The sequence below is a fragment of the Bos taurus genome, chromosome 3 (genome assembly GCF_002263795.3).
Source record: "Bos taurus isolate L1 Dominette 01449 registration number 42190680 breed Hereford chromosome 3, ARS-UCD2.0, whole genome shotgun sequence".
Taxonomy (NCBI): domain Eukaryota; kingdom Metazoa; phylum Chordata; class Mammalia; order Artiodactyla; family Bovidae; genus Bos; species Bos taurus.
Genome location: NC_037330.1, coordinates 93,540,717 through 93,646,474, shown reverse-complemented (window position 1 = coordinate 93,646,474; position 105,758 = coordinate 93,540,717). Strand labels below are relative to the sequence as shown.

The following is a 105,758-nucleotide window of genomic DNA, read 5'->3' as shown; positions in this document are numbered from 1 at the left end:
TGCCGTCTATGGGGTCGCACAGAGTCAGACATGACTGAAGCGACTTAGCAGCAGCAGGCAGAGTGTGGACTCTTAGTTCCCCAACCAGAGATCGAACTTGTACCGCATGCACAAACAAGTTGGACTACCAAGGACGTCCCAATATGATTTTACATTCAATTCCATAATACATCATTCATAGCATAGTATATTCCAGTTGCTGTGCCACATTTACTAGTGGTTTCTTTTTTTTAATTTAATTTAATTTTATTTAACTTTACAATATTGTATTGGTTTTGCCATATATCAAAATGAATCTCTCAAACCCATGATTACCTTCAAAGATCTCTCAGTATAGACATGTACTGACCTTTGACTATGAGTTCACCTTCCTTCACCTGTCCTCCAAGGTCCTGCATAATCTGACTACAGCCTCACTTCCTGCCTGCCTTCCCCTATACCACACCCAGCTTTCTGTTCTTTGAATCCATCCCAGGTTTGTGTCCTTGTTTACCGTTGCTCCTGATGCTTTGACTACCCTTCTCAAATCAGAGATCTTCTCCTTTGTAAAATCTCTGATGCAACAACCATACATTCCCAAAGTAGATTTAGATGCTCCCACTTCAGTTTTCCATCCTACTTGGTTTATTCTGATATAATGTAATAGGAGATGACTGGTATTGAGGGCCAGACAGATCTCAGTCAGAATCTATGTCCTATGTATACAAAATTGTGTCCTTGAGCTAGTTATATTTGTGAGCCTGATTCCTCCTCTCTAAATGCAGATCCCCTGTATGGCTGTCAGTAGGACTAAAACTTCATGTATGCAGTATGCTTAGCACAGTGCTTACCTCAGAATCGTTCCTATTGTAGAAATGTTTGTTAAGTCCAAAAAGACATGAAGATCTGTGTCCCCCCACGTAATGTGAGCTCTGTGTCCCTTGGGCTGGTCACAGGACCAAAAATAGAGCAGAGCTTGGTGAGGGTGATGTAGATAACCAAAGTCAGGGACTGGGTCACAAGTATGTAATGTGCTGTGCTGTGCTTAGTCGCTCAGTCATGTCCGCCTCTTTGCAACCCAGTGACTGTAGCACTCCAGGCTCGTCTGTCCATGGGATTCTCCAGGCAAGAATACTAGAGTGGTTTGCCATGCCCTCCTCCAGAAGAGCTTCCCAACCCAAGGATTGAACCCAGGTCTCCCACATTGCAGGTGGATTCTTTAATGTCTGAGCCACCAGGGAAGCCCAAACATGAAACACTTTTCCCTTAATCTTATTTGCGGAGTTGAACTGCATTGAAATGAGACAACCTGAGCAGCAGAGGGCGATAGACATTTGGGTAAAAGATGGAAGAGAGGCTGGGCCAAGTACGAAGTCATATTTTTAAGACTTTTAAGCTCATCAAAAGAGCAACCAGCTTCCTTTTTTCAGTGCTGTCCTTATATATGTAGTTTTATTCCCCTCTAGTCTTACAAATGTTTGCATTTACTTTGAAAAATTATTTATTTTAATTATTCAAGTGATTCATGAATATGTGCTTACTGCAAGTTAATCTCATGTTTTCCACCTAAAAACCCTTTTTGATAAGCATAATATAGCTTGTAGATGGTTGCAGTGAAATTAAGTTGCTGAGAAGTTAAGTGATTTACCTTAAGACACACTGTGAGAGGACCAGGAGAAATCAGGCCTCTTTGAATCCTAGAAACCATCTCAGACCCTGTAGGAAAGAATTCAAGAGCATTATAGTGCTCACTTCCTGACTCTAAACTTAAATTCAAATATTAATTTTGAGTTTTCTTTTTATTATAATTAACATTTATGGCATGCTTATAATATCCCTAGTGGCTCAGACAGTAAAGAATCTGCCTGCAGTGTGGGAGACCTACGTTTGATTCCTGGGTCAGGAAGATCCCCTGGAGAAGGAAACGGCACCCTACTCCAGTATTCTTGCCTGGAGAATCCTATGGACAGAGGAACTTGGCGGGCTACAGTCCATGGGGTCGCAGAGTCGGACATGACTGAGCGACTAACACAACATGTTAGGCACTTCACACATCCTATCTTATTTTTTTAATGTTCACAGATTCCTTTTTTTAAAGTTAGTTTTTATTGGAGTATAGTTGCTTTACAATGTTGTGTTAATTACTACTGTATAGCAAAGTGAATCAGCTCTACATATACATATATCCCCTCTTTTTTGGGTTTCCTTCCCATTTAGGTCACCACAGAGCACTGAGTTCCCTGTGCTATATGATAGGTTCCCATTAAGTACCAAAGAATTGATACTTTTGAACTGTGGTGTTGGAGAAGACTCTTGAGAGTCCCTTGGACTGCAAGGAGATCCAACCAGTCCATTCTAAAGGAGATCAGTCCTGGGTGTTCATTGGAAGGACTGATGGTAAAGCTGAAACTCCAATACTTTGGCCACTTCATGCGAAGAGTTGACTCATTGGAAAAGACTCTCATGCTGGGAGGGATTGGGGGCAGGAGGAGAAGGGGACGACAGAGGATAAGATGGCTGGATGGCGTCACCGACTCGATGGACATGAGTTTGAGTGAACTCCAGGAGTTGGTGATGGACAGGGAGGCCTGGCGTGCTGTGATTCATGGGGTCGCAAAGAGTCGGACATGACTGAGCGACTGCACTGCACTGAACTGAACTATCTATTTTATACATAGAATCAATAGCATATATATATCAATCCCAATTTCCCAGATTTCCCACCACCCTCCTTTTCCCGTTGATATCCATACATTTTTTCTCTACATCAGTGTCTCTACTTTTGCTTTACAAATAAGATCACCTATACCATTTTTATAGAATCCACATATTTGTGTTAATATATGGTATTTGTTTTTTCTCTTTCTGACTTATTTCACTCTGTATGACAGTCTCTAGGTCCATCCGCATCTCTGCTAATAATCCAATTTCCTTTCTTTTTATAGCTGAGTATCTAATTTATTCTTTACAAAATTACACATCATTTGTTCAACAAACATTCCCTGGATGTTTAATAATAACTAGGGCCTAAGGTGGAGAAGGCAATGGCAACCCACTCCAGTACTCTTGCCTGGAAAAATCCCATGGATGGAGGAGCCTGGTAGGCTTCAGTCCATGAGGTCGCTAGGAGTCAGACACAACTGAGCGACTTCACTTTCACTTTTAACTTTCATGCATTGGAGAAGGAAATGGCAACCCACTCCAGTGTTCTTGCCTGAAGAATCCCAGGGATGGGGGAGCTTGGTGGGCTGCCGTCTATGGGGTCGCACAGAGTCGGACACAACTGAAGCGACTTAGCAGCAGCAGCAGGGCCTAAGGGGTGCAGAATTGAAGAAAGCAAGATTTCAACAAAAGCATACAACTTTTAGAAGATGAAAAGCATTTGTTAATAATTATATGCTGAAATGCTCCTCCTAATGATTAATGGAAGGCAAAGTTAAAACAGTGGTATTTTTTAATCTTTAGATCAACAGAAATTGGCATCCTATATTTGTGAGGGTGCTGAGAAACCAGCATTCCCATACACTGCTGTTGGAAATAATAGATTGATACCTCCTCCTTAGATATTAGTTTGGTAATACCTATTAACATTTAAAGTGTGCTTCGATATTTTTGGACAGTGGGAGAAAATATTTGCAAACTGTCTAACAGCTGAGTGACTAAGCACACAGCACATCCCACAATAGATTTGTATCCAGAATATATAGAGAGCACTCACAGCTCAACAATAAAAAGATAATTATTAAGAAATGAGCAATAGAAACTTTCATGGTAGTTCAGTGGCTTAGAGTCCAGTTTCCCAATGCAGGGGGCCCAGTTTTAATCCCTGTTCAGGGAACTATTAGTAGATCCCACATGCTGAAACTAAGCATTCCCATGCCAAGTCTGGAAGATACCACATGCTGCAACTAAGACCCAGGGCAGACAAATAAATAAATACATTTTTTTAAAGAAAGAAAATAGGCAATATATTTGAGTACATATTTCACCAAAGACATTGGATGGGTAATGAGCACACAAAATAACACCCAGCACAGGGAAATACAAATAAAATCTACAATGACGTAACGCTATAAAATTACTAGAATGGCTATAATCAACAAGACAAGTATACCAAGTGTTTATGAAGATATGAAAAAAGATTAGAACTCGTATACATTTCTGGTCAGAATGTAAAATGCTGCAGTCACTTTGTATTTTTGTTTATTTGAATCTTATCTTGTACTAAGGACACTTAAAATGAGATCTACCCTCTTAGCAAATTTTTGTATACAAATACATTATCATTGACTATAGGTACAATGTACAGTGTTGTACAGAAGATTTCCAAGAGCTTGTTAATCTTGTTTAAGTCAAACTTTGTCCCCTTGGTTAGGAGCTCCCAGTTTTCCCTTCTTCCTAGCCCCTGGCAACCGTCATTCTTCTGTTTGAGTCTATGGATTTGACAATTTTAGATACGTCATGTAAGTGGAAATATGCAGTATTTGTCTTTCTATAACTAGTTCATTTCACTTAGCATAATGTCCTGAAGTGTCATCCATGTCATAGCATATTGCAGTATTTCCTTCTTTATTAAGGCTAAGTAGTATCCCATGTATATTTATTTGTTGTTGTTTGGTCACTAAGCTGTGTCCTGCTCTTTGTAACCCCATGGTCTGTAGCCTGCCAGGCTCCTCTGTCCATGGGGTTTCCCAGGCAAGGATCTTGGAGTGGGTTGCCAATTCCTTCTCCAGGGGATCATATATTTATATCTATATATCCACTCACCTGTCAATGACATTTAGTTGTTTCCACATCTTAGTTAATTAATGTTCTGGAACCAAACTGAAATGAATCACTTATGTCAGGGAAAAAATGGAGATGGTTAATGCAAGCACATTAGGAAAATTTAACCTTATAGAAATTTACAGCTCTCAGAAGTCAGCAGAATATGCCACCCAATCTTCAAACACCAAGTCTGTTCACACTATTTCTAGATTTTTTTCCCCCCCGACTCAGCTACCTTGGTCCAAATAAGGAAGACCACCAGACAACCAATTAGCTGAAAAAAACAAATGAGTTCCACATTTATTCCATAAAAATTCCTTCAGTTCAGTTCAGTTTAGTTGCTCAGTCGCGTCTGACTCTTTGCGACCCCATGAATCGCAGCACGCCAGGCCTCCCTGTCCATCACCATCCCCCGGAGTTCACTCAGACTCACGTCCATCGAGTCAGTGATGCCATCCAGCCATCTCATCCTCTGTCGTCCCCTTCTCCTCCTGCCCCCAATCCCTCCCAGCATCAGAGTCTTTTCCAATGAGTCAACTCTTCGCATGAGGTGGCCAAAGTACTGGAGTTTCAGCTTTAGCATCATTCCTTCCAAAGAACACCCAGGGCTGATCTCCTTTAGAATGGACTGGTTGGATCTCCTTGCACTCCAAGGGACTCTCAAGAGTCTTCTCCAACACCACAGTTCAAAAGCATCAATTCTTTGGCACTCAGCCTTCTTCACAGTCCAACTGTCATATCGACCACTGGAAAAACCATAGCCTTGACTAGATGGACCTTTGTTGGCAAAGTAATGTCTCTGCTTTTCAATATGCTATCTAGGTTGCTCATAACTTTTCTTCCGAGGAGTAAGTGTCTTTTAATTTCTTGCCTGCAATCACTATCTGCAGTGTTTTTGGAGCCCAGAAAAATAAAGCCAGCCACTGTTTCCAGTGTTTCCCCATCTGTTTGCCATGAAGTGTTGGGACCAGATGCCATGATCTTCGTTTTCTGAATATTGAGCTTTAAGCCAACTTTTTCACTCTTCTCTTTCACTTTCATCAAGAGGCTTTTTAGTTCCTCTTCACTTTCTGCCATAAGGGTGGTGTCATCTGCCTATCTGAGGTGATTGATATTTCTCCCAGCAATCTTGATTCCAGCTTGTGCTTCTTCTAGCCCAGCGTTTCTCATGACGTACTCTTCATAGAAGTTAAGTAAGCACGGTGACAATATACAGCCTTGACGAACTCCTTTTCCTATTTGGAACCAGTCTGTTGTTCCATGTCCAGTTGTAACTGTTGCTTCCTGACCTGCATACAGGTTTCTCAAGAGGCAGGTCAGGTGGTCTGGTATTCCCATCTCTTTCAGAATTTTCCACAGTTTATTGTGATCCACATAGTCAAAGGCTTTGGCATAGTCAATAAAGCAGAAATAGATGTTTTTCTGAAACTCTTGCTTTTTCAATGATCCAGCAGATGTTGGTAATTTGATCCCTGGTTCCTCTGCCTTTTCTAAAACCAGCTTGAACATCTGGAAGTTCACAGTTCACATATTGCTGAAGCCTGGCTTGAAGAATTTTGAGCATTACTTTACTAGCATGTGAGATGAGTGCAATTGTGCAGTAGTTTGAGCATTCTTTGGCATTGCCTTTCTTTGGGATTGGAATGAAAACTGACCTTTTCCAGTCCTGTGGCCACTGCTGAGTATTCCAAATGTGCCAGTATATTGACTGCAGCCCTTTCACAGAGTCATCTTTTAAGATTTGGAATAGCTCAACTGGAATTCCATCCCCTCCTGTGAGCAACTCAGAACTCATTGCTCCTTGTAGCATGGAGTTTCCTGGCTTGCATGTTGAAAGCCTTGCAATTAACTCATCTTTCTGCTGATTTGTTTTCAGTATGTGGGGTTTGAATTTGTCAAAAACCAAATTCTGTGTATAGTGAAGCAATGAATATGGTGATGCTAATATTTCCTCAAGAGTCTGATTTCAGCTCTTTTGGATAAATGCCCAGGAGTGGGGACACTGGATTAAATGGTAATTTAATGTTTAAATTTTTGAGGAATCTCCATACTGTTTTCCATAGTAGCTGCACCATTTTGCATTCCCATCAACAGTGTGCAAGGAAAAAAGTGTGCGAGGATTCCAGTTTCTCCATATCTTTGATATTGCTTGCTGTCCTGACAGGTGTAAGGTAATATCTCATTGTGGTTCTTATTTGCATTTTCCTAATGATTAGACCTTTGAAACATCTTTTCATATGCCTGTCAACCATTTGCACATCTCATTTGGAGAAATGTCCATTCAAGTCCCTAGCTCATTTTTAGATCATGCTATTGCCATCATCTGTTAGATCATGGAAAAAGCAAGAGAGTTCCAGAAAAACATCTATTTCTGCTTTATTGACTATGTCAAAGCCTTTGACTGTGTGGATCACAATAAACTGTGGAAAATTCTGAAAGAGATGGGAATACCAGACCACCTGACCTGCCTCTTGAGAAATTTGTATGCAGGTCAGGAAGCAACAGTTACAACTGGACATGGAACAACAGACTGGTTCCAAATAGGAAAAGGAGTACCTCAAGGCTGTATATTGTCATCCTGCTTATTTAACTTCTATGCAGAGTACATCATGAGAAACGCTGGACTGGAAGAAGCACAAGCTGGAATCAAGATTGCTGGGAGAAATATCAATCACCTCAGATAGGCAGATGACACCACCCTTATGGCAGAAAGTGAAGAGGACCTCAAAAGCCTCTTGATGAAAGTGAAAGTGGAGAGTGAAAAAGTTGGCTTAAAGCTCAACATTCAGAAAACGAAGATCATGGCATCTGGTCCCATCACTTCATGGCAAACAGATGGGGAAACAGTGGAAACAGTGTCAGACTTTATTTTTATGGGCTCCAAAATCACTGCAGATGGTGACTGCAGCCATGAAATTAAAAGACGCTTACTCCTTGGAAGGAAAGTTATGACCAACCTAAATAGCATATTGAAAAGCAGAGACATTACTTTGCCAACAGAGGTCCATCTAGTCAAGGCTATGGTTTTTCCAGTGGTCATGTATGGATGTGACAGTTGGACTGTGCAGAAGGCTGAGTGCCAAAGAATTGATGTTTTTGAACTGTGGTGTTGGAGAAGGCTCTTGAGAGTCCCTTGGACTGCAAGGAGATCCAACCAGTCCATTCTGAAGGAGATCAGCCCTGGGATTTCTTTGGAAGGAATGATGCTAAAGCTGAAACTCTAGTACTTTGGCCACCTCATGCGAAGAGTTGAGTCATTGGAAAAGACTCTGATGCTGGGAGGGATTGGGGGCAGGAGGAGAAGGGGAAGACAGAGGATGAGGTGGCTGGATGGCATCACTGACTCGATGGACGTGAGTTTGAGTGAACTCCGGGAGTTGGTGATAGACAGGGAGGCCTGGCGTGCTGCGATTCATGGGGTCGCAAAGAGTTGGACATGACTGAGTGACTGATCTGATCTGATCTGATTAGTTTTCTGCTATTGAGATATAGGAGTTCCCCACTTATCTGGAAGATTAGCCCTTTATCAGATATCTGGTCTGCAAACATTCCCTCCTATTGCACAGATTGCTTTTTCATTAAGCTGACTGTTTCCTTTGCTGTGCAGATGCTTTGTGTTTTGATGTAGTTCTACATGTTTATTTCTGGTTTTGTTGCCTGTGCTTTTGGTGTTGTTAAAATGTGCTTACAGGGAATTACCTGGTGGTGCAGTACTTTGAACTCAGCGCTTTCTCTGCCAGGCCCAGGAACTAAGAGCCCCCAAGCCATGTGGCTGGAAAAAAAAAATTGTTGTTATATTTTTAACCTGGAAATTTAACTTCCAAAAGTGTATCCTACAGCAATTCTTATGTAAACAAAGAAATATTTACTGCAGTTTTTGTTTTTGCTGCTGCTGTTTTTTGTAACAGAAGCAACCCATATCCAAGAATAACAGCTTTAACTACAAGGTAGACATTTAAAAAAAAAAATGAAAGAGGTCTTTTCACACCAACTTTGAAAATGTTCAAATATATTGTTAAGTGAGAAAGAAAGTTGTGTAAATGACTTAATTTTTGTTTAAAAAATAACCTTCTGTATATTCATAGGGAAAAAAAAAAAACCTGAGAGAAAATACACTGAACTGTTAATAGTTAACTATGGGCTGGGAAGAGGAGAGGGAGTAGTGCATTAGGAATGTCCAGTATTTATATTACATTTTAATTTTTTTAATAGTCCTATATTACTTTTGTAATCAGACAACAATACAAGAAAATTTTAAGGGGATGATGTCTTTACTAGAAATGTTCACTTTTACGGGTCATTTCAGAGGTTTCGTACCCATTCTATAAACGAGGTTCTGAGAAATAAAGTGATTTCAAGGTCACAGAGCCTGCCAATTCTCCCCCAGAGGTCACTTGACAGTGAGCTGACAGGACCCACCCTAGCAGAGAGACGGGACCAATCACGTTTGCTGTGAGGTCACTTTGAAGGCCTGGGATTGGTGCTAGTGTCTTAAGCAGAGCCGGCGGTCAGCAACCCGGGCAGCTGCGCGTGGCAGAAAGCTCCTGAGGGTGGCGGCAGGCCGGGGGGTTGGTCTTGGGGCACCAGCACCGTGCCTCAGCATCGGATGGGCTAGCCGTAGAGACAGCCTGCCTTTCTGGCTCTGGCCAGTCAGTCCCCCAAGCCCGTGCCCGCAGAGTCTGCAGCCGTTCTCCCTGCATCTCTCCCACCGAGCACAGGGAAAGGCAGGTCTCAGCCCTGCTCAGACTCCTTTTCAGCAGCGGTTGATTACGCATCACGGTCTCGGTTTGACCTGCCTGATCTGAAGCCAGCACAAGCGATCAGAGACAGGTCTCACGCCATCTCTGCTTCCCTGCCTATCCTTGAACCTCCTGCGGCTATGCTGCTGAGCTGGAAAGACCCCTGCTTTATAGAGAAAAGGAGGGAGGGAGGTCCAGAGAGAGGAAGGGGTTTGGCTCAGAGCACACAGTGAGTTAATGACAGAACCATGGACCTTTCCTTCAGGACAGCAAATTCAATGGTAACCTTTCCAACTTTACCTTCACCTCTTCCTAACAAACACCTTCATTCTTCTCTGTCTCTGACTTCCTCTGTGTCTCAAGCCCGTAAAACATCTGAAGCAGCAAGTTTTATCAAGAATGATAAAGACTTTAGAATCCCACACTTCTTGTAAGACCTTGGACTTATTGCCCTTATCTTCCTCTCTGCTGTGGGATATTGTTCTCTACTCTACCTTATGAGAGTAAATGAGAAATTGGGAGGCAGTTTGTTATAGAGCAGTGGTTTGTAAAGTATGATACCTGGACCATCACCACTGAAATCACCCAGGAATTTGATAGAAATGAATACTTTCCAACCCTACAACAAATCTCCTGAATCAGAAACTTCAGGGCCCAGCAATCTATGTCTTAACAAATTCTCCAAGTGATTCTGATGCATGCTAAAGTTTGAGAACCACTAGTATACAAAGGGTAAAACTACTGGGTTTGGAGTCAATTATGAGTTCTTCTAAAAGTGTCTTCATTCTGCCTAGTACTATTTGGGAGTCCTCAAGCAAAGCATGTCACCTACATGCTCTTTAGTTCACTTACCTGTGAAATGGAGGTAATGGTTCTATCTACATAACACTGTTGTTTATTCATTTGTTCAACATTTTTTTTTGAGTGACTATTATATGACAAAGGACTTCCCTGGTGGCTTAGAGGGTAAAGCATCTGCCTGCAATGCAGGAGACCCTGGTTCGATCGCTGGGTTGGGAAGATCCCCTGGAGAAGGAAATTATATGACAATCACTCTTCTAGGTTCTACAGAAACAACAGTGAACAAAACAGACAAAAATCTCTGACCTCATGTAATGTACATTCTAATGAGACTTGAGGATTAATTAATATAATTATGATCATGTATAATGCTTAGTATAACATGCGGATGTATTAAGCATTCAGCAAGTGGAAGCTATTATAAATGATGGAAAAAGCACTTGGAAGGAGTGAAATGTTCTATTAGACTAAGTTGTGAACTAAGAAATGTATGATTCATGCCCATGTCATCAAAATCTTACACAGGACTTGGTGCTGAGTAGGGCTTGGTAAATATTTGATGAATATATGTACAAAAGTCAGGGATTAATGCTCTCTCTCTTGTCTGACTGGCTTTCCTTTATAATCCTTTAGAGTTGACAGCTCACCAATAAGTCACACCCTCCATAAACCTTCCTCTCTTCCTACATTCGTTTATTTCACTCGGTCCAGTGATTGAAAGATAATTTTCTCCACATTAACAGGTGTTTTGGGTCTGAAATGTAGTTGTATGATAAATCTATATAGAGTGAATGAATGGTTGCCAGAGAAGCATAGAAATATACTGGAAATAGCACTGAAATAGGAATCAGAAGGCTTCAATTCTAATTCCTATTCTGCCTCTTCTATAGTGTTTGGTCTTAACTTAAATCTGTTTTCTTTTCAGATCCCCAGTCTCTTCATCTGTAACATGGAACTTACAATCCCAACTCCACCACAATGCTGAGAGGAGACAGACTAACCTTGGTACCTAAGTTTTAAGAACGTCTCACACAACCGTGAATGTGTGGTCTCCTTATCTTACTCCTCAAGAAGAATTGCTAAAAGCAGTAAAGGAGATAATGTATATCTCTTTGCAAACCTTAAAACACTGTGAAAATTAGATACTATTTCAAATCAAATAGTCTATAACCTATAGAATTTATAGTTTGGAAATATCTCCTTATCCTTGCAACTGAAAGGGTGATCTGCAGCCTTGACACCACTTGAGATCTTCGTAGGAATGCAGACTCTTGAGCCCCACCCAAACCAACTAAACCGGAATCCTTCATTTTAACAACACTTGCCGCTGGGTCAGTGGTAAAGAATCTGCCTGCAATGCAGGAGACTGCGGTTTGATCGCAGTTGGGAGGATCCCTTGGAGGAGGAAATGGCAACCCACTCTAGTATTCTTGCTGGGATAGTCCCGTGGAGAGAGGAGCCTGGCAGGTTTCAAGAGTCAGACACAGTTTATTGACCAAACCACCACCACCACCGTGATCTGGTGATTCAAATGCACAGTGAAGCTAGAAGCACTGCTGTAAATCAGGGGCTTCCCGAGTGGCTCAGTGGTAAAGAATCTGCCTGCCAATGCAAGAAGCTCAAGAGATGCAGGTTAGATCCCTGGGTTGGGAAGATCCCCTGGAGGAGGAAATGGCACCCTAATTCAGTATTCTTGCCTGGAAAATCCTATGAACAGGGATTGTAGGGTTTGTTAGGGCTATAGTCCATGGTGTCGCAAAGAGTCAGACACGACTGAGCATGCACACATGCTGTCAATCAGACTTACAGGACATAAGCATGGAAAAGATTTGAAGATCATCTTCAACTCTCTCATTTTACAGATGAGTACACTGGAGCCCTGCAATGAAAGGGACTTGTCTTTCTAAAAGGCAGATCTGTGTCACCCACACCTCACGTTGCAAGCCAGTGGTTCCACATTGCCCATATCCTTAGCTCAGCATCATCTGGCTGCTGCTGACTACTCAGTTGATACCTCCCCATACAGACTAGACAAACCAATCACTCTGACCCCTACTCCTCTGCTCTAAACTCTTTGGGATATTTTCTCTATGTGGGCTCCCCTTTCCACTTCAGTCCAGGCTCTTGCCACCAGCTCAGACTATGACAGCCCCCAGCTTTCATTAGGACACTTATCTAACCTTTACGGTTGACAGTGGGCACGGTTAGCCAGCTGAGGTCTCCTCTGCCTCCTGAAGCACTGTGGTCATTATCTGTTCTTACATTACTTATTTTACCAGACTGTGAGCTCCTTAAGGATTGAAACCAGGGTTCAGGTCTCAACACAGAGTCAGGCACCTTGTAAGACCTCAATTTATCCCAATGTGACTAATGTTCTCTAGCATGTCTTCGAGGTCCAATTTTCTACATTTTTCAACGGTGAAACCCCAGAGATCAGGGACTTGATATTCCTTCTCTTTCCATCTCACTCATGAGGCCCCATGTATCTGAGTACATAGGCACTCACTCACCACCCAGGCTGACTCGTTCAGCTGTTGGTGACAGGTAGGCATTCCCCTGATGTGCCCCTCAGAGTGGTTCACTGCAGCGTGTTCAGGGATGTTCAAGTGACACAACATGTTGCAACACCAAGGGTAGGGAAGGGATTAGCCTTCAGAATAAGTCATTTCACCTCTGGGCTGAGATCTAGTGCCTTCTAAAAACGCTCACAAGAAAAGGGAACCCTCCGACTGTGGTGGGAATATAAGTTGGTGCAGCCACTATGGAAAACAGAATAGAGTTTCCTTAGAAAACTAAAAATAAAGTTGCCAGATGATCCAGCAATTCCACTCCTAGGCATGTATCTGGTGAAAACTATAATTTAAAAAGATACATGCACCCAAACTTCATAGCAATTCTATGTACAATATCCAAGACAGGGAAGCAACCTAAATGTCCTTCTACAGATAAATGGATTAAAAAGATGTAGTATATTTACCCAATGGAATATTACTCAGTCATAAAAAAGAATGAAATCTTGCCATTTGCAGCAACATGGATGCCCCTGGAGATTATCATACTAAATGAAGTAAGTCAGAAAGAGAGACAAATACCATATGATGTAACTTATATATGGAATCTAAAATACTACGTAAATGAACGTATTTTTGAAACAGAAACAGACTGACAGACATAGAAAAACTTACGTTTTCTAAAACGGACAGGGGATGATAAAAGGATAAATTGGGAGTTTGGGATTAGCAGATACAAGCTATTATATATAAAATAGATAAACAACAAGGTCCTATGGTTGGGCACAGGGAACTATATTCAATATCTTCTAATAAATCATAATGGAAAAAGATACAAAAAAGAATATGTACATGTATGTATAACGAATCATTTTTCTGTATACTAGATAGAAACTAACACCGGAGAAGGCGATGGTACCCCACTCCAGTACTCTTGCCTAGAAAATCCCATGGATGGAGAAGTCTTGTAGGTGCAGTCCATGGGGGTCGCTAAGAGTTGGACACGACTGAGCGACTTCACTTTCACTTTTCACTTTCATGCATTGGAGAAGGAAATGGCAGCCCACTCCAGTGATCTTGTCTGGAGAATCCCAGGGATGGGGGAGCCTGGTGGGCTGCTGTCTATGGGGTTGCACAGAGTCGAACACGACTGAAGCGACTTAGCAGCAGCAGCAGCAGAAACTAACACATTATAAATAAACTATACTTCAATTTAAAAACTAAAATAAAAATTTAAATGTACAGAATAAAATTATGTACTTTGCAAAATTTTTAAAAAGTGTTCACAAGATTTCAAGCTGTGTCCCAAAAGTCAGTTCCTGAGGCCTCCTATCTCCATACAAGAACTGATACAAGTAGGTGCTCAGTACATGTTGATGAAGGAATAAACGATTGAATGGGTAAAGAGTTCTGGATTTCTAAATGTAACCAAATGCTTTCAAAAAAAGCAGTTGTGGGAATTCCCTGGTGGTCCAGTGGTTAGGAGTCTGCACTTTCACTTCTGAGGGCTTGGTTCAATTTCTGGTAGGGGAACTAAGATACCACAAGCCACATGGCTCCACCAAAAAAAAAAAAAAAGAGAGAAAGAAGCAGTTGTGCAGGGAGAGAGTTAAAACCAAATGTCACGTAGCATTAAAGCTAAAGTGTTTTAAGTTCTTTACCTTTGCCCACAAGCCCTGTGCAATCTGACCCAGCCTGCCTTGCCAGCTTTGTCTCTTCCCCTCCCATACATACAATTTTTGCCTCATCCCAAAAGATCTGTAGCCCCTAAACATGTCATCTGCTTTCATGGTCCAGTGCCTTCACACACATGTTTTCCTATATCTAGAGTCCTTTCTCTTCCCCTCTTAATTTAGGTAATTCTTATTTGTCTTTCAAAGACCTGGTTAAACCTGCTTAACCAGGGAAGCCTGGGAAAGCCTGCTCCTGGGAAGCCTGCTCTGACTGCACAACTGGGCTAGATGCCTCTTCCGTGCTCCGGTAGGTGCCTAGCTCCTTTTCATGAGTACTGATCATATTGTTTTGCTGTTGTCTACCTTTCCCCGCCCCCCACAAAGATTTGAGCACCTTGAGGACAGAGACTAGGTCTTATTTATTTCTGTGTCCTCAGTGTCCAGTATATGACATGACAGAAAGGAGAGCCATTTATTGGGCACATTATCCAGTAGCAAGAATGAAGAGTGAAAGAGTTATCATTAGTCAGGACCTTTGTCACCTGTAGAATTCCACTCTTAAGAAGAGCTTTGCAGGGACTTCCCTCGTGGTCCAGTGGTTAAGAATCTGCCTTGCAGAGCAGAGGACACAGGTTTGATCCCTGATTGGGGAACTTAGATCCTATATGCCACGGGGCAACTACACCAGCATGCTGTGACTACTGAAGCCAGCATGATGCAGAACCCACGTGCCACAACTAGAGAGTCCACACACCACAGTGAAAGATCCTGCATGACACAACGAAGATCCTGCATGTGGCAAATACACCCAACTTCGCCAAATAAACAAATATTAAAAAAAACAAGCAAACAAAAGACCCGAAGAGACCTCAACTTTAACTCCAAATTTGTAAGTTAATTTAAGAGTACTTGTTTTAATGGTAATGTTTGGCAGAAACCAACAAAACACTGTAAAGCAACTATTTTTCAATTAAAAATAAATTAAATTTTAAAAATGAGTACTTATTTTAAAAAAAGAAGAGCTTTGCAAGGCCTCATTTAATATTTGTTGATGAATAAATTATTTACACACATATGAAAAGGGCTGGGGCAGTGAATAGTAAATGACAGGCAAGGACGCCTGGGGAAGCAGAATTTTACCACCGCCACTATCACCCAACCCTGCTGCAAGTCCACAGTAGATGAATGAGGAGGACATTGACAGATGACCCTCTACAGAAGGGCACGCTGGGGACAAGACCCCAATAGTCTGATTGGAATGACTATTCCAAACTAGCTGCCACTTTTTCCTTTCTCCTACCCTACCCTGACAGAGAGTTACAGAAGAGTTAATGACAAGAAAATATCATCTGGATCAGTTACCAGACCTGAGAATCAAGTCAGTTTTACAACCTAGGGAAATTCACTCCTCTAAGCTTCAGTTTCCTCATTGTAAGAAGAAATAGTAATATCTAGCTTGCAGAATTGGCAGGAGGATTTTATAATAATAGTTAATACTTATATAACATATATCATTGCAAGTCCTATTATAATACAAATATATTATTGCATATTATATATGTATATGTACATATATGAATAGTAACTCAATTAATCCTCACCAGAACTCTATAAGGTAAGCACAATTTTCATGTCAATTTTATAAATAAAGAAACTGAGACACAGAAATATGACAAAACTTCAGGATTTCCCTGGTGATCCAGTGGCCAAGACTTCACGTTCCCAACGTAGGAGGCCCAGATTTGACCTCTGGTCAGGGAATCAGATCCCACATGCCACAGTGAAGACTGAAGATCCCATATGCTGTGCAACTAAGACCTGGCACAGCCAAATAAATAAATATTTTTCTAAAAAAGAGAGAAATGTCACATAACTTTTCCAAGATCATACAGCTGGAAAGTGTGAAGCAGGGAGTGAAACCCAAGCATATTGGTTTGCTCTAGAGCCTTTAATCTTAGCCAGATCTTAACAAGTACTATACTCTGCCTCTTAAGATAATTATGTGAGAGTGAAGATGTCTGGCTCATAATAGTACATAAGAAACAATGACTGTAAGTAAAGTAACCCATGACCTGAGATGGCATAAAATGGATTAATATTAAGAGGTACAATATTACCTTATAACTCTTTAAAAATGTCTTATCTTTAAACTATTACATAGTGTTTATGTACAAGTCACATAGTTTATGTAATAGTCACATAGTCCTGTGATTGGAAGACTATTTTCTGCTTGAACAATCTGGGCTATTTTAAGATGCCCTAAAGGTAAGCTGGCTTTGCCTTCTCCTGAGGAAGTGAAACAAGTTCTTAGCACTTCAGCCAGAGAACTTTTGAGGGGCTTGACGATCTCATGAAATTAATTCCTCCAGTCAGGCCCTGAAGACAGAGACAAATTGAATCCAGTCAGTGCTCTCAAGGAACTCACAACTAAATTGGGGAGACAAACAAAAGAGATCATCTCAATATAACACTGTTATATTGGAGGGAAGCTTGTAAAGGACATTTAAGTTAATTATGGACAGAGTGATCAGGGAAGACCTTTCAAGAGAAGGAGGCACATGAAGTCTAATATCAAAGGGCAAGTGAAACATTTGAAGACATCAAGAAGGGTTTTCTTGGTAAAGGGAATTCTATGAACAAATGAATGGGGGCTTGAAATAGCACTGTATATTCCAAGAACTACAGTACTGTAATTCACTATGGCTAGAACAGAGCAAGAGTCATGAAATGGTAGTGCCAGACAGAGGCAGAGGCCAGACGGGGAAATGCCTCAGTTGTCAAATTAAGGGGTTTGGCCCTAATCTTACAGGTTATGCAGAGCCATTGACTGAAGTCCCAAACAAAAATATAATATGGTTTAAAAGATAATCTTGGTAGCAAAGGTGGGTTAAACTAGAGGTTTAAAACTATAGATATCTTTTAAGCACATGAAAAGATACTCAATATCATTAGTCATTAGAGAAATGCAAATTAAAGCCATAATAGATATCATCACTGGGATGCCCATAATAAAAAAAGATGAACAACAACAAGTGTTGGCAAGGATGTGGAGAATTTGGAACCCTCATACATTGCTGGTAGGATTTGAAAATTGTGCAGCTACTTTGCAAAACAGTTTGGCATGTCATCAAAAGTTAAATATAGAGTTCCATATGACCCAGTAATTCTACTTCTAGTTATATACTCAAGAGAAATGAACATACATTGACATAAAAACATTTACATGCAGCTTTATAGCAGCATTATTCATAATAGCCAAAAATGGAAACAATCCAAATATTCATCAGCTGATGAATAAACAGAATATGGTACATCCATATGGAATACATAATTGAATATTATTCAGCCATGAAAGGGTATAAAGTCCTGATACAACATAGATAAGCCTTGAAAACATAATTCTAAGAGGGAAAAGTCAAACACAAAGGGCCACATAGCATATAATTCGATTTATATGAAATATTCAGAATAGCCAGGCTCATAGAGATATAGATCAGTGGTTGCCTGGGGCTGGGGGTAGGAAGGAATGAGGAGTGACTGCTATTGAGTACACTTGTATGTGTCGCTTCTGTTGTGTCTGACTCTTTGTGACCCTATGGACTTTAAAGCCTGCCAGTTCCTCTGTCCATGGGGTTCTCCAGGCAACCATACTGGAGTGGGGTGCCATGCCCTCCTCCAGGGGATCTTCCCAACCCAGGGATCTAACCTGCATCTCTTACATCTCCTGAATTGGCAGGATTCTTTGTCAGTAGTGCCACCCTGGAAGCCCTCCTATTGAGTACAGGTCTCTGGAATTAGTGGTGATTGGTGGTACAAGATTTTGAATATACTAAAACCCACTGGTTTGTGTTTAAAAAGTGTAAGTTTTATGACATGTGAATTATATATATAATAGAGACTGGTGGCAGAGTGACAAGTGAGGTTACTGAAATGGCCTAAGCAGCAGACTTCAAACAGGGGAATCCACACCCTTGGAAGTTCATGAAGAATTTCTGGGGGCAACACAGGCATAAATAAATTCCATATCTCTAACTTTTTTGTGTCCATTCCTTTCTAAAACTAATCTGCCTGATAATGTGTATTTTATTTCTCCTCTTTCACAGTAACTTTTCTCTCATCTTCAAAGGAAAGATATGCCACTGATGAATCTTGACTATCACTATGCAAGTATTGAAGTGAAGTGAAAGTCACTCAGTTATGTCTGACTCTTTGTGACCCCAAGGACTATACAGTCCAAGAAATTCTCCAGGCCAGAATATTGGAGTGGGTAGCCTTTCCCTTCTCCAGGAGATCTTCTCAACTCAGGGATTGAACCCAGGTCTCCCACATTGCAAGCAGATTCTTTACCAGCTGAGCCACAAGGGAAGCCTAAGAATATTGGAGTGGATAGCCTATCCCTTCTCCAGTGGATCTTCCTGACCCAGAAATTGAACCTGGGTCTCCTGCATTGCAGGTGGATTCTTTACCAACTGAGCTAACAGGGAAATCCCAATGAAAGTATAGCCCTGGGCTAAAAATGTCTGGACCATCACTGAAAGGATAATTTGAATGTTCTGGACTTCTGATGGACAGCAAAGCAAGAGTGTTCAGTAAGCAATGATTAAACTGATAATAAAAATGTAGATGTCAAATTAAAAATGTGTGAGGAGGGCCATAGTGTCTCAAAATTCTTCTAAAGGGTACCAAAAGATAAAGTCTAGAATTAGCTTTACCTTAGGATCACCAGGTTGCTTAATGTTCAAAACTCTAGTTTTGTGGTACCTTCAGATAATGGAACATTATTTAGCACTAAAAGAAATGAGTCAGTAAGTCACAAAAAGACATGGAGGAAATGTAATACTTAGCACTTTCATCATGTAAAAGAAACCAACCTAAACAGGCTACATATGCCATATGATTCTAACTATACAACATTCTGGAAAAGGCAAAACTGTGGAGACAGTAAAAAGATAAGTGGTTGTCAGGGTTAGGGAGAGAGATGGATAAATAGAACACAGAGGATTTTTAGGGCAGTGAAACTTCATACATCTAATTATATATTTGTCCAGATCTTTAAAAAATAAACTCACTTTTTGGCATCTGCTCCTGCAATAGAGAACACAAAAAGGGAAATAAGTTTTTAGGAAAGATAGGGAGTTAATCTTTGAGCCTGAGGTTATGAGATATCAGTGGGATATCCAAGCAGAGTCTGCATTTGACATTAGATGTAGAGGCCTGGAGCTTGGGAGGAAAATTTAGAATAAAAATTTTGGACTCATCAGAATAGAGGGCTGGCCCCTCTCCTTGCCTGCATGAAGCCATTGGAGAGTTTGTCACCATTCAAGAAAAGCATAGAGAGTACAAAGATAAAGAGACTGTGATGCACGGATAGGATGTTTTTAGACCTCACACACGAAGGAATTTTCAGTTTGACAAGGTTCAGGGTGCAGCCATAGGGTGCAGGGTGTGGTCAGTCTAATGACTGATGTGGAAAGGGGAGTCATTAGAACTGAGGAAGTCAAGGAATAGAGAGGCCAGGGGGCAGGACGGGTCATTAAGGTGAATGTTGAAGTCACCCAAGTTACTGTAGGATTGTACCAGCCTAGTGGCTCTTTAACTTTAGTGTGGATCAGAATAAGTTGGAAGACTTAACAAAACATAGATTTCTGGGCCCCATATCCAGAATTTCTGATTTAGTTTGTCTTGACGGCCCAAGAATTTGCATTTATAATAAGTTCCCAGATGAGGCTGATACTGGCCGTCTGGGGACCACACTTGGACAATTACTGCAATGGAATGAGGACTGAGGACTGAGTCAGGTGTTAAGGTTTTCTATGAATGTGTTTAGTTGGTGAGAGTAATGAAGAGGGAGCAATACCAGTCCTAAACAATGGATTTAGAAAGTGGCCCTGACAGTTGGACACTTCACCTGATGGTCAGTTCTTTGTTCATCTTAGGTACGTACTTTTCACTACCATCTATACCAGAAATTTAGGTCGCCTTCATCTTCCCTCTCTGGTTTAAACCTCTACCTCCCTGCACTTTGATTTCTTGTTGGAATAAAACAAAGGCATGGAATACATGTCACCTTGATGTTTGAATCAGAAATAGCTAGAAGCATCTTAACTCTGAAACCATCAACTGCAAGGGAAGAAAGAAGACTGAATTGTCAAACTGCTTTCTAACCCAGAGATTTCATTATGTGTTGGGAAGTTAAGAAAAGGAAAAGAAATCACTGCAGAGGCCATGTATAGATTAAGTGAGTAACAGCTGGCATATTTCTCAGACTTTCTCACAAAAAATGTTTTGTGCCTTTATGCAAGTCTCTGAAACATATATTATAAGTCTTAAAAGTTAATTTTATCTATTCACATTAAAGATCAGAAAAATACAGGATGGACTCATAACTTCTAATAAGAGAGAATGGTAGGGAATTCCCTGGTGGTCCAGTGGTTAGGACTCTACGCTTTCACTGCCCAGGCCAGAGTTCAATCCCTGGTTGGGGAACTAAAATCCCACAAACCTCGTGGAGAGGCTTAAAAAAAAATAGAGGGAGAGAGAGAAAATGTAATCTTACTGATTAGTCACATAAGAAAATTCACTTGAACTCATGTACCACGATATTTGTTGGAGCACTGTTTACAATAGCCAGGACCTGGAAGCAGCCTAAATGTCCATCAACAGATAAATGGATAAAGAATATGTGATATATATAAATAGATAATGAAATATTACTCAGCCATAAAAAGGAATGAAATTGGGTCATTTGTAGTGATGTGGATGGACCTAGAGTCTGTCATACCGAGCAAGTCAGAAAGAGAAAAGCAAATACTGTATACTAACCCATATATATGGAATCTGGAAAAATGGTACAGATGAACCTATCTGGAAGGCAGGAATAGAGACACAGATGTAGGGAATGGATTGTGGATACAGGGTGGGAAGGGGAGTGTGGGATGAATTGAGAGAGTAGTATTAACATATACACATTACCACGTGTGAAATAGCTAGCTAGTGGGAAGCTGCTGGACTGCAGAGGGAGCTCAGCTCTGTGCTCTGTGAGGGGTGGGTTGGGGAGGGTGAGAGGGAGGCTCAAGAGGGAGAGGGTATATGTATACACATAGCTGATTCACTTTGTCATTCAGCAGAAACTAACACAACATTGTAACGCGATTATACTCTAATTGAAAAAAAAATCTCACTTTACATTATTGTAGGTCTAGGTCCGAGGAATTTGTTTCCTTTCTGAACAAAACTCTCTGTTCATTGTTCCTTGTTAATTAAGACAAGACAAGAGGATACTTAACTGGTTTTTAATCCACATTTCTCTTCTCTGGAGATGTATTTCTGATTCCACAGTCAGAAGTTCTCACCAATTTCCCCACAAGCGCTTAGAGCCACGATGTAAAGAGGATTTCTCATATATTAATACACTAATTTTTCAGAGTACCCTGGTCAATTAAATATCACCTACGCCTTGTCCACCCTGGAGGCATAGATATCTAGGGGAATCAAGTCTCTTGCTAGGTAAGTTCTGAACTACAATGTTAGAACTGGTAGAGAGGACTTGGGGGCCACCCTTCCAGGCCATTTAACCCTCAGGACATTTTATAAATGATTACACTGAGCCCCAGAGAGAGGAAAGATTTGCCCAAGGCTTCAGCATCTCAGGGTTCCAAGGTTCCTTAGAAGTATCAAATCCCACCTCCCCAGTGTCTGGAAAGCAGCCCTTCTGATTCCTGGTGTAGTGCTCCAGTCTCATCCTGAGGTATACTCGCGTCTCAGCAGTGCAGAAAGCTATAAAATCCTGCTGTTTTTCTACTCAAATCACTCTTATTTGCCTTCTAGCATCTTACAGAAGATACTAGGAAGGAGAGACTTCCCTGGTGGCTCAGCAGTAAAGAATCCACCTGCAATGCAGGAGACACAGCAGATGCACTTTTGATCCCTGGGTGGAGAAGATCCCCTGGAGGAGGAAATGGCAACCCACTCTAGTATTCTTGCCTGGAGAATCCCATGGACAGAGGAGCCTGGTGGGCTACAGTCCATAGGGTCCCCAAAAGTTGGACACTACTGAAGCGAGTTCATGTGCACAAACACACTATGAAGGAAGGATAGAGTGGGAGAGTGATTTTCCCAGCGCCTTCCTGGACTAGTATCATCAGCATCTCCTGGGAACATGCTAGTGGCACAAACTCTTGAGCCCTCACTCAGACCTAATGGATCAGAAATTCTGGGGGAGACACCTAGCAATCTGCTTTAACAGGTGCTCCAGTTGATTCTGATAGACACTAATATTTACAATGGATTATGGTCGAAAAACAATTTCACATTAGAAAGACCTCCTGTTCACCAGGTCCTTCCTATCCTAGAGAGAAATTCCAATTCTCTCCAAGGCAATGAGGTAGTGGGATTGATTGTGGGGTCAGCATTAGTTCTTACATGACTGACTTGAGCGGTTTCCTATCTCTGAGCCTGTGTTTTCTCATCTATCAAATGGAATAGTCACCTTTTTAACCAGCCCCAAGGGATTGTTGGGAGGCTTGAATGTGAAGCTTGCTGATAAACTGCTTTCTAAAACACTGCTGTGACTTTGTAAGAGATGGCTAGAGTTAATATTTGGATTGCTACTTTCAGCCTGAAAAAAAAAATCCCTTTGATACTGCCTAGCTCTACGCAGAGTAGCCAACCCAGTGACTAGGGTAGACCTCTGTTAATAGAGAGAATGCTTATCGGAAACTTCTGCTTGGGTTCTGATGAGTGGTTGGAATGGGGCTCAGCACCTCATGCTCAAGAGAAACCAGCTGAAATTTCATCATACTAAGTTTGCTTTCTCTCATATTAAACTGATAAGGAGGATCTTGTGCTTATTTCTAACTGGAAGTCTTTTTCATTATCCAACAGAGTAGTACAAAAGACAGTAGACCTTTAGAATGGTTCCCTCCCTTAAAGCTTCAGGGTACTGAGTAGTAAAAAATATCACGAAATCCTGCTTTAGAAAAATAAGTGAGTTGTGTTGAAATTCTTATTCCTTTGCTTTTGTCTTTTCCCATTTAACTTTCTTGAACTGCTGACTTTCAGAATTAGGAGAAAATTGAACAATTATTAAATTTGTTCTAAAACTCATTATTAGAACTCCCATCTATTATATCCCCAACATTTTATCTATCAGCCCCTTTGGTGACCAAGAGTTTACTATGTCACAAATACACAGCCTATCCCATGTGAGATAGTTTTTGCTCTTAGAATGTTCTCTTATTTTTTGAGCTAAAAATGTACCTTGGAAAAGCTTCTTATTCTCTCTTTGCCTCCAGCTTTGCCTTCTAGAGCAAAGTGGAACAAATCGATATTCTTGTCATAATAATAATAATAATAACAGCTATTTAAGAATAAAAGAATCTTCCACATTCTGTAAACAATTGATTTTCTAGAGAAATAAATTATCATTAACCTTGAATACCTGAGATTCAGCCTTGACTATAGTTAGAGACCAAAGGCCACAAGCTTCAATAGCAGGAATTTTTAAAGGATACAAGTGTTTTTGAGAGGATGAAGCACTCACTGAATTAACCATTAACTTCTGTTTACATAGATAAGAGGAAAGAATAGTATATAATTATATGCCATGTGTCATTGAATTTAAGTTAAATTTAAGTTGAATTCAGTTAGTCTGAATCTTTTCTCGTGAAGTTGAATTTCTGTGTTTATAAAAGGAGCAGACTTTCCCAATAATATCAAAAGGTTTATTTTCATAGTTCTAAAGACTCTATAAATTACTCTTTATCATCCTGAGATTATGAGTTACTATAGGAAACTATGTTTGTTGTAAAGTATTATATTTGTTCACTTTAAGTCATAAACTCTGTTTGCCAAAGGAGGTTGATTATATTCGCCAAACATGATGAGTAACTATTAACCTGCTGCTGCTAAGTCGATTCAGTTGTGTCCGACTCTGTGCGACCCCATGAACTGCAGCCTACTAGGCCCTTCAGTCCATGGGATTTTCCAGGCAAGAGTACTGGAGTGGGTTGCCATTGCCGTCTCCTAACTATTAATCTAGTTCTGATTAAATCAACCATAATAAAAAGTATACAGAATCTCTTATAATAGGGACATTATAAAGTCATTCCTCGTGGTAAAAAAATTGTTTTAATTGTAAAATGAATAAGCAGCTCCAAATCAGTTTTATTTATTTACTTTAAGAATTGGTAACACATCCTTATGATTAAAAAGTCAAAAGGCTAGTCTGTGAAGATCTTCTACCTGTCTCCTGCCATCTAGTTGTTTTCCCTAGCAGCAATCAGACAATCGATGATGTCTATTTCTGTTAAATTCTTCCAGGGATATTTTCTGCAAATAAGCAATCATGAATACATATTACTACCCTCACTTCTTACAGTAACACTAGTATGCAATATACATTTTTAGCACCTTGCTTTTTCACTTAACAGTAGATCTTGAAAATTATTTGAAGAACTTTCTTGTTCTTTTTTATGGCTGCCAGGTAAGCTTTGTAGGAATATACTACTACTGTGTTTAACCAGTGTATTAATAAACAGTGTATTAATGTTTATGAATAAACATTTGTTTCCAGTCTTTTGCTATTACAAACAAAATTTGTACACATGCTTGAGTGTATGTGTAGATTAAATTTTTAAAAGTAGAGGGAATTCCCTGGCAGTCCACTAATTAGGGGACTTTCCCAGTGGCTCAGCAGTAAAGAATCTGCCTGCAATGCAGGAGATGTGGGTTTGATCCCTGGGTGGGGAAGGTCCCCTGGAGGAAGGCATGGCACTCCATATTTTTGCCTGGAGAATCCCATGGACAGAGCCTGGAGGGCTATGGTCCACTGGGTTGCAAAGAGGCGCACACTACCGTATCTACTGAGCACACACGCACGTTCCAGTAATTAGGACTCTGCACTTACACTGCAGGGGTCACAGGTTGGATCCCTGGTGGGGGAAGAAAGACCCTGTATGCCGTGTCACCAAAAATAAATAACAAATTTTAAAAAACTGATAATAAAAAAAGCCCTTGTGACTTAAATATTCTGAACAATTTTTTTTAGAGGTAGAATTGCTGGGTCCAAGGGAACAGTAATTTAAAAATTTGATAAATACCGCCAACAAGGGCCTTCCCTGGTGGACCAGTGGCTAACACTCTGTGCTCCCAATGCAGGGGGCCCTGGTTTGATCCCTGGTTGAGGGAACTGGGTTCCACACACTGCCACTAAAGATTCTGCATCTGCAACTGAGACCTGGAGTCGCCAAACATATAAATAAATATTTTTTAAAAATACCACTACTGGACTTCCTGATAGTCCAGTGGTTAAGAATCTGCCTGCCAATGCAGAAGACTCTGGTTCAATCCCTGGTCCGGGAAGATCCCACATGCCATGGAGCAACTAAGCTGGTGTGCTATAAATACTGAGCTGGCACTCCAGAGCCTGTGAGCCATAACTAGAGAAAGCCTGTGCACAGCAATGAAGACCAAGTGTAGCCAAAAACAATTAATTAATTAATTAATCGAATTAAAAAAAAATACCACTACTGAACTGTCCTCCATAAAAATTGTTTGAATTTACACTCCCACCAACAAAATATGAGAGTACCTGTTAAAACCACCACTACCACCACCACACAGTCTTAAGAGTCTTCTAGATCCTTGTCAATCTGAAAGGTGAAAAATAATATTTCAAAAACATTCTAATTTGCATTTCTCTTATCCTGGGCAAGAGTGAGCATTTAAGAGCCATTGCTATTAATATCTCTTTTTCTGTGACTATTGGTTCATGTCCTTTGCACTTTTTCCTCTTGGATTTTGGTTCTTATAGATTTAATCTTTTTATATAAATATGACAATCACCCATTTTCTTATGATACAAACTGCAAATACATATGTATATATTTATATATAGTCATTTTCATCTCACTCTTCTTATGGTGGTTTTTGCATTACAAATAATTTTTATTTCAACATAGCTGTATTTATCCATCTTTTATAGCATCTACATTTTGTTTTGTACTTTAAAAGATATTCCTCACTTTGAGAGATTATAAAAACTGCCATGGTCCCTTCAAAAACATTTTGATTTCTTTTTTTTCCTTTTTAAAGTCGTTGATATATTTTAAGTTTCTCTTGAATAGTGAGGTGTAGGTCCAAGTTAAATTTTTCTAAATGGCTGTCCATTTATTGTAACACCAAAAATACTGCCGCTTTTTTTTTTAAACTGACTTGAAATTTTACCTTTATCATACAAAATTATCAAGTATATTTGGATGTACTTTTGGACTTTCTGTTCTATTTCATTGAATAGAGGTCAATTGTGGCTCCATTCTTCGTTGATGGCAGAGTCCTGATTTTTTTATGGTGATTTTCCACCACTACCATTGGTTTCTTTTCTTTCCTTTTTAAAATCATTGATATATTTTAAATATATTTAAAATTGGGTCCTCAGGGAAGGTGATCTTCAGCTCAAACTCAGACAATAAATCATTATTGGTCTAAGCTAATACTAGTGGCCTTTTTTCTTTTTAAAAATATTTATTTATTTACTTGGCTGCTCTGTCTTAGTTTCAGCATGCGGGATCTAGTTCCCCGACCAGGTATCGAATCCAGGCCCCCTGCACTGGGAGCTCGGAGTCTTATCCACTGGACCACCACGGAAATCCCTCCCTTTTCTATTTATTGGTTTATGCATGGCCAGTAGACTTGAGAAGAACCATACTGAATGGCTACTAGGAATAATAAAAATCTATTAGACATACAAAGGGGGATGTTTACAAGTCAGCAGTTGGATGTATAAGTCTGAAATTCAGAAAAGAGGTCTGGAAATGGAGGTGTCCTTTGGGGGATTATCACTACTTAGACTGTATTTTTAAAAAATGTGATAGGATATGATTATCAAGAAGTGAGTATAAATGGAAAAGGTAAGAGGTCAAAGTATTGAGCCCTGGAACACTGCAGTATTTAGAAGTCAGAGAAACGTGGAGAGATGAAGAGAAGCCAGTAAGGCAGAAGAAGAACCAAGGGAATGGAGTGCCATGTGGGCAAGGAGGAGAAATTGATTAGCTAAGTCTACTGCTCTTGGCATGTAAAGTAACAATGACCATTGATTTTTGTGAGTAAATGGATGTCACTGGTGTCTCTTGACGAGCATTTTCGGTGGAGTGGTGGAGGTGAAAGCTCAACTGTACAGGGTCCCATAGGAGATGGGAGAAGGGAAATGAAGACAGTATAGTACTGGCCACCTTTGTGAGACATTTTGCTGTGAAAAAGAGCAGAGAAATGGGGTAATGGTTGGAGGGTCAAGCCCAGTCAAGAGGGTTTTTGTTTTAAGATGGAAGAAATAAATTTATTTTGGTATGTCAATGCGAAAGAAAAACCATGATGTCGATGAGGAGAACTGCTGGATAGATGACTTAAAGAAAGTGAAACAGCAGCACAGTAGCACTGTCCTACTCAAAGTGTGATCTGCACACTAGTGATGGCCCCCAAAAGTTTGTCACCAGTTTGTGACAGAAATTGAGAGTAAATATTTAGAAATTTTTATAACAATTTGACAGAAATTTTATGTCTATTGGATCTAATAACAGCAACAAAAAACTCTGACCTGGAGTGGCCAAATTTTTAGAGATAGAAAGTAACCTGGTGGTTGTTATGATCCGAGGTGAGGAGGAAATGAAGAGTTATTGTTTAAAGAGTACAGAGTTTCGGTTTTGCAGGATGACAAGAACTCTGGAGGTAGATGATGGTTATGGTAGCACAATAATGTGAGGTATTTAATGCCACTGAACTCTATATTTAATAATGGTTGGGAGGGTTAAAAAAACTTACCTGGGCTTGCATTTTTGTATGTCTATTTTTAAAATTTAATTTTTCTAGCAATTAATTTTTATCACATTTTATAAAAATATAGGTTTATGGCTAATTGAGGGGGGGGGGGACAAGTCTTTTTGCACAGATAGTGCGAGAATAATTGAGGAGGGTTTGACCTTAGCTAAAAGGTAAATGCTGCTGCTGCTGCTAAGTCACTTCAGTTGTGTCTGACTCTGTGCGACCCCATAGACGGCAGCCCACCAGGCTCCCCCGTCCCTGGGATTCTCCAGACAAGAACACTGGAGTGGGTTGCCATTTCCTTCTCCAATGCAGGAAAGTGAAAAGTGAAAGTGAAGTCATTCAGTCGTGTCCGACTCCTAGCAACCCCATGGACTGCAGCCTTCCAGGCTCCTCTGTCCATGGGATTCTCCAGGCAAGAGTACTGGAGTGGGGTGCCATTAAGCAAAGGAAGGCAGAGTATAACAGCACAGTCAGGAGCATAAGCAAAGGTATAAATAGGTTGGAGGTCATGGCACTGGTGGGAACCTAGAGATATTTTCTTTTGCTTGCTTCATTTTCACAGTAAATTGGAAATGAAATCATCAGGCAAGTGAGAAGCCTTGGAAGTTTCAAGAGAGATCTTTGACATAGTCACCCAGTGGGGAGGGGGAGTGATGGAACTGGATAAATGTAGTAGGAGAGCCAAGCATTAAGGGCTTATTTGACAATAATGATATAGAATTGTACGTGGAGGTCAGTCAGTATGATTTCAGATTTTTCTCCACTCTACCCCATTTTGCTGCAGGTTTAGGATTAAAGTTTCCTCAGGTGAGTACAAGGGACAGAAAGAATTAGAGAAATGAAGGTGAATACCTAGGAAATATTTTCGTAATGGACATAGAAGCTAAGCTGTTCATGAAGGGAAATGAGGATATAGGAAAGTGTAAAGAACAGTGAAAAATGTATTAGGACAGTGGATTCTGAGTCTTGGTGGACGTGATCAATTTTGGAGCTGGTATTAGAAGTGAGCTAGAAAGGAAGGAGGTTGAGGTGGGAGAGTTGGTGATTAAAACTGAGATTATATTAATAGATTTCAGCACAAGCTGGAATCAAGATTGCAGGGAGAAATATCAATAACCTCAGATATGCAGATGACACCACCCTTATTGCAGAACGAAAAGAAGAACTAAAGAGCCTCTTGGTGAAAGTGAAAGAGGAGAGTGAAAAAGTTGGCTTAAAACTCAACATTCAGAAAACGAAGAGCATGGCATCTGGTTCCATCACTTCATGGCAAATAGATGGGGAAGCAATGGAAACAGTGACAGACTTTATTTTCTTGGGCTCCAAAATCACTGCAAATGGTGACTGCAGCCATGAAATTAAAAGACACTTGCTCTTTGGAAGAAAAGTTATGACCAACCTAGACAGCATACTAAAAAGCAGAGACATTAATTTGCTATCAAAGGTCCGTCTAGTCAAAGCTATGGTTTTTCCAATAGTCATGTATGGATATGAGAGCTGGACTATTAAGAAAGCTGAGCACTTAAGAACTTAAGATGCTTTTGAACTGTGGTGTTGGACAAGACTCTTGAATGTCCCTTGGACTACAAGGAGATCCAACCAGTCCATCCTAAAGGAAATCAGTCCTGAATAGTCATTGGAAAGACTGATGCTGAAGCTGAAACTCCAATACTTTGGCCACCTGAAGCGAAGAGCTGACTCATTTGAAAAGACCCTGATGCTGGGAAAGATTGAAGGCGGGAGGATGAGATGGTTGGATGCGATCGTGGACTCAACGGACATGAGTTTGAGTAAACTCCTGGAGGCCTAGCGTGCTGCAGTTCACGGGGTCGCCAAGAGTGGGACAGGACTGAGCGACAGAACTGAACTGAGCTACAGTTATTGGAAATAAGAACAAAAGTATGAGCAGGGAAATGAAAAGCTGAGGCAAGGGTGGACCCTAGTGGAGAGAACCATGAGAAGTTAGGGCATTGGAGGTATAATCTAAAGTAACTGAAATGATCAAGAATTATGATAATGGTAATTAATGACAATGAACCAGAAGCACAGCGATCTGTAGGTTACCGAAACGAGTGACTGCTCTAGTCTCCTAACAGGAGTTTTATTTTTAAAGCTCTGGTTATTTGAGCAAGTACAGCTCCCTTAAAAGCCTGGGAGAACGAAAAGCCACAGAACCAAAGCTGTGCAGGAGCTTTTGTCGGGACTCCTCCGCCGAGACTGCGCAGTGAGAGCGGAGGCGGGGCCAATCGTGGGCTCGCGGGCGAGGGCGGGGCCTTGGGGGCGGAGTCTGAGCTCCGGGTTGGGCTGCGGCTGCGGCTGCTGCACTTCCAGCTTCTGAGGCCAGGAGGCCGAGGCCTGGGCCCAGCCCGGAGCCGCCGCTCGTCGGAGCCTCCTGGAGCCCCCGCGCAGGCTCAGCCTGGGGGCGGGCTTAGGCCCGGCCCGCCGCGGAACCCAGGACAGAGGCTGCATGCCCGAGGACCAGGCCGGCGCAGCCATGGTGAGAGAGCGAGGCCTGCCTGACCCGCGGCCGCCCGCCACCCTGGCCCCCGCGGGCCTGCCCTCCCCAACTCTGATGCCCCGTCTGCTCCTGCCTTTACCTCCCTTTCTTGTTACCTACCCCTGACTGATCCGCTCCTTCTTTCCCTTGTGCCCCGGCCACCTGCTGGGGTAACACCCCCCCCCAACCCCCCCTGCATCTCTCTCCACTCGGTGCCATTCCCCCTTTTTTTAAATCACCCCCCAGTGACAGCCTCTTTAGCGTTCCCCTTTGCCTCCCCCTCCTCGTCCTTTAATCCGACCTTCCTTTTCTCCTCTATGGTTTTGCCTTGTTCTCTCTTTTGGGATCTCTACACCTTCCTTCGGTTTCCTCCCTCTTTTTTGCTCCTGCTCCTTTTTTTCGCTACTTGCCCCTTTCATCATTTTATCTCCTCTCCGTATCCTTTCTCCCCTTCGTCCTCCACCATCCACATTTCCTTTCCCCCTTATTGGATGTCCTCTCTTCCGCGCTCTCACAGCTGTCCCCATTTCCTTCTACGGGATTCAAGGGTCTAAGCAGGAACAATTTGAGGGCGGTTGCTTCCCAGGAGCTGTTGGGCGGGCAGATAGGGAGCCGGAGGCTTTCTTCTTCCTTTTCTTCTTTGTCGAGGGAAGGGAGTAGATTGGAGAGAGCTTGCAAGCCTGATTACCTAATGTCTTTGCAAAAACTGAGTGATAATGTGTTTGGAGCGGCGGAGTGAGACGTGGGATGCGGGCCGACATGCATACTATGGCCTTATGAGATATCTAGCTTTTTGATAGAAGTAACTTAAAATGTTTTAAATCGAATAGTTATTTTGAGCATCTTTTAATGTGGAAGTATAGTTTGGGAAAATAAAAAATATTTATTTACAGGCTTTTTTTGTTACTCAGAACAAATGGTTTGTTTTTGTTTGGAGACTGAGACCAGGGCATCTGGAGATGGAAAATCAGCTTGGCAGTCAGTTTGTGACAGTCTCCTTAGTACCTCTATTATCTTCATTTATTTTACCCTCTCTGCTTTTAGTTGGGAGAGCCTTACATTTGCAGATTTTCTCTCTCCTTCCTGTTTGAAGCTTCAGTGGGTCTTTCATTGAGTTGGGTTACACATGGTTTGCAGTTCATTTGATTAATCCGTTGCTCCAGCATATACAGCAATCTAAATTTCGGTCTCTGGGAGGAATAAGACATTCTAATAAAAACAAAGTCCTGGTAATTATGTTCTCCTAGGAGGATAGTCAGTTTCTGTTTTTTTCCCTGTGTTTTGAAGAGTGGTTCAAAGTTACTTAATTTGTGAACTTTGTCTAACTCACTGACTCTGCATTTTTAGGTGGTCATTCTCCAGTGTCTGCCTGCACAACAACCCTTCACATTCACAACCCATCACACAGCTATTGTATGTTAATCTGTTTCTTCCCCTGAAATGTGAGTTCTACACAGTTACTCTGCCTTACGCCTGTTATTCCCAGTGCCCAGGCCAAGTAGGTGCTTGAAATGATTTCACTTTATGGTCTCATTTTTCCTATCTGACAAATGTGATCTTGAACTGAAATTTGAGAAAACTAATGGACTACTCAGAAAGAGTGAGTTTGAGATTCTTGTTTTTGGTGCAGAAAGGAAATTTATTAAGATGGGACCTTTTCAGAATAAAGAGCTGGTCCCAACAAATACACCAAGTGGCTAGATTTTTGAAAATGTTAGCTTTCCCACAGAGAGTGAATGTATGAGTACAGAGAGAGAAGTGATAAACTCCTTTTTGGGGGTTTAGGATCCAAGTGTTCCATTTGAGCTGGGCTTGAAAAGTGAATAGGGTTCATATAGATCATTTTGGGTAGGGGAAGAATGTTGTGAATGTGAATAGGATTCACATAATGAGGATGTATTGTAGGTAGTAGGATTACTTTTATGTGGCATGAAGAATGCAGGAATGAGACTAGAATTAGATATATTAGACATGGTTATGGTTTAGACTTTGTCTCCAACTAACTGGATTTTTCCTTGTTAAAATACATACACACAGTGTAAAAGTATTTATGTATGGGAGAGTGGAAGAGAAGGCAAAAGTTTAGCTTGTTATGAGCTAAAAATTATTTGTAGAGGCTATTTAAAAAAAATTTCCTTGTGTAATAGGTGTAACAGGCACTCAATAAATAGAATCAAATATTATTATAAAGCTTTGTATTTGACATTTTTCAAAATGTTCATTGTTAGGTTGTGTTTTGAATAGTTGATGTGTCTAAGATGGGTTCTCAAATTTTATCATGAATCAGAATTACCTGGAGGGCTTGTGGTCTGCCACTTCTAGAGTTTGATTTATTAGGTCTGGAGTAGGACCTGAGAGTTTGCATTTCTAACAAGTACCATGTCATGCTGGTGTTCCTGATCTATAAGCTATATTTTTGAGAACCACTGGTTTAAGATGTAGTCCTTTTTATTCATTTAACAGTTTTTGGACTGCCATTGACTGGTGACATTGAAGATATTGCAAGTAATAAAACGGATGTGGTCTCTGCTTTTTTGTTTGTTTTGTCTGTGGACAGTATAGCATCAAGCAAAAAGAGTAATTATAAATGTGAAGAGTGCTAAAAAAGGAAAAGTGGCAGGATCATGATACGGGAAAGTTAGGGATGGCTTCCCAGAGGGTCTTACTTTTAGGAGAAACCTAAGGGACTGAATGACAGGAGTTGAGTTGTGTTGCAGAAAACCTGTTTAGAAGGAATAGCATATGTAAATGACCTAGTACTGTCTCTTGCCTGCTTAACTGCGTATCCTGGAGTTCTCAGCTCAAGAAAGTCAGGGAAACCCCAACTCCCCTGCCTACTCATCAAAACAAAACAAAAACACTGTGAAGTCACACACTTGCGTTTTGTAAGTCTCTTTGATAGAATACACATCAATTGTAATTTTATATTTCTTGCTATGATTTTTCAGTTAATATCTGTCTCTGCCTTCAGACTATAAAAATCATTGATACAGAAGTGACTTGACTAGCTTCTAAGGGCCAGGTGATGTTCTAGGCATTGTGGTTAAAGTGGTTTAAAAAAAAAGACAATAAACAAATATATTATGAGAATAGTTGTAAATGCTAAGAAGAAATAAATCAGAGTAAGGTATAAAATTAAATATATTTGTGTGTGGAACTATTTCAAATGATATGGTTAGGCAGCAGCATTAATAGCTGCTATTTACTGAACATGACTGTGTATAAGACCTGTTTTGTGTCTCATATTGTGTCTTTAACACCTAAATAGCTCCTGATGTATAACATGTGCTTAATAAATGTTTGTTGAATGGATGGCTGACTTTGGGAAGGATCAGAAAGTCAGGTAGACTTTGGTGAGAAAGACCATTTCAGTTGGAGTTTTACCTTTTGAGGGTTTATTGGATAAGAGTTTGAGAAGGAAAGCTTCTTGGCAAAGGGACTGACTTGAGCACAGAAGCTGAAACGAAGGAGGCATGTTGTATGTGGGGAAATGCCTGCCGACGGGTTCATTCCCTGGTCCTGGAAGATCCCACATGCCGCAGAGCAGCTAAGCCCGTGCACCACAACTGTTACGACTGTGCTCCAAAGCCGGGAAGCTGGAACACCGAAGCCCACAGGCCCTAGAGCCTGTGCTCTGCGCAAGAGAAGCCACGGCAATGAGACGCCTACGCACTGGCAACTAGAGAGTAGCCCCTGCTTGCTGCAACTAGAGAAAAATAAAAGCCCTTGCAGCAACAAAGACCCACATATTCAAAAATAAAAATTAATTAATTTTTAAAAATACATAAGAACTGACTTTTAACCTTAAATTAGGAATTCTTGCTTTTTTGTACTTTAACAATCAGTAGGTCTTTTTTTAAAAATTAATTTTTATTTGACTATAGTTGATTTACAATATTGTTAGTTTCTGCTGTACAGCAAAGTTATACATACACATATATCCACTCTTCTTTAGATTCCTTTCCTATATAGTTCCCTGTGTTATACAGTAGGTCCTTATTAGTTAACTTTTTTTTATAGTAGTGTGCATATATCATTGGAGAAGGAAATGGCAACCCACTCCAGTGTTCTTGCCTGGAAAATCCCAGGGACGGGGGAGCCTGGTGGGCTGCCGTCTGTGGGGTCGCACAGAGTCAGACACGACTGAAGCGATTTAGCAGCAGCAGTGCATATGTCAATCCTAATCTCCTAATTTACCCCTCTCCCTTTCCCTGATGGCAACCATCAGATTGTTCTCAGTATCTGTGACTCTATTTCTGTTTTATAAAGAAGTTCATGTATACCATTTTTTAAGATTACTTGAGCGCTATCATATGAAATTTGTCCTCTGTCTGGCTTATTTCACTCAGTATGACAGTCTCTAGGTCCAGCCAGGTTGCTGCAAATGGCATTATTTAGTTATTTTTTTATGGTTGAGTAATATTGCTTTGTATATGTATAATACATATTGTATGTGTATTGTACATATAAAGATATAAAAATATCTTCTTTATTCATCTGTCCATGGACACTTAGGTTGCTTCCATGTTCTGGCTATTGTAAATAGCGCTGCAGTGAACATTGTGGTGCGTGTACCTTTTTGAATTATAGTTTTCTCCAGATATATGCCAAAGAGTGAGATTGTTGGGTTATATGGCAACACTATTTTTAGTTTTTTAAGGAACCTCCAGTCTGTTTTCTGTGACTGTACCAATTTACATTCCCACCAACAGTGTAGGAGGGTTTTTCTTTTCTCCACACCCTTTCCACCATTTACTGTTTGTAGATTTTTTGATGATGGCTCTTCTGATTGGTGTGAGATGATACCTCATCGTGGTTTTGATTTCCATTTCTCTAATAATTAGCGATGTTGAACATCTTTTCATGTGCTTTTTGGCCATCTGTGTGTCTTGTTTGGAGACATGTATGTTTAGATCTTCCATCTGTTTTTTGATTAGATTGTTTGATTTTTTTTTTAATATTGAGCTGCATGAGCTCTTTGTATATTTTGGAGGTTAATCCTTTGTCAGTTATTTTGTTTTGCTTTTGGTTTCCTTGGTTGTGCAAAAGCTTTTAAGTTTAATTAGGTCCTATTTGCTTATTTTTGTTTTGATTTTCATTACTCTGAGCGGTGGATAAGTAAAAATTAGTAGGTTTTTCTAATTTTTCTATTTTTTTTCTAAATGACAAAATAAAAAGAATGCTTCCAGGCTGCTGCTTACAAGCTTGTCTCCACAAATAAAACATTGGAAGTATGGATATTGCAGTAATGCTAGTCACTTAGTTGTGTCCGACTCTTTGCAACCCCATGGACTGTAGCCCTCCAGGCTCCTCTATCCATGAGATTCTCCCGGCAAGAATACTGGGAGAGATTGCCATTTCCTTCTCCAGGGGATCTGCCTGACCCAGGGATCGAACCTGGGTCTTCCACATTGTAGACGGATTCTTTACCATCTGAGCCATCAGGAAGTATGGTTAGTTTACTTCTAATATTGAAAATCCAAATTGGATAGAATTATCATCACATTTCTTTTTTTAATACTTAAAAATACTGAAATATCTTGATGTACCATTTAAGAGTCCTGATAAGATAAATGCACTCATTTACTCCTATTTTGTCATCACAACTTAGGTTTCCTGTCTTTGTTTTACCAACAATTCATTATAAGAATAAAAATAATTTAAAATTCCTGTATTGTTCAGTGTGTAACAGTTGAGTGTCTGTAATATAATGAAGCAGTTTCCTAATTTCCACTAATTCACACATGTTCAGTAGATCAATTTTTGGATACTTTCAAACTATTCTATTTTCAAAGGAGAATATTTTAAGTAATTTTTTTATGATATGGTAAAAAAAAATACACAAATCAGTGTCTATTTGTGTATAACTGAGTCACCTTGCTGTACGGCAGAGATTGGTACACCACAGTAAATCAACTATACTTCAATTAAATAAAACTTAAAAAAATACAAAGCAAAATATCAATGTTGAATTTAATGATTGAGTCATCCTTGAATTAGGAAATTTTGGCTGGAACACTACTTTTTTCATAGATTCTAAAGCTAACCCTTAAAAACACACAATGAATAAATAGCAGAAATAGTCATTATTTGAGGTGGAATAAAAGATATTTTTAATGCTAGTAATTAATAGAGGAAAATGTTAAGACAAAGTTCTTGAATGTTGGAACATTTATTTAGAGAGCATGATCTCACACATTTAGTGAGCACACAGTATCAGATGATGTACTAATTAATCTTCACAATTCCATGCGGTTGTGATGTTTTCTCATGGCACAGTTAAGAAAACTGAGACTTAGAGAAATCAGGCAATTATGGTCATATACCAAATAAGTGACTGAACAGGATTCAAGCACAGGTTTGTCTGACCCCTAAGTCTGTGCTATTTCAAACACCTTCCCTGGACTCAGATTTTCAGAATCTAAACTGAATTCATGCATTTAAAATATTTGTACTATTGTTTCCATTTTAAGAGTAATTTAATATTGAGAGAAAATCGGTCAAAGAGTGTGTATAATCTTATGGTTCTTGATCTGTCTTGCCAAATCACTTTCTGCAGAGCATTTGTAGAGTGTCAGATGTTGGTGGCATTCTGTCTTTAGCATTTAGATACCTTTTTCATGTTGAAAAGCTTGAGACACATGACAGGAATATACTTTTAGAACACAGTAATTAGGGGGAAAAGCCCCAGAGGCTGGTGGGAATCATTATTCTAGTAGCATCTGTTGGGCATTGAAAGTGTACATTTCAAGATATTATTGTGTACAGAGCATCCTTGGTATGCATGTGAATTTGTGGATTCTTCATTCCACATAAGAAACTAGAGTTTAGGGCCCACTGGTTTACAGTGGTCTTACAGGGCTGTTGCGGCCACTCAGATTGTACTGCACAACACAGGTAGCAACTGTACCTGTGGCCAGCAGTGGGTCTACAAATATCTGTATCCTGTGTACTTGGCAGCGTAAATCACATAGTGGGAGTCCAGCAAATAGTTCTGCGCAGTATACGAGGATTCTTAAGGTCTAATTCTTTAATGCACTAATCATTTTATGAGAAAAAGTCCTTGCATTTTATGTTCAGGCATACTGAGCACACATACTGTTTATCATGCCTTTAGTTTTGCTTAGACTCTTCCTTTAGCCTGGAACGCTGTCTGCTTGACTAACTTTCAGGTTCCCTTTAAGCCCTCCCTCTGTGAAGCCTTCATTTGCCCTCAGGTAGCCTTGGGCTCCTCCTCTTCCTATGCCTTCCTTGTACATTATATGTGCTTTGGGTATGGAAATTACTGTATGGTGTTAGTATTTTTAGTGAGGCTGGCTGTCTCTCCAGATTATGAGCGTTCTGTGGGTAAGTACAGTATTGTGTTTTTTTCAGCTTCATGTCTTAAACAGTTGGCATAATTCCTGAGACTGAAAGAATGTGAGTACTCTGTAGAGAATTGCATAAGGTGAATGTTTACTGAGATGTGAGTCATGAAAAAGGGGGAAATAGATGAACACTTTGTACAGGTCCTCTGAGGAGGGAAAAAGAGTTTTGATGGGTAAGAAATTTTGGATCAGATAGTTTCTCTTACTAGCATAAGTAGTAGTTTTCACCCGGGATAAACATTTCTTTTGAGAGTTCATCAGGAAGAGCTGGGGAAGAAGCCAGATGATTTTGAGATGAATTGCAAAGCACTATCCCTTTGTATAAACATTTGCAAATTATTTGTCTATAATTTGTGGAGGTACCCTTTCAAAAGAATAGAATATTTAAATACAGATAGTAAAGAATCAGTTATTTGTAAATGTAGAGGGGTGGTTAAATTAAATATTTTGTTAACTCTATATAAAGATTTTTTTTCTTTTTTCCGATCTCCAGTTCTCCCTTGTATGAACACTTTGCTTAGCTCTCAAAAGCATCTTAATGCATGTTCAGTGTCATAGTCTCCTTTTCTAAGGGCATTTTAAAAAAAGTTTCAGTGCTCTTGGTTATGTAATATCAGTTATTTTCTTTCCATAGGCCTTGTAACCTTTGGCAAGTCATTTCATCTTGATGTGCCTCCAATTTTAAATCTCTAAGGTGAAAAGGTTGTATTAAATCCTCTCTCTCTGACCTTTTACACCTGTTAAAAACTGTAGTAAGATTATAGCATGTTAAAGGTAAATATTTTAGTAAAGTAGGTACATTCTATTACCTGTAGTGGCAGACTGCTTTAATAGGTTTTAATTTCGGGTGAACCTGAGCTCTTACCTCCATTAATATACTATACAACTTTTCACAGTGGAAACCCTTCTTTCAATTATGTTAATATTTCCATAGTATGTTAGTATTTTAAAGGCATTTTCATACACATCCCATTTATTCCTCAGTGCCATTTTGTGAGGTAGTCAAGATAGAGGTTTAGCAGACAAGAAAACTGAGAAGTTAATTTTTTTACCTAAGGTCACACAGCTACTAAATAGCAGAGCTGGGACTGACTGCAAGCCCAGTGCTCTTTCCATTATTAACCCAGCTTCTCTGTTTACCATATTATATTTCAAAACTAATGCTAGTAGTTAAGAGGAAAATAATGCTAAAGTATCTCTTTGAGTTAGTGATTGCTATGATCTGCTCGTCTGCTAAGTGACTGCTGATCTGAATTTTTGTATTGTTTCATGGAATAGCTTTATTACATGAGCTAAGATGGAAGAGAAGGGGATTTATTTACCTTTGCAAGCCTTGATCTTTTGTAGATAGAAATCTAGCTTCTTGCCCTTTAACACAGAGCCCTTTGCCACACTGGCCAAGCCTTGAAGTGATACATGCAAGAAGGTTGCCTTTAGTTCATTTCAGCTCAGTCGCTCAGTCGTGTCTGACTCTTTGCGACCCAATGAACCGCAGCACGCCAGGCCTCCCTGTCCATCATCAACTCCTGGAGTTTACCCAAACTCATGTCCATTGAATCGGTGATGCCATCCAACCATCCCATCCCCTGTCGTCCCCTTCCCCTCCTGTCCTCAACCTTTCCCAGCATCAGGGTCTTTTCAAATGAGTTAGCTCTTCACATCAGGTGGCCAAAGTATTGGAGTTTCAGCTTCAACATCAGTCCTTCTGATGACTATTCAGGACTGATTTCCTTTAGGATGGACTGGTTGGATCTCCTTGCAGTCCAAGGGACTCTCAAGAGTCTTCTCCAACACCACAGTTCAAAAGCATCCATTCTTCGGTGCTCAGCTTTGTTTATAGTCCAACTCTCACATCCATACATGACCACAGGAAAAATCATAGCCTTGACTAGACGGACCTTTGTTGACAAAGTAATGTCTCTGCTTTTTAATATGCTGTCTAGGTTGGTCATACCTGCAACTTTATTTGGTGTCTAGGGATCTCTGAAGAGTAGTTGGTCGTTTTTGCTTGTTTTTTTTTCTGGCCATACTGCACGGCATGTGACCAGGGATCGAACCCATGTCCCTTGCAGTGGAAGCATGGAGTCCTAACCACTGGACTGCCAGGGAATTCCCTAATTGGTATTTTTTAAAAAAGAAAATAACTCCCCTCAGTCCATGCCAAATAATTGAAAATATCTGTACCCTTGAGTATAATATACCTGTACCTTTACTACTACCTCAAGGAGGGGAAAACTCCATAAACTAAAAAGAGATATCCCATGGAGTACTACTAAAACAAGGAGTCAAAGATTGTTTCAGTATCTTGAAGTGTCTTATATCCATGAAGTCCAATGACACTGTCTGCTTTTCAATCCCATTGTTTAATTTTATTGCTAGACTTGGGACTTAATATTTCTCTCTGAACATATGGTCTCTTTCTCTAGGGGCAAATAAATACTTTAAACACACCTAACAATAAATTTGTGTTGACTGTTCATTTACTCATTCAATAAACATTTAGTGCCTATCTGTTAGACATTCTTGTTGGCTCTGGGAATATAGCAGTGAACAAAAATAGTGTTCGTTTTATGGAGTTTACATTGTATAGTAATAGCTAACAATTATTGAGCATTTATGGCTCCCTTGGTGGCTCAGATGGTAAAGAATCTGCCTGCAGTGTGGGAGACCCAGGTTCAATCCCTGGGTCGAGAAGATCCCCTGGAGAAGGAAATGGCAGCCCACCAGTATTCTTGCCTGGAGCATTTCATGGACATAGGATCCTGGCAGGCTACATGGGATCACATAGAATTGGACACGACTGATTGACTAACACACACACACACTGAGCATTTAATATATGCCAGAACTTGATGCTTTTGAACTGTAGTGTTGGAGAAGACTCTTGAAAAGTTCCTTGGACTGCAAGGAGATCCATCCAGTCCATCCTAAAGGAGATCAGTCCTGGGTGTTCATTGGAGGGACTGATGTTGAAGCTGAAACTCCAATACTTTGGCCACCTCATGCGGAGAGCTGACTCATTTGAAAAGACCCTGATGCTGGGAGGGATTGAGGGCAGGAGGAGAAGGGGACGACAGGATGAGATGGCTGGATGGCATCACCGACACAATGGTCATGGGTTTGGGTGGACTCTGGGAGTTGGTGATGGACAGGGAGGCCTGGCGTGCTGTGGTTCATGGGGTCGCAGAGAATCTGACACAACTGAGCAACTGAACTGAACTGAGTCACTGTTCTAAGTGTCTTACACCTAAAATTTATTTATGGCAACAATCCTGTGATGTAGGTACTGTTATTGTGTGCTTTTATAGATAAGGAAACTGAGGTACAGGGAGATTAAGTACTCATGCCTAAAGTTACATCGTTTTGTAAGTGGTAGAGCTGGCATTTTAATCCAGGCAGGCTGACTTCCAAACCCACACTTTTCACCACAGTATTTGTTACATAGTCCCTCAGAGAGACGTCAGTAAAACATTTATTTCTAATACTGAAATTGTCAAGTTTGTGATCTTTGTAGTCACCTGGTTATTGGTCCAATCTTTAGGAAAAAATCATCCGGGGATGTGGAAAAAAACCAGTATCAGAGCCTTTGCCTTCTATTGGAGGATCTATTAGTCCTAGGAACTTTTCAGGTAGGAGGTAAGATCTTGAATCTGATTCATGAATCATAACCAAGACAACTGCATAAAGCCAGGACCCTAACACCTAACATCACGCCATTGGTGAAAACATAGACTAAAAAATATCTGCCTCATGGTGTAGGGAAACAAAGGAGCTTACTTGTCTTGACATGGTCTCTGGATGGGAATAGTCTCTCTCGAGAATTTACAGTCATGAACTTTCTGCCTTATGTGCCTGAAACTTGAACTTATATAACTTATGCAAGATCATGGTATTAAGTAGGAAGGGAACATTTACTGAGTAATTACTCTGCCAGACATTGTGCTGGGGGCTTTAAAAACAGTTTCTCACTTCATCCTGACAATAGCACCATGAGATAAGTACTAATATTATCCCCATTCTGCAAAGGATAGGACAGAGGATCAGAAAAGCTAAATAATTTGCAGTAACACCACTGAATTCAAATCAAGGTCGAGTATTCTTCCTGTTAAGCACAGGGTCTCTGGAAACATCATTTCATTTTTGTGCCTCAGCTTCCTTAACTGTGAAATGAAATTTCTAATATTTTTCCTTTTACTTCATAAGGTTATTATAGATATCAAATGATAATAAAGGATATGATTTTTTTTTACTGTTAGATACTGTTCCTGGTATCATCCATAAAGTATATTTTTCCTTTTAATTAATTAATCAAAAGAGAGACCTCATTATTTAATAGTTTTGAAACCCACAAGGTCTGTCTTGAGGAATTAAGGCAGTCTTACTATTTTTTTGTATCAGATGTTTCCTGAAGTAGTTTCTTGAGAAATATATTAATTCTGAGATGTCATCTAGTAACTTACTAATTCATTCAACAAATAAGTTATCTGACGCATTTTTTGGAACTTTAGGCCCTAAGTATAAAGGATGCCTGATCGATGAGGACTTCATTTTTTATCACTCCAGCAACAGTGGAAGCCCCAGTCTCCTCCAGCAGTAGACTACAGTTGCAATATGTAGTCAATCCCCAGTGTCCCCCACCTCCCCACTTGCTAGAAATGGGTAGACCACTGCTCAGAAAGCTGAAATGCTTCTTTGCCCTGACCCTGGTGACATAGTAACAGAGTGAAGCTTTTACGTATAGAAAACAAATGAACCAACAAATTATGTAACCAAGTCATGGGAAAGTGACTGAGTATGCCTCTAGCTGAATATTGCATAGATGACTAAATACGTCAAGAATGGAGAATATAAGGAAGAAAATTTTAAAAATTAGGAAGATTAAAAGAAAGCCATGAGAAGATTAAGAAGAGCTAATGAGTATCAGCATGTGATTCTCAAAGACTCCTTAGGAAGAAGTCTGTTCTTCTGTATGATACTTAGAAGTGTTGCAAATCTCCTACTACATATGTACAAATGTAGCTTATTGTAATTCCCGTAATTTGGAAAGGAGATTTGTAATCAGTGCTTCAGCATTGTTGTATTGAGATGATGGTATTTTTTTTTAATTGTTACTAGTTTTGTATCTTAATTGTAAATTATCATTGACTTAATCTAGTGTGTGGTTATATATATATTTGTACTAAAAGAACTTTTGACATAAAAGTTTCCAGATTTAGACTTTGACAGTGTTTTGTAACTTGAATAGGAAACATCCATTTTTCTTGGTGAAGCAAATGTCGGTAAAATTCCCTTGTAGTGATATTGTTAATATGGTTTTGTGTTGGAACTTGGGAACCAGGAGGGATGGATAGGCTATGAGGTTTTTTTGCCCCACTTATGTGGATCTTAGACAAAAAGCATTTGAGAACTACTAACTTTCCTTGAATTTGTAGTCTTGAGAGGGAGACGGCCATCTAAACAAGTAAAAATTATACAGTGGATAATTGTAATAGAACTGTATAGAGAATGTCATGTGATTGTATCAGTTGTATTTTGGGATATGAGGAACAGCTTCATGGAGCAGTGGACATGTGTCCTGGCTCTTGTAGTGTTGGTAGGAATTTGATAGATGAGAGGAAGAGAAGGGTATTCTCAGGAGAGAGGACAGCATGTATTGAGAAAGGTAGGCATGACTGACTACCACTGGTGACATTTCTTCTCTGAACCTCAGCTTCTTCAACAAAGATAATCTCTTTCTCCTTACTTTATAGAATCATAATAATGATTGTTTTCAAAAGACTTAGTATTTATTTAAAATTATTTTTGATTGCACTGGGTCTTCGTTGTTGCACACAGGCTTTGTCTAGTCTTGGTGAGCAGGGGTCACTCTCTGGTTGCATCATGCGGGCTTTTCTTTGCAGTGGCTTCTCTTGTTGCAGAGCACGGGCTCTAGGTGCTCAGGGGCTCAGTAATTGCGGCTCATGGGCTCTAGAGCGCAAGCTTGGTAGTTGTGGCACATGGATTTAGTTGCCCTGCAGCATGTGGGATCGTCCCAGAATAGGGATTGACTGGTGTCCTGTGCGTTGCAAGGTAGATTGTTAACCACTGGACTACTGAAAAGACGTTATAAATCGAAGAGTTAGACAGCTGTTTAATGATGAAGGTGTGGACCTACATCTTGGCTCTTGTAGCATGAGCTGTTAGTGTCATTATTACTTTTTTTTCCTTTTCCTCATTTGAAAGCCTTCTGTGTCTCCAGGGAGGCCTGGCGTGCTGCGGCTCATGGGGTCGCAAAGAGTCAGACATGACTGAGCGACTGAACTGTGTCTCCCTGAGGTATCATCTCAAGACCTCTCTTAACCTCCTTTCAGTCCAGTTGTTCTTTATTTTTGTTGTTCTTTTCTTTTGTTGTTCCTTCAAGATTCTACTTTGTGGCATCTAAAGACAGGAGCAGAAGAGAAGATACATGTTTGTCTAACTAGCTTTAATAGCAGGAAAAATTCTTTAATTGTTTATGTATAACTAAACTATGATCCATGTTGTTTAGCCTCAGAGCAGTGTCATAATCTATGGAATATAATCCTTCAGCCAAAAAGTCATTTAGTAATAACTCAAGAGTCTTTATTTGCAAAATGTTTGGACAGCTGAAATAGAACAGGGTTCACAGATATATTTCTTAAAATTTCTTTTTTATTTCCTATTTACTTCCCTTTATATACATCATAACCGTCCCCCTGCCTTTCCCCTGAAACCCTTCTCAAGACGCCCTTTTCAACCCAGTCCATCACTGTTAGATGGTAAAACCTCAGAAATGTAAGACTGCATAGGGAAAGGGTGTAGGAGCAGTGGTGAGAAGTTACATTATGACCAATTTAGGAAAAATAAAAATGTGTGTGTGTACATGTATATGGGTTTCCCTGGTAGCTCAGCTGGTAAAGAATCTGCCTGCAATGCAGGAGGCCCCGGTTTGATTCCAGGGTCCAGAAGATCCCCTGGAGAAGGGATAGGTTACCTACTCCAGTATTCGTGGGCTTCCCTGGTGGCTCAGTTGGTAAAGAAACCACCTGCAATTCAGGAGACCTGGATTTGATCTGGGTTGGGAAGATCCCCTGGAGGAGGCCATGGCAACCTGCTCTAGTATTCTTGCCTGGAGAATCCGCTATGGACAGAGGAGCCTGGTGGGCTGCAGTCCATGAGGTCTCAAAGAGTCGAACATGACTGAGCAACTAAGCACAGCACAGCATGTATATTTTTATTCATAATTAATATAATTTTAATTATATGTATAATTAAATGTAAAAGGTCTATTATAAAGTCTAATATAAAAGGTCTGTTCTTACTAGTTTGAATACATATATTGAAAAGTATGACTATATTGATAAAATATACACTGATTTTTGGTTATTTTGAAATATTTGAAAAGCACAAATGTGAACACAGTTCTTTTTTTCAACATTTTCACAAGTTTTTGCTTTTTTTCTCTTATTTTTAATAACGGATACTTTTAGGGACTTCCCTCATGGTCCAGTGACTAAGACTCTGTGCTCCCAGAGCAGGGGACCAGGTTTGATCCCTGGTCAGGGAACTAGATCCCACATGCTGCAACTAAAACCCAGTCCAGTCAAATAAATAAATAAAAATGAATCTTATTTTTTAAAAAATAATAATTTGATACATTTAGAAGACCATAGAAAACATTTATGTAAGCCATGAAACATAGTAAACAAACGTCTAAAAACCAGCATCCAACGTAAGAAATAGAGGATAACCACTGCCAGTTTTTCCTCTGTGTGCCCCATTCTTCTATGCTACTTCCACCCACCCCCACCGTCCTTTTTAATTTTAAATCTTTCCCTTGCTCTTCTCTATAGGTTTACTATAACATATTGTTTAGTTTAGAAGTAGCTATATAATCTTCTGAAATTTGCTCAGTCATGTCCGACTCTTTGTGACCCATGGACATTACAGTCCATGGAATTCTCCAGGTCAGAATACTGGAGTGGCTAGCCGTTCCCTTCTCCAGGGGATCTTCGCAACCCAGGGATCAAACCCAGGTCTCCTGCATTGCAGGCTGATTCTTTACCAGCCGAGCCACAAGGGAATCCTAATCCTATGCCTGTATAGATGTTTAGTTGAACTCTTGCTGCATATACAGTTTTTGTTTAGCTTAGATTAACTTTATTCTTAGCATTTTACTGTCTTTAACCAACAAGGATCTACTGCGTAGCACATGAAACTCTGTGTTATGTGCCAGCCTGGATGGGAAGGGGGTTGGGGGAAGAATGGATACATGTATATGTATGTCCCTTAGCTCTTTAATTGGCTATATCCAAATAGAAAGTAAAAAGTTTGAAGTTTGAAAAAAAAAAACAAAAACAGAAAAACTTAGCCCAAGCAAACTCAAAGGTATTTGATTATAGCTCAAGAAAACTTGAATTCTGAACAAAAATTATTACTCTACTACTGGAGAAATTCATTTAAGAATTCACATAACACATATCTAAGTAAACTTTTTTTCCAGAAATGAAGTGTAGAGACAAAAAATAAAAATAGTTTTGACATTGTATCCTTCTCACACATATACATAACTGAAATTGAATAACTTTTCTTTGTTTCATCATTTCAGAATAAAATGTGAAAAAGATACTTTAAAGACTGGGTTCTAAAAAAGAGTTATTCATAAACATATTATTATGAAATTATCTATATAGTTGATATACCATAATTTGCTTGCCATTTCCCCCCTATTTTAGAATTTGTATATGTATTTTAGCAGGGAGGTTAGAAAAACTGTGAATAAGTCTCTTTGTGTAAATTCCTTTGTTAATATCTCTGGTTATCCCTCCCCCCCTTTTTTTTAAAATTTTTTCTTTTTTGTTCCTGGTAAATTCTTAGATGAGGTCCTGGATCCAGGGACTGGGTGTTTTTGAGATTGCAATTAAGTCTTTTATATCCAGAGAAATTGTGACAATTTATACTTTGAGCAGCAGTATTTGAGAGGACCAATCTGGATATACTTGATTTGAATGATTCACAATGTCAGGATTTTATCCAGTTCCAGAAAACACCATGTTAACAAAAAAAATTAGAGAGCTGTGCTGTTCTTTCAGACTGGTGTTATTTTTCCTGTTTTCCATAGGGTGTTTTTTCAGCCAGTGTTGAGGGACCACGTCATTCTGCCTGCTGTACATGTGATAGTTAATTACAGGGCTTAGTTATCCTGTCTGATCACTCCTCTGAGAATTTATCTCTTCTGTGACTCAGCTGTCACCAGTAGGGGGTGATATTTAAATCTGTATATTCAGCTCAGTTCTTTCACAGAAGCATTTTTAGTTCCTTTTCTGTACTTGCCTAAGCAGACAGACTTTTCACAGCCATAACAAATTCCCTTGAAGAAATAAGTCTTTGCCTTGTCTTCTTTTCAGTCTTGTTAGTGAGATCATGGGAGTATTAATTCCTATTTCATTTTTTATTTTCTAACTTTTTGAGGACAATTTCAGACTTACAGAAAGTTGCAGAAATAACATGAATTCTCATATAGACATTCACCCAAATCCTCTAAATGTTAGCATTTTATCTTGTGTGCTTATCTGTGCTATTTCTACGCACACACAGACACACACACACATTTGGTTAATGACTACTTTAAATCTTGGAGTTTGTTTTATTTTAAAACCTCAGCTTCTCTGTCTTCCACCCTTTTCCCTCCTTCATCTGACAGCACTCTATGGAATAGGAAAAATTAGAACTAAATATGTTGTTGGAGAAGCAAATGGCAACCCACTCCAGTGTTCTTGCCTGGAGAATCCCAGGGACAGAGGAGCCTGGTGGGTTGCTGTCTATGGGGTCGCACAGAGTCGGACACGACTGAAGCGACTTAGCAGCAGCAGCAGCAGCAGATCCTTGTTTACCTTTTTAGTTATTACCAAAGCTGTGGGCCTGTGGAGTTGATTTCCACTCTTAGTTATTGATGATGCTAAAATTTGTAACTTTTTTTTTTTCAAATAAATGGTCAATTTTTATAAATCATCAAAAAAAAAAAAAAAGAATTAAATATGTTGGTTCAAGGCCTAATTCTGCTACATTTTTAACTCGATGAACTTGGATGCATTGTTCTTTCTGATCTCCAGTATCCTCATATACAAAGTAGCGTCTATTACACCAGCTCCACAAGTCTGCTGTGAGGGCCAAATATATGTCAAAAGGATTCTGTAGGAATGCTGGTCAATCCAGAGAACACTCAGGTATCTAGGAGAGTGCCAGGCATTATGCTGCTGCTGCTGCTAAGTCGCTTCAGTCGTGTCCGACTCTGCGACCCCAAAGATGACAGCCCACCAGGCTCTGCTGTCCCTGGGATTCTCCAGGCAAGAACACTGGAGTGGGTTGCAATTTCCTTCTCCAATGCATGAAAATGAAAAGTGAAAGTGAAGTCGCTCAGTTGTGTCCGACTCTGTGCGACCCCATGGACTGCAGCCCACCAGGCTCCTCTGTTCATGGGATTTTCCAGGCATTATGCTAGGTACTGGGAATTCAGAAATCAGCACCTGTTGGCTGTTTGGTCACTTACTGCATCTTGTCAATTCTTCAAATTGTTTTTCACTTTGGATTTTTTCCCCCCATTTTTTTTGCTTCTGCCGTAATCCACAGCATTATCACCACTTGTGTGAGTCACTGTAAAAACCAGCTGGTCCCCAAGTTGTTTTTTGGCATTTATGTCAGTGCCAAACTAATAATTGTTCTGAGGTATGGTACAGTATGGGCTTCCCAGGTGGCTCAGTGGTAAAGAAACCACCTGCCAATGCTGGGGCTGCAGGAGACTCAGGTTTGATCACTGAGTGGGGAAGATCCCTGGAGGAGGAAATGGCTACCCACTCCAGTATTCTTGCGGGATAATCCCATGAACAAAAGAGCCTGGTAGGCTACCATCCACGGGGTCTCAAAGAGTCGGACAGACTGTAGCAACTGAGCACGTGGTGTGCGTGGGTGCGTGTGTGGTGTCACTTCAGTGGTGTCAGACTCTTTGCCACCCTATGGATGGTAGATCACCAGGCTCCTCTGTCTGTTGGATTCTCCAGGCAAGAATACTAGAGAAGATTGTCATTTCCTTCTCCAGGGGATCTTCCTGACCCAGAGATTGAACCCATGTCTCTCACATATTATAGTGGAAAAGGTATAGACTTCATAATAAGAAGATCTAGGGTTACATTTTTGCCCCACTTCTTACAAATAGTGTGACTCTGGGCAAATCTCTTTACCACTATTCGAATTTGAACTCTTTCTCTTTTAACAGGTAAATATCAGGGAGTGTTCTAGGTGCTAAGGATATACAAAAAGGGTTAATATGTTCCTTGAACTTGAAGAGCATCATGATCTAGTAGGGTAGACAGATACTGTCATAAATAACTATGGAGTAACAGAAATTATAAAAGAAACTGGCTTTGGAGTCATATATAAAGAGCAGCTTGCTGCTGCTAAGTCACTTCAGTTGTGTCCGACTCTGTGTGACCCCATAGACGGCAGCCACCAGGATCCCCCGTCCCTGGGATTCTCCAGGCAAGAACACTGGAGTGGGTTGCCATTTCCTTCTCCAATGCATGAAAGTGAAAAGTGAAAGTGAAGTCGCTCAGTCTTGTCTGAAATTTAGTCTTTGAACTGTGTGGGTTACCTTATGATCCAAACGAAATCAGACTTGACCTCCTCTCCCTCCTGCTTTTTTTCTAGTAGGAGCTTTGTTTTTGCCTTGCCTGGAGTGTGCCTAATTGGTGAAGGGAAAAATCTCCCTGAGCAGGAATTTTCAAGAGATGAATTGTTTAGACACCGAATTTCAGCTTCTGCTTTATCCTTTCTTTGTTGTCCTGTGCTGCTGTTGTCTGTTTTAAAATAAAGGGAATTCCCTGGAAATCCTAGTGATTAGAAGGTGCTTTCACTTTTCACCATAGCCGAGGTTCAATCCCTGGTTGGGGAACTCATGCCTTGATGCAGCCAAAAATAATAATAATAAAATTAAAATTACTGATCTCTCAATACTTCTGTGTTAGCTAAAAATCCTGGAATTTGGGGAATCACAGATGGCAGTATAGTTTTTGGAGGAGATCTCAGATCACCTGAGTACAGTTGTAGTTTTGTCACTGGCTTGATATATATAACCTCTCTGTTGTTTTTCTTTAAATGGAGATGATTTTCCTTGTTCCCATCACATAACTGCTTTCAGTATCAGGCGAGATAACATATTTAGAATTTGTATATAAAGCTGAAAGATAGTATATTATGCTGGATAAGGGCATAGGCTCTTGGAGCTACATTTCCTGGGTCTGAATCCTGACTCTGACCCTTGCAAGCTGTGTTTCCAGGCATACTGCCATTATTCTGAGTTCTTTTGATCCTATTTATCTCATTTGAATCCTCACAACAACTTTATGAAGTAGGCATTATTATTACCTGCATTACAAGATGAGAAAACTGAGGAGCAGAAAGTTTAGATAGCTTGTGTAATGTCACACAGTTAGCAAATGAAAAGTTGGGATTTGCACTCTAGTTCCAAAGCCCAGGTAATTAACTATTAGGCACATGTACTTCCCAATAGAAGAGCAGCTGACTAGAACAGTCTTTTTATGCTTGCTAATAGGAATTATAGAGATCAGGTGAAGTTTTCTCTGAAAAGGAAAAATTTGTGGGGGTGAAAAAATGTTTTTGTTTGTGAACATATTTTATCAATTGGAAAAAAATTTTTAGAATGATTAATTCAGTATTCTAAATGTTCATATATTACTTCCTTAGGTTTGTTCTGTTAAAATGACTTCTAAAAATTATGTGCTCAAAAAAAAAAAAAAAAATTATGTGCTCAGAGAGTTCATGTCTCGTCTCTGACAGTTACCCAACTTTCATTCATTTTCTTTTGTAAAATAAATAGATTATTTTGAAACTTACCAACTGAGGTCAAAGGGTAGCTTGTTTCATCTGGGTGATGAATTATAGACACTTAGAAAGATGGTACAGTGAAGAGTAGAAAAAGCAGGAAGAATTCATACTTACAACACAGGAAGTAAGACAGAAAATGCAAAATTCTATGAGGCAGAAGTTGAATTTGAAGAATTACTTCCTCTAAACTTTTCTTATGTGTTCTAGCTACCTCTGGCTGCAGAGAAGACAGAGGTATATGACCTTTGCTACAGATGGTCCTATGCCCAGGTAAAAATAAAAGGTTTATTAACATGGAAGAAAAGAAGAACAAATTTCATGGTTGGTAGCTCACAGCCTCTGTTACATTGGGCCAACCATTTAACTTTTGTGAAGTCTGTTTTCTCATCTTATAAATAATATCTTTGTTGTCCACTTTACTCAGTTATTACAATATCAAATGTGTCCATGTGAAAGCACTTTGTAAACTGTAAAATATATAATTTTAAATAACTTTTAATTCTAGAAATCACATGGTATATAGAAAATTAGATTTATTCATATAAGATCGGTTTAGTTCAGTTCAGTTGCTCAGTCATGTCCGACTCTTTGTGACCCCATGGACTGCAGCATGCCAGGCCTCCCTGTCTATCACCAACTCCCAGAGTTTACTCAAACTCATGTCCATTGAGTCAGTGATGCCATCCAACCATCTTATCCTCTGTCATCCCCTTCTCACCCCGCCTTCAATCTTTCCCAGCATCAGGGTCTTTTCCAATGAGTCAGTTCTTCGCCAAAGTATTGGAATTTTATCTTCAACATCAGTCCTTCCAATGAATATTCAGGACTGATTTCCTTTAGAATGGACTGGTTGGATCTCCTTGCAGTCTAAGGGACGCTCAAGAGTCTTCTCCAACACCACAGTTCAAAAGCATCAATTCTTCAGCGCTCAGCTTTCTTTATAGTCCAACTCTCACATCCATACATGACCACTGGAAAAACCATAGCTTTGACTAGATGGACCTTTGTTGCAAAGTAATGTTGCTGCTTTTTAATATGCTGTCTAGGTTGGTCATAACTTTCCTTCCAATGAGCAAGTGTCTTTTAATTTCATGGCTGCAGTCACCATCTGCACTGATTTTGGAGCCCCCAAAAATAAAGTCTGTCATTGTTTCCATTGTTTCCCCATCTATTTCCCATGAAGTGATGGGACCGGATGCCATAATCTTAGTTTTCTGAATGTTGAATTTTAAGCCAGCTTTTTCACTCTCCTCTTTCACTTCCATCAAGAGGCTCTTTAGTCCTTCTTCACTTTCTGCCATAAGGGTGGTGTCATCTGCATATCTGAGGTTATTGATATTTCTCCCGGCAATCTTGATTCTAGCTTGTGCTTCATCCAGCCCAGCGTTTCTCATGATGTACTTAGCATATAAGTTAAATAAGCAGGGTGATAATATACAGCCTTGACATATTCCGTTTCCTATTTGGAACCAGTCCACTGTTCCATGTCCAGTTCTAACTGTTGCTTCCTGACCTGCATACAGATTTCTCAAGAGGCAGGTCATACCATATAAAATAACCGATAGCAATTTACCCAGAGTTAACGACTGTTAATATTTTGATGTATTTATTTCAGTTTTATATTTATAGTTTTGTAAACTAATTTTTGTGATAACTTTATTGATATATAATTCACATACGATTCAGTTCACCCATTTGAAGTGTACCCAATTCAGTGGTTTTTAAGTTACTAATAGTGGTGCAAATACATAATCAATTTCAGAATATTTTCAAATATTTCAATATTTCAGTTTCAAAAACAAGCTATGTACCCATTAGCATTTTCTTCTCATTTTCCTACAACTCTTCCTCTCCATTAGCTCTAGGCATCCACTAATCTTTCTGTCTGTATAGATTTGCCTGTTTTGGACATTCCACATAAATGGAATTCTGCTTTATATGGTCTTTTGTGACCGGCTTCTTTCATTTAGTATAATGTTTTTGAGATCCATCTGTGATTCCATAATACAATGGAATAGTATTCCATTGTGTAAATATACCATATTTTGTTTATCCAGTCATAAATTGATGATATTAGGCCATTTCCACTTTTCATCTATTATGAATAAAGCTTTTATAAACATTTATGTTCAAGTTTTGTGTAACATACGTTTTCATTTCTCTTAAGTATATACTTAGTGGAATTGCAAGGTTATATGGCAATTGATAGGTTTTTAAAGAAGTTTAATTTATTCTTGGCTGTGCTGGGTCTTTATTGCTGTGTGGGCTTTTCTCTCGTTGTGGAGAGCACAGTTGCGGAGCCTGGGCTTCTCATTATGGTGGCTTCTCCTGTTGCAGGCTCTACAGGGCACGGGCTTCAGTAGCTGTGATATGTGCATCTCCTGGGCTCTAGAGGGCAGGCTGCATAGTTGTGGTGCATGGGCTTAGTTGCTCTGCAGCAAGTGGGATCTTCCCAGATCAGGGATTGAACCCATGTCTCCTGCACTGGCAGGAGTCTTCACCACTGAGCCACCAGGGAAGCTCCTGCTAGATTGTTTTCCAAAGTGGCCGTACCACTTTACATTTCCACTTGCAGGGTACAAGAGTTCCAGTTTCTTCACATCTTCACCAACACTTGTTTTTATCTGTCTTTTGGTTATAGCCTTAATAGTAAGTGTGAGATATTACTTTATTGTAATTTTGGTTTGCATTTTTCTGGTAACTAATGATGTTGCATGTCTTTCATGTGACTCTTGGTCATTTGTATTTCTTTGGAGAAATGTCCATTTAGACCTTTGCCTGTCTTTGAGTTGTCTTTTTATAATTGAGTTGTAAGAATTATTTGTATAATCTAGATACAAATCCCTTAACAGATACATGATTTGCAAATATTTTCTCCCATTTTTTGGGGTTTTCTTTTCACTTTCTTGATGATGACCTTTGATGCAAAAGTTTTTTTGTTTTTATGAAGTCTAGTTTATCTGCTTTTTTCTTTGGTTGTTTGTGCTTTTGATGTCATATCTAAGAAGTCATTCACCAATTCAAAGTCAGGAAGGATTATACCAATGTTTTCTTCTAAGAACCTAACAGTTTTAACTTTTACCTTTGGGCCTTTGATCTATTTTGAGTTAATTTTTATATGTGCTTTGAGGAAGGACCCCATGTTCATCCTTTTGCATGTAGACATCCAGTTATCCCAGCACTGTTTGTTGAAAAGCCTGGTTTTTTTTCCCATTGAATTGTCTTGACAGCCTTGTTTAAGTCAACTGACCATAAATATGAGAGTTTATTTCTGATATTTCAGTTCTATCTCATTGATTTATGTGTCTGTTTTTATGCCAGTACCATACTGCTTTGTTTACTGTAGCTTTATAGTAAGCTTTAAAACTGACAAGTGTGTCTTCCAACTTTGTTGTTCTTTTCAGAGATTGTTTCAGTTATTCTAGGTCCATTGTATTTCCATATGACTTTTAGGTCAGTTTGTTAATTTCAGCAAAAAAAGAATCTGGAATTTTGGTAGGGATTGTACTGAATCTGTAGATCAATTTAAAAATATTATCTTCTGATCCATGAATATGAATGGATGACTTTTATCAGGTTGAGGATGTTCTATAAACTATGTATTTTAAAAAACTTACCTTGTATTATGAATATTTTTATATTTGAGTAATATGTCTTTGAACTATAATTTTTAATGGCTGCATATTATTCAGCCATTAAAATGTCACATGTGTAGTATCAATTTAATATGGTTAAGAGTTATGTTCCTCAGTCATATTTTTTTTAAGATATTTTTATTTGTTTATTTGGCTGCATCAGGTCTTCATTGTGGCAGGGATTGAACCTGGGTCGCCTGCATTGGGAGCTTGGAGTCTTATCCACTGGACCACCAGAGAAGTCCCCCTAAGTCAGTTTTTAATTTGAAGTTACACTTTGTCAGTTACTATGTGTAGAATACTTAGATGTTACTTTTCTGAGCCAGTTTTCAGTTAGGCAAAAATGAAAATAATGCTTCACTACTTAGTAAAGTAGGGGTGAGGAATGACTGAAATAATGGATCAGATCAGATCAGTCGCTCAGTCGTGTCTGACTCTTTGCAACCCCATGAATTGCAGCATGCCAGGCCTCCCTGTCCCTCAGCAACTCCCAGAGTTCACTCAGACTCACATCCATCGAGTCAGTGATGCCATCCAGCCATCTCATCCTCTGTTGTCCCCTTCTCCTCCTGCCCCCAATCCCTCCCAGCATCAGAGTCTTCCAATGAGTCAACTCTTTGAATGAGGTGGCCAAAGTACTGGAGTTTCAGCTTTAGGATCATTCCCTCCAAAGAACTCCCAGGGCTGATCTCCTTCAGAATGGACTGGTTGGATCTCCTTGCAGTCCAAAGGACTCTCAAGAGTCTTCTCCAACACCACAGTTCAAAAGCATCAATTATTCGGCGCTCAGCGTTAAACTCTCAGCAGAGTCATACAGAAAGCACCTAATGGATGGTAGCTGCTATAATTATATTTTAGTTATATTACTGTTATTAGGGACCTTAAAGAGTGTTTATTTCTGTAATCAAAACCCTTATACTTAAATCTTTGTGCTTATTTGATTAGTTCTGTATTCCTCAGATTGGAATAAACTGGGTTAACCTTTTTCTTTTTTGAGTGTAACACATATAGCACATTCTTTCCTCCAAATGAACTGATCATATTTGAACTGTTAGGTTGGGATGGGAATTTTGTGGGAGGTCAAGTTGGAAAGTAAATTGAGGCTAGATTTTGGAAGGACTCGGGCATCATCAGTCTAACAATATAAGATTTTTTTCTTTTGTGTTCAGGCCCATGCATCCCACTGATGTTTTGAGCAGTAGAGTGTTCTGGGATGGTAATTTAGGAAGATTAATCCGCTGTGCCATCTTCCCTAACCATCCTTGACTGATTAGGATACCTTGCTGTATGTTTACATGACTACCCAATATATCCTATACTATAGTATATAATAGACTTTTAGTAAAAATGTGTTTAAATGTTTCTCTTCTCCTGCTTCTTGAGAACATGGATCATATGGTGTATTCCCACTGCCTAACATGGTATCTTGCACATGGTAGACACTTGAGTAAAAGTACTTGTTGAGCAAGTAAATGAATCTTTTGTTCTCTACTTTTCTGGAAACTAACTTGTTGGCTTTGGTTTTCCCTTTGTTTCTTCCTGGGATCCAAGGAGGAGGCATCTCCTTATTCCTTACTTGATATCTGCTTGAATTTCCTGACTACTCACCTTGAGAAGTTCTGCTCAGCAAGACAAGATGGAACATTGTGTCTGCAGGAACCTGGAGTATTCCCACAGGAGGTGGCTGATCGGCTACTTCAGACCATGGCTTTTCATGGTAATAAATAAACAGAGGAAACAAAAATTATGCCCTTTAAATTAGCATTGGATTTTGAAGTGCTGCTGTGGCCATTTAATTATTTTCATAGAAATAACAGAAAAGCCTAATTGAGGAAAAGGAATTCATTTATTTTTGCCTACCTTGCTGCTTATGGCATAATTTAAGTAAGCATTTTCTTTTCTAACCTGGCAAGCCCTTTTTTTTGTTTCTTCTATTTTGTTGTTATGAGAAGCTGTTCGCATGGCAAAAATAACTTCTCTCCCAAAATAGCAGTTTGGAAGTCTGCTGGTCTAAAATACCTTACAGGGTTATTTGGCAGCAAGAAAATCAATAAATGTTATAATGGAAAAGCTAGTTTATGCTTTTGATCTTTGAAACAGGAAATCATAGCTAATGTATTACTTCTGTCTTCAAAAACAAATTCTGAAAATAAATTGTGAAAGATTTATCTGTGAAATTCTGATTATGCACAATATATTGAGAATTTTGTTACCTACGTGTAAGTTCTAAGTTGAAAGAGATTCCATCCCTTTATATATTTAGGGTGTGTAAACTCTTACAAGTAAGAAATATAATTTTTTCCACAACTATAAAATAGAATAAATATGGCAATAGTGATAATTATCATTTATGAATTGCCTCTTCCATGTAATATTAATGCCAGGCATTTTATACTTTTCTTGAATTTTCTCAAAAACTTATAAGGTAGCTACTTTTGTCCTATTCATATACAGATAAGGAAACTGAGGTTCAGAGAAGTAACTTGTTAAGAGTTACACTGCTAGTAAATGATAGAGTCCTGGTTCAAATGCAGATCTGTTTTATTCTAAATCAGTTTTCTTTTCACTGCCACACAACCTTCCTACTCCTACATTAGAGGTGTTGTTGCTCCCCTGGATAGCCGATAATGGTACATACACTTTTGCTGTGACTTTAAATATATATACCCACACATATATTCAAATATGTTTATAGTTGTTATATTTTATTAAATATAGGGACTATAAGGGACTTCCCAGGTGGCTCAGTGGTAAAGAATCCACCTGCCAGTGCAGGAGATGCAGGAAACTCGGTTCAGTCCCTGGGTTGGGAAGATCCTCTGGAGGAAGAAATGGCACCCACTCCAGTATTCTTGCCTGTAAAATTCCATGGACTGGGAAGCCTGGTGGGCTACAGTCCATGCCAGTTGCAAAAGAGCCAGACACGACTGAGCAAGTGAACACACATACACAAATACATAAATTTATTATATATACTTAAAGTCACAGCAAAAGTATATCCCATTATCTGATATGTGTGTGTGTGTGTGTGTGTGTGTCTATAGACAGAGCACACACAAATGCAGATAGTGCATTCGAAGGAAGGGTGGGAGGAAGAAGATGTCTGCATTCCTTGGTTTTCACTAAAGTTGCTCAAGTCTGTAGTCTCTTTGGATTCTTCCAACTGCTGAAGGAATGAGGGTAAATTTCAATAGGTATTATCCACATTTAAGTTAAAGATCCCTTACAAATGAGATTTAAAAGGTTGTGGTAGTGCTAGCATTTCTTTCTGGTCTCAGTTTAATGATTACACTTAGCAAGTTCAGTTTAAATATTTGTACATATAACTAGTCTTATAAATCAAAAGAATAAATGTTAACTGAAGTTTTAACTTTTCCATATTCCTTTGGAAATATAACTATTGTTAATTAATAATAGCAGCTAACATTTGTTGAATGCTTATTACATACCAGGCACTGGTGAATGCTTTGTATGAATAAAATAATGAAAGTAGTTTTTAAGTACATATAACTTAATAATTGTCTTCCAGAGTATGTCTTTGAGAAGCTATATGCTTGATCAGAATGTGTTTTCTATCAGTTTTCTTCAAATTGAGTTCAAATGAGGAAAGTGAGGATCAAGAGAAACAGTGTGCTGCCCCATTTGTGTTTCCCCCATGTGATTACCTGTCTTATTCATCACATGCACAGATTATTTAATCTCTTTGTAAAAATCATATCCACCTTCAAACAGTCAAGAGTGGATACTGCTAATAGTACTGCAAAAGAAAAATCTCTGGACTGCTAGGGAATTCCTTATGAATGCTTTCAAAATTGCTAGTATAAGTCTTCTAATAGTGCAATGATTTTAGAAAATAATTCATTTAAAAAAATTTACTTATTTACTCAATTCAAGGGATTAATGATATTGGTAGCAGTCCTTATTAAAATAAGCCTGATACTAAAGAGTTTTACTTACTTGATTCTATAATTCTCTTGTTTTACTCTTTGCTCACTGTATCTGTTGTCTCAATGCTAAAAGTTTTCCAGGAAATGTGTGCATAAGATCTAGAAATCAGAATAAGAATTTTACCATCTAAAAACATAATGCCGTTTCAGTTCAGTTCAGTCGCTCAGTCGTGTCTGACTCTGCGACCCCATGAATCGCAGCACGCCAGGTCTCCCTGTCCATCACCAACTCCTGGAGTTCACTCAGACTCACGTCCATCAAGTCAGTAACGCCATCGAGCCATCTCATCCTCTGTTGTCCCCTTCTCCTCCTGCCCCCAATCCCTCCCAGCATCAGAGTCTTTTCCAATGAGTCAACTCTTCGCATGAGGTGGCCAAAGTACTGGAGTTTCAGCTTCAGCATCATTCCCTCCAAAGAAATCCCAGGGCTGATCTCCTTCAGAATGGACTGGTTGGATCTCCTTGCAGTCCAAGGGACTCTCAAGAGTCTTCTCCAACACCACAGTGCAAAAACATCAATTTTTCGGCACTCAGCCTTCTTCACAGTCCAACTGTCACATCCATACATGACCACAGGAAAAAGCATAGCCTTGACTAGACGGACCTCTGTTGGCAAAGTAATGTCTCTGCTTTTCAATATGCTATCTAGGCTGAACTTAACTTTCCTTCCAAGGAGTAAGCGTCTTTTAATTTCATGGCTACAGTCACCATCTGCAGTGATTTTGGAGCCCCCCAAAATAAAGTCTGACACTGTTTCCACTGTTTCCCCATCTATTTCCCATGAAGTGATGGGACCGGATGCCATGATCTTCGTTTTCTGAATGTTGAGCTTTAAGCCAACTTTTTCACTCTCCTCTTTCACTTTCATCAAGAGGCTTTTGAGGTCCTCTTCACTTTCTGCCATAAGGGTGGTGTCCTCTGCATATCTGAGGTGATTGATATTTCTCCCAGCAATCTTGATTCCAGCTTGTGTTTCTTCCAGTCCAGCGTTTCTCATGATGTACTCTGCATAGAAATTAAATAAGCAGGGTGACAATATACAGCCTTGACGTACTCCTTTTCCTATTTGGAACCAGTCTGTTGTTCCATGTCCAGTTCTAACTGTTGCTTCCTGACCTGCATACAGATTTCTCAAGAGGCAGGTCAGGTGGTCTGATATTCCCATCTCTTTCAGAATTTTCCACAGTTTATTGTGATCCACACAGTCAAAGGCTTTGGCATAGTCAATAAAGCAGAAATAGATGTTTTTCTGGAACTCTCTTGCTTTTTCCATGATCCAGCCGATGTTGGCAATTTGATCTCTGGTTCCTCTGCATTTTCTAAAACCAGCTTGAACATCAGGGAGTTCACGGTTCATGTATTGCTGAAGCCTGGCTTGGAGAATTTTGAGCATTACTTTACTAGTGTGTGAGATGAGTGCAATTGTGCAGTAGTTTGAGCATTCTTTGGCAGTGCCTTTCTTTGGGATTGAAATGAAAACTGACCTTTTCCAGTCCTGTGGCCACTGCTGAGTTTTCCAAATTTGCTGGCGTATTGAGTGCAGCACTTTCACAACATCATCTTTCAGGATTTGAAATAGCTCAACTGGAATTCCATCACCTCCACTAGCTTTGTTCGTAGTGATGCTTTCTAAGGCCCACTTGACTTCACATTCCAGGATGTCTGGCTCTAGGTCAGTGATCACACCATAGTGATTATCTGGGACATGAAGATCTTCTATGTATTCTTGCCACCTCTTCTTGATATCTTCTGCTTCTGTTAGGTCCATACCATTTCTGTCCTTTATTGAGCCCATCTTTGCATGAAATGTCCCTTTGGTATCTCTAATTTTCTTGAAGAGATCTCTAGTCTTTCCCATTCTGTTGTTTTCCTCTATTTCTTTGCATTGATTGCTGAAGAAGGTTTTCTTATCTCTTCTTGCTATTCTTTGGAACTCTGCATTCAGATGCTGATATCTTTCCTTTTCTCCTTTGCTTTTCGCTTCTCTTCTTTTCACAGCTATTTGTAAGGCCTCCCCAGACAGCCATTTTGCTTTTTTGCATTTCTTGTCCATGGGGATGGTCTTGATCCCTGTCTCCTGTACAATGTCATGAACCTCCGTCCATAGTTCATCAGGCACTCTATCTATCAGATCGAGGCCCTTAAATCTATTTCTCACTTCCAGTGTATAATCATAAGGGATTTGATTTAGGTCATACCTGAATGGTCTTATTAATATAATATCTAACTATTAACTATTAAGAATGTAATGTCGAATATGAATATTGTAGTGGTATAGTCATCCATGGACAGGTCTTATGTGAACATAAGTTTTCATTTCTTTGGGATACATGCCCAGCAGTGCTACTGTTGGGTCCTATTGTAGTTGCATGTTTAGCCACACTGTTTACAGAATGGCTATGCCATTTTACACTCTTAACAATGTAAGACTGACTCAGTTTCTCTGCATACTTGCCAGCATTTGGTGTTATTACTGTTTTTTTATTTGAGCCATTTTAATAGGTGTGTAATGATTTCTTCAAATACTTTTTCAACCCTGCCCTATTCCTCCACTCTTTCTGGACAAATTAGCTGTGTTCAAATATGTTTTAAGTCTGTTTTTTTTACCTGTTCTTTAGATTTGGGTAATTTCTGTTTTTTTTTTTCACTCTTTTAGTTCACTAATTCTTTCCTTTGTTCCTTTTATTCTGTTGTTGAACGCAACCATTATTGTATTTTTCAATTCTAAAATTTTCCTTTGGTTCTTCTTTATAACTTCTGCTTCTTTTCTGAGGTTTTCTGTTTTCCATTTGTTTCAAGCTTGTTTGTATTTGCACACTTAAGCATTTTTATGATGGCTCCTTTAAGACCTTCATCAAATAATTTTAACATTTCTCATTTTTTTAGTGTTGACATCTATAGTCTTCTTTTCATGTTGAGATCTTACTGGCCCTTTGTATGATGAGTGAGTTTTTATTGGAATCTGGACATTTTGGATATTGTGTTATGTGGGACTGCTGTTTTTGTTTGTGTCTCTGCCACCACTCTAGCAGTGGAAGGTGAAGGCACTGCCTTGTTATTGCCAGACTGGGGTAAATGTTCTTATTCCCCACTTGACTTCTGTTGACACCTGAGACTTAGTGCTTCTCATTACTCATTACTGCTCTGCAGGGGATTGGCGTGCTGCTTCCCCACTAGTTCGCTACTGGTACCCTCCCTAGCTGAGAGCCGTGTGAGTACTTCATTTCTCTTCTTCATTTGGCCTCCACTGACAGCATGTTGTAGGGAGGTGACCTCATTACTTACTGTTGGGCAGTGATGAAGTCTCAACTCTCCATTAGGCTTCCTTTGATACCACCCCAGCTCAGAAAGGGAGAAGCATCTCATTACTGCCAGATGGACATGGAAGTCCTGCCTCCATACTCGGCCTTCTCCTAACACTTCTCTGTGGGGAGATTGTGGCAACTAGTTATAGCAGGAGTGAAAGTCTAGGTTCCCCGCTTGGCATCTGCTGGTGTGGATGAGGGTGAGGTTTTGTTCATGTCTCTGACACCCTCATCCACATCAGGAAATGTGGTGAGATAAAGTAATCACTTTATTTCAGTCAAACACCAGAGACCTAATGAGGAACCAGAACACCAGTCTCCCGCATAGCCATAATGAGGAGCACTAAGTCTCGGGTGTCAACAGAAGTCAAGTGAGGGACAAAAACATTTACCCTTGCTAGGCTGCCCTTTTTCTGGTACTTTGGCTAGAGTGAGCAGATTTTGTGGCCCTGGCAGGGGAGGGGCTGTTTTTGTGTGTGCTTGTTGGTATTTCCCAATTGCCAGCTTAAGTCTGGAATATATGGTACAGGGGAAAAAACCAGGAACTCCACCATATTGTTCTTTGTGTCCCAAGATCTCTAGCTAGCCTGCTTTCTTCTCTTGACCTTTCAGTGATCTAGCCTTATTCCTTGTCTCTTCCCACTGCCATACGTAAATCTTCAGAAATCGACCATGTTCTCACTCATATCTAGGTTTTCCCCTGTATTCTTCTTAAATTCCCCTCACCTTCCTTCTCCATCTTTGCATTTTTCCTTCATCTTTGAAAGACCTTCTCAAGGATCACCTCTTCCATGGAGCCTTTTTCAGATCTCCAGGGATGGTAAATTACTTCCTTTTCTTTGCTTTCATGATCCTTTTGTACTTGGATCTGGTATACCTTTGGCTAGAACTGGGCATGTAGCCCCATCTAAATCCAAGGGTAGGTTGGAAAACACAACTGTGCATGTGTCCAGTAATGGGAGGAGAACCAGATATTAGTGAATATCAGTAATGCCTAACACAGTCCTGATTCTGCCACGTGCTATTTCTGTGCTGTTGGAAGCCCACTTTTTTGAACCCCAGTTTACTCAGCTATAAATTGTGGATAATCACATTCTTACCTTACTGAATTGTTGTGTCTATTAAATGAAATACTGTTACATGGTAGTGCTTTGAAAGTGTAAAGTATACTGGAAGTTTTAGCTATCCTTTAACCATTTTTTGAAGTTAAAGTACTGCTTATTTTTTCCTAGGTCTCCTGAATGATGCAACTGTAGGTATTTTTAGGGGCAACCAGATGCGCTTAAAACGAGCTTGCATTCGCAAAGCCAAGATCTCTGCTGTTGCTTTCCGGAAAGCCTTCTGCCACCACAAGTTAGTGGAACTTGATGCCACAGGTGTGAATGCTGACATCACGATTACAGACATCATCAGTGGGCTTGGCAGTAATAAATGGATCCAGCAAAATCTCCAGTGCCTCGTGCTGAACTCATTAACTCTGTCCCTCGAAGATCCTTATGAGCGGTGCTTTAGCCGACTTTCTGGCCTTCGAGCATTAAGCATCACCAATGTTCTCTTTTACAATGAAGACCTGGCTGAAGTTGCCTCATTGCCAAGATTAGAGAGCCTGGATATTTCTAACACCTCGATCACAGACATCACGGCTCTGCTGGCTTGCAAAGACCGACTCAAGTCTCTAACCATGCATCACTTGAAATGTTTAAAAATGACAACTACCCAGATACTGGATGTTGTTCGAGAACTAAGACATCTGAATCATCTTGATATTTCGGATGATAAACAGTTTACATCAGACATAGCTCTTCGATTACTAGAACAAAAGGACATCCTGCCCAACCTCGTCTCCCTGGATGTTTCTGGGAGGAAGCATGTGACAGACAAAGCTGTTGAAGCTTTTATTCAGCAACGGCCCAGCATGCAGTTTGTAGGTTTGCTGGCCACTGATGCTGGCTATTCTGAATTCCTCACAGGCGAAGGACATTTGAAGGTCAGATTTTAAAAATATATTCCTTTGTCAGGCTGACCATTGTTTAGTTTACATAAGACTCCATTAAGGTGAATGTCTAATAATATATAGATCATATTCATGAAACATGACATAGAGTGAAAAGGCCTTGCTTTTGAGTCTGAATTAATATTCCAGATTATTTGCTTTATGGCCCAGAGCAAACTATGATGTAACTTTTCAATTTACATTTATTTATAAAATAGATATGACTCTTACCTGCAAAATTATTCTGAAGATTAATAATTATATATGTAAAGTGCAAGTCATGTTGTAGGCCCTGGATAAATGATAGTTCTCATGAAGAGAATGTTTAGATATTTTGAACCACTTAAACATATAGTATCTAAAGGATCACGTCAAAGAAACTAGAGATGCTCCTTTGTAGAAAAGAGTAATGGGAGGTAAGTTGTCCAAGAAGATCTCTATTGTAAAAATGGTAAAATCCTTCTCTTCTTAGGTTTCTCATGCGTAATGGCTTAAATTCCATTTGGGAAACATCTACTGAACTTGGCTCAACTTGAGATTGAAAGATAAAAAAGATACAGGATTTGCTTCCAAGGAGCTTGATAGTAGTAGTAATGTTATGATCACAAACAAATCTAAAGCCAAGGATCAGTATAGTTGCTGTAGGAGAGTAGGAGAAACTTTTTCTCACTGGAGAATTTTCGTCTTGATGGAAGATGGTATCTGAATCAGACCTTGAGGGATAGAACTGTAACAGGTTTAAGGACAACTAGTATTTTTCTTGGAGAAGGAAATGGCAGCCCACTCCAGTGTTCTTGCCTGGAGAATCCCAGGGACGGGGGAGCCTGTTGGGCTGCCGTCGCAGGGGTCGCACCGAGTTGGACACGACTGAAGCGACTTAGCAGCAGCAGTATTTTTCTAACATACATTGTATCCTATAAGTGCTTTATATTGTATATGGTAATATCTGTAGGTTGATGTTAACTCCACTTTATAGATGAAAAACATAGAAATTATGATTTACTGTTAGTTAGAACCAGCGTTTGGATCTACATCTATCAAATTTCAGAGCCCCATTTTTTTTTTCCTCTACGACTTACATCAAACCACTTAAGTTGAAGCATCATTTGATTCTACCTGGTGCAAATGGCAATACTGCATTCTTTTTTATGGCTGAGTAGTGTTCATGTGTGTGTGTGTATACCACGCCACTTCTTTATCCATTGTCTATCAATGGACACTTAGATTGTATCCATGTCTTGGCTATTGTAAATAGCGCTGCTGTAAATTTGGGGATGCATGTATCTGTTTGAATTATAATTTTCTCCAGATGTATGTCCAGGAATGGGATTCTGAATCATATGGTAACTCTATTTTTAGTTTTGTAAGGAACCTCCATACTATTTTCCATAGTGACTGTACCAATTTACTTTCCTGCCAGCAGTGCAGGAGGATTCTTTTTTAGCAATCAATATCGATCTCAAAAAAGGAGAAGGAAAGGTTAGCTATAGAACATTTTAAAACATGTCAGTTCTTATATTATTTGTAAATTTAGACTTTAAAAAGTAGAATGTAGGCAATTATTTTGAGTCACTTTTTTATTCATTCATTCAGTAAATATTTTATTAAGTACCTCTGCATATTATGTACTGTGCTAGACATGGAGATTTGATGGTAGAGTGAAATGGCGTGATCTTGCCCTCATGGAGCTTATAATTTAGTGAGGGATTCAGACAGTGAAGTATCATACATATGTTATGGGTGTATGATTTCAATATATGTATTTATATATCATATACATAATGTGCACATATATATATGCTTTAAACTGCATAGTGTGAAGAATCTAAAAGCTACATAATACTGTATTTGAGTATGTTGAACAGAGAGGCTTGACTTAGTTTAAGGCTTCTCTGAGGACTTGATGAATGAGTGAAGACCTTATGGATGAGTAACTTGGTAGAGAAGATTCCAGGCAGCAAGAATAATACAGCAAAAGATGTGTGGTAGGAAGGGAACATGGTACATCCAAGGAACTTCAAGAAAGCCACTGTGGCTAGAGTTCTAGAGTAGGAAGTTGCAGAGCGATGAGATGAGGCTGGAAAAAGTAGGTGCTAGGGCCAGAAAGGGCAAAGTCACATGAGCCAGGTGCAGAGCAGCAAGTGTGAGGAACTACGTAACAGCTTGTTATTGAACAAGGTAAGTTTCTAGCACAGGGCTTGTGGGTAAAGGCAGCATAAAAATGTAGATTACTAAGTTAGTGTTACTTGTCTGCCTAAGAAATGGATCAGTAAAGAATTATAAAAATCAAAGGGGAAGAAATCTCTGTGTGCTGGGAGTTTAGGAAGGATTTCCCAGAGGAGGTGAGCTTGATCTGTGTCCTCAACGATGAGAGGAATGTGTCCCTAGCACACTGCACTAAGTAATCTTCTCAAGGCAAAGATCCTCCAGTAGCTATGATTCCCGAGCAGTGTGATTTTTGCTGATTGTTCTTACCACCAACAGACCCTAGAGTGAATTAGCCCAAGATTTTCAGTTGAGGCTAGTAGAACATACACATCGTACAATGCCTCTGTGAAACAGGTTTGATTTTACAAATGGAACATCATTGCTTTGAAATTTTGACTCTAGAAAACACCTACTTTGCTGTCATCTAGTTTCCACTTCTGTAAACACAGTGATTCTCAACCTTGGCTATAATTAAAATTACCTGGAGTGTAATTATTTGAGATGATGGATATGTTAAGTAACTGTATCATGATAATCATTTTGCAGTATTTACATGTATAACATCATCGTTTTACACATTACACTTACAGAATGTATTTGTCATTATGTATCTATAATATATATCTTTTAAAGCTGGAAAAAATTTTTAATTAAAAAAATCATCTAAGTAACTTGAGTAATTAAATCAGAAGCACTGTAGGGAGGTGGGACTGAGGCATCAGTTTTTTTTAAAGCTCCTTGGGTGATTTTAATATGTAGCCAAAATGGAGAATCATTGTTTTAAAATAATTTTTAAAAAAAATAGAGATCATTGGAACTTTGCCCCTTATTCAACTATACATAAAAATAGATGTTTGTTTTAAATTATTTATTTGACTACTAATTTGAGAGTTGAAAAATAATAGGTCATGTTAAGAGAAGAGAGCTGAGATTGCTCTGTCTCCTTTTTTAAAATTTTCCAGGTTAGCAAAGTTGAAAAATGGGTCTGAAATGATTATTTTAATGTTATGATGCTTTAAATTAATTTAGTTTGACAGTTTTGGTTTTACATGCCTCAGTAGAGACAGTGTCACTCCCCAGTATTCCTTATGAGGCATTATCTGGTACTTTTAGTGGGTGGTTCAAAGAACAAAAGATTTGTTTTTCCACTTGCATGTATATTATGTATTTTGATCTCTTGGCTCTGTGAGGGAGGTATTTTCCTCAGTGAGAGGGAGTGATTTTCTTAAGGATCACAGCTAGCTGATGAGCCTGGAATGTATTCCTTTACTGCATCTCTGCCTATATTTGAGAACCTTAGTTCTTTCTCTTACTCATCTAGTCCCAACACAAAGGGTTTTCTGACGTAGAATTACCAACCCTGTCACCTTGGTTTCCCTACCTTATCTGCTCGTTTGTCACCATCAGTTTCCTCAACCTTCCGCTATCCCACCATTAAGATTCCTGTGTTTTTTGGCTGCCTCACTCCTGAGAAGCACTGGTCATATGTTAAACCCAGTATTCTCAGTCTTCATCTCATTTGGTCTAAGTGCCTTTTGACATAGTTGATCTTTCTTCCTTCTTGAAATACCTTTTTTTTTTTAACTCAGTTTCTAGAATATCAGATTGACCTTGTTTTTTCCGTACTTTTTGGACTTTCTCTCGGTTTCTTTTATTGATTCTTCCTAAATCTCTCAGGCCTCAAACCTATATGCCTATGTAAATTTAGGAATCATCCTAAATTTATATCTCTAACCTAGACTTCTCCCTTGAACTAAGACTTAATACGTACTTTTTAAAGACGTCTGAGCTAGTGCTTCTGCTCTTGAGGAATTCTGATCCAGTGGAGAACAGACAGACAGTTTAAAAATAGCTTTAATCAGTTGTGAGAAATGCTGTAATAGAGTTATGTGCTGAGTGCTACAAGAAAGTCTTTCCTTAGAATATACATTTAGTTTTATCCATATTTTAAATATTAATAAGGTTTAACTTGGTGGTAAAGGACATTTTTTCTGTTTTAAATAGATTGCAGAAACTAGTATATACAGATGATTGTTTGTTTTGTTGTTGTTGGTTTTTTTTTTTTTATCTAGCATATGAAATTGATTGAATTGAAGATGCATATAGTTTGAAGAACCAGATTGCTTGATTTGAGTAGGGTAGGGGCTCAAGAAGTGTTAACCACTGAATAAATATACAGGCAATGAAATTTGGTTCAGATTATTTACATTCCAGTAACAAAAGTTCTGTAATTTTACATTTAAAGATAACTTGAGGTTATATTTTATATAAGATTGTAAAGCTGTTTGAATCAACCAACATGGATAAATGAAGTCTGATGAAGATGATTGTTCATGTGTTTTCCCTCTTACAGTCTTTTTTAGCTCTCCTAATAGTTCAGTGTCTTTCCAAATCTAAAATCTAAGAAAAAGTTCAGGGTGATTCAAAAACAGTTGAACATTAGGAAAATTTTTATTGTTCAATAACTGCTTATATGTGTGAATACATAGTCAAAATCAATGTTTATGTATGTGTATTATACATTCTTATTGTTGTTTAGTCACTAAGTCGTGTCTGACTCTTTTATGACGCCACAAACTGAAGCCTGTCAGACTCCTCTGTTCATGGGATTTCCCAGGCAAGAATACTTGAGTGGATTGCCATTTCCTTCTCCAAGGGTTCTTCCCCACCCAGGGATCAAACACACATCTCTTGTGTCTCCTGCATTGGCAGGCGGATTCTTTACCACTGAGCCTCCAAAGAAGCCTATATTATACATAAATAATATAAAAAACATTTTGTAAAGAAACTTCCATTGTTATTCCCGCAGTCTTACAGTCTTACAAATGCTCAGTATATGCCTTTTTGTCATTTGATACACACATCTGTACTATAGTCTAATTTTATTAGACCTTTGTAGCATATCCCATCGGTGGTTAAAATGTTAGCTGTGATACAGCCCTTCATTTTCTTAAAGCTGCATATTCCTTACCCATATGAACATAGTTATTACTAAGTAATATATTTTAAACATTTATTTTTGTGTTACCTTTTATAATAGTGCTGCCAAAAAAAGATAGGGTTTGGGGGTTTTTTGTATTTTATTTTTTTTTTTACCATTTTGAAATTGTCACTCAGGTTGATAAATAGAACTTGTCAGCCACCCTGAAGCTCTTTCACATGCCCCATCCTGATCACAACTTCCTCCTTCCCCACAAAAGTAATCTCTGCCCTGACTCTAATAATAATCATGTCCTTGCTCTTTTAAATAGTTTTACAGCCCAACCATTTACCTCTAGGCACTTAGTTAATCTTGTTCACTTTTCTTGCCCACTTTTGCCCACTTTTCAAAATCATACGTCTTTTCAGTATCTTTTATAAAATTCCCTCTCCATCCGTTTCTTTTCCTTATACTTTGTGTATTAAAGAATCTGACCCTTTGGTCTGTAGACTTTCCCTCAGTCTAGATTTTCTTGATTGTATGTTTGTGGTGCATATTGACTGTATTTTCTGCAGATTGGTAGCTGGATGTGAGGACTTGGTCAAACTCACGTTTAATCCCTTTGGCAGGACGCTTAGGTTTTACGTTCTTTCATTAAGGAAGTACATAATGTCTGGTTGTTTTTCTTTCTGTGATTTATTAGCAGTTGTTGACATTCAACACCTAGTTCCATTAATTCATTGAGGATCATGGTGATACTGTAATAATTTCTTTTTTTACTTATTACTGGCTTACTTTTCCCAAAAGCCACTTCTTGTTACATACATTTGGCTACCCAGTGGTATATGAACCACAGTTGGTCTTCCCTTGTGCCGCAGCTGGTAGAGAATCTGCCTGCAATGTGGGAGACCTGGGTTCCATCCCTGGGTTGGGAAGATCCCCTGGAGAAGGGAAAGGCTACCCACTCCAGTATTCTGGTCTGGAGAATTCCATGGACTGTATAGTCCATGGGGTTGCAAAGAGTCGGACACGACTGAGCGACTTTCACTTCACTTCACTTAAGATAACTATATTAACCTGTATAAATGGGAAATTCCAGGATAAACCTACTTTTGAACAGAATTTTTTTAATGCTGAATGGGAGCTTGATAAATCTGGGAGAATCAATTAATATATTTATTTGATATTTATTGAGTGCTTGTTCTGAGCCACACACAGTGCTGCCTGTAGGGGTACAGTGAATAGATCAGTCTACTAAGGGGATTATGGTAATGGCTATGAAGGTGATGTTTCAGGAAGACCTGACCTAGATTGGTGGGCCAGAGAAGGCCTCTCTAAAGAAGTGTTATTTAACTTGAAATGAGAAGGATGAATAGAAATTAGGTAAAGAAAGAGAAGGAAATTTCAGTCGGAGAGGACATTATACTTAGTAGCTTTTTCCTGGGAAAGAGCTTGGCTTATTGAAAGATCAGAAAGGTCAGTGTAGGGTGTTGTGGGGAGAGGGATAGATTGAGAGTTTGGGATTGGCATGTACACATTGCTATAAAAATAAAAAAAGGCCACTGTCATTACTAAATTGTGAGTTAGGGCGAGAGGGTTACCTTAAGAGGCAGTAGAAGCCTAATCATGTGTACTAAGACCTTATAAATAAGAGTTAAATATCTTGAGATTTATTTTAGGTACAGTATAGAAAATTTTACCCATAGACTTATTCTAGGGTCTGAGCCTATCTAATATATATCTGTTTAGCATATGTATACCTTCACAGGGTAACTTTTCTGGATGGGTTGGAAAATAATCATAGCCATTTGTTTGAAGCTTTACATAACTATCCAGGATGCCATCCACACAAATGATGTTTGGATAGAGACACTTGGAGGGTTGAAAAGAATCCTAAAAGCTCATCTTCTGGCTGTGTTCAAAGGTGTCTGGAGAAGCCAATGAAACTCAGATTGCAGAAGCACTGAAGAGGTACAGTGAACGGGCCTTCTTTGTCCGAGAAGCTCTATTTCACCTTTTTAGCCTGACTCATGTGATGGAAAAAACAAAGCCAGAAATTTTAAAGGTAAGAACAAGAAACTGGATGTGAGAAGTGTGAAATTATCTTCCTAGATAGATGATGGTTTTGTGAAGAAAATTGGTGAAAATCTGCATTTAGTCTTTTTTTTTTATAAGATTGATAATATATAATTCAGTTTTTAGCCATAAATGAGAATGAGAGGAGATAACTGAATAGTGTTACTGAAGTTTTATAGTAATCTCATTTAAACAATATAAAATGCCCTCAAGTTCATATTTAACTATCTAAAACCAGTAATCATTGTGATATCTTTTTACCAGCTGTAGTAGAAAATAGAGTATATAACTTGAATCAGGACACTACTTGGTATATTAGCCATGTATTGCTTCTGTATATGGTTTTTAAAGAAATACAATATTGGGATTTTATAAAGCACTTTTCCATGCTATTTATGAACCTTCTTGTGCTTTTGTAACTAATCTGTGTTATTCCCCAATTAAGATATTTTACCCAAGACAGTTTTTGGAGGAAAAAAAAGGAGGATTCTTAATTTTGTTGATTGGGTGGGACATTTTTTTTGTCAGAATGTGGTTCTTTAGCCACCTGAAGTCTGGGATATTGCTTATTTTAAAAAGCATTTGTGAACCTCATTCCAAGAAAATTTAGATTCAGTAGGGCTGGATAAGATACAGGAATCTACATTGTAATAATCCCTCAGGATAATCCTTATACACATTTAATTTAGTACTATATCATATTTGGTCCCTCTTTTAGTGGGCACAACAATCCCGAGAGAAGTTTTATCTTCTGTTTCACGGATTATGTACTTGAGGGTCTGTGAAGTTAAGTAACAATAAATTAGTGGCAGAGCCAGAAATGACTTAACCTCCCGGTTTCTTAAATTTTTTGAGAATGGGGTGTTTGGATAAGAAGCAGTAACATCTGAGTCCCCGGATGTTGACTGCAACATCCGCCACCTCCCGTGTACATACCAGAGGATATTGGTGCTTGGCATATGCATTATCATTTTTTGGTTTTGGTTACTGTGCACTTGAGTAACAGAGGACCAGACCCGTCGTCCTGATCTGAAATATTTACTCATTCATTCATTCAGAGAATGGTGCAGAGAGAAATGTGATCCTTGTAAGGAGTTTTTGCTGCAAAAGAAAGCAAAAGCAAAAGGTGGTAGTTGGCTGAGGATGTTTGTGGGTTTTGTTTTGTTTTGTTTTAGATGAGAGAAAAAAATACCTTGTATGCTGTGTGAATGATCGACTACAGAATAAAAATCTGGTATAGGAGTTGGAAGGGGAGATCAGCTGAAGCAGTGTCCTTGAGTAGACAAGAAGGGAAGAATCAAGCATTTAAGTGGAGGGATTATTTTTAGAGAGGAGCCCCTAGAGGTCATTTATGGTCACAAGCAGGCAGACAGCAATTGCTCGTGTGTATGCTGGCAACGAGGTACGTGTAAAAGCCAGAATCTGAAGTTCTTTTATGATTACTTCAGTTTTCTTGGGGTAACTGGAAGTAAGATCTTCAGTCAGTAATGAGGAATGGGGAGGATTTGTTGGGGATTTGAGGAGAGAGGAAAAGGGGAGAAGTAGTTATCTAGGCCAGAGGGAAGTAAATGGATTTTATTTTATTTTAATTTTAGCAGTATTCTTAAGGAACTGAATGTTGGGATTTGAAAGTGAAGTTTGCTGCTGGTTTACCCTATTCAAGTCAGTAAGAATTTGTTTAGTGTTTGGCATAAAACAGGCCAGACTGAACTATATCTAGGAAATACTAAGATGTTTTCTCTGAATAGAAAAGATTCATTAACATTACAGAAAAATTTCCGGACATGAACAACTTGACACCTCCCTTGACCAGGTAGGTGAATAACTATTATGTCCTAGGCTCTGCACATAAGGATAAAAAATATACTTAAGATATCTTAGAAATTATTACAGATCAACAGAGTAATGTTGCTATATTCTGCTGCTGCTACTGCTAAGTTGCTTCAGTCGTGTCCGACTCTGTGTGACCCCATAGATGGCAGCTGACTAGGCTCCTGTCCCTGGTTTCTCCAGGCAAGAATAGTGGAGTGAGTTACCATTTCCTTCTCCAATGCATGAAAGTGAAAAGTGAAAGTGAAGTAGCTCAGTCATGTCCGACTCTTTGAGACCCTATGGACTGTAGCCTACCAGGCTCCTCCGTCCATGGGATTTTCCAGGCAAGAGAATTGGAGTGGGTCCTTCTCCATTGCTATATGAAGAGGGTTTATATGTTTTTTATAAGTTGGATTAAGAGAACTCATTTCTTTTTCAGCTTGTGGTTACTGGGATGAGAAACCACCCTATGAATTTGCCAGTGCAGCTTGCTGCAAGCGCCTGTGTGTTTAATTTAACCAAGCAGGATCTTGCTGCAGGAATGCCTGTCCGACTCCTGGCCGATGTGACCCATTTGCTGCTCAAAGCCATGGAACATTTTCCCAACCACCAGCAGGCAAGCATATGGGAATTCACATTCAAATGGTCTTTTTAGTGTCTGCTACCCATCTCCTACCTCCATACAGTTCATTTTACTAGACCAAAGCTGGAAATTCCTTTGGAGGCTGTGAAGTAATAAGTTTTGTGGTGTGACTGAGTGCAGGGCGATAGAGAAGTAGAATACTAAAGAATGCATTCCTTACCTAAAACTATTTCAGTCCAAACATTGTGGGAAATAATGCAAGCCATGTAAAACTTCTTGCACTTAGACCTTGAGTTAGTAATAATTTCAGCATACAGGATTAGGCGTAGAGCTTCTGCTCTGAGCCAGGCATTGGTTAGGTACTCAAGTACTGGAATAGAGAAATAAATAAGACATGGATTTTCTGTTTCTAGCAGTATAGGTAGTCTACAAAACCTGTCCTGTTCTTTGGATGAAAACTAAAAATGCTGCTTGAATTATATTTTTAACTCTTAAAATTTAACAATGAGTTGGCAAGTTAGTAGAAAATACTCAGAGACCCAAAATCAAGTAAAATTGGCAACCTAAATTGGGGAGTGGATCATTAAAGCCAGCTTCCCTCATTGAGAACAGCTGCCAAACTAGATGAGTTTTAGCCTTTGGTTTTCATGGACTCTGGAAGCCAGGTGAACAGAAGACAAACTAGAACCCATCCAAGGGCCACCAGAAGGGAGGGAGATTAGCTGGAATTATCCAATTTATCACCCTATTTCTCATCTAATAAAAAAGATTTTAAAAATGTGCAAGTAAACTTATGTGGGTCCAGTGGAAGTCTTTGAACCGTAGGTGAGCAGAATAAATGTTCTAAGACATGTTATGCTTTATAAATGTCTTTTTTTTTTTTAATAGAATCTAACAAAACAGTATTTTATTCAGGGTTTTTTTTTTTTTTCTGTCTTTGGTTCTTAGTTACAGAAGAACTGCCTCCTTTCACTTTGCAGTGACCGAATTCTTCAAGACGTTCCATTCAACAGGCAAGTGGTAGCACCAGAACTATGGGACAAAATAGAATTATAGAAATCTGTCTCGGGTCATTTCTTACCAGTTAGGATATTCCTAGTGTACAGTTAATCAGGTGGGTGGGCTTGTGTATCACTTTGTAGAATGCTGAATCTACTTTCTGTAATTTAATGCTTTGATATTCATGAGAGCAGATTCTATTTTCATACCTCTTTGCATAAGAATTTGTACTGATTATAGTTTTTAGAATGTATGCACAGTGTTGTAGGCTGAAGAAATGGAAGTATTTAGAAATTCAGTATCTTGCCTACGGTTTTGTGACTAGTAACTGCAAGGCTAGAAAGGATCAAGTCTAGTTTTAGCTCCAGCATTCTTTTCTCTGTATCATGCCTCTTATTATTATAGTTACTTGATATTGAATTATAGGAGAAACCTTTTAAGCAGAGGTTAAGGGAGACCATATAGCTGGATTCCAGTAAGTAAAAAGGGTTTCCTTATTTTGTAAGATGTGATTTAGGAGCTAATTTTTTTTTTTTTCATTTTACTATTTTAAAATATAATTTTTTAGTGATGGTATTTTCAAAAATAAATTTATACTTTATGATTTAATGAGAAGTGTTTTTCTCAAGCAGCAGTTTTATAGTGATTTACTTTTATTTGGGTAATAGTACACTGTTATCTGACATGCTGATGGAATGAAGTATTCCATTTACTATTTGAAATAAATAATTGGTTCAGACGGTGAAGAATCTGCCTGCAATGCAGGAGACCTAAGTTTAGTCCCTGGGTCACAGGGATCCCCTGAAGAAGGAAATGGCAACCCACTCCAGTATTCTTGCCTGGAGAATTCCACGGACAGAGGAACCTGGTGGACTACAATCCCTGGAGTCACAAAGAGCTGGACACAACTGAACGACCAACACACTTTCACATGTATCTCATGTAGATTACTGAATTTTATTTTATAAATATATTAAGCATCAGCATTGATCACATGAAGTCACAGGTTGAAAAGACATAATCTCCTAAAGAAAATTATAAACCACCCCAGAGGCTGACAGACTGTTCCTTAAATGGCTAGATATTAAATGTTCCCAGTTTATGAGCCATAGGGTCTCTGTTGGACCTACTTAATCCTCCCATTGTACCTCCAAAGCAGCCATAGATAGACACTTTAACAACAAAAAAAATAAAATGGGGATAACCGTTCCAGTAAAACTTCAGAAGACAGACAGCTAGGCCCACAGCTATAACATCACTTGAGGTGGGCTATTGTTTGCCCTTGATGTAGCCAGTGAGTACAGTCTGCTAGAATTGAGCTTCTTTGTGCTAAGAGACAGAGGTTGGTTAATCTTTGCCTCTCGTGCTTAGTACTTCAGTGGCTGATGGATGGATGGATGGATGGATGAATTAGGAGTATAACAGAAGACAGTCTTTCATAGAAGAGGGTGACAGAATGTACTGGCCCCCCAAGCAAGGACAGAAAGATTTCATTGGCTTGGTGATCATTGAAGATTTCATTTTAGTGATGGCATTAAGATAATAAAACTAATAACTAATGTATGAAGCACTTGCCGGACACTGTGCTAGGTGTTTTCGATATGCTTATTCAGTCCTTGAAACAGTCCTGTGAAATTGTTACTCTTGTAATCTTCATTTTACAGATGAGGAAACAGAGGCACAGAGAAGTTTAGTAGCTTGCTCAAGGTGATAAGATAGTAAGTAGCAGAATTTAGATTTAAATCCAGACTGACTTCCAGAGCTTCTACTTTTTATATCCATGTCATATTGCCTTGAAACCGAAAATTGACTGAGTTGAATGTTTTGTGGGAACTGCACAAGTAAAGGCACAGAGGAAATCAGTACTAGTAAAAATTTAACTTTTATCAAAAGTTTGATATGTGCCAAGGTCTGTACTAAGTCTTAAGCGTTATGTGTGATATGATATAATCCTCACAACAGTTCTGTGGAATAGACTGTATTATTTTACAGACAAGAAAATTGAAGTTCAGAGAGATGAAGAAAGTTACCCAGGGTCCCAAAGTTAGTACATGGTGAAGGTGATATTTGAATCCAGGCTGATTCCAAAGTGTATGATGTTCTTAATGACGTCACTATATTGCCTCACAGGATAAAACAATGTGTTTTATTGTTATCAACAGTAGGTAGAGCTAGAATTCCAACCCCCAAATTCAAAGAACTTCAGAATCCGCTTTTAACTTTTAATACTAGGTTATATTATTTGATATATATGGACATGTTTTGAGACTAATAAAGTTTCTATGTATCATATCCTCTCTTTTCCTGTTTTATTTATTTTTTCTCTAGCATATGTCAGTACCCAAACATGCCATATACTTTACTTACTTATTTATTACCTGTCTTCCCCACTAGAGTGTAATCTCTGTGAGAGTAGAGATATTTCTCTGTTTTGTTTGCTAATCTGTCTCTAGCATCTGAAACAATATCTGGCACAAAGGAGAAGCTGAATAAATGTTTTTGAGTAAAAGAATGAGTGTTCCTATTGTGCTAAGTACTGAGGGGGAACCAGAAAATGCTTAAAATTATTATTATCACTACAGAATAGAAATATGTTATACCTCTAGAAGATGAATGTCAGATATTTTTGACCATTTTTTCCAAACTCTCTGTTTCTTTTACAGTGTTGTCAGAATTAATAATACCATCTCCAAAACACTAAGTGTACTTGTTATTCTCTATCAGTTAGGAGGAACTTTCCTTTTCCTTCTCACCTACCTAAATTGTAGCATCAGTTCCCAGCTGGAGCTCTGAAACTACTCCTGGGGCCTCCAGGGTTAATTCATTAAACTCCTTGTGTGTTTTCAGGTTTGAAGCAGCCAAGCTTGTCATGCAGTGGCTCTGCAACCATGAGGATCAAAACATGCAGAGGATGGCAGTTGCTATCATTTCCATTCTGGCTGCCAAGGTACCTGAATTCATGTTTATAATTTTCTGTAGGAAACTGTTTCCCCTGACAGTTCAGTAAACCAGGTTAACTTATTCAAGCTGCATTCAGTATTGCAGAATTCCAGGGTGATCAGAGATTCTGGTCTGACCTTCGGAGTCTGCTACAATGAATGATATTAAACTCACACCAGTAGATCCTTGGACATTTACCTTGTCTTCTGCTTGCTTGCAGCTTTCTACAGAACAGACAGCCCAGCTTGGTGCTGAGCTCTTCATCGTCAGGGTGAGTCTATGCAGACCCCTAAACAGTTTTCATTTTCATTATTCTCAGGCAGTGTTTGCTTATCTTCAGTGTTTGCCAGTACTTCATCAAGTACTGGTGCCCCCCAGTACATGCCTATCTTCTGAGATTTTATATTTCAAAAGTTTGTTTTTGTTACTTCTAAGTGAATGTGTTAATTTCTCTTCATTGGGGCAGCTTTACTCTTTAACAGGAGGTGGAAAGAGTCCTAAACTAGGAATCAGATGACCCAGGGTCTAACTTGTAAACTCACTGTGTGAATTTAGATAAATTACCTGGACCACTGGGGCCTAAATAAACCTTAAATCCTATCTAGTTCACATAGTTCTGTGATTTTGTTATTTATTAAAAAAATGTGGCATCTCTATTACAGTCATAAGACTTTGCTAGATGGTTTAGGGGATAAGATAATGTTAATAGCTGATTTATGATTTTGGGTTGCTTCAGTTGAGGAATTAGTATGGTGAACAGTGAAAACTTAAAAGGTTTAAAGAGACTAAGTTAAAATCATGCCTTATTCCCAGTTCTATCACTCCGCAGCTGTGTGATTTCAGGCAAGTCACCTAAATTTTCTTTGAAGTCATAAAAAAATGCTTTATACAGTTGTTAAGAAGATTGAAAAGGAAAAAAAGATTGAAGGAATATACTAAGTTCGTAGCACAAAATACAACACATATGTTAGATGAGTAGAAAAGGCTGCTGATTTTATTTATTTTTACTCTTTTCAGGGATGACATTTTAGTTTTAAATATGACTTTTTATTGCTGTGAATGAGTTTCAGTAATTTTGGCTAGAGGTGTATTCCAAGACTATAAAGAAGTAGTCCATTTATGTGCTTTGGGAGGAAATTAAGTTTGAGTAGCAATTAGCAGGAATTAATAGTAGTAGTAATGGTGATGCTAGCTAATTTTTTTTAAGCCCTTAATTAAGTTCAGATAGCCCAATTCTAGTGCCACACTCTTGGCCACTATGCTATTAAGTTACATAATTGCAACTGGATGATTGTGTTTCTTAAAAATTTTTTCCTTCATTGTGGAAGTGAAAGTGAAGTCGCTCAGTCATGTCTGACTCTTTATGATCCCGTGGACTGTAGTCTAGCAGGCTTCTCTGTCCATGGGATTTTCCAGGCAAGAGTACTGGAGTGGGTTGCCATTTTGTATATAACTTTAAATAATAGTGCTCATTAATGTTACTTGTATCTCTTTTAGCAGAGCTCCTTTTACCCCCAAAAGTGTAAACTAAAAATGGAATTATAAATGGCCCATGTAGGTCTTAAAATATTTATTTTTCAAGCTTAACATTTCTTAGGTTTAAAGCTATGATTGAAATAATTTACAAATGGAATTTCAAAGCTATTATCTTATTTAAACCCAATTTAGACTTTAATTCTCTTACTATTGTATATAGTTCATCCTTTCTTTTTTTCTTAAGGAAAACATGGGGTAGGAGAGAATTAGGTCTTCCAATTCTTACTTTCTCTTACTAAGTTGGCTGTGATAAAATTACTTAATATTACTCGGACTCAATTTCCTCTTCTGAAAAATGAGGACGACAGTATTACAATATAGGACATAATTTGCTGATATGTAGTAAGTAATAGATTCATTCCCTCCACCTTTTTTATCCCAGGATCTGAAGTGAGTATATATTGTGACCTCTTGGGTAACATAGTAGATCCTAAGTTTTAATCATTTTGCTTTTCATTTTATTTACAGGTGATTAGATTATAGGTATGATCAGAATATTATAGAAGCATTTGTGAAAATCCTTTTTTTCTTGTAGAAGGGATCAGAATAGTATAGAAGTATTTATGAAAATCCTCTATTTTTTTCTTGTGAAAGGAAAAGTCTAATCCAACAGGCTGTTTGTTGCACTTGTAAAAACCTTCATAGGAAATGTTTGAACCCATGGAACTAATCCTCATGGACTTGTTAGTCCATGTTATTACCACTAATTATAATAACAATTCAGTAATTAGAAATTCTATTTTCCTCTTTCAGCAACTTCTTCAAATAGTGAAGCAGAAAACCAATCAAAATTCAGTGGACACTACTTTGAAGTTTACTTTGAGTGCACTTTGGAACCTCACAGATGAATCTCCAACCACTTGCAGACACTTTATTGAAAATCAAGGGTTAGAACTCTTCATGAGGGTTCTAGAGGTTAGAATGGGAATTTAGCCTACAGCTTTGGACATTCATTTATTGATTGTTTTCAGCATTTGTTTATTATATTTGGTTCTTTAGTTATAGATGTCTCTTTCTTTTTATAGTCATTCCCAACTGAGTCATCCATTCAACAGAAAGTCCTAGGACTTTTGGTAAGATACAAGCATTTCCTGCTAAATTCAAGCTGTAATTATTTTCCGTCTGAGGTATTACATAGAAAAATGCTACTCTGTTTGTAAACACATACTGATGTTAAAAATATATATCAATATAATTAAGTGGAAAAAGCAGGCTACAAAGTTACATATTTAGATTTTCACCATACTGAAAGGAAGAATATAAATTACATACTTTTTTAATATTTTGTGGTATAATACAAAGCTTCACTTGTATTATAATACAAGCATGTATTAATAATACAAGCATGTTTTACTTGTATAATCAGGAAAAAAAAAGATCTCATGAAAAATGTCACTAACCTACAAATATTCTTAGATTCTATGTCTGGTAATTGATGATTACTACTTAAACAACTGTTTAACAAATCAGATATTCCATAAGTATACTGAATATATGTTAAAGTGAGCCCTCTAGGATTTTGAGACACAGAGGAGGATCAGATATTTTATCACTTTTAATCACTGAAAGAGAAGAAGTGCCTGTACAGTAAAGGCTGTTTTAGAGTAGACCTCTGCTCTTGAGGAATTAGATCACAGGAGGCATAGGTTAGTAAATTGTCAAAGAAAAGTAGATTAATGTTTATTTTCTAGATGCAGAAATATGAGAGATGGATTTTTGCCAAAGCTGAGGGCTGGCATTTAAAGAGGACTATCTAGGGACTTCCCTGGTGGTCCAGTAGTCAGGACTTCGTGCTGCCAGTGCAGGGGCACAGGTGTGATCCCTGGTCTGGGAACTGAGATCCCACATGCAGTGGGTTGTGGCCAAAAGACAGAAACAAAACCTAAAAACACTATAGTATCTATTTACTATAGTTTTAGTTATATAAAGCAGAAAATGTAAAACTATCTAAATGCCCAGTAATAGGGAAATGTTAAGTAAATTACAGTATTTGATTGTTTTATTCATGGTTCATAGGATTATTAGATACAGAATTTGGCTCAAGTCATAAGAAAAAAAGGGGAACTTATTTTAAATATTCAGAAAGATCACATAGGGCTTTAAAATTGCTTTTTTAAAAAATTTCTTAAAGAATACATGCTTACTGTTCCTAGTGAAACAGTGCAAAAATGTATTTAAAAAGTATAAGGTTTTGTCCCCAACCTTCCTTTATTTTCATTTCTGTGAATTAATGTTAATACATCCTGATGTGCTTCCTTCCGTTACCTTTTTCCTTTACTTTGTGATTGAATTTTTTCAATAGTTTATTTTGAGGTATTAATTCTAGTTTAATTCTTCATGATCAGAGAAGCTACTTTGAGTCCTTTTGAATTTATTGAGACATGTGTGGCCTGGGATATGGTCTTTCCTGGTCAATGTTCCATGTGCTCTTTAGAAGAATGAATATTCTACTTTTGTTAGAGTGTTCTATATATGTCTCTTGGTTGATATTGAAGTCTACCATAGACTTACTGATTTTCTGCCTACTTGTTCTGCTAGATAGCATTTATCATGTTCTATCAGTTTTTGCTTCCTGTACTTTGAAGCTCTGTTATTAGGTTCAAAAACCGAATTGCTATGCCCTCTTAATTGATCCCTTTATCATTATGAAATGACATTCTTTATCCCTGGTAATATTCTTTACTTTGAAATCTCCTTTGTCTCCTTAATATAGCCAGCCCAGCTTTCTTTTAACTAAGGTTGACATGGTTTTATCTTTTTCCCTCCTGTTACTTTTAACCTGTATTTTTCTTTATATTTAAAGTTGTTTCTTATGGACAGCATATACTTTGCACCCTGTTTTTTATCCAGTATGAGAATCTCTTCTTTTTGTTTGGACTGTTTGGATTGTTTACATTTAATGTTATTATTGGTATGGTTATATTTGAGTTCATCAGCTTGGTATTTGTTTTCTGTTTGTCCCATCTGTTCTTTTTCTTTTTCTGCCTTGTTTTGGTTTGAGTTTAATAATGTTTGATCTCCTTTCTTGGTTTATTAGCTATTACTCTGATTTGCTAAGTTAATGATTATTGTGAGTTTATAGTATACATTTTTAATCACAGTCTACCTTTAAGTGATTTTATATGATTTCATATATATTATAAAAACCTTTAAAATAGTAGATTTTCATTTCTGCTCTTCTTTCCTTTATGTCATCATTGTCATGTATTTTACTTTTATATATGTAATAAACCAATAAACATTGTTTTTTATTATCAGTTATCTTTTAAGGGGATTTAAATACTTTTTAAAAATTTACATGTTTTCCCAAATACTTACTATTTGTGACGCTCATGTTTCCTTTGTGTAGATCCAGATGTCTATGATTTTCCTTCTGCCAAAAAAGCATTCTTTAACATATTTCATAGTGTGGGTCTGTCTGCTACTGATGAATTCTTCAGCTTTTGTATGTCTGCAAACATCTTTATTTAGTCATCATTTTTGAGTTTCTTTTTTTGTCAGCTGTAGAACTCTAGGTTGATAGTACTCTAAAGATGTTGATTACCTTTTTTTCTGACTTGCCATCTTTCCAATGAGAGATCTGATGTCATCATTATCTTTATTCCTCTGTATGTATATGATTTTGTTCCTCTGGCTACTTTTAAGATTTAGGATTAGCAAAAACAAGTCTGTGTAATTTGATTACGATGTGTTTTAATGTAGTTTACTTCATGATTCCTATATTTGGGATTCATTGAACTTCTTGGTTTACAGTCTTCAAGTTTGAAAAGCGTTTGGCCATTATTTCTTGAAAGAAAAAATGTTTTACACCCCCATACCCCCAACCCACTGGAGTCCTTTGGAGACTTCAATCTCATATTTTAAGCTGCTTGAAATTCACAACTCATTGGTGCTTTTTAATTTTCTTCTGTTTTCTGTGTATGTTTCAGTTTGAATTGTTTCCATTGTTATGCCTTCTAATTTAGTAATTGTTTCTTGTTCAGTGTCTAATCTGTTATTAATCTCAGCTAGTATATAGTTTTTATTGTTAGACGTCATTTTCTTCTCTAAAACTTCAATTTGGCTCTCTTTTATATCTTGCATATTTTTACATAACTTTTTGAACATATGAAATGTATTCATAATAACTGTCCTTCTCTGCTAATTTTAGCATCTGTATTAGTTCTGGGTAAATTTCAAATGATTGATTATTCCCCTTAGTTTGAGTTTTGTTTTCCTGTCACCTTGCATGCCTGGTAGTTTTTGACTGGATGCAGACATTTTGGATTTTACCTTGTTGGGTGCGGGATGGTTTTATTTTCCTATAACATATTCTTGAATTTTGTTCCAGGATTAACTGCCTTACTTTTAAACAGTCTGATCCTATTTGATCTTGCTTTTGTGACGTACTAGGAGGATCCAGAGCGTGCCGAGGCTAGGGCTAATTATTCTGTACTACTGAAAAAAGACCTTCCTGAGTACTCAGTGCCCTGTGAAAGAGTTTTCTCAGACTGGATGGTGAGAACAGGCACTGCTCCTGGCCCTTTGTGAGTGCCAAGAACTTCAATCTTTTTGATAGCTCATTTTCTACCTTCAAATAGTTTCCTCACAGTCGTGCTCTGATCAGTTCTCTGCTGAATAGGGTGCTGTGCCCTGCAGCTCTCTGGATTCTCTTCACGTACAGTTCTCTTCTCTCTGGTTCTCTGTCCTATGACTTGCCTTGATCTCCCTGGATTCCCAACTCCATCTCTTCAACTCCATGAGTCCACTGGGCTCTACTTCAATTGTATATCACTGTGCCACAGCCTGAAAACTCTCAAAGCAGCGTCTCGTCTTGTTTGTCATCCACCTCTGAAGGCCACTGTTCTTTGTTACCTAACGTCTAGGATCTTGAAAACGATTGTTCCCTGTTGTGTTTTTCAGTTTGTTTAGAATGGAGAGTAAGTCTGGCCCCTTTTATTTCATCTTGGTCAGAAGGAGGAGTCCTCATCAGTTTTTCACTGTACAGATTTAGGAATGAGAAATTTGTCTTTTATACTTACCAAAGATCCTGACGCTAGGAAAGATTGAAGGCAAAAGGAAAAGAGGGTGGCAGAGAATGAGATAGATAGATAATATCACCAACTCAACGGACATGAGTTTGAGCAAATTCTGGGAGACAGTGGAGGACAGAAAAGCCTGATGTGCTACAGTCCGTGGAATTGCAAAGATTTGGACGTGACTTAGCGACTGAACAACAGCAATGTATTTCTTATACTATTTTTTTAAAAACTTGCTCTTAGTGTAGGTATGTTGGCAATGAATTTTCATTTAGGTTTTGTCTGTGTGAGAATGTCTTTATTTCATTTTCAAAAGATAAATTTTTTGGTCACTATTGAAGTCCAAGTGGACATTTTTTCTGTTGGGTTTTTTGGTTATAATTTTCATAAATTGGAATAATTTTTGGCATTATTTCCTCAAATATGTTTTTCTGTACCCTTTCTTATATCCTTTCTTTTTGAGACCCTGATTACAAGTATGTTAGATGGCCTGAAATTATCACACGGGTCATGTGACAGAAGTGCTCTCCTGGCTTTTTGGCAGTTTTTTTTTTCTTTCCATGTTTTGGCTTGAACATTTTCTACTACTGTTTTTTCATTTTTCGTTGTATATATAGATATATAATTATAATTATATACATATAGTATAATAATATATATATTCTTTCTGGAAGTTACATTTAGGTCATTTTTATATCGTCATTTTTTTTTCTCCTCAGGCTTATATTTTTCTTTCGTTCTGTAATATATTTATAACATTCATAATAGCTGTTTTAAGTCCTTATCTATTGGTTCTATTATCCCTGTCATTTCTGGATCTATTTTTATTGATTGACTTTTCTTCTGGTTAAGGATTGTATTTTCCTGACTCTTTATATGTCTGGTAATAGCCATTGTGAAATTTAATTCACTTTGTTGATTACTAGATTTTATTGTTTTCCTTTAAAGAGTCTTGGACTTTGTCCTGGTATTCAGCTAAGCTACTCACAGATCAGGTTGTTGCATTCAAAGCTTACTTATAGGCATACCTCATTTTATTCACTTCACAAATACTGTGTTATTTTCCAAATCGAAGATTTGTGGCAAGTCTGTTGGCACCATTTTTCTAACATTATTAGCTCACTTTGTGTTTCTGTGTCACATTTTGATTATTCTTATAACATTTCAAATTTTTTCTTTATTGTTATATTTGATATGGTGATCTCTGATCAGTGATATTTGATGTTACTACTATAACTAGTTCAAGGGCTCAGATGATGGTTAGAGTCTTTTAGCAATAAAGTATTTAATAATCAAGGTATGTACAGTGTGTGTTTTTTTTTTAATGTAATGCTGCTGCATACTTATTAGACTACAATATATATAATATAAACGTAACTTGTGTGTGTACTGAAAACTAAGAAGTTTTGTGTGGGTCCCTTGATTGCAGTATTCATTTTTTTGTGATTGTCAGAAACCAAACCCACAATCTCCAAGGTATGCCTATATTTGCTTTGTTAGAGTAGCTTCAGATCAGCCTTTCCCCTATTGCTTAACCCTAGTTACCCCACTATACTCAAATGCTTTGTTTAGATGAGATCCCTTCACTCTGGCTGGTAAGAATGTAAACTATTCCTAAACCTGTTGACTTTGGGATTTGTTCATGTATTCCTTTCTGGTGGTTCTTTCCCTAGCTTCATGGGGTTTCATTTCATATCACTAATCAGCCAGAGATTTTAGGGGATCCCCCTGCAGATGTCTTTTTCTTTGGAAATTTTTCCTTTTTATTACTCTGTTCTATAGATTTCTGCTGCCTTAGCCACCCTACACACGGATTCTTATCTCTTCAACTCAGCAAAACTGTCCGATTCTCTTTAGATTCCCCTTATATGCACAGCAATCTAGAAACTGTCCTATTTGAATATCTTCTTTTGTATCTATACAGGGATCAGATTCCCTGTATAGCTATTCCATTGTCTCATAGCTATTGTCCATTCTGTCATATATTTGGCTGGTTTCCCAGTAACTTGTTTATTGCAACAAAGAATGGCCCATGATTCTTTTGATGCTTTGTTCCAGATCTTTCTTGTTGGTTTTTGTTTTAATGATGCTGTCTTTGCATTTTCGTGTGTGTGTGTGTGTGTGTGTGTTTTAAACTTCTTAAATCAGGTACTATCTTGCAGTTGTATTGCATGAGATTCTTGCGGGAGTCTAATTCGCTACTGTGTATGTGATGATTCTCACTCATTATGGATTATTGTCATTGTGAATCGTAATTTAGCATTTTCTGTGAGGCTTTGAGTTCAAGATGTGTCCTTCTCAGAGGGTCTTTGTATTTCTTTCTACCAAGCTTGGAGGAGATGGAGGACTACCTTTGTTTGTTTGTTTAATTTAATTTATTTATTTTGAGCACACCACACAGCTTGTGGGATTTTAGTTCCCCAGCCAGGGATTGAACCCAGGCCCTTTGGAATGAAAGCACAGAGTCCTAACCACTGGACTGCCAGGGAATTCCCTTATTTGTTTATTTTAAAAGGTATATATTTCTTTCCTTTTTTTGTCTCTCTAAAATGATACATGCTGTGTAAAAAATATGAATATGGAAGAATATAAAAAATAAATGTGAGATGCCTTTTCTTATTTGAATATGTGAGATTAGAGAGGGGCATAGGAGACTTTGATTAATCATTTATGGTGATGGAAAAATACAGGATTATGTACATTCAGGTAGCGGGTAAAGTTATACCTGTCTCTTCTGTCTTCCTTCTTTTTGGTGGTTGGAAAAGAGAACTTATCTTTTCAGAGGATGCATTTGGACATGATGCCTTTTATTTTCACTTGTCATAGAATGACTTAAGCTAGGGAGTGAATAGTTTCTTAACAATAAAAATGCCAGGGTTTTTGGTTCCTAAGAATTGGAATCAGTGTGTTAGGAAAAGAATTATGATTTCATAGTAGATCAGATGAAGTTTTGAGAAAGAGGATTAATCTTCAGAATAGTGAGGTAAGTTGGGTCTTATATTGTTTTGGAGAAAGTCAAGCACAGCCTAGATTGTAAACCCCTTGATTGTTTCCCATGTGAATAGAGGTCTTCCTTATGTACTACCTAGGCAAGCCATCATATCCCAACTCCAGATAAAGCACCTACCTTCCACAGGCCAGCAGGCAAATTTTGACATTCAGTGGAGGTCCTAGGCTATGAAGTTTTTAAGACAGAGGATCACTATATTGCTCACATAAATGAATGCTTTCCTGTCTTCATCTTACTTAGGCTCTCTACATTACTTAGAACTACTAATCCTTTCACCCTTTAAAAAAAAATTTACTTATTTTTGGCTACACTGGGTCTCCATTGTTGCGTGGACTTTTCTCTAGTTGTGGTGAGCAGGGGCTACTCTCTAGCTGCAGTGCACCGGCTTCTCCTTGCAGTGGCTTCTCCTGTTGCAGAGCATGTACTCTAGAGAGGGGGGGCTTCAGTAGTTGCACCACACAGGTTCAGTAATTGTGGCTCACGTGCTCTAGAGTGCAGGGCTCAGTAGTTGTGGTGCATGGGCTTAGTTGCCCCGTGGCACGTGGAATCTTCCTGGACCAGGGATTGAACCCATGTTCCCTGCATTGGCAGGCGGATTCTTAACCCCTGGGCCACCAGGGAAGTACCCCTTTCATCCTTTTGATGTACTCACCTATCTCTGCTTTCTAGATACCAGACTTTCTCCTTACCTCTCCTACTGTTTTCCTCCTACCTGTCTTATGGTTGCTCTCAGGTTGGAGTTTCTCCAGACCACACAGATGGTGTAAATTTGAACTACAGTCTTGCTTGAGTATTGCCTGTTTATAAATTACAAGGGAAGACTTTTCCTTTTAGGCCAGAGCCCAGATCACAGTAGGCTTCTTTCTTTTGTCGCTATGTCAGGCCACCCTTTTATTGAGGTGTAATGCTTTGAAAATTCTTGCATTGTATGCAAAGTCTTAGTATCTCTGGTCCTTACTTCTGACCTAGCATGGCTGTTAAACCCAGTTTTCTTGCACCCTGCCCGCCCCCCACTGCTGCGAGCCAGAGATGGCCTGTTAGGTTCTAGTTTGATTTCCTGTTTACATTTTATCCCAGACAAAAAAGTTACATATTTAAAGTTTGCTTGCTGTTTTTCACCCAGCACAACTAGATATTGTACAGCAGGAAATTTTTAGGTTATCTAGTTCACTAAATCACTTGAAAAGAAACTACTATTTCTTTATTTTATTGTTTGGGGTGGAGAGGAATAAAATCACCTACAATCCCACAGTGCTAACATAGCAACAGTCTTCACCTTTTGTCCATACATGTTTAAATCATTGCAGTGTCATTTAGCCATTTACTATACATAATTACTTTTTCTATTTTTTCCCCCAGAACAATATAGCTGAAGTACAAGAACTGCATTCTGAATTAATGTGGAAGGATTTTATAGACCACATCAGTAGTCTTCTACATAGTGTTGAAGTGGAAGTTAGTTACTTTGCAGCTGGAATTATTGCCCACTTAATATCTAGAGGTGAACAAGCTTGGACATTGAGTCGCAGCCAGAGGAATTCTCTCCTGGATGATCTGGTAGGGTAACTTGCTGTTTTCTGGAAGAATACAAACAACATTCATAATGATTAAACTGTCAAAGCCTCATCATGCAATACTAAATAAATATTATAATCCCTTCTTGTGTGTCTTATGTCTTTCAGCATTCAGCTATTTTGAAATGGCCAACTCCAGAGTGTGAGATGGTAGCATACAGGTAATTAGCAAGATAATTAATATTAAGCCAACCTAGTCATGTTGCTTGCCTAGAGCTCATTGCTATTAGATGTATGATCGTTTTCCCTTAGGCATCTATGTTTTTATTTTGCTACTTATCATTCATCAGTCCTCCTTTCATGTTCATTGAAGACAGGTGCCAAAGTCTTGTTCTATCCCCTTGAAATTCAAAGATGAATAAGATATGGTGCCTCCAAACAAGGACTTTACAGCCTAGTGAGGGAAACCAAATGTAAATCAGATATAATTCACTCTTATGCTAATTTCATAGAATGCTCTAAAATCAAAGATGAAAATGCTTTTTAAAAAAAGATGAAAGTACTTAAATCTGCACTGGAAAATAATGAAAAACTTCCAGAGAAAGTAGATTGTGAACTGAGTTTTAAGTAGGGACAGAAGATTTTAGGAAGAGTATTAATGCAAGGAGGTGTAAAACAAGAGAACACATTTAACGAACTAGAAGCAGCACCTGATTTGTTTAGGGAAGCAGTTTATAATTATTAAAGTGCATACTGGATTCTGACTTTATTTATGACAAGTGATTTGATAGATAAGTTACTAATATACCTGAAGTATTCCTATTCCAGATTGCTACATAAATATTATCATTACAGTTTATTTTGTTGTCTATTTTATAAATGCTGATGCTGCCAGTACTTTTTATTCTAATATGTTTTACCCATTTTGGGGCAGTAGACTAGAAGAAATAGGCTAAATTCTGGACCTCCTTCATGATGTTCTATTGGTTGGTTATCAACTAACTTCGCATCTAGGTTTCCAAACCAAGGTCTACTGTTCTTCAGAATGTGTATCTTCAAGACCGAAAGGTGCTTTTGAGAAAAAGTACATTGTTCTGATCACGTTCTATCTTCTGCATCAAGACTTCTGTTTGAATACAATCCTTTATCAGATGGCTAAGACAAAGGAATGATGTTCTACAGAGGGTCATTTATATTAGTTTACAAATAGAAGGATGAAATTTCTGGAGTGAAAAGCTCAGGAATCATTGCTTTAGAAAATGATGCAAAGTATAGGATGTAACTTTTATTTTCTTTTCAACTTTTAGGTCCTTTAATCCATTTTTCCCATTACTTGGCTGTTTCACAACACCTGGAGTCCAGCTATGGGCAGTTTGGGCCATGCAACATGTCTGCAGCAAGAATCGTATGTACCGAAAGAGAACTGTGTTTGAATGTAATTCTTGTCCTTCAGCTAGAAAATTAAAATGATATGTATATTCAGTGTTTACGACCTTGCTGCCGGCATCCATAGTGTGTGGAAAAGTAAACTATTTAAATCAGGTTTCATATCATTTTTTTTCCATTATTCTTTTTTGAAGGCTGTGATGTGATGTAACTCTCTGTCAGTATTTATTAATATAAACTCATTCCATAGGTGATTTGAAATATTAAAAAGAAGCACATAAATATACCTTAATAGTAAAGTATAAATTAAATTTTCTTAAATTAAAAATCAGATCCAAGGAAAAATAATTTGAAAAAAATTAAAAGATAGAAGGAAGGTAGTAGAATTTAGATATGTAGGCCATTCATAGTAATTGATATACTCTCTGTGACTGGACTGGAAGTAAGCAGCTACATGGTTCTCTTTCTGTATATAAGAGGGAAGAACATTATATATCCTCAAAGGGGTATAAAGCTTTTCTGCACAATTAAGTACAAGTTAAGTTTCTTTTATAGAGTCTTAATAGGGGCTGTGTTATAAATGGCCTTATATAAGAATGTGAGAGTCGTTTTTTTAACAACAGTTTTTTAGCAAGTAGCAGTACTGTTTTGTTATATTCTTTCTTGTTGCATTCTTTGATGAACACGTATCACAAAAAGAGAACTCAATAAAAGTTCTTCTTTGTCAGGTGGATAGAGGGAGATGGTTTAGGGAATGGGAAGCGACAGAGAAAACCACCTTGTACCCACCTAAACCTCCACCTGGAAGCTTTTCTGCCTCCTCCTACTAAATTCCTGGAGCAGAGTTGTTCATTCATAAACATAAGATTGCCTCATTAGCCACACTAAACTGCCCCTGCTATAAATTTTTTTTCCTTTCTCTGTACCTTTAGGTTCTGAGAACTCTCAGTATATATTTTTTTTAAACAGTCTGTCTGATTTTATACCCAGCCTCTAATCTCCAGGCTTCTTTCCTCATTACTTTTCACAGACTCATAGGAGACAATAAAACATAATAAATAAGTAATAGTGCATTTTCATTTAACTGGTACCATTTTTGTGACTACTCTTAGGTGTTGGTGTTTTTTTCACGTTTACTCTGTGAAATGAGTACCCTGAAGAATTTATTCTATAATGCACTGTAATTTGGAGATTGTTAGATTATTTTATCTCCAGCTCAGGTAGTTCAGGTTCCTACTTTCTTGCTTCCCTGTTTATACTTAAATGGAATTTACTTCTCAGTTTGCACTAAGAAGTTTTAATGCACTAAAAAGCGTATACCTTTTAAAAATTAAGAGTTAGTGTAGCATAGTGATTAAGACACAAGACTATTAATACCTGGATTCAAATCATGTTCCACCGCTTACCATGTATGCCATCTTGAGCAAATTATTAAATGTAGGACTTCAGTTTCCTCATTTGTTAAATGGAAATAATAATAGTACCTGTTTCACACATTATAATGAGCATGTTCACATATTTTGGGAAATTTTTGGCAACATGATTTACAATAATCACTTAATCTTTATTTTATGGTATATTAGTTTCCTAAGGCAAGTGTAACAAAGTACCAAAAATGGGTGGCTTAAAGTAACAGGAACATTTTGTCACTCTGTTCTGGAGGCTTAGAAGTCTAAGGTGTGAGTAGGGCCATGCTTTCTCTGACAGCTCCAGGGGAGGACCCTTCCTTGCCTCTTCCAGCTTCTGGTGTTTTCCATTCCGTGTGTCTTCATATCATCGTCTTCTGTGTGTGTGTGTCTGTTTCTGTGTCCAGATCTCCCCTTTTCATAAGAACATCAGTAATATTGGATTAGGGCCAACACGCCCCGCCCTTGTTTCCACATGAGGTTTCATTCTGAAGTACTGGGCCTTAGCCGGTGTTAGGACTTTAACTTATCTTTTGAGGGAGATACAATTTAACCCATAACATATGGCTATAAATTTATTAAACTTACCTAGCTACATCCCTATTGATGAACATTTAGGTAGTCTACCTTTTAATTTAAAAATTATACTCAAATGCTTGTTTCTACAGAGATATTCATTGCATCATTATTTATAGTAGGAAGTAACTCTAAGTAGCCTAGAGGTCCAGCAATAGGGGAATGTAAAATAATGTTGAAACATCCAGACAGTGGAATTATAAGTGAAGAAGACATGATAGAAAAGTATATGAGCACAAACTTATATTCTGGGTCACAACAGAGTAACTGGTACCAGAGTATAAGCAATAGAAAAATGTGGGGAAAATTTGAAACAATTTGTTCTAGTCTTAGACAAAAGATTGCAAGGATTCTGATCCTTGAAAGGAGAGAACAAATGAGAGGGCTTTGTCACCTGGTTCTTCTTGGCCATGCCTCCTCCAGGGGCTTGAGGAACATGGTGGAGACTGGAACAAAGGGATGGAGAACAGCCACAGCCTGGCAGGGGCAGGGGAAGCATTCCTAGTGGCCCAAGGAAGGAAGGAAGCTGGCTTGCTGTAAGAATCACAGATCCATGAGAGGAAGCCAGCCTTTTCTAGTCAACACAGCTTTGCCCAAAGCCCAAAGAAACGTCTCCCCTGGCCACAGAGCAGAGCAGCCAGCCTTCTACCTCCTGGAGGAGATGGACACAGGGCAGGCAGGGAGGGCTGTTGCAGGAGAGGATGAAAGTAGTTGTTTCTTGAATGAATAAGAGTGTGTCCAGGGAGGTGGTGTTGAAGATGGCCACAGTGGCCAGTATGGGGAGTCTGGGAGGCCAGGACCCCTCATTACCTCTGCCATAGGGCCAGTCTCCACTTGGCCCTGTGAACATGGGCAGGGCTGCCCTAAATGTCATGCCAGGCACAGACACCCTTAGGGAAGATTTCAGTGGGTCCAGGGATGAGGGTTGGTACATCGATTAGGAGAGGGCAGCCTGAGGGAGTGGTGGCAGAGACCTCTCAGAATTGTAATCAGGGTCCCCAAGGTGAAGAGATGCTGGACCATCCCAAACTGGGAGAGGCCTCTGTTTTGGCAACCCTGAGTCCACCCTTGGTGGGCAGCTCACCCCTCATATACACAGACATGTGAATGGGCCTGCATACATACACAGGGATGTATGCTCAAGTAGATAACCACACACTGATGTGGCCTGCCCCAGCCCACACGCAGCACCACCCTCAGCCTCTGGAGTTCCCCTCTCAAAGGCCTGCCTCCAGTGTGCCTACATCTGAGGGTCTCCCCAGCAGGGCACAGGCAGGGTGACTGGACTGCTATGGGCCCTTGAGGGGTGGAAGGGGGTCAGGGAGGCTTGGGGAGGTGGGTGGGGAGGCAGGCTCTGCTGCAGTTCCTGCTGTTTGCCATCAGATCACACTGTGTGCTGAGAGTCAGGCATAGAACAAACTCTACAGACTTCCTTTCTTCCTGGAGGCATTTACTGGAGTAGCATAGGGGAATCAAGTACAGCTCAGCAATTTCATTGGATGGAGAAGACAAAAATCAGAGTGCAGCAAGACTGAGGTGCCTGGAATTTGGGGGCAGAACAATGCAGTTACATCTAGAAAGAACTCCAGAAATCTTCATAGGAGTTTCTTGAGTCTTAGGCTGAATACTAAGCTGTGCATGCCTAGGATGAGACTCCTTGAGGCCAAATACCAAAGAGACTGCTAACTGAACAACATGAGCTTACACAGGGTTGGAAAATATTTAAATTCCAAACAGTGGAAAGAACATAATACCTAGGGCTTTCACTGCAGATGCCAGAAGAGCCAGAAGAGATTAGCCCTAAATTAAAGGCTTCTCTAAGGCAACCCTACAAAGCTTACAAAACAAGTCTTGAAATGATCAAGCTGCTCTGTAGAAACTGCCAGAGAAAAACTAAGCACTCTTATAAAAAAGACAACAAAGTCTACACTCAACAATATGTTTAGTTATATGATGGATTGCTAGATGAGAGAAGAAGCAGAAAAATATGATCTGTAACCAAGAGAAAAATCAGACAGTTGAAACAAACCCAGAAATGATAGTGATGATGGAATTAGCAGGGGAAAATTAAAAACATTTTTTATAGATATGATTCAAGATTTTTTAAGAAAATATGAATACCAAAAGGAGGAAAAATGAAGTATAAAAAGTAAATTAAAATTTAACATGAAAAATATCTTAGCTTAAGTGTAGATAAGAAAAGAAGAAAAAAGTTCAGTGAAATTGAACACAAAGCAATAGAGAATATCCAAACTCAAAGAAAGCTGGTTAAAAAAAAAAAAAAGGAACACCAGAGGTATCCTGATATAAATACCAGGCAAAGACATAAGAAAAGAAAATTACTGAACAGTGTATCTCATGAGCATAGATGAGGATATTCTTTTTAAAAAATGTTAACAAACAGAACCTAACAGTGTATAAAAGGGAGGTTACTCCAAGAATGCAAAGTTGCTTTAAGATTGAAAATCAATGTGCTTCTTCCTATTACCAGACCAGGAAAGAAAAGCAATCTAATCATCTCTATTGATGCAGAAAGGCAGACCATTGGCCACTGCCCATGAAAGCAGGGATTTTTACTACTATTCAATTTTTCTATCCTTGCTGGGAAAACAGTTTGCAGTTCCTTCTACAGAGGTGTTTTGGATTTTACCTTTTTTAGTCAGAGGGATGACCTTCCAAACAGGATGTCGTCTATTTACCTTGAAGCTGCTTTCCACAAACCGGGCAGCTCTTTGTTGGTTAGTGGAGAGCTGTTTATGTGCCACTGTCCAAGTGACAATAGAATCTGGCAGCTCCTTGTGCAGCTCCAAAGTCAGTACTAGTGAGAAAGATGCTCCCTTCTCATGCGTATCCCCTCCTTACATTCTACAGGTAGGATGACCCTGTGTAAACGGATTCCATTATATCATTTAACTCTTCTGGGCATTGTCATCCCCATTAGAGTGTTTCTCTGACGTCACTCAAAAACACTGTGGCTCTTTCAGGTTTGAAGATCGTTGTTTGTCCTTCAGTCATAAGGGTAGCTTCAATTAATGTCAAATAGCAAGGTAGAAAATGCCCTTAAATGGAAATTCTTAGTCCAGAGTCCCAGTAGTCATCTCTGGTAGGCTCACAGGCTTTTGCCATAACCCCCAGGCTGCCCTTCACATAGGACTATCACACAGAGAATTTGTCCCTACTAGTCCTCCAGCTTCTGTTCCACACTGCATTGGCTAGGGCAGCCTTCCTCCCCATTTAGCATATCTAATTAACATTGCTTGAAAGAAGGATTTATAAGCTTTCTGTTTTATGATGTTAGGTAGGGAAAACATTCCCCAGTCAGTAAAATGTCCATCCTCGTAATACAGTCAGATAAAAGAAATTCACATACTAATTCTCCTATAAACTTTTACCTTAATTCTGTTAATCCTTATATTCCTAACTGTAGCCTCCATTAGGACTTCATCCACAGATTTTAATCTTACAATACTGAGTAGGAGAGTGTTCCCCAGCCAGACATAATCCTTATTTCCATAAAATATTCAGGTAGAAGAGGCACAACTTCTTTCTAGAAAGTCTGTTTAAACATTCCAACTTTCATAATCCTATCAATCCTTACATTTTTATTTTCTCTCAGTCTAATTGTAGCCCACATCAGGGCTTCACCAGTGGGTTTTGGTAACTTCTCTACTTCTTGACTAAATTACCCACTCTTGTGCAAAATTCAAGTCCTCAGAAAGGCATCAAGCCAAGGAGTCCTGGCCTTTTGTCAGTGTTTGTCTTGAGTAGATGAAACAAATGCCAGTCAGGTTTGGATCCATCTCTAAATGCCATTGGTAACTTTAACCTTTAGTAACCATAGCTCTGACTATACAGACCTTTGTCGGCATGGTGATATCTCTGCTTTTTAATATGCTGTCTAGGTTTGTCATAGCTTCTCTTACAAGGAGCAAGTGTCTTTTAATTTCATGGCTGCAGACACGGCCTGCAGTGATTTTGGAACCCACAAAAAGAAAATCTGTCAGTTTCTACTTTTTCCCCATCTGTTTGCCATGAAGTGATAGGACCAGATGCCATGATCTTTGTTTTTTGAATGTTGAGTTTTAAGCCAGCTTTTTTACTCTCTTCTTTCACCTTCATCCAGAGGCTCTTTAGTTCCCCTTTGCTTTCTGCCATTAGAGTGATATCATCTGTATATCTGAAGTTGTTGATACTTCTCTTGACAGTCTTTATTCCAGCTTGTCATTCATCCAGCCCAGCATTTCACATGATGTACTCTGCATATAAGTTAAATAGCAGGGTAGTAATATTCAGCCTTGATGTACTCCTTGCCCCATTTTGAACCAGTCTGTTGTTCCATGTCCAGTTCTTACTGTTGCTTCTTCACCAGCATACAGGTTTCTCAGGACGCAAGTATGATCCACATAGTCTGGCTTTAGCGTAGTCAGTGAAGTAGAAGTAGATGTTTTTCGGAAAATCCCTTGCTTTTTCTGTGATTCAAAGGATGTTGGCAATTTGATCTCTGGTTCTTCTGCCTTTTCTAAATAAATCCAGCTTGTACATCTGAAAGTTCTCTATTCACATACTAATGAAGCCTAGCTTGAAGGATTTTGAGCATTACCTTGCTATCATGTGAAATGAGTGCAGTTGTACAGTAGTTTGAGCATTCTTTGGCATTGCCTTTCTTGGGACTGGAATGAAAACTGACCTTTTCCAATCCTATGGCTGCTGCTGAGTTTTTCAAATTTGCTGATGTATTGAGTGCAGCACTTTTAACAGCATCATCTTTTAGTATTTGAAATAGCTCAGCTGGAATTCCATCACCTCCACTAGCTTTGTTCGTAGTAATACTTCCTAAGGCCCACTCGACTTCACGTTCCAGGATGTCTGGCTCTAGGTGAGTGACCATACCATCATGTTTATTTGGGTCATTAAGACCTTTTATGTATATTTCTTCTTGTATTCTTGCCACCTCTTCTTAATCTCTTGTGCTTCTCTTAGGTCCTTGCTGTTTTTGTCCTTTATTTTGCCCATCTTTGCATGAAATATTCCTTAGTATTTCCAATATTCTTGAAGAGATCTCTAGTCTTTCCCATTCTGTTGTTTTCCTCTTACTTCTTTGCATTATTCATTTGCAGAAGACTCTCTTATTTCTCCTTGCTGTTCTGTGGAACTCTGCATTCAGTTGGGTTTATCTTTCCCTTACTCCTTTGCCTCTCACTTCTTTTCTTTTCTTAGCTATCTGTGAGGCCTCCTCAGACAACCACTTTGCCTTCTTGCATTTCTCTTTCTTTGGGATGGTTTTGGTCACCGCCTCCTGTACAGTGTTATGAATCTCCGTCTACAGTTCTTCAGGCACTCTGTCTAGCAGATCTAATGCCTTGAATATATTCTTCTCCTCTGCTGTATAATCATAAGTGATTTGATTTAGGTCATACCTGAATGGCCTAGTAGTTTTCCCTACTTTCTTCAATTTAAGCCTGAAATCTACAATAAGAATCTGATGATCTGAGCCATGGTCAGCTCCAGGTCTTGTTTTTGCTGACTGCATAGAGCTTCTCCATCTTCAGCTACAAAGAATATAATAAATCTGATTTCAGTATTGACTGTCTGGTGATGTCCATGTGTAGAGTTGTCTCTTGTGTTGTTGGAAGAGGGTGTTTGATATGACAATACTCTGTTAGCCTAATCCCTTGAATTTATTTGTCACCTCCACTGTATTGGGTCAAAATGTTTTCAAGTCATATGTCTGATAAAGTGCTTGTGTTCAAAATATATCATGTACTCTGAAAACTTATGATAAGAAAACAAAATGAGTAAAAAAAAAAAAACAAAAGAATGGACAAAAGAGTTGAATAGTCTCTTCAAAGATTTACAGATGACAGGGGGACTTCCCTGGTGTCCTATGGTTAAGAATCTGCCTTGCAATGCAGAGGATGCAGGTTCGATCCCTGGTTGGGAAAGGAAGAGCCTCCATGCCACAGAGCAACTAGCCTGTGTGCTGGAACTGCTGAAGCCGGCATGGCGCAACTAGAGATCCGTGCATCGCAACAAAAGATCCCGCGGGACACAACGACCTGACACAGCCTAATAAATAATAAATAAATAAATAAATACAAGATTTACGGATGGCAAGTATACACACATGAAAAGATGCCCAACATCATTAGGATATATGTATAGATCAATGCAATGGAATTGAGAGTTCAAAACTAAACCCATTCATCTATGGCCAAATGATTCTTGACAAGGGTGCCAAGACAATTCAGTGGGAAAAGAACGTGTTTTTCAGCCAATCGTGCTGAGAAAACTGAGTAGGAGAAGGCAATGGCACCCTACTCCAGTACTCTTGCCTGGAGAATCCCATGGACGGAGGAGCCTGGTGGGCCGCAGTCTATGGGGTCACAAAGAGTCGGACACGACTGAGCGACTTCACTTTCACTTTTCACTTTCACGTTTCACTTTCACTTTTCACTTTCCTGCATTGGAGAAGGAAATGGCAACCCACTCCAGGGTTCTTGCCTGGAGAATCCCTGGGACGGGGGAGCCTGGTGGGCTGCCGTCTATGGGGTCACACAGAGTCAGACACGACTGAAGCAACTTAGCAGCAGCAGGCAAAAATCTACATCGCAGAAATTAGAACAGTGGTTGCTTGGGATGAGAGGTGCAGGGGAGATTGACTGCAAAGGTGCACAAGGAAACTTATTTTGTTGTTGAAAATATTCTATATCCTGATTGTGTTGGTGGTTACACCAGTGTATCTGTTGTTCTTGTTCAGTATCTCCTGGAGTTTGCTCAAATTCATGTCCAATGAGTCGGTGACATTATCCAACCATCTCATCCTCTGCCTCATATAACTGTAGATTAAATTGGGTGTATTTATGGCATGTAAATTAGACTTTAATAAATATGACTAAAACTAAAAAAATTTAAAAGACATATGTACAGTAAATTCCCTGGTGTTCCAGTGGTTAGGACTCTGTACTTTAACTACTGAGGTTCCTGTTTCAATCCCTGATTGGGGAACTAAAATCCCACAAGCCAAATAGAACAGCCCTCTCCCTACCCCTACCCCCTCAAAAAAGCATGTGTGCAAAAAAAATACTTTTTTAAGTTTTAAAAATGTTTTATTTATTTAGGCTGCATTGGGTCTTCTGTTGCGCGCCAGCTTTTTCTGGTTAAAGCAAGCAGGGCTACTCTTTAGCTGCTGTGCTCAGGCTTTCCATTGCCGTGGTTTCTATTGTTGTAGAGCATGGGCTCTAGGGTGCAAGGGCTAAGTTGCCTCAGGGCATGTGGAATCTTCCCAGACCAAGGATCAGAACCTGTGTCCCCTGCATTGGCAGGCAGATTATCAACCATTGGACCACCAGGGAAGTCCAAAAAAAATTTTTTTTAAATAATGAACATTGGCATATACAATATGACTGCCATTAAAATTATTTTTTAAACGTTGGAAATGAATTAAAGTACCTATCTTACCCATGTTTTGGGGTCAAAGATTTTCTGGACTGCCTGTCTTATGATTTATATATATATATTATAATATATATATAACGTTATGAATGTTGTCTGTGACCTATATGTGAGTCCTGTAGTGTTGTGTAACATCATCGCAGAGACATTTATCAAGCTCTAACTTATGTTAATGGGCAGTAATAAAACAGCTTAAATTTAAGCGAATAAATAAAAATTATCCCACAAAAAAGGCAGTAAAGTGTTTTAAGGAAAGCTCTTTCTCCTGTTTTCTTTCAGCCTCAAGGTACTGCAGCATGCTGATTGAGGAAGGAGGGTTGCAGCATTTATACAACATCAAAGAACACGAACAGACTGATCCCCACGTCCAGCAGATTGCTGTGGCCATTCTGGACAGCTTAGAAAAACACATTGTACGCCATGGGAGGCCACCTCCCTGTAAAAAGCAGTCCCAGGCCAGACTAAATTGATAGCCATAGGTAATTGGATAATGGAGTCACAGAAATTCTTTTTGTGATAAGTTCACTTGGAATAGCTTACCCTCTGTGATGTTTTAGGGGTTTCTATGATAAGAGTCATAAGATGAGTATGGGATTGACAATGTATAGTACTGCCCATGTGAACAGTCTCTGATTTGTCTTGTGATTTTTAACTTATTAGGCAAGAAGGGTCTCTTCCTTCATCATTGCCTTTTAGGAAGATTTCCACATCTTTCAGTGTTTGAACTTAACTGTGCTTAAAATTCTACAGTTTTATGATGAAGTTTGCACGAACCCTTAGGCCAGACTTTTCTGATTTTAAAGTCCCTTCCAATCAATTTGCAGCTTCAGATAAGCTGTTAACTTGATTGCTGGCACTGCTTCAGTTGTAAATTTTATACTGCTTCTGTATAAAATGCTTTTATTCTCTGTTTGTGTATCTTTTATAAGATGTCCTTCTTAGTGTGAAAGAATGGAAATCTGAGTCCTACCCTTGTGAAAGCTACTTACTGGCTAGTGCCAGGATGGCTGGCAGAAAATACATTAAAAACTACTAAGGGAGAATAGAGGTTAGGAACTGGGAAAAGGCCTGCTCTTGAGGTATTTTTAAACTGGGACTGGCTAATCTTCTGGAACCCACCTCTCCTAAGACATTGAGCAGTAGCTTGTTCTTCATATTAATTCTTGGAGATGTGGACTGCTGCTTCCTATACAGATTGCAGGTTACTCTCTAGAAATATTTCCCCAAGCTACCATGGTGTAAAATATTACAGCATTCTGTGTTAGAGATTAATTAACTGTCTGAATCTCTTTATGTCATATTGTTGTGAAAAAAATGGTCTCTTGCTAAAACTGACTGTTCTTTTCTATTTCAAAGTCTTTTTGTTCGGTGGAATAGAGACCATATATGGTGTTAACCTGCTCACTTAAAATAATAATTAACAATAGTAAATTTTGCCACAAGAAGTTAATTTTCTTTTGTTTCAAAATATATGTATCTTAATGTTTTCATGTTAGGGAAAGATATCCACGTCTCACTGCCAAAAATAAATAAGAATTAGATGATTGTTAAATGTAATGATTCTAGTTGCAGTGCAGAAAAGGAAGTATTTTGTGATAGATTGTTTTTTAGACAGTTTTCTTTTCTTTAGGAGAGTTGTTATAGTATAGTAAAGAATCAATTATCAATAATGGCAGTTGGGAGGCAGCAAGTCACCAAGAGAGTTATTTTCCATTTTAAATTTCAGTTTGTGAATAAGGTTAACCTGCAGTCTTAGATAACTGCATTTTTTTCATAGATGGCCAGAATGTTTTCAATAGAGATTTTAAATGGTACGTTTAAATCATTGTGATCATTCAGAAGCATTTTTATTTAGAAAGGAGCTGGCTTATTAGTATGCTGTTAATATTTTGACATACATGTTTCATACCACTATCACAATAATCATACTTGAATTATTTGGTACTCCTTTACAGAAATAAAAACTAAAAGAAAATAGGTATTTAGAATCACTAAAAACCATTTTAAATTGTGGGTTAATTCTGATTCAAGGAATTTTTATAGCTGTAAGATAAATTTTCACAGGTTAAATATTTCAGAGGAAATGGAAAATTCTTTTTAAAATGTCCCCTTTTCCTGGGTTTTAAATACCTAAGGCAAAATGTCAAAAATAGGATGTCCTACAATAGCTTAGAAGTTGCTAGCTCTGTGGACCATTTCCAGGTCTTCTGGCTTGCGTAGTTAAGGAACAGCCTGTTTGAGAAGTTTGGCTTCAAGTTTCTGTTGTATCCTACTTAAAACAAAAGTACATGCTCCTTGTAGGCAAATTCTAGGTTTTTGTCTTTATAAGTTGTTTTCAAATATGGCTAAAAATGTTGGACATGACTGAGCAACTTTCACTCATTCATATATAAATTATGAGGTGTCACTGGCCTGTCTTTTAAGGTAGAATCTGTTCGGCCTCCTGTTTGCATTTGTACACTAGAATGTAATGGAACTTGGTGCCTTCAAGGGTTACCTCTTCAGTGGGTTAGAGGTGCTGTTTCAAGCACAATTTAGACTAGGGTTGAACCACTCATTGTTCAAATCATTGGTGCACTCAGATATTGCAAATTATCACTACGTCAGTCCACAAACAATAAGGTTTAAACCTACTAAAGGAAATGGAATTAGACTTTTTAGACTATAATGATGCATGTTGTTATCAATGAGTAAAACAAGAGCAGTCTAAAAGCAAAAATAATTTAGGTATATCATTCTTCCCATCAAGTAAGTTTTGCTGTTCTCTTTATACTCTAAAAAATCATTTTGTCCTTTTGTAGTTGAAAAGAAACATAAATCAAGTAGTAATAAGTTACTTTACTCTCTGGTCAAATACTCAGTGGCTACTGATCTTAGTTGAGAATTAAAAAAATCATATCAGACTCACAGACCCAGGAATTGACCTTAAGTGTTGCTGCTTCTCACTCCTGGACAGAAATGCTATTTAGTGGCACTAGTCAATTTAAGTGAATGACCCAGGTGGAGATGAATCCCACAAGGCAACTGTAGAAATTTAATTTCATATCTTTGGTTTGCAAGCTTCCAAAGAATCAAGGATTCATGTTTTAAAACATTGGTCCTGAATATCCAGCCTAGGGAGTTAATCTTGCTGGTGGGACCTTTTGAGTTGGCCCTTTTTCTCCCCAGTCAGTCATTTGGCTGTATTTTAAATTATGCATTGCTCAGGATAGTATTGGGCCATCTTCTAGATCTTTGGGACACATTTTGATGAAAACATATTTTGTTTCACTGTGTGCTGAATTAGGGTAGGATCAATTAATAAACCTTGGTTTTGGCTTAGTGCTTTAGAATGTCTGACATTCTTCCTCCCCCTGCGCTCCACCCCTTAGGAAACACTGTGCAGCAGTACCCAAGGTTGAAAAAGAGGTCCTGAGTAGCCAGGAAATAAACTTGCTGTATTGTATATGTTGAAACCTACCCTTCTCCTGCCCTCTAATAGTATGTTTACATTATTTGGTTATTGCGCAACTTTTATCTTGAGATAAACAGTATTAAACTGAAGGTGTAAGTTAAAGGCAGTGTCATACTGTCAGCTGATGTGGGCAGTTTTATCTGCATGTTACTTTTTTGGGGACTTTATATGGCTAGGGTTTCCAAGTAGTGTTCTGAGACAACTTACAGAGAGGTTTGCAAACTTATGGTTTCCCTCTGAAATCCACTGTAGCATTGGATATTGAGTATTTAAACGTTACCATCCGCTTTGTATTGACACATTTTTCATTTTTTTGTGTTAACTCATGAACTGTTTATTTAAGTAATAATGCAAATCCAAGCTTCATCCAATGATGAAAATAGCAGTATGATAGAAGATTTTGCTGAGTGTGCTTAAAATGCATAATGGCTTTATCTTCTTTAGTATTTCATAGATTTTGCATGACATGTACACTCCTAATTATGCATTCTGTGGTTTCCAAATCTTAACTGAAGACATTCAATGTTAACCTAAGAAAGAGCTTTCTCTGCCTGTTTTTACCCTCCCCCAGTGTTTTTAATAAATTATGGGAAAATCAATGCTATTTCTCATTTTCTGGATGAAGCAAAGCTCTGCTGGAGAGCACAACCTGACTGTATAGCTAGACAGAATGGCTGTTAAGAATATTTAGAAAATCCAAATATATCAAATTATGAGAAATAATAAATAATTCATTAATAATATGTGCTTAATTTTTGAAGTTACTTTGGAAAATTGTTCAAATTGGGTTCTTTTAAGCTTATTTTAATCAGCTTAGAAGCAAGAAGCTACTTAGCTAATGAAAGCTGTGACATACTTCATAAAAGCAGGAAATTCTTGAGAGCATTTAATAATGGGAGGATGTTATGTCAAGATTTATACTCTCAGATAACCTGTAAGAATAAAATTTTAAATCCCTGACTTTTGTAGCATTCCCACTGTCAAATTCTCACTGACTTGTGAGTGTGGAAAAAGGTATCTTTTGCTTGAATTCTGGTAGAAGAGTTCAACTCTTTTCAAAAGATATGAAAAATTCATTGGAAAATACGTATACATTTCAAAGTCTCTCAGTTATCTGGACTGAAGGCACTGTTCTCACTGTGGCCAGATGAATGGGAGGGTCCTGTACCTGAATCATGCTATATATTAAATCAGGACATCGTTAGGTATTAATGTTGTGTGTACAGATTTTTGTTTGGGGTTGTTATTTTTTTTTTTTTGCTTAAATAAATGTTACAAATTTTATGTAAAGTGCGTCTTGTCTATATTTATTCTAGACATTTGCTTTCAAATTTAAAACTAAGGCAGATTCCTTGGTCATCCACTTATAACAATTGCTTTCTCAATTGGCTTTCTCAAAGGCCAGTGATTTTACTGCAAAAATTTCCAGTGTTTTTTTTTTGTTTTTTTTTTTCAGGACCTGGAACTCCATTCATTCATTTCATTAAATTCCCACGCTAGGTGCTGTTTGGGCTTTCCTGGTGGCTCAGACAATAAAGAATCTGCCTGCAATGCAGGAGACTTGGGTTTGACCCCTGGGTCAGGAAGATCCCTTGGAGAAGGGAATGGCTACCCATTCCAGTATTCTTGCGTGGAGAATTCCATCGACAGAGGAGCCTGGCGGGCTACAGTCCACGAGGTCACAAAGAGTAGGACATGACTGAGCAACTAACACAAACACAGGTACTGTTCATGTGTTGGAACTTACATAAGTCCTTCAGAGAATTTATAGTTTTGTCGAGAAGAGGAAGTAGTAAACAGATAAATATTACATAACACAGACCACTCCACAGTATTTGTTGTAGAGCCACAGAAACTATACCTAATCAAGACTGGGTTCCCATCAGACAGCCCAAGAACACTTCTAAAGAGCATATCTGAGTTGATAGTCATTCACACAACTGTTGAGATAATTAACTGGCATTATTGTTTAAGTCCATTTAGTGAGGGAGGCTACCAAAAAACAAAGTATTATTAGGAACTGCCCACCCTGGCCAGGCACCATAGTAACCATTTGCATGAGTGATTTTATGACAGGAGGTCCTAGTAAGGAACATGGAACTAATAAGCCACCACAACCAGAAGAGTTTGGGAAAAGTCAAAAGGGGATACCATGTATCAGACCACCTCCCAGAATCCTCATTGGCATCCATCGTGGCTGAGCAATGTGTGCGCCACCAGGAAGGAATCAGAGTGACTGGCCAAAGACAACCCGGAAACTAATTCCATCACCAAAAACCCGAGACTCTGAGCTACGTGGCAGAACAGTTCTCCCAGATTCCTTTACCCTACTGTTCTCCACCCAGGTGCCCTTTTAATAAAATCTGCTTTGTCAGCACGTGTGTCTCCTTGGACAATTCTTTTCCATGTGTTAGACAAGAGCCCACTCTAGGGCCCTGGAAGAGGTTCTCCTTCCTGCAACAATATAAGAAGCCCATGACCAGGAAGAGTCCTTAATAACTTTAGTTTCAGAAACCTCATTTTATAATTGAAGAAACTAAGTCTTAGGGAAAATCGTTGTTTTTCAGTTGCTAATTCATGTCTGATTTTCTGTGACCCCATGGACTGCAGCACACCAGGCTTTCCTGTCCTTCACTATCTCCTGTAGTTTGCTCAATAATTTAAGAACTCATCATCATTCATTGATGCTATCCAACCATCTCATTCTGTTGTCCCCTTCTCTTTCTGCCCTCAGTCTTTCCCAGCATCAGGGTCTTAATGCTGTTGCCCAGATCACACAGCAAGTCAGTGACAAACTTTGCACGTCTGTTCTTACTTCCAAATTTACAATCCAATGGTTCCTCTCTCCCCCGTTAGTGCAATAATAGCATGAGATTGCTTAGCTCTTAGACAATTGTGATTAAGCATCAAATGAATGGTACAGAAAAGAATGCACCAAAT

At 38.7% G+C, this 105,758-nt stretch overlaps 1 protein-coding gene across 5 annotated transcripts; it reads left to right on the top strand.

Moving 5' to 3' along the window:
• The first annotated feature begins 30,616 nt into the window (after positions 1–30,616).
• On the top strand, positions 30,617–105,195 carry ZYG11B (zyg-11 family member B, cell cycle regulator). Of its 5 annotated transcripts, none has more exons than XM_059884814.1 (15): positions 30,617–30,784; positions 54,847–54,934; positions 56,235–56,400; positions 63,168–63,922; positions 70,981–71,121; positions 73,384–73,560; positions 74,476–74,540; positions 77,374–77,473; positions 77,687–77,737; positions 79,756–79,917; positions 80,028–80,075; positions 88,390–88,587; positions 88,713–88,765; positions 89,852–89,949; positions 99,644–104,102. In XM_059884814.1, the coding sequence occupies exons 3-15, from the start codon at positions 56,388–56,390 to the stop codon at positions 99,832–99,834; spliced, it is 2,052 nt and encodes a 683-aa protein (XP_059740797.1). In that variant the 5' UTR covers positions 30,617–30,784; positions 54,847–54,934; positions 56,235–56,387; the 3' UTR covers positions 99,835–104,102.
• The last annotated feature ends 563 nt before the right edge of the window (positions 105,196–105,758 follow it).

Coding starts and splice junctions, on each gene's coding strand:
- ZYG11B (XM_059884813.1), top strand. CDS start 30,755: ATGCCCGAGGACCAGGCCGGCGCAGCCATG. Junction 63,923..70,980: donor CAGGCGAAGGACATTTGAAG/GTCAGATTTTAA, acceptor CTGTGTTCAAAG/GTGTCTGGAGAAGCCAATGA. Junction 80,076..88,389: donor AGAAAGTCCTAGGACTTTTG/GTAAGATACAAG, acceptor TTTTTCCCCCAG/AACAATATAGCTGAAGTACA.